This window comes from Rana temporaria, chromosome 4 (genome assembly GCF_905171775.1).
Source record: "Rana temporaria chromosome 4, aRanTem1.1, whole genome shotgun sequence".
Taxonomy (NCBI): domain Eukaryota; kingdom Metazoa; phylum Chordata; class Amphibia; order Anura; family Ranidae; genus Rana; species Rana temporaria.
In genome coordinates this window covers 419,419,468-419,563,646 of record NC_053492.1, presented here as the reverse complement: position 1 = coordinate 419,563,646, position 144,179 = coordinate 419,419,468, and the positions used below count along the sequence as shown (strand labels likewise).

At 43.5% G+C, this 144,179-nt stretch overlaps 1 protein-coding gene and 1 long non-coding RNA gene across 3 annotated transcripts; both read left to right on the top strand.

Annotated features, from left to right (window-relative positions):
* Positions 1-26,009: 26,009 nt before the first annotated feature.
* CAPN14 (calpain 14) lies at positions 26,010-111,661 on the top strand. Of its 2 annotated transcripts, XM_040351320.1 has the most exons (22): positions 26,010-26,091; positions 51,741-52,135; positions 56,183-56,252; positions 58,738-58,856; positions 62,129-62,265; positions 64,616-64,790; positions 67,437-67,502; positions 67,615-67,700; positions 70,226-70,300; positions 73,791-73,951; positions 76,411-76,574; positions 78,389-78,400; positions 83,525-83,730; positions 84,844-84,883; positions 87,083-87,139; positions 89,381-89,438; positions 91,686-91,750; positions 95,140-95,208; positions 97,993-98,071; positions 100,077-100,193; positions 107,656-107,711; positions 111,394-111,661. In XM_040351320.1, exons 2-22 carry the CDS (start codon positions 51,905-51,907, stop codon positions 111,418-111,420), a joined length of 2,070 nt encoding a protein of 689 aa, XP_040207254.1. In that variant the 5' UTR covers positions 26,010-26,091; positions 51,741-51,904; the 3' UTR covers positions 111,421-111,661. The 2 variants fall into 2 exon arrangements, with proteins under 2 accessions (XP_040207254.1, XP_040207252.1); XM_040351318.1 differs by lacking the exons at positions 107,656-107,711; positions 111,394-111,661 and adding an exon at positions 105,436-107,020.
* LOC120937821 lies at positions 79,685-81,222 on the top strand. Its single transcript, XR_005748759.1, has 2 exons — positions 79,685-79,894; positions 80,413-81,222. It is a non-coding gene; the product is annotated as an uncharacterized LOC120937821 (long non-coding RNA).
* Positions 111,662-144,179: the final 32,518 nt, after the last annotated feature.

The window sequence follows — 144,179 nt, the reverse complement described above, 5'->3', positions numbered from 1 at the left end:
ATTGCATAATACTTCTACAGTTCATAAGCAGAACAAGCTTGCCTCCCACATAAAGGATAATTACACACCTCTAGGCACATGAAAGCCACCAGGACACAAAGAAGATTCCCGTCATTGTTAGGTTTTAGAAGTTCAAGGTGTGTATCTCCTTCTACTTAGTCTCAGCTTGTCTCCGGGAATACATTTCACAACTATGAAAACTACGGCGATTGGTAATAAAAAGTCTTTTGAATTTCGGACGCTCGTTTGGATTTCTTTGTATGAGAAAGCATTAAAGTAAAATTCTATTTTTTTTTGGGGAAGGGGGGGGTCTCCATATGAACTATTCACAATGCAAGGACTTTCGTGAAGTTTATTGCAGATCCATATCTGCTTTGCTTTAAATAAAATGGTGAAAGTATCACCATACTATTTATACTAAAAGTGGTGCGCTATCCATAAAAAGTGCACAAATCCATAACAGAACATCCAATCAAGTGAAAAATCAATATACATAATCCATATGTGCAAAATGAATCAATTACTCATATAAAATCCGAAAATCCGAAAATCCAAAAATCCAAAAAGTGCTCTTGTGCAGAAAAGTTAATAAATGCACTTATGTGTTTAGTTTCGCTCGAAATTCAAATAAAAATTTGGACTAATTTTCGTTATTTGGAAATTCGGATGTATCCGAATTTCCGAATTAGAATAGTACCGAATTTAAACGAATCCGAAATAAGGAAAAATTGGGACGAAATTCAAATTCGCAAACTTTTCAAATTCGAATATGAAAACTTTTATAATACGAATATGAAAACTTTTTGGATTGAAATCTTTTTCAAATTCGCAAACTTTTCAAATTCGAATATGAAAACTTTTTTAATTTGAATCTAAAAAGTTTTCGAATTCAAATCATTTTCAAATTTGAATTTAAAAAAGTTTTCGAATTCCAATTTCCAAAAAGAACAATATAGAATACAAAATAAAAGAATAGAATAGAAAAAAATATATATTCTTTTCCTTTATTTTTTATTCTATTTTATTCTTTTTTTAAATTAGAAAACTATTCGAATTCAAAAACTAATTAGAATAGTACCGAATTTAAACAAATCTGAAATAAAAAAAATTAAGACAAAATTCAAATCGTTTTTGAAAGCTTTTCAAATTCAAATAGTTTTCCAGTTTCCAAAGAGAATAATAGAAAATAGAAAATAAAGGAATAAAATTCTATCCCTTTATTTTCTATACTATTTTATTATTTTTGGAAATTGGAAAACTATTCGAATTCAAAAACTATTAGAATTCAAAAATGTATTTTGTTCATTCGTTTTCAAATCGATTTGAAAACTAATAAACAAAACAAATAAACGTCATATGAAGTCCACCCTGATCGAAGAGAGGTTCCCACCGGTGTCATCTTGCCATAGGCCGGGCGGGAACCAGTTAATGATGTGCTTCTACATCACATTAATTCTGCACATGTTGGGATCCATGCAACGCGTTTCTTGGATTAGTCACTTTGTCAAGAATACATGTGCAATTTGAATGGTGGGTAAATCCTATAAACCAAATAGAATCATGGAAGTCATATGTACTGTAGTACTGTGCAAAAGTTTTAGTTAGATGTGAAAAAATGCTGTAAACGAAGAATGCTTTCGGAAAAAGAAGTGTTAATAATTTACTTTTATCAATTAACAGAATGGAAAGTAAATAAACAGAAGAGAAATCCAAATCAAATCAACATTTGGTGTGACTACCCTTTGACTTCAAACCAGCATCAGTTCTTCTAGGTGCACTTGCACCTTACAGTTTTTGAAGGAACTCAGCAGGTAGGTTGTTCCAAATATCTTGGATGTAGGCTGCCTCAAACCCTTCTGTCTCTTCACCGTAATCCCAGACAGATCCGGTGGTGTTGAGATCAGGGCTCTGTGGGGGGCCAAACCATCACTTCCAGGACTCCTTGTTCTTCTTTATACTGAAGATCGTCTTTAAAGAGGAACTAGACTGTTTATTAGCACGGTGTACGACAAACCAAAGGAGCTAATTAATAGATTTTTTAATCTATTTAAGCAACAGTAAATGGAGGTCCAGACATTCAATAAAGAGTTTCAATGCTTTATTGCCCAGGCCAAACACGGCCAACATCAACACAATTTGGGGAGATCAAAGATGATGAAGGAAGAAGAGAGAACCATGCGGTATCAGGCCTGGATATAGAACTGATGTGTAGGCACAACTGACCATCAGTCAGCTTCATCGGTTAACCGATGAAAACGGTCCATCAGACCGTTTTCATCGGATGGACTGATCATGTGTACATGGCTTTAACCTCCCTGGCGGTACGATTCTTTCAGAAAAAAGGTGCTGAAAGCGGTACCATAAAAACAAAATGATAAATTATAATATAATAAATAATTATAACAAATAATAATATAATTATAATAAAAATTATTTAATAATGTAATCAAATCAAAATCACTGAAATTTGCTCAGTTGCAGAATTGTGGCTGTCATAATTTTTTTTTTATGACGAATTTCCCCACAAATCGCTATCGCACAATTCTGCAAGTGATTATAATTTATTATCGCTGTTTTATAGCTGCTCTAAAACCATTTTTGACATAAAGGGACACTTTTGGTTGCTATGGACAATCTACAGTTTGCAGGGAGAAAGAACAGTTTTTATTATATAAAAGAACATGTAGTGCACTGGGCAGACCACTAGGGACAAGGGGGGGGGGGTGTATTTTTTACATACAGTACTGTAATCTATAAGATTACAGTATACTGTATGTAATGTGTTTGTTTACGTTTTTGAATTTGGCGCCGTTCTCCGCTCCCGTGCGTCGTAACGTCGCAGGGAACGGAGATCGGCGGCACAGGAGGACGCTGTGTGAATCAAGCGAGGTCCCGCTCGCTCACACAGTGCGGTGGCATCGTTGGATCCAGGGACAAGGTAAGTAAACAGTGCCTGTGGATCCAGCGAGGCGAGCCCGAGTCTGACTCTGGGTTACCGATCGCAGCACAGAAATCTAACCCCGAGTCAGACTCGGGAATACCGCCAGGAGGGTTAAACTGACTTTTCCCCCCATTTTTTTAGAATGACATAAAAAAATCGTTTTTTTTTTGCATTTTAGTGTAAATTTGAGATCTGAGGTCTTTTTGACCCCAGATCTCATATTTAAGAGGACCTGACATGTTTTTATCTATTACAGGGTTTGTAGTCAGAGTCTTCACCGAGGAATACGACATCCTAACTACCCAGGCCTGAGGTGTGCCATTGGCCTTGCCGACAGTACGCCTATAAGTGGGCATACCCCGAAGTGATAGTGAAGTGAAGAAATAAATGATGAAAAAAGACAAAATTGAAAAAAGGGGGAACGGGTGGGTGGGTACCCAGAAATCCCACCGACGCCGGAGATTAGAGGGGAGGAGGGATAAATAGCCCTCTGACTCCTCCTACAAACACAGGCTAACCTGCGGCTAGCCTTAACACTTGTAGTCAGAGTCTTCACCGAGGAATACGACATCCTAACTACCCAGGCCTGAGGTGTGCCATTGGCCTTGCCGACAGTACGCCTATAAGTGGGCAAAAAGACCCGGAAGTAGGTGTGATGAAAAGTGGACGGGCATGAACCATCTGTCCGGTAGGGAAGCATGCCCGGACAGTCTCAAAGAACGACTAGCATCCGTGACTACAGCAGAAACCAGCGTACTAAGAACCGATGATTAGAAGGAACCCCCCCATCCGTTGGCAATTACACAACTGCCCGGAAACCAAACGACCGTCCCATGACTGATAGACTAAGCCTCCCTCCTGAAAGCACAGACATGGGCACGAATGCTGATGGCGAGAAGATACGTGGGGGAATGGAACAAGGGCCGACCTGAGGAGCCCTGTGAAATGCAAACATCATCCAATAGGACGCAAGACCAGTAGCCCTGTCAAACACCCACAACCCCTGGCCTAACTATCTATACCTGGTAAGGGGACGTGAGAAGGAGAGATGCCAAAAAGGACAAACTGATAGGAGGGAAGGGGTATGAGAGCCGGCTACCCGAAAGAGGAGAAGCTGATGTTGACGGATGGGCCAACACGCAGTAGCGATATGCAACGATACACAGACAGAACCAGACATGGCATGACACAAACTACCCAAGTGACTGTGACCCCCCACCTAGGAACAGGCTGGGAATTGGACAAGGAAACCTGGACTGACAGATCTGCCCCGACGATCCGGCAACCTATGAACAAGAGAACAGCCCAGACCCCTACCATGAGCAGAGAAGAAGTGACGACTTCATGAACGAGAACCCTGATAAAATTATCCTTGCAGGAAAGGCCAGAACACGCTCCATGCTGGTATGTGAAGTAACTGGAATGGAATTGGACACAACCTGAAACGTACCGCCTACCCTGCTGTGGCCGGAAAAGGGAAACCCCTTGTTGACTTACCGCTCTGCTAAGTCAAGTACGGACCAACCCGAGTGACGGAGTACTACCATGCTCTGAACCCCCACGTGGAGCAGCCAGGATGTACCAAAATGTGTCATCCCCGAACGTGCGGCACGCCCAACCCTAGGAAAACAGGAAGAAAAGACAACAGACAACAAAACATGAGACACCCCCCCCTTTCTGTACCTGCCTGGGCCAAAGACGTGAGCAGAAATGACCAGACCTCAGCGCGTGCATGAACCTGACAGATCCCACCCAAGTCTATGTGATAAGTGTAAGCAGTAAGTGAGCCCGAGTAACCTGCCGCGCAGAGACAGGTAATTAAAAACGAAACACTCAGGGCCGATGTACCCACAGACCGTGGTGGGCAGATGTATAGGCGTAAGAATGAACGTGCACGTATGACGTATGGTTTACAGGCGAGAAGATTGTGGTCAACAATCATTTAAAAACGAAACCTCAGCCCGTATGGATCTGTAGACGTGACAGATCCTGAGATGCGCACCCTGGCTAACTATACCTGGAAGAATGGTATGACAAGACAAAGAAAACACATGAAGCTACAAGGCTGTTCGTGTGCCATGACTGCATAGCACCGACAAGCTATGTGACCGAACCACGCTGGAGTAGCACCCCAAAAAGAAACACAAGCCCCTCTCTGCCTACCCAAGCATGACGACATGCAGTTGCCTGGAGGGACCCTAGCATGTGAATGAACCTGACGACCCCCCGGTGAATAACTGGTGAGCACAAGTGACCTGCTGCGCAACCGAACACTGAGGACCCGTGTACCCACAGACCGTGGTGGGTAGTCCTGCAGGTGAAATGAAACGTAATGCATGGTAAGACGTGACAGGCGAGAAGATTGGGGTCAACCATCATCTCTAAATGATAACCTCAGCACGAAAGGACCTGTAGACGTGACAGATCCCGAGACGTGAGCCCTAGCCAGCTGGACCAGGAAGCAAACCTACGAAATATGATAGGACATGGAAATGGACGAAGATGAACCGGCTACCGGTAAGGGCTGAACCTGGGTGACACTGACGCCATGACAGAAACACGCCATGACAGAAACGCCATGACAGAAACACGCCATGACCTGAGCTGCTGTGACAGAAATACTAATGACAGAGCAGCGATAGCAAACCGTGCTACGACAGAACATCCCATGACAGAAACATGACGCTGACAGAACACACTACGACAGGAAACATGATACAGACAGCCCGATACGACAAAAAACACGCTGCTGACAGAACTGCTATGACAGAAAACATACTGCTGACAGAACCGCTAAGACAGAAAACATACTGCTGACAGAACCGCTAAGACAGAAACATACTTCTGACATAACCGCTAAGACAGAAAACATACTGCTGACCGAACCGCTAAGACAGAAAACATACTGCTGACCGAACCGCTAAGACAGAAAACATACAGCTGACATTACCGCTAAGACAAAAACATACTGCTGACAGAACCGCTAAGACAGAAACATACTGCTGACAGAACCGCTAAGACAGAAACATACTGCTGACAGAACCGCTAAGACAGTACACGCTATGACGGGAAACATGCTGCTGACAGAACCGCTAAGACAGAACATACTGCTGACAGAACCGCTACGACCGAAACATACTTCTGACAGAACCGCTATAACAGTACACGCTATGACAGGAACATGCTGCTGACAGAACTGCTATGACAGAAACTGCTACGACAGAACACGCTGGTGACAGAAACTGCTATGACAGAACACGCTAGTGACAGAAACTGCTATGACAGAACACGCTAGTGACAGAAAATGCTATGTCAGAACACGCTAGTGACAGAAACTGCTATGACAGAACACGCTGGTGACAGAACACGCTGGTGACAGAAACTGCTATGACAGAACACGCTGGTGACAGAAACTGCTATGACAGAACACGCTGGTGACAGAACACGCTGGTGACAGAACACGCTGGTGACAGAAACTGCTATGACAGAACACGCTGGTGACAGAAACTGCTATGACAGAACACGCTGGTGACAGAACACGCTGGTGACAGAACACGCTGGTGACAGAACACGCTGGTGACAGAAACTGCTATGACAGAACACGCTGGTGACAGAAACTGCTATGACAGAACACGTTGGTGACGGAAACTGCTATGACAGAACACGCTGGTGACGGAAACTGCTATGACAGAACACGCTAGTGACAGAAACTGCTATGACAGAACACGTTGGTGACAGAAACTGCTATGACAGAACACGCTGGTGACAGAACCGCTATGACAGAACACATACCGCTGACAGAACCGCTATGACAGAAAACATACTGCTGATAGAACCGAAACACGCCACGACAGAAACAAAAACCTTCCAGCGTGACCCGTGGAGACGTGGGTGGACCGCCCCCCCCCCCCTCATGCTGCCAAAGTGACCCCCTAAGTGGTTGGACAACCCCTCCCCTGCTGCCAACGTGACTCGGGAGAAAAGGGTGGGCAGCCCCCCCATTCTGCCAGTGTGATCCCTGAAAATGTGGGTGGACAGCCCTTCCCCCTGCTGCCAGCGTGACCCCTGGAGATGCGGAGGACAGCCTCCCCCCCATGCTGCTAGTGTGACCCCGGGAGGAGTAGATGATGGGTCCCCCATGCTGCCAGCGTATGCCTGGAATGGGTGGGTAGATGCCCCCCAAGGCAGCAAAGGCCATGGAGGAGTGGATGGACGCCCCCCCCCCATGTGACACATCCGGTTCATCTCCCCCCACCCCAGCACCATGGGAACCAGAGCCTAACCATCACCAACCTCAGACCCCCGGCCGACCGTGCTGCCACTCTGCCTCCAGGAGAAACAAGTGGCAGGTCCCTGCTGATGCAGGACAGAGCCCTAGCAGTGGCTCAACAGGATGGTGTGTGTAGGTGGACGGACCCCCCCTCCCCCCCAGCGCGATGAGCCAGGAGAAGCGGGCGCCATCCTAGATGCCAGATAGCAACCAGGCAACGTGGGTGGGCGGATGGACGGACGGTCCACCCCCTCCCCCGGCGTGAGCAAAGCACTGCAACGAGGTGCACTGCTGCTCTGAGCTCCGGGAGGCTGCCCCCTCCACAATGCCGGATGCGCCCGGAGAAAAAGCATGTATGCAGCCGCGCCCCCCCCCCCCCAGCGCGAGTACTGGGAGACGCGGGCGGGCAGCCTCCATGCAAGAAGGAGCCCTGGCCACGTGGTTGGAAGATGGATGGACGGAACCCCCCCCCCCCCGGCGCGAGCACCAGGAGGCGTGCGGGCGCTGCTGACCGTGTGAGTTTTCTGAAGCCGGCGTCTAATCGGGAGGTCATCAGGAGAAACGGGGGGGGCGGCTGGGGGAGCAGCGCTGAGCTGACGGAGGAAGATGGGGTACAAACCCGGCCTGCTGGGAATCCTGAGGAGAAAAAGGGGTGAGATGAAGCCAGGTGGGACACCCCCATAATACCACCTCTCCCGTGGAGGATAAGAACCGCCACGAGACACCTGCTGCTGTCACTGCTCTGCACGAAAACCGGAAGTGACGTGCGATACCCAGAAATCCCACCGACGCCGGAGATTAGAGGGGAGGAGGGATAAATAGCCCTCTGACTCCTCCTACAAACACAGGCTAACCTGCGGCTAGCCTTAACACTTGTTTACATTCCTTGTAATAGGAATAAAAGTGACCCAAATATATATATTTTTTTAAAAACAGTGTCAAAATAAAAAAAAAGAAAGTAAAATAAATGATAATAATTTTTTTTTAAAGAACCTGATCCCGACGAGCTCGCGCGCAGAAGCGAACGCATACGTGAGCAGCACCCACATATGAAAACGATATTCAAACCACACAAGTGAGGTATCGCCGCGATCGGTAGAGCGAGAGCAATAATTCTAGCCTCCTCTGTAACTTAAAACATTCAACCTGTATTATTTTTTAAACATCACCTATGGAGATTTTTAAGGGTAAAAGTTTATTGCCATTCTACGAGCGGGTGCAACTTTGAAGCGTGACATGTTGGGTATCAATTTACTCCGCGTAACATTATCTTTCACGATATAATAGAAAAATGGGCTAAATTTATTGTTGTCTTATTTTTTAAGTGTATTTTTTCCAAAAAAAGTGCGCTTGTAAGACCACTGCGCAAATACGATGTGACATAAAGTATTGCAACAACTGCAATTTTATTCTCTAGGGTATTAGATTTTTTTTATACTGTTTTGGGGTTCTAAGTAATTTTCTAGCAAAAAAAAATTGTTTTTAACTTGTAAACACCAAATCCCAGAAAGAGACTCGGTCCTTAAAGGGGTTGTAAAGGTTTGTTTTTTTATTTTCTAAATAGGTTCCTTTAAGCTAGTGCATTGTTGGTTCACTTACCTTTTCCTTCAATTTCCCTTCTAAATGTTTTTTTTCTTTGTTTTCTTTGTCTGAATTTCTCTCTTCCTGTTCCTCCTCAGTAAGCTGTTCTGGCTGACTAACCCCCGACCATTGCGATTCGGGACTGCGTTGCTTTAACTGACAACTGCGCGGTCGTGCGACGTGGCTTCCAAATAAAATTGGCGTCCTTTTTTTCCCACAAATAGAGCTTTCTTTTGGTGGTATTTGATCACCTCTGCGGTTTTTATTTTTTGTCATTTTTATTAATATATTTTTTTTACTAGTAATGGCGGCGATCAGCGATTTTTTTTCGGTACTGCGACATTATGGCAGACACTTCGGACACTTTTGACACATTTTTGGGACCATTGGCATTTTTATAGCGATCAGTGCTATAAAAATGCATTGGATTACTATAAAAATGCCACTGGCAGTGAAGGGGTTAACACTAGGGGGCGGGGAAGGGGTTAAGTATGTCCCTGGGTGTGTTCTTACTGTGGGGGGGGGGGTGGCCTCACTAGGGGAAACACTGATCTTCTGTTCATACATTGTATGAACAGAGGATCAGCGTTTCCCCCCCTGACAGGACCGGGAGCTGTGTGTTAACGAGCAATCGCGGGTGCCCGGCGGAGATCGCGCCCGCCGGGCACCCGCACGGAAGTCACGGACGAGTGGCCACTAAAAGAGCCGACGTAGAGCTATGGGCTCTCGCCCAGGAGAGCCGACCTGCCGCCGTAGAATGACGGCGGCTGGTCGGCAACTAGTTAAAGGAACCTATTTAGAAAATAAAAAACGAACCTTTACAACCCGTTTAAGCGGTTAACTGATGTTATATGCAGATCCTTTGATCTACATATGAATGAAATAGTAATAAAATAATAAATGCAATAAAACAATGACACCTGCATATAAATATTGTGGAAACTGATCTTTTATTGTATGTGGATATGAGAGGTAAATTCCCAATTTGCTTATTCAACCCAGTTTTTTTGCTGTGCCTTTTTGTTGTAAATATTTTTGGTAGTGAGACTTTCCACGTGAGATCACATCCTCTGATGACAATATCGCAGAGACACAATTGGGTGTTACAGGACGCACTCAATGACCCTTCCAGTAAACCCCATTTACCAATTAAGTAATATGTTCCCAAGCAATGTTATTCTTGTATGAACTTTATGTCTCTTAATAACTCTTTGCCAGCCTTCAGATTTCATTGTGTAAACAGGGAAGTAGGAAGTCAGGTAAGTTTCAGGTGATTGTCTGAGACTTTGAAGAGTTCACTGGAACTGATAATTAGCAAGCTTGTAAAGTGACACTTCTATTATGTTTATCCTTCTAAGAAACATATATGAGTTTTAGTGTCTGGCACTAAAGTGTCTGAAACTAACTATAGTGTCTGACAAAAACAAACATTGTAATAGAGTTCATGCATAAAAAGTAAATAAAAACTGTGCGGGCAATATTCTTAGCTGAATAAAATTATGGCGGAGGCGGCCAGCATTTGACATAATGTGCACGTTTCCACTTTAGGACCAGGCCTTTTCTGGCACTTTTTGTTTACGTGTAAAAATCTTTTTTTTTTTGCAAACTTAAGGCGGCCCTACACGGTTCGAATTTCGAAATCATTTTCTTTCGAAAATCATATCAAAGAATTTTCGTCCGAATTTCGCAACGTTAGTGGGCTGCAGCAACAGCCAATTTTCGTGCGGCAAACAAATTTGAGGAATTTCGACATGTTGGACATTTTTTGAAAAACGATTTTCTGATCAATGATGGAAGAATCGTGCGAGAAATGTAATAGAAAAAAAAAACGTGCATGTGCAAGAAAAGAATATTCCCGGAGAGAAACGAATATTTCCGGAGAGAAACGAATATTTCCGGAGAGAAACGAATATTTACGGAGAGAAAAGAATATTCCCGGAGAGAAACGAATATTCCCGGCAACATTAAAATTTGGTCGGCCGAATTTCGAAAATCAATGGTGGCATCATCGGATCACAAAAAAATACGAACTTTCTGATTTTGAAAAGAAAATTTGTTCGAAATTCGACCGTGTATGGCCTGCTTTAGAACCCCAAACATTATATGAAATTTTTAAAGCAGAGGCCCTAAAATAAAATAGTGGGTGTCTAAATGTTTTTATGTCACACAATATTTGTGCAGCGTTTTTTAAAAATACTCTGGGGTAGATTCAAAAAGCAATTGCGTCTGCGTAACCATAGTTACGCAGCGCAATTGCTTACTTGCGCCGGCGTATCGAATGCTCCTGATTCAGGAACCTCGATACGCCGACTGCAGCCTAAGATATGCCTGGCATAAGGCTCTTATGCCGTCATATCTTAGGCTGCATTCTTACGATGGCCGCTAGGTGGCGTTCCCGTAGTGGTCAGCGTAGAGTATGCAAATTGCATACTAACGCCGATTCACAACCGTACGCGCGCCCTGCGTACGCAGTTTACGTCATTTGCGTACGTCGGTTTTTGCGTAAGGCTGCCCCTGCTATTAGCGTGCCATCGTTCCCGCGTCGCGTTTTTGAAAAATTACGTCGTTTGCGTAAGTGAATCGTGAATGGCGCTGGATGCCATTCACGTTCACTTTGAAGCAAATGACGTCCTTGCGACGTCATTTACCGCAATGCACGTCGGGAAAGTTTCCCGACGGAGCACACGCCCCCTATAGGATCATTTAAATTGCGCGCTCTTACGCCGGGCATTTTTCAGGAGCGCCCACGCAATTTACGGTGCTACTGCTCCGTGAATCAAGCGTAGCGCAGGTAATTTACAGAGGCGCAGCGGCAAAACGGTGCGCTGCGCCTCCGTAAGAACTGCGCAAATGTACCTGAATCTACCCCACTTTTTTTATTGTAATTTACAAAAAAACACAATATAATGCTCAATTGCTTAGTAAAATATAAAAGGTGGTGTTAGTAAATAGTTACAAAAGAAGTTACATTTAAAATTGCACACACCCGTGCAACGGGGACATATGGGGCCAGATTCACAGCGGAGATACGACGGAGTATCTCAGATACTCCGTCGTATATCTCTCAGAGTATCTATGCGACTGATTCATAGAATCATTCACGCATAGATATCCCTAAGATCCGACAGGTGTAATTGTTTTACACTGTCGGATCTTAGGATGCAGTACCGCGGCCGCCGCTGGGGGGAGTTCGCGTCGTAAACCAGCGTCGGGTATGCAAATTAGGAGTTACGGCGATCCACGACGGTTTTTCGCGTTCGCTACGTCGCCGCTAGTCTAGTTTCCCGTCGCAAAGTTAGTCGTCATTTTTGGTGCCTTAACTTTAGTCAGCAAACGTATTGCTGTCTAAAGTATGGCCGTCGTTCCCGCGTCGAAATGTAAAATTTCACGTCGTTTGCGTAACACGTCCGGGAATACGGAAGTACGCAACGCGCGTCGCCGTTTGGAAAAATGACGTCACTTCGCGCAAAGCACGGCGGGAGTTACGAAACGGAGCATGCGCAGTAGGTCCGGCGCGGGAGCGCGCCTAATTTAAATGTTACCCGCCCATTCGATCTGGACCGCCTTGCGCCGGACGTCTTTACGATCCCCCGCCGCAAGTTTCCAGGTAAGTGCTTTGTGGATCGGGCACTAAAACTGAAAACTTGCGGCGGTGTAACGTAAACGGCTTACGTTACACCGGCGCTATTGTACCTGAATCTGGCCCACGGTGTACATTTTACTATCCAGAGGCAACGCTTTAACAGCCTTTACAGGTAACCACAGGATGTTACAAGGAGGCAGAAAAACACAGTCAAGCCTCGTACACACGCGCGGTTTTCTCGGCAAGAAAACTGCTGGCAGAGCGGCTGCCCTGTGTACATGTATGAATTATTTTTAATTAAAAAGGACATCATTTAGTGTCACTTTAAAGAGAAGGTAACCCTTGCAGTACAGGGGGACCTGACTGCAAGGATGCTTTTTTTAAAAAAAAATCATGGAGTTCAGCTTTAAAAAAATTCCTGATGATGGATCATTTTATTTTTAAAGTGGAGTTCCACCCAAAAATGGAACTTCCGCTTATCCCACTCCTCACCCCCTTACATGCCACATTTGGCATGTAATTTTTTTGGGGGGGGAGTGGGGGCTTCAGGAGAAGGGGACTTCCTGTCCCACTTCCTCCTTCCGCCGAGGGGCTGCAAAGGCGATTAAGCTTAATCGCCTTTTGGCAGCCCCTCCCTGTAGGCGATCGCCTAGGACACGTGACAGGTCCTAGGCGATCGCCTGTCCAATCAAACAGCACAGCGCCGCGCGCGCATGCGCAGTGCCGCTCGCGCATGCGCAGTGGGTGCCCGGCCGTGAAGCCAAAAGCTGTCACGGCCGGGTGCCCACAGTGACAATGAAGACGCCGGCCGGGGAGGGGAGGAGAGGAGCAGAGGCCCGGCCGGCGCGTCGCTGGAACGCTGGAGCAGGTAAGTGTCTGTTTATTAAAAGCCAGCAGCTACACTTTTTGTAGCTGCTGACTTTTAATAAACATAAATATTGGCTGGAACTCCCCTTTAACTTAATTTGCAAGTTGTGACTCCAGACATACAGTATGTTTGAGAGACAGTGTATGTGGGAAAAGACCTATAAAAAGCTCTGTGTGCTTGACAGTATTCTACAGAAATACATAAAGACCTTGCCCTCAGGCGGCAACACAACTAAGCATTTCCTAAGAAGTGAGACCGTATATCACAGGTGTTTGTTTTGCACTGGGGCATACATTTTATCAGTCATCAGCAAAGTCCTGTAATACAAGAATGTCAGACATCGATGAAGAAATGAAATGTTGAAATGCAATAAAATGTTGACAGTTAAAGCTGAAATATGGTATCAAATCATTTTTGGACATTTGCCCAGTAAAAAGAAAATTCAGGCCTATTGACATGTGCCCCACCTCTGGCTGCTGCAGTGTTTGTTATATATCTTAATTTAAAGCCTCATACACACGATCGGATTTTCTGCAGACAAAGCGTAGGACTTTTGTCCGAAGGGCATTGGCCAGGAACTTGTCTTGCATACAAAACGGCAAAGAATTGTCGTCCAACAAACACGAAACTACATGGTTTTTCAGCTCTTTAGCGCCACCCTTTGGGCAACTTCTGCTAATGTTGTCTTATGTTGAGCATTGCTTCTGAGCATGCGTGTTTGTACTTTGGAGTTTTGTACACACGATCAGAAAATCCGACAACACACATTTCAACCCCCCTGACGGTATTCCCGAGTCTGGCTCGGGGTAGAATTTCAGAACCAAAAGCGGTAACCCTGAGCCAGACTCGGGATCGCCTCGCAGCGTCCACAGGCAGAGAATTACTTACCTTGTCCCTTTACACATAACATTATTTTTCATTACATTTCTTTAACCCCTTCCTTACCGAGTCCTTGTAAAATGACGTGGGCAAGAACCCTCCCTCCCTCCGGGTGGACGTCATATGACGTCCTAGGCGTGCGCGCCCGCCGCATCGCTCGGGACCCGGGGCATAAGCCCGGCAGCCGCGATGTCCGCCGGCACCCGCGATTGCCCGCAATCACGGCAGGACCATGGATCTGGGAGACCTTATGGTGTGTGTGCCTATGTGCGATATCTGGTAAACTTCACTCCACCCCGGGAGCCACAGATGCTGTGGGGGTCTTCGCTAGACGTGTGGTTCGTTTAGTTCGTAATTGAAATTTGAACACATTTTTTGTTATTCAAAAATTTGGATGTATCCGAATTTCCGAATTACAATAGTAACAAATTTTAACGAATCCGAAAAAAAACGAAACAAAATTTAGAATGAAATTAGAATTTGAATAGTTTTTTAATCAAATTTGAATAGTTTTCAAATCGAATTTGAATTTCTGAAGAGAATAAAATTGAATAAAAAATAAAGGATTAGAATAGAATAAAAAGAATATAACCATCTTCTGAAATTCGAATTTCAAATAGAATAAATTCTAATTTAGATACAATAGAAAAGAATAGAATATAAAAAAAAGTATAGAATAGAATTGAATAGCACACAAAAAAGAGAATAGAATGTAAACAGAAAGAATGTAAACTTCATCCGAAATTTGAATTTGAAAAATAATAAATTCAAATTAAAAAAGAATAGAAATGAATAGAATAGAATAAACAATAGAATAGTAAGGAGATTTTACTTCTGTCACTCGGGTGTACCCTTGGTGGAAGGTGGTGCCAGCTTAAGAATACCCTATAGGAAGATCTGTTTGGAATTCACTTTTCATGAATGTTCTCTATAGACACTTGGGATTTTTTTTATGGACTTACACAATTTTTTTCTATCTATGTTTGGAGCGATTTATTTGTATTTATTGTTTATTTATATAACTTCACGGATAGTTATAACTTTTTATATTGTTGACACACATTTTTTATGTAGTCACTCATGACCTTCACTTGTATTTTCAGTTTTTTTTATCAGTATCAACTTTTACTGATTTGCATAATTTTCACAGCCAATCTTGTTCACACTAATTGGTGCATAGTGATCAAATCACTTATATAATTTTGGATTATTATCAGAATTTCAATTACATCGTTTTTGCGCTGTACCTCACTCTTTACCAATAGAATAGAATAAACAATAGAAAAGAATAGAATAAGATAATTTTCCGAAATTCTAATTTCAAATAGAATAAATTCAACTTCGAACATAACATAAAAGAAAAGAATAGAATAGAAAAAAATAATAGAATAGAAAATAAAACATTGGAATAGAATAGAAAAAATATAACTATCTTCCAGAATTCGAATTTCGAATAGATTACATTAATGGAATTAGATTCAAATGGAATTTAAATTAATTAAATTTGAATAATTGAAACAAATTCCGAAATTGAATTAAACAAATTTATGTAAATAAAACGAATCCATTTTTTTGGTTCTGCACATGTCTAGTCTTTGGCAGGTCCCATAGACCTGGCAGGGACTTGTGGTGTATCTGTGAATTAAAGGTGGTGGCTTTGTAGAAGAGGGGTGAAGGGGGAGCTTCAAGCAAGACAACACTAGACAAGACTAGTAAGTTTGGACCAGATTCACAAAAGGGATACGACGGCGTATCTCCTGATACGCTGTCGTATCCCTGTTTCGATCTATGCGGCTGATTCATAGAATCAGTTACGCATAGATATCCCTAAGATCCGACAGGTGTAATCGTTTTACACTGTCGGATCTTAGGATGCAGTACCGCGGCCGCCACTGGGGGGAGTTCGCGTCGTAAACCAGCGTCGGGTATGCAAATTAGCAGTTACGGCGATCCACGAAACTTTTTCCCGTCGTTACGTCGCCGCAAGTGTTAGTTTGCCGTCGCAAAGATAGGGCACCTTTTACAAAGTGTAAAATTAGTGCACCATGTAAAAGTATACCCGTCTTTCCCACGTCGCTTTTGAATTTTTAAAAAAAAAAATTGTTTTCCGGCGCAAGTCTTTTTTTCACGTCGCGATTCACAAAACGTCAGCGCGTCGTAATTTCGCGCAAAGCACGTTGGGAAATTTGCGTCAGGAGCATGCGCAGTACGTCCGGCGTGGGAGCGCGCCTAATTTAAATGGTACCCGCCCCATTTGAATTGGCCCGCCTTGCGCCGGATGTATTTAGGATACAACACCGCAAATTTCCAGGTAAGTGCTTTGTGGATCGGGCACTTAGACAGAAAATTTGCGGCGGTGTAACCTAAATCGGTTACGTTACACTGCGCCCGAGCTACGTGAATCTGGCCCATAGTTTTGTTTTATTATTATTAGGGACAAGTGTTAAGTGTTTTATTTTTTATTTTTGGGGGGGGGGGAGGCAGAGTGACATTCCTCTTTAATGATACAAACCATCTACCTTTTATCCCCAGCACCGCTCCCTAGTAGTGTCCTGACTATGCTGACAGTTCTCACGTTACCTGTCCTTGATTTAGGGGTTTGTCGTGTTAAGATCAATGACAGGTATTGTCACAATTCACACTGCCAGCTGTTGCAGAGTGAGCTATTTTGCTATGGGGCCCCATAATTCATAGTTACACCCCTGCCAAGTTAGACTTTTAGTCAATTAAATGTTTTTGTCTAAAGACAAAAATCTACCAGCCGGAAGGCAGGAGTTTATATCCTCACCCACTGCAGTTATGAATTCTATTCCATAGGGTGGAGCCCCTCCCCAACCAGAACTGAAACAGCCCCAGGCACGTTCATGAATCTTCATCAGGTAGTAATAGAGAAAAACATTAATAGCATAAATAATAATAATGGTTGGATAAAATAATAATAATATTAAAAAATATTATTAGTTTTATTCCTTAGAGTCGGTTCACACTGCAGCGGCACGACTTCGGGGGCGACTCTGCAAGTTGTCCTGAGGACGACTTCAGAGGAGATTTGCAAAACGACTTCTGTATTGAAGTCAATGCAGGTCGCCACGAGCCGCCCCCAAAGTTGTACAGGAACCTTTTTCTAAGTCGGAGCGACTTGCGTCACTCCTATTAGAACGGTTCCATTGCATTGAATGGGACGCGACACGTCAGGCGTGTCGCCCCAGTGTGAACCGGGTCTAGATCATATTTTACACTGTAATGCCGCGTACACACCATCGTTTTCTGCGATGGAAAAAAAACGTCATTTTCAAAAACGTCAATTTAATTGACCGTGTGTGGGCAAAAACGTCGTTTTATGTCTTCTAAAAAACGACAGAAAAAAATTGAAGCATGCTTCAATTTTATGTGTCGTTTTTGGCCGACGTCGTTTTCTGTGTTCTAAACATTGACCGTGTGTACGTAAAAACGTCGATTTAAGCCCGCGCATGCTCAGAAGCAAGTTAGGAGACGGCAGCGCTCATTCATGTAAAACGACTGTTCAGAATGGAATCAGCACATTCGTTAAGGTGTTTTTCAGCTTATAGACAAGAAAACGAAATTTAAAGCACAGTCACTGAAAATCACGAATCGTATCTCACCAAACTTTTACTAACACGCAGCAACACGATATCAGCAAAAGAGGCCGTCTTCCGCATGGAAACGACCCTTTATAGTGACGTCGTGCGTGATTGACGGAACTGCGCTGTGCTAGAGCGTTGTGAAAAAGCGATGGTGTGTATGCTACGTCGTTGTTCAAATTGAAGTTTGAAAAATGACGTTTTTTTAAAGCACATAAAGCGTCGCATTTTTCCATCGCAGAAAACGATGGTGTGTACGCGGCATAAAGTAAATAATAATGCGGTTGTTCTATTAATACTACTCTAAGGGCCAAAAAGTGCAGCGCTGATAAATGATAGTCAATGTAAATCAAACACGACAAACAATATATGAAAATCTGGATGAATAAAGTCCAAAATAAAATCTCCAAAGTGATAAAGGTAAATGAATCACTCCGGTAAGTGGATACATTCACAGTTCAAATAAATGGGTAATAGGTAGGTGTAATCTCATAAGATGTATAGCTGTCTGAAGTAATCATCCAAAGCATCAACTGGAAAGGTAAACCAAATGGGCATATTACATTCACGTGATTTTATGTATATTTTTTCAAATAAAACCTACCATGGTTAACCGCATTCACTCTGCCCAGCCAAGACAACCCACACTTGGCCCATCGCTCAATATCCCCTTTACATCTAAGGATCATAGGAGGGTAGTTTGCTTTAACCACTTCCCGCCTGGCCTATGGCCGATTTACGTCCGGGAAGTGGTTATGAAATCCTGACAGGACGTTCTAGAACGTCCTGCAGGATTTCATGCCGCGCGCGCCCGTGGGGGCGCGCATCGCGGCGATCGGTGATGCGGGGTGTCAGTCTGACACCCTGCATCTCCGATCTCGGTAAAGAGCCTCCGGCGGAGACTCTTTACCACGTGATCAGCCGTGTCCAACCACGGCTGATCACGATGTAAACAGGAAGAGCCGCCGATGGCTCTTCCTCACTCGCGTCTGACAGACGCGAGTAGAGGATAGCCGATCGGCGGCTCTCCTGACAGGGGGGGTTAGCGCTGATTGTTTATCAGCGCAGCCCCCCCTCGGATCGCCACACTGGACCACCAGGGATGCCCACCCTGGAGCACCAGGGTGGGCAAAAAAAAAAAAAATGACAGAAAAAAAAAAAAAAAAATGACAAAAAAAAAAAAAAAAAAAAACAAAAAAAAAAAAAAAAAAGATGCCAGTCAGTGCCCACAAATGGTCACTGACTGGCAACCTGGCAAAAATCAGTGCTGCCACCCCAGTGTCCATCAGCGCCACCCCAGTGTCCATCAGCGCCACCCCAGTGTCCATCAGTGCCACCCCAGTGCCACCCCACAGTGCCCATCCATGCCCAGTGCCCACCTATCAGTGCCCATCTGTGCCACCCATAAGTATCCATCAGTGCCGCCCATGAGTGCCCATCTGTGCCGCCTATGAGTGCCCAGTGCCGCCTATGTGTGCCCATCAGTGCCGCCTATGTGTGCCCATCAGTGCCGCCTATGTGTGCCCATCAGTGCCGCCTATGTGTGCCCATCAGTGCCGCCTATGTGTGCCCATCAGTGCCGCCTATGTGTGCCCATCAGTGTCGCATACCAGCGCCGCCAATCAGTGCCACCTCATCTGTGCCCGTCAGTACTACCTCATCGATGTCCATCAGTGCCATCTCATCGGTGCCCATTAGTGCCGCCATATCAGTGCCCGTAATTGAAAGAGAAAACTTATTTACAAAAAAATTAACAGAAAAAAATAAAAACGTAATTTTTTTTCCAAATTTTCAGCCTTTTTTTAGTTGTTGCGCAAAAAAAAAAAATCGCAGAGGTGATCGAATACCACCAAAAGAAAGCTCTATTTGTGGGGAAAAAAGGACGCCAATTTTGTTTGGGTACAGTGTAGCATGACCGCGCAATTGCCATTCAAAGTGCGACAGTGCTGAAAGCTGAAAATTGGCTTGGGCGGGAAGCTGCGTAAGTACCTGGTATGGAAGTGGTTAAAGAGGTCGTTGATTTCGGGCGTTAATTTGATACCTAGGTATGGAATTTGTGAGGGAGCCCAAGTGAAGGTAAAATTACTGGAAAGATGTTTAAGCAGATCCGGGGGGATGGAGATATTCATAGCTAAAGATTTGCCCAAATTAACTTGCAATCCAGAAATCTCACTGAAAACCCATAATGTCTTAAAGCTGAGTTCCACCCAAAATATCCCACTCCTCACCCCCTTACATGCCACACTTGGCATGTCATTTTTTTTGGGGGGGAGTGGAGGCTTCAGGAGGAGTGGGACACCCGCGGCAAAGCTCGCGACCCGATGCGTGTTCCTGGCGGTCGCGTTGTCCGCCGGGCACTCGCGATTGCCGGGAAACACGGCAGGAGTGTGGATCTGTGTGTGTAAACACACAGATCCACCTCCTGTCAGAGGTGAGGAGACCGATGTGTGTCCCCAGAACAGAGGAACACACATCGGTCTCCTTCCCTTGTGAGTCCCCCTACAGTCTCCCTACAGTTAGAAATCACTCTCAGGTAACATATTAACCCCTTCAGCACCCCCTAGTGTTAACCCCTTCCATGCCAGTCACATTTACACAGTAATCAGTGCAGTTTTATAGCACTAATCGCTGCTGAAAACTAAAAATTGGTCTGGGCAGGAAGGGGGTGAAAATGCCCTGTATGGAAGTGGTTAACAACCAGATATAAACAGGTAAAAAAAACACCAAAAAACGCAAAATGCAAATCGTGCCAAAATCGCGGTAAAAAACTTGGTACTTGCGTTTTGGATGCGGGTTCATTGAGTTCTATTACATGCAAAACGTTGCTTTTTGGAGGAAAAAAATGGGAACATGTTCCATAGGAAACCATGTTAAAAAATTTCCCTGCATTTCTGCAAAATGCATCAAAAAACGGATTAGTGTGAATGGAGCCGCGTACACACGATCGGTCAATCCGATGAGAACGGTCTGATGGACCATTCTCATCAGACCAAACCGATCGTGTGTAGGCCCCATCGGTTATTTATCCATAGGTTAAAAAATGTGAAACTTGTTTTAAAATTAACCGATGGATACTTAACCGATAGAAAAAAAAATGATCGTTAGTAGGCACGTAGCCATCGGTTAAAAATCCATGCATGCTCAGAATCAAGTCGATGCATGCTTGGAAGCATTGAACTTCGTTTTTTTCAGCACGTCGTGTGTTTTACGTCACCGCGTTTTGACACGATCGGTTTTTTAACTGATGGTGTGTAGGCACGACTGATCATCAGTCAGCTTCATCGGTTAACTGATGGAAAAATCCATCAGACCGTTTTCATCGGATTGACCGATCGTGTGTACAGGGCATTAATAAGGACATGTGTTTTCCAGTGCGTTTTTGGTGCAGTTAGGTGCGTCCCGGTGCGTTTTACCGCGGCCCAGTACAGTTCACTGCAGAAAAAACGCAGCATGTTCTACTTTTTTTCTGGAACTGGAACGCACTGGTGTGAACTACAGTATGCCATTAAAAACCATATAGCCTACTATCCATGCATTTTTGATGCAGAAAAAAACCCACACTGGATGCATGTGGTGTGAACTGGCTCTAAACCTTTATTTACATTGGTCCTTAACATAAAGAATCAGTGTAAAAATGATTGTATTGCATGATACTGTATAACACTCATACATGTTATGATGCTATGAATTCCTTGTTTTTTTTTTGTTTTTTTTTATCATGCCTTTCTTTATACTTTTCTCTGTATTTTCATGCAAAACCAGGGAACCAGGATACAGAGAACATTTTCTATTTTGCAATGAATCACTAAAGATCATTATATACAGTTTTAGAATGATAACGGAAGGTAGCTTTGGTAGAACTGCCCCCTAGTGGTTAGATCTTCCAGTAAAATATTAACAGATATCTATACCCGAAAACAAAAGTGTCCCTATTTGGGAGCTTTCCCTTCCTTTGAGAACAGAACATATTGGATAATCCCTCCAGCGAGGAGTGCTGGAGGAGGAATGTATTAGAACTTCTGACAATGTTTGTATTGCTGTATTTGCTTTCCTGTTAACCACACCCCCCATTTCTTATCTTGGGATCACAAACAAAAAAAAGGTGGGAATCCCCCCCTAATGGGGTCACAAGCAGAAGAGATACCGGCATTGGGTGCCATGCAGTGGGGGGCACAACTGGGGTGACTGTCATAGTGCCTGACAGATTCTGCACTGCATTCATTTATTATTACATGCTACTATTGTAGCTTTAATTAAAACTTTACTGTTATATACACACAAAAAAATATAAATCATTGTATTTTTAGTAGCATTTTAGCTAGAGGTGCGCCGAATGGAAGTTTTTGGGCCAAAACCAAAAATTCAGGATGTGCTTGGCCAAAAATGAAACCGAAAAATGATAGTAAAAAAAAAAAAAAACTATATATATATATATATATATATATATATATATATATATACTATATACATACTTGTATTATATTCGACTTTTTAATAAATATCATGAACTAAAAGGAATAATAGGATTTTTGAACTCACCGTAAAATCCTTTTCTCTGAAGTTCATTGACAGACACAGCAACTTAAATCTTGACCTTAGGGTTATATCGCCACCTTCAGGAGAGGAGGACAAGGCAGAACATGTTAAAACATGGGGGCGGTCCTACTGGCTATAACACCTAACACTGCATCCAGCAGCTCAGTGGATCAAAAACTTGCCTTAAGCACCATTAAATGACAGATTTCAGCCTTGGTTGTCTTTTTTTCAGCGGCCCCTGGAAGCTCATTCATTGGTGAGTACGTTTGAACAAGGGGTTTGACATGTGGCCCCTCCGATTTAAGTTGCTGTGTCCGTCAACGAACGAAAGAGAAATAATATATTGATTGTCGGCCATTATTGGCACCTTTAGCGCAAGAAAAGCTCAAGAAAAATCCATCCCTTTAAATTCTATGTATGTCTTCACACTGGTCGGTTGCGCTTCTATTGTGGTGTTAAAAATCTAGTTTGCGGGACCTTTTTGACCTTTTCTATCTTATCTACCTACTATCTTTATTTTATTCTCTTCTTCTTACCCTTTCCTCTCTTCTATCTTCTCTCTTTAGTTCTTTTTTTGTTGTTTTTTCTTTCTTAGCATATATTGTTATTATATGCAAAAATGGTAGCAGCATTACTTTTTTTTTATGTTTTTATTTATCAGCATATTTCAGCTTTAGAGCTCCATTGAAACAGTACACACCTAATGTCTATACAATAAATCCCTGTTTACCTTCATTATATATTACCCCAACATTATGCAAGGTCTAGAAATTATGACCCTTAATTTTTTCTTTATAAATTCTTATATTACCTTACATGTTATATATTATTACTACATCTGGTTTGTAATTACTAAATTCAACACTAAGCATATATTTTAGCAAGTCTCCAGATAATGGTCAACATATGTTAAACTCAAATTACTGTTTTTTTTCTTCTTTTGTTGTTGTTGCCTTCTAAAAAAACACTGGAGCTTGATATAAATATCTAATTTATGTTCTCCTAAAAAAAAATCGAGTTTTCTGCATTTTTAGTCAGCTAAAAAAAACTGCTCTAAAAATGGACCTCCCTGTTGAAATGCATTGAAAACGCAGCAAGAACGCATCAATAACGCACCCGTGTTACATTTTTAAGTCACATAACCTATACAAAACACACCATAAGCACAGTAAAATTGTAGTAAATTTGCGGTTTCGGCGCCATTATCGGCACCTTTTTCTCTATCGGCAAAATGCCGAAGACACAATTTTCAATGACATTTCGGTGCGTCTCTAATTTTAGCTCCTTGGTTAACCCTAATTAGTGTTTATTATTCCTTCTTACCCTTCTTCCAGTAGAATATTTTTTTTTCAGTTTTAATGGTTTATAAGTAAACCTTATAAATTTGTGTTTATTTTTAGCACCAAAAAATAGTTTTTTACCAGAAACATTAAACCAGTGCCCTCACTGGCCACATGCACACTGTATTCTCTCTGATGCCTTTTCTCCTACAGAAGTTTAGCAGAGGAAAAAAAATCCAGTAAAGAACGGTGTTTTGCATGCATGTTCATTCTCATTTATGTTCGTTGAAGCGTCTGGTGTTAATGCATTTTGTTGGTCAGAATGTCTTCTGAATGTATTCTGGGCATTAGAATGTATTAACGCACAAATGTGCACAAATGTGCTTAACGTTAACACACGTTTAGGCACATTTGAGCATTTTATATGCTCAAAAGCTTCTCCCCTGAATTCGACTTTGATGGGGTTATTTTTTTGTGCCTCAAATGCCTGTAATTTAGGTGGTTTGAGCTGCAGTGTGCATACACCCATAAAAAGGAACAAATTGCAGAATAAAACTTGTAATTAACCCTAATTGTTTTATTATCCCTTTTAGTCCTTTCTTTAGCTTTTTTTTTTTTTTTTTTTACTGTTTGTTTATAAAGATTACTTGACGTGACTGTAGCCGTATTAGTGCAATTGTGACAGAAAATTGAGTACTGTCAGTGATACTTTTTTTATTTTCACTAACATAAATTTTTTCAGGACAAGCTTTCTGAGTATGTCCCCTTCTTCAAAGTCCAAGCAGTACTGATTCACAATTTTTTTAGCAGAATATTAAAACAAAAAAACAAAAAAAAAAAACAATCTCTGATCTCTCACACCATCACTTTATGTGATGAAAAAAGACGACGTTTTGAAAAACGTCAATTAAAATGACCGTGTGTGGGGGAAAACGTCGTTTTATGTCTTGTGAAAAACGACAAAAAAAAATTGAAGCATGCTTTTCAAAACGTTGTTTTTTGTGTCAATTAAAATGATAGTGTGTGGGCAAAACGACGTTTTAAAACGACGTTTTTAAAGCCGCGCATGCTCAGAAGCAAGTTATGAAGCTAGCTTCAATGGAAAAGAGTGCTGAACGTAACCGCCCTTTGCTAGAGCATTTTGAAAAAACGATGGTGTGTAGGCAACGTCGTTTTTGAAAATGAAGTTTCAAAAACGTCGTTTTATTTCATGATTTAAAACATCGTTTTTTTTTCATCACATAAAGTGATGGTGTGTACGCGGCATTAGGGAAAGGAAAAAAACAAAACAAACACATACAAATCAAAAATAATGGCCTAAATTTACATATTGGTTTCCTAATGCTCGCTACACACGATCCGTTTTTTTTTTGTATGCTCATCTCACGTCGATTCTGATGAGTTTACTAAAGTCAGAAAATTCTCGTACGACAGAATAAAAAATCGGAAGTGATGTCATTTGTATTGCATTTTCGAGCGACAGCTGTACTGATTAAATGAAAATCGTACGATCTGGCATCGTACGAAAAAAATTTCCCTGCATGTCCGATAGAATAATATCGGATGAACTGTCCTGATCGGCTCTCGAAAGTTCTGTACTAATGATCCGATTATCGTACGATCGCTTTGAAAGCGGAATTTTTTCGTACAAATTTCGGATCGCGTGTACGGGGCTTTACCCATTATACTACAGTTTTACGACCCCCTCTGTGACTAGCAGTCCCCCCCCCCCCAGTCTATAGCTCTCCCTCTGTCTTATCTCACTAGCTCTGCTGCTAGCTTTATTACCATTGATTAGTATGTGTTTTTTTTTTTTTTAACATTCTGCTAAAAAAAAAATGTGAATCAGTACTGCTTGGACCTTGACGAAGGGGACATACCCCGAAAGCTTGTCTTGAAAAATTGTATGTTAGTGCAAATAAAAAAAGAATCACAGACAGTACTCTATTTTCTTTATAAAGATTTACAATTTTTGTTCGTTTTTGCAGAATTAAATAACTCCCACTTTAGTAAAAAAAAACAAAAAAACAATAAAAAATAATTGTTATAACACTGGCCTTTGAAGGATCAAGGTTTGTTTTTTCAGGCTAGCGGCTACACAGATTTGAATATCTTTTATCTTTATATTCTTTCTCCTCTTTGCACTAGAGAATTTTGGAACTTGTAATAATATATTATGTCTGGGGTTAGGATTTCTCAGGCTACTTCCTCAGATCTTCCTTATTTTACAAGTCAACATTGGTTTACTATTGTATGCCTAACACAGATATGTTTTTACTTTCTAGGTTTATGAGTTTGCCATGAGCCCGGTTTGCACAAGATGTGACTTGTAAAGCAGAGATACATTCTTTGGAGGAAGGGGCCGTCCTGTCCTGTAGGCTCACTTTTCATTATGAAACAGGATATAAATTACAGGTAACAGAAGGCGGAGCCACGCATAATAAGACGTCACGTCTCGTATAAAAGCTGTGTGATTCAGTCATTGTGGAGCAAACACTGGAAAACTCGTTTGGAGCTAACTGAACACCAAAGTACGGAATACACCAACCAGGTCTGTCCCTTCCTTGGCTCCTAATCTTTTTTTATTGTAGTCTAGTATACTGTTTTTAGAATGGATCTTTTTGTAGTTTGAGTTGTTTATGTTTGAGTGTACTATATTGCTGGTCATTGTTTTGCTCCATTGTATATTTTGTATTGGAAGAGTACATGTTTACGTGTAGTTTTGAACTGAGAATGCTACTTAGCGAGTGAGTAGTGAGTAGTGAGACCTTCAACATTACATAAGTCAAGATAAATATGACCAACTACTACTTCACCTAATAAATGGGGAACCTTCACAGATTTTTATTTTTTATTTGATAGACTTTTATTGGTTTTCCAAAAAGCCATTTTCGTTTTCAGAATTTATAAACAATTACAGGCATACCCCACTTTTAAGTACACAATGGGGTTTATTTACTAAAGCTTGAAAGTGCGAAATAAGGCTGTATGGTAATTAGTCATAATACAGAACACGAGGAACTTGACTTTGTAAAAAATAAAAATAAAATCGTCAACAGGAAGATACCTGAACAAAGTACAGATTTATTTTTTAAATTAAATAAAAATATATTTTATTTAATTTAATTCACTTTTATTTTCATTTATTTATTTTAATTTCCAGGGACACTTTGAAACAGTCCCAACATATACTTACTAACTAAATTATAAATTAGCAGTTTTTATTTTTATTTTTACAACAAACCTTATTTGAACAGTACTACTAAGGTGGTGTGTACTGTATATACAGCCAGACTATCTACCTCTGTCAAGCTCCTGCTGCTGTCTGTGTCCCCCGGGGTAGATTTACACCTTATTTGTAATGTTTGTGACATTAACAATAATTTTGTGCGTGTAATGAGAAGCTGAACACTTTATTTCAATGACAGTGTAGGATGTGTGATGGATATCAATGCAGCCGGTGAAGTGTAGACACGGAGCTGACTATGATGAAAATTTGCCTGTTCAGCATTTTTAAATGACGTGTGCAGATTTGTATAAGAAGGAGCTATTAGAACCCTTTATTATCAGTTCAGGGTTTTGTTTTATACTATAGATATAAGACTTAAAGGGGTGGTAAAGGTACAATTTTTTTCCTAAATAGCTTCCTTTACCTTAGTGCAGTCCTCCTTCACTTACCTCATCCTTCCATTTTGCTTTTAAATGTCCTTATTTCTTCTGAGAAATCCTCACTTCCTGTTCTTCTGTCTGTAACTCCACACAGTAATGCAGAGGTGTGGAGTGTCGTGCTCGCACGCCTCCCACTCCGCGCCCGCCAATCGCGCACAAACGAGCCTAGAAAAAAAAAGTTTTTTTTCTAGGCTCGTTTGTGCGCGATTGGCGGGCGCGGAGTGGGAGGCGCTGTGCCTCTGTAGTGATTGGCCGTATGTGACGTGATGCTGTGTTTACAGCACGGCAAGTAGAGAGGCCGGGACGGGAGACAGACCACCAGGCAGAAACAGAACGGAGCCCAAGTGAAGTGCTGTGCCCCCTGCGGCGCCCGCCGGGGCTATAGTGTGGGAGGCGGCTGCACGGTAGGATGGTTTTAATTTCTTCAGAGCAGGGAGCTTTTTTTGGCGCCCCCCCCCCAGGGCCGGCGCTGGCGCCATAAGGCAAGTGCCCATGTTGCCTTGCGCTATCGCCGGCCCTGAGTACATGTTGGCATTTATGGTTCCCTCAATGAACTGTAGCTCCCCAGTGCCGGCAGCACTCATGCAGCCCCAGACCATGACACTCCCACCACCATGCTTGACTTAGACACACTTGTCTTTGTACTCCTCACCTGGTTGTCGCCACACATGCTTGACACTATCTGAACCAAATAAGTTTATCTTCTTCTCATCAGACCACAAGACATGGTTCCAGTAATCCATGTCCTTAGTCTGCTTGTCTTCACGAAAATGTTTGCAGGCTTTCTTGTGCATCATCTTTAGAAGAGGCTTCCTTCTGAAACGACAGCCATGCAGACCAATTGTATATGCAGTGTGCGAGTATGGTCTGAGCACTGACAGGCTGACCCCCCACCCCTACAACCTCTGCAGCAATGTATGTGTTGAGTTATTTTGAGAGGACCAAAAAATTACACTGTTATACAAGCCGTACACTCACTACTTTACATTGTAGTAAAGTGTCATTTCTTCAGTGTTGTCACATGAAAAGATATAATAAAATATTTACAAAAATGTGAGGGGTGTACTCACTTTTGTGAGATACTAAGTATGTATATATATATATATATATATATATATATATATCTCAAATTATTTATTTATTTTTCTTTATATAAATACATAGTCCTCATGGTCTCAAAGACATTTTTTTTTACTTTTAGATAGAGTAGAGAAGAATTCAAATTCAGGTTAATTTTTTCTCCGATTGTCCCACGGAGGAGCTTTCCCTTCACTTCCTGTCCTGGAGATACAACAGGAAATGTCAGGAAATCTCTGCAAAGTAAACAGAATTTCTGGTCCAATGACCACAGGAATAGGTATCCTTACTGGTGGGTTTCCCCTCATCTCTTGCTCATATGACAACTGTAATCACCAGATTTGCTTGGGTTGGAGATTCTGCCTCTACTGGTCACACTGTTGTCACTAGGACAACACCAACACCAAGGGGAAATTGGCTAATGAAAAAAATTAAAACCTCTCAACTGTTAAAAAAAAAAAAAAAATTAATAGTAACTACATTTAAACAATAGAATACAAGGGAAGAGAATGTGTAGAAATATTAATTGTGCCTAACAGTACCCTGAAAATTATAGCTTTTGTCTCCAATTACTCCTTATAAATAGCACTGCAATTCCGGATAGGTGAGTGAGCATAGACACTCCTGCTCTGCAGCCTAGTAGCCGTATATTTGAAATATAAGATCTAAAGTAGCCCATAGATGAGTCTGTTTTTTTGTTTAACTCGTGAATAAACAAAAATGTATTTGATTCCTCCATCCACACATTGGAAGTCGATGGGGGAATCTTCTGGCTAAGCCATTATATTGACAATCAACACAGAGCTTTATACAGAGAGAATCTTGGAGATCAGCACATTTTACACATATTACACATAGTTAGGCACACATTTAACCCTTTGATCGCCATAGATGTTAACCCCTTCCCAGCCAGTGTCATTAGTACAGTGATAGAGTATATTATTATCACTGATGTGATAAGGCAGTTAGTTAGTTTCCCCCCAGTGTCAGGTAGTGTCAGATTTCCAGTCGCACTATTGCAGTCCCATTAAAATTTGTTGATCACTGCCATTAGTAGTAAAACAATATATAAAATATAAATAAAATAAAAATTCCAGTATATATACCATAGTTTATGGGTGCTTTAAAGGGGTTGTAAAGGTTAATCTTTTATTTTCTAAATAGGTTCCTTTAAGCTAGTGCATTGTTGGTTCACTTACCTTTTCTTTCCATTTCCCTTCTAAATGTTTTTTTTCTTTGTTTGAATTTCTCACTTCCTGTTTCTCCTCAGTAAGCTTTCCACCATCACCTGAGCGGTGGAAAGTCATTTAGAACAGCTTACTGAGGAGGAACAGGAAGTGAGAAATTCAGACAAAGAAAACAAAGAAGAAAAAACATTTAGAAGGGAAATTGAAGGAAAAGGTAAGTGAACCAACAATGCACTAGCTCAGGGGGTCTCCAAACTTTTCAAACAAAGGGCCACTTTATTGCCCTTCAGACTTTAGGAGGGCCGGATTGGGGCCAGCAAGGGAAGAAAATGTCACGGGTCCAGCATCAGTGATAAAAAATATGGCCTCAGGGTTGGTGGTCAATAGGAAGAGGAGTATTCCCCCTATTAGTAGGAGGAATAGTATCCCATCATTGGTATCAGTGGATAATTTAGTGCCCCATTGTTGGTGTCAATGGGAGGAATAGTGCCTCATGTCATTGGGAGGAATTGCGCCCCAAGGGCCGGATAAAGGCTAGCAAAGGGCCACATCTGGCCCTCGGGCCGCAGTTTGGAGACCCCTGCACTAGCTCAAAGAAACCTATTTAGAAAATAAAAAACAAACCTTTACAACCCCTTTAACTTTTAAGCAAACCAGTAAATATACAAGTATTGGGATTTTTCAAATCAAAGACATCATTTTAATAAAGTTTGCTGCATTAGTAACATTGTTTTTGCCACTGTCACTGACAGCGGTGGAAACGTGACTGATCGATGTTGGCAGAGGGAGTGAAGTCATGAGGGTGTGGATGTAATCTACTGTAGGTTAAATTTAGAAGTGAGATGGTGAAAACCAAAAAAGGTAGACGCAGAGGATTATGTGAGTGGAGAGGACACAGCAGACGAGGCCATGTGAGTTGCAATGATCGAGAAACTCAATCAGGGTTGGATTTAGTATTAGGCACAGCATGCTTATGCCTATAGGCGGCAGTGGGAAATAGGTGGCTTTCCTTTATGTAAGTAGTGGGAACATCATTTCACTACCGTCGTCAGCAGCAGGTTTTTTTTTTCAGCAGGAACGTGGGGGAATGCAGTTTCGGCACCTCCAGCACTGAATGTATGTATTGGTAAGGGTTCGTGGGGTGTGCTGAAGTGTCTACTGATGCTCACTGCTGGGGGATCTATTATATCTGGAGGGGATCTATTTGTGCAGGGACTGAGTGTGGATCTATTGTTACTGGTGGGGGGAACTATTGTTCCCAGGGGTGGGTCTTTTGTTGTTGTGGCTTAGTTGTTGCTGGGAGAGATCTACTGTTGAAAGGGATCTGTTATTGCTTGCTGCTGGAGGGTCTATTGGTGCTGGCTGTGGGGAGATCTGTTGTTGCTAGGGGTGTCTATTGTTGTGGTTGGGGTACTTTGTTGTGGGTGGTCCATTGGTTTTTTGGGGGGATCTATTGTTGCTGAGGGTCTATTGTTGTTGCTGGATTTATTATACTGCTTTTTTTGTTATCATTATCAAATTTCTTACAAATTACAAGGCACCAAAAAATTATACTTGGTTCTGTATTCCTTATAAATACTGGGAGGTGAGCAGGGGGTGGAACCAAGGAAAAATGCTCAAAGGTGGGTAGGGGGGCGGAGAAAAGGGGTGACTGAGAAAAAAATCCCTGGTCAGCAGATATACAGTTATCTCATGTCGGCCTGTTTAAACATTACTAGTGTTGTTCTGATACTAGTATCGGTATCGGTGCGGATACCGCGTATTTGCAGGAGTACTTGTACTTGTGCAAATGCTCCTGATGCCTAGTCCGATTCTTGAACACTCAGGAACAATTGGTGCGGTGGCAGGGGAGTTATAATCACTGTTCTCCCTCTGTGGCTTTCAGTAAAGCAGCTGACAGCTGCTTCTCCTTCTCTCCCCTCCGTGGCTTTCAGCTGCTTTATTGAAAGCCACACAGGGAGATCAGTGATTATAACTCCGCCCTCCTCCGGCTCTCCTCTGTGTCCTCCTCTGTGCTTCTCCGATCCCCCCTGTCCTCCTCTGGTCCCCTTCTGTACGCTCCACCAGTCCCCCCTCCTCCGTGTGCTCCTCTGGGGCCCCCCCCCGTCCTTCTCCGCCCCTCCGTCCCAGATTTTTCAGGATGGAGAGCGGAGGAAGGAGACGGTAAACATGTAATTTACCGGCTCCTTCCTTTTCCAAATGGACAGTGTCCATGATTACTGACTCTGTTCATTCGTAACTGAGCATCGTAAACTGTGTCTCCTGTCCATTCATCTTCAGTGCAGCTGAGGCTATTGAGAAAGGGACTGGGGAATCTCTATCCTCAGTCTCTTTCCATGTCTCAAAGGGAAGACATCTCACCAAAGGCCCCCTAACCCCCAACAGGGTTAAATAAAAAAAAGAAAAGAAAACATTGTAATAAATAAATATTCCAAAGTAAAATTGAAAAATAATAATAAAATTAAGCAAAAGCAAAAAAAAATAGTAAAAAAAAAAAATAGTAAAAAAAAATAAAAAAGCTACTGACACAGTCCGCGCCTCATCAGTGCCACCTATCAGTGCCCATCAGTTATGCATATTAGTGCTATTGTCACATGACATTATATAAAAGTATCGGTAATCGGTATCGGCGAGTACTTGGGAAAAAAAAGTATCGGTACTTGTACTCGATCTTACAAAAGTGGTATCGGGACAACCTTAATTGTTACCAATACCATACTATATCAAGGTGTATCTAAACCCAAGAAGAAGAATGTAAAATATCGCAGCTTAGATATTGCGACTGCAACAACACACTTTAGGTGACAACTCACTGTAATGTATCTGTGGTGGAATAGTGTTGTCACTCTAGCACAGGGCTACAGAACACATCCCCATTTCCAGAACATAGGTGGGAGATGTTCTATACTTCACAGAGAGAGATGGGAAAAGTGTAAGACTGCTTAATTACTAGGCATTTAGCCCATGTGCAGCCAATCCTGGCACTCATTGTTCCCAGGAGGCACAAGTGTGGAGTCCAGACCCAAGGTCCATGGCAGCCTAAAATATACTGCAGCTGGACAGGGCTAAATGCTGTACCAAGTGGTACTCACATTTAGAGCTCTATGCATTCAGGGCAGAGACATAACTAGAACCTTCAGGGCCCCGGGGGAAGAAACAATGAAGAGCCCCCCTGACTGCAGGGGCCCTTTTTTATCGGTCCCGGAGCCCTTTCACTTGGTCTGGATTTGAGTGCCATAGACTGCAATGTTAAATCACAAGCAGGTTCCAAGGTAATCGCATACAAGTCACAAGCAAGTTGCATGACTTTGGGGTCGCAGCAGTGTGAACCTCTGCCATCTTGGGGCATCTCGGAATCCCAGTGCCCACTCGCAAGTGCGGCCTTTGTTACCCTGTTAGTTCCGCCACTGATTCAGGAATGTATGCCTAAAGTGCAAACTATGGCCCAGATTCTCAAAGGGCTTACAACGGCGCAACGCCATTTGCGCCGTCGTAAGTCCTAATCTGGGCCGTCGTATCTATGCGACTGATTCTTAGAATCAGTTACGCATAGATATCCATTAGATCTGACAGGCGTAAGGCTCTTACGCTGTCAGATCTTAAATGCAATTTTTTTTCCAGCCTCTAGGTGTCGCCTTGTCGTTTTCCCCGTCGTCTATGCAAATTTACGCGAGATTCCCGAACGTACGCACGGTCGACGCAGTGAATTTACGATGTTTCCGTAAGTGTAAACTTACCCCTGCTATATGAGGGGTAAGTTTACGAAGGTCCGTCGTATGCCATGTTAAGTATGGCGTCGGGTCAGCGTCGTCTTTTTCCGTCGTTTTCCTAAGTCGTTCGCGAATAGGACTTAATGTCAATGACGCTCACGTCGGCGTCATTGACGTTTTCCGTCGCGAGCTGGAGCATGCGCACTGGGCTATTTTTACGCCCGGCGCATGCGCAGTTCGATCGGCGCGGGGGCGCGCTAAATTTAAATACAAGCCGCCCCCTTTGAATTACGCGGCCTTACGCCGGGCCATTTACACTATGCCGCTGCAAATTACGGAGCAAGCGCTTGGAGAATACGGCACTTGCTCCAGTAATTTGCGGCGGCGTAGTGTAAATGGCTTACGCTACGCCGCCGTGGATTCTACGAGAATCTGGCCCTATGTCCCTGAATGCATACAGAATGCCAGTACTAGTGTAATTCATCTTAATTTTTCCTAAAATGTTGGCAAAATGAAAATGCTCAATCCCTATACCCCCCCATCTTCATTCACTGAAACTTGGTCGCCCTCTGATGTCTACAAACACCTTAATGCCGCGTACACGCGGTCAGAATTTCCGACAAGAAAAGTTTGATGTGAGCTTTTGGTCGGAAATTCCGACTGTGTCGCCCCATCTGACTTTTTCTGTCAGAATTTCCAACAGTAAAAAATTAGAGAGCTGGTTCTCACATTTTCCGCCGGGAAAAGTTCTTGTTGGAAATTCCGATCGGCTGTATGCAATACCCACGCGCAAAAAAAAACACGCATGCTCGGAATCATTGAACTTAATTTTTCTCGGCTCGTTGTAGTGTTGTACGTCACCGCATTCTTGACAGTCGGAATTTTGTGTGACCGTGTGTATGCAACACAAGTTTGAGCCAAAATTCCGTCTGAAAAAAATCCACGGTTTTCTTGTTGGAATTTCCGATCGTGTGTACGCGGCATAAGGCCTAGCAAATGTTATCCCTCTAAAAAATTTGCCAGATAATACCATTTTCTAAACCCGAGCCATTCAAGTGACTGGGGCCACGGTGTAACTGCCCCACAACTGCATTCAGTTGTAGCGCGGTGGTGTAAATTGCCCTCCCACTACCTGTCAAACCACAGATCGCTCCTCAGAGGGCTATTGCTGATGTAAACAAGCTCTACCTGGGAAAAGGGGGATTTTGCAATCGAGACTGTTTCATAACAGAACTCAGATCTCATGTGACCCAAAGTGCACCGGGTTCTAGGAGGCATTCTGCTGCTACACGTGAGGAGTTGTGTTTTTTTGGATCGTGCTGTGAGGTAAGTCATGTGTTCACTATTTTCTGTGACATGCTTGATCAGTGAGTCACAGAGCGACTCAAAATTCATCCTTCACCTCGCTGCCTTTCCGACATTGCTCAGCATTTCTTCTGGTGATGTAATCACTCCTCACTAGAAGAAGATAAAAAAAAGGTTAATGTACATGGATTAGCCTAAATGTAATTTTTTTAAATAAATAAAATAATAATATATACATACAGTGGCCCAGATTCAGATAGGAGATACGACGGCGTATCTCCTGACACGCCGTCGTATCTCTGAGTGCGGGCCGTCGTATCTATGCGCCTGATTCAGAGAATCAGTTACGCATAGATTTCCCTAAGATCCGACTGGTGTAAGTGTCTTACACCGTCGTATCTTAGGCTGCATATTTACGCTGGCCGCTAGGTGGCGCTTCCGTATAGTTACGCGCTGAATATGCTAATTAGGTAGATACGCCGATTCAGAAACGAACGTCCGCCCGGTGTATTTTTTTACGTCGTTTGCGTTAGGCTTTTTCCGGCGTAAAGTTACCCCTGCTATAATGAGGCGTAGCTAATGTTAGGTATGGACGTCGTTCCCGCGTCAAGTTTTGAAAATTTTACGTCGTTTGCGTAAGTCGTTCGCGAATAGGGCTGTACGTAAGTTACGTTCACGTCGAAACCAATGAGGCTTTGCGGCGTAGTTTCGAGCATGCGCACTGGGATTTTTTCACGAACGGCGCATGCACCGTTCGTAAATTACGTCAAATATGCGGGGTCACGATTTATTTTAATAAAACACGCCCACATCATCCCCATTTGAATTAGGCGGGCTTACGCCGGACAAGATACGTTACGCCGCCGTAACTAAGGGCGCAAGTTCTTTCTGAATACGGAACTTGCGCCCAAAATTACGGCGGCGTAACGTATCGGAGATACGTTATGCCCGCACAAACAATTGTATCTGAATCCGGGCCAGTATATCTATCTATCTATCTATCTATCTATCTATCTATCTATCTATCTATCTATCTATCTATCTATATATATCTACTGTATATAGATATATATCTATCTGTATATAATATATACCAGTAAATATAATTGCATAGGATTATAACCTCAGTCAGTCTTGTTTTACGCTATCTGCATGCCCACTCGCAGATTTATTTTCTGTTTAACAATAAAGTTTCACACTACGCAAACAATATCCAATGTCCATGTATAAAGTGCCAATATAAATACATATCTGTGTATAAAATGTCAATATAGATATAGTAAATGCATGTATAGAAAAACGTCATGCCATATAAATACAATAAAGTTCTCTAGCCAACATGGTGGGTAAATATATCTATATCTCAGCCAACATAATAATACTACAACGGACATGAAATAAATAAAATAAAAAATATATACTAAAACAAATTAAACATTTAATTTAAATTAAATAGAATAAATATATATATATGTTTTTATAAAATATATAATGTATATACCCCATCACAGATGAACGATACCTACACTGTAGACCTAACTCTACTAACGGTCACAAATAAAGGGATAATATTGGTAATAGTGGTCACTTAAAAAGCATCTATGGTCAAAATCCTTATTTAACCCCTACCGCCCACCCCCCCCCCCCCCCGGCATAAGAGAGCCCACCAGGTGTATCCACCATAATTCCCTCTTAGAAAATTGTTTCCTCTTAGAAAATTGTTTCCTCTCCAGTGATGTTTAGGGGCCTCAATGCCCCAGAACTGGAGCCCTTACGGGTTGTGTTTGTCTCTAAAATGTATCGACAAATAGTGTTTGTCAAACCCATTCTTTATGTTCCTCATATGTTCCGCCATCCTCACTTTGAGGGCTCTTTTAGTCCTACCACCGTAAATTAAATCACATGGATATTTAATCGCATACACTACCCCTTTAGTGTCACAAGAGATTAAATCTTTAATAGTGTATACATGATTGGTATTATAGTTGATAACATTTTTCCTCTCTCTGATATTCCTTGGGACTCTAATGCCCTGTACACACGATCGGTTCGTCTGATGAAAACGAACCGATGGATTTTTTCATCAGATATCCAAGGAAGCTGACTTTTATCAGTCGTGCCTACACATCATCGGTTAAAAATCCGATCGTGTCCAACGCGGTGACGTAAAACACAATGACGTGCTGAGAAAAATGAAGTTCAATGCTTCGGGGCATGCGTCGACTTGATTCTGAGCATGCATGGATTTTTGACCGATACATTTCCCCACAGACGATCGTTTTTTTCTAACGGTTTTTTTAACCATACGAAAAGTTTAAAACAGGTTCTATTTTTTTTTTGCGCGCTTCGGCGTATAGCGCGCACCCCTAATGTGGACCCGCAATTCCTGTAAACATTTTTTTTTAGTACTTACAGTTTTGGTGTCTTGCGCGGCGTCCATCGGCGGCCTCGTCGGGCTTCGCTCGTGCTCACACTCTGTGACGTTTATGCGTGAGCACGAGCGAAGCCGAGCCTGGCCGAATGTAGCCGAGTGTACTGCACTCGGTATACGTCGGCGCAGGCATTCAAACTGAGCGCGGGAAGCGGCGTATATCGCGCACCCACGATTTCCCCCTTATTTTAAGGGGAAAAAAGTGTGCGTATACGCCGATAAATACGGTAGCTATAGCATTGTCCACACAGCTATGAAATCCCTTTATACCCCAAAACATTAGCGAATTAGACCTGGGGTGTTCTATTACATAGTGATATAATTTATCCCTCAAATTTGGGGCTCTTTTATATACTATTTGTGGTTTCTCCGATATGGCACCTTTAAAATTGTTATCCTGTTTAAAGTGAAAGTTCACCTTTACAGAAAAATCTGTAAGGTGAACTTACACAGGTCCCTTTCCTTAGCCCCCCCCCCTGATCCCGCTGACTTGTACCGCCGTAATCGCCAGTTCTAAGCCCTGGTATATCCACGCCAGAAATCCTCTCTCCAGTCTCCAGACATTTTGGACATTCCCCTCAGAGGATTTCTAAGCCGGTTCTAAGCCTGACACAAATATTCCGGGGCTTAGAACCGGGAATTGAGGCAGTACAGGTCAGCGGGACCGGGGGTTGGCGGGACCTGTGTAAGTTCACCTTACAGAGTTTTATGTAAATGTGAACTTACCCTTTAAGAACTTGCTAGTACTTGCTAGTTTATTATTGATTCCATATCCCTATTCTGTAAATTTTAATCTAAAACAATACATGTACCCATATCATCTACTTCTCCTCTTCCATTTTTTATCTACTAACAATGGGCCAGATTCACAGCGGAGATACGACGGAGTATCTCAGATACTCCGTCGTATCTCTGAGAGTATCTATGCGGCTGATTCATAGAATCAGTTACGCATAGATAGCCCTAAGATCCGACAGGTGTAATTGTTTTACACTGTCGGATCTTAGGATGCAGTACCGCGGCCGCCGCTGGGGGGAGTTTGCGTCGTAAACCAGCGTCGGGTATGCAAATTAGGAGTTACGGCGATCCACAACGGTTTTTCGCGTTCGCTATGTCGCTGCAAGTCTAGTTTCCCGTCGCAAATTTAGTCGTCGTTTTGGGTGCCCTAACTTTACACAGCACACGTATGTGCTGTATAAAGTATGGCCGTCGTTCCCGCGTCAAAATTTAAAAATTCACGTCGTTTGCGTAAGACGTCCGGGAATACGGAAGTACGCTATGCAGGTCGCCGTTCGAAAAAATGACGTCAGTTCGCGCAAAGCACGGCGGGAATTTCAGAACGGAGCATGCGCAGTAGGTCCGGCGCGGGAGCGCGCCTAATTTAAATGGCACACGCCCCTTTAAATTACGCGGGCTTACGCAGGCGGTTATAATCCCCTTGTTGAAGAAGGCTAACGTGCCACGGTCCGATCTAAGTAATAACCGACCTATTTCGACCTTGCCTTTCCTAGCTAAAATAATGGAGAGAGCTGTTGTGTGGCAACTTCAACCGCACTTGGAGTCCAATGATATTTTTGATGAATATCAGTCTGGATTCCGCCCTGGTAGAGGCACAGAGACCACCCTGATTAAAGTTAAGGATGACTGCCTATGGGCCATGGACAGCGATGAGGCTTCAGCATTAATATTGCTGGATCTGTCGGCTGCATTTGATACTGTAGATCATGCCAGACTTTTGGAAAGGCTGGTGTCTGTGGCCGGGTTTGAGGACATGGCATTGACATGGATGGCCTCATTCCTGCAGAATAGAACTCAGAGGGTAAGACTAGGGACATATTATTCATCTAATAGCTCCTTGTCCTGCGGGGTTCCTCAGGGTTCTGCGCTATCGCCGATATTATTTAATATCTACATAAGGCCACTACTATATATTATTCGGCGCCATAATCTTAGCTTTCATGTTTATGCAGATGATACGCAAATCTATTTTAGGCTACCTAAAAATGAGGAAGTTCAGGTAGATTTGGCATCCTGCCTGGAGGAAATACAGTCCTGGATGGGAGCCAATTATTTAAAACTTAATGGCTCCAAAACAGAATGTATTATTATCAGTAATCAGAGCAAAATCAGTGTGACTGATTTTCCGTCTTGGCCGGTTTCGTTTATGCCATCCCCGACCCGGGCTACCCAAGTTCGGAACTTGGGAATCATTGTGGATTCCAAATTGTCATTGAAGGCGCAGGTAAATCAGGTGGTAAGCGCATGTTACTACCAACTGAAACTCCTGCGCTCTACATTGCATTTCATTGACGAGGTGGATAAAGTCCAAGTGATCAATGCTTTTATTGGTAGTCGGCTGGACTATTGTAACGCGTTATACATGGGGTGTCCAAAAACCCTTCTGCATAAGCTTCAACTGATTCAAAATGCCGCAGCAAGGTTATTAACGGGTGTGGGTCGTCGGGACCATATTACACCTTCTCTGAAAGCCCTGCATTGGCTACCGGTGGCTGAGCGGGTCTTGTTCAAAGTGGGTTGTATCGTCCATAAAGCCATCCATAAGATAGGCCCAGGGTATCTGCAAGAAAAATTTACCTGTTACGTTCCCAACAGATCACTGAGATCTGCTGATCAGGCAAATCTGACTGTCCCTAAATTTAGAAGAACTAAATGTGGAGGGAGGACGTTGGATGCGCAGGGCTCAATATTCTGGAATTCTCTACCTCTATATATAAGACGTGAGAAGGATTTACTAAAATTCAGGAAATTTTTAAAAACGTTCCTATTTGTTCAAGTGTATGGCCCTAATTAGGGTAAGATATTAGTATTGGTATGGTATTTTAGCTTTTTTAAATGTTATTATGTATTTTATATTGTTATCTTATAGTATGAGAGATGTGTTCTGTATTTTTTCATATGTTGGTTCTATGAGCGCATCGAGGCCTGCTGGTAATGACTGCGCTCTCAATAAGCATTTTAACCACTTGACAACTGGGCACTTAAACACCCTTAATAACCAGACCAATTTTCAGCTTTTGGTGCTCTCACGTTTTGAATGACAATAACTCAGTCATACAACACTGTAACCAAATGAAATTTTTGTCCTTTTTTTCCCACAAATAGAGCTTTCTTTTGGTGGTATTTGATCACCTCTGCGGTTTTTTTTTTTTCCCGCTATTAATGAAAAAAGAACGAAAATTTTGTAAAAAAATGAATTTTTCTTCATTTCTATCATATCATTTTGTAAAAAAGTAATTTTCCTCATACATTTGGCCTAAAATGCATACTGCTACATATTTTTGGTAAAAAAAAAAAAAAAAATTTGGATATTATTTAGTCTGGGTGAAAGTTATAGGGTCTACAAGCTTTGGTACCAATTTCTGAAAATTGAACAATTTGATCACACCTGAAGTACTGACAGCTTCTCTCATTTCTTGAGACCCTAACAAGCCAATAAAGTACAAATACCCCCCAAATGACCCCTTTTTGGAAAGTAGACATTCCAAGGTAGTTAGTAAGAGTCATAGTTAGTTTTTTGAAGTTGCCATTTTTTCCCACAATTCTTTGCAAAATTAAGATTTTTTTTTTTTTTTTTTTTTTTCATACCAATATTGTCATTATAACAGGTTATTTCTCTCACATGGCATGTATATTCCACAAATGACACCCCAAAATATATTCTGCTGCTCCTCCTGAGTATGGCGATACCACATGTGTGAGACTTTTACACAGCGTGGCCACATACAGAGGCCCAACACCGAAGTAGCAACTTCAAGCATTCTAGGAGCATAAATTACACATCTAATCTCTCAACCACCTATTACACTTTTGAAGGCCCTGGAGCACCAGGACAATGGAAACGCCCACAAAGTGACCCCATTTTGGAAAGCTAACACCCCAACGTATAATCTATGAGGCATAATGAGTCTTTTGAACAGTTCATTTTTTTGCAGATGTTTTTGGAAAATGTGGAAAAAAAATGAAAACGCATTTTTTTTACACAAAGTTGTCCATTTATAGGATATTTCCAACACATAGCATGTACATAGCAAAAATTACACCCCAAAATATATTCTGCTGCTCCTCCTGAGTATGGCGATACCACATGTGTGAGACTTTTACACAGCGTGGCCACATACAGAGGCCCAACACCAAAGTAGCAACTTCAAGCATTCTAAGAGCATAAATTACACATCTAATCTCTCAACCACCTATTACACTTTTGAAGGCCCTGGAGCACCAGGACAATGGAAACGCCCACAAAGTGACCCCATTTTGGAAAGCTAACACCCCAACGTATAATCTATGAGGCATAATGAGTCTTTTGAACAGTTCATTTTTTTGCAGATGTTTTTGGAAAATGTGGAAAAAAAATTAAAACGCATTTTTTTTACACAAAGTTGTCCATTTATAGGATATTTCCAACACATAGCATGTACATAGCAAAAATTACACCCCAAAATATATTCTGCTGCTCCTCCTGAGTATGGCGATACCACATGTGTGAGACTTTTACACAGCGTGGCCACATACAGAGGCCCAACACCGAAGTAGCAACTTCAAGCATTCTAGGAGCATAAATTACACATCTAATCTCTCAACCACCTATTACACTTTTGAAGGCCCTGGAGCACCAGGACAATGGAAACGCCCACAAAGTGACCCCATTTTGGAAAGCTAACACCCCAACGTATAATCTATGAGGCATAATGAGTCTTTTGAACAGTTCATTTTTTTGCAGATGTTTTTGGAAAATGTGGAAAAAAAATGAAAACGCATTTTTTTTCCACAAAGTTGTCCATTTATAGGATATTTCCAACACATAGCATGTACATAGCAAAAATTACACCCCAAAATATATTCTGCTGCTCCTCCTGAGTATGGCGATACCACATGTGTGAGACTTTTACACAGCGTGGCCACATACAGAGGCCCAACACCGAAGTAGCAACTTCAAGCATTCTAGGAGCATAAATTACACATCTAATCTCTCAACCACCTATTACACTTTTGAAGGCCCTGGAGCACCAGGACAATGGAAACGCCCACAAAGTGACCCCATTTTGGAAAGCTAACACCCCAACGTATAATCTATGAGGCATAATGAGTCTTTTGAACAGTTTATTTTTTTGCAGATGTTTTTGGAAAATGTGGAAAAAAAATTAAAACGCATTTTTTTTACACAAAGTTGTCCATTTATAGGATATTTCCAACACATAGCATGTACATAGCAAAAATTACACCCCAAAATGTATTCTGCTGCTCCTCCTGAGTATGGCGATACCACATGTGTGAGACTTTTACACAGCGTGGCCACATACAGAGGCCCAACACCGAAGTAGCAACTTCAAGCATTCTAGGAGCATAAATTACACATCTAATCTCTCAACCACCTATTACACTTTTGAAGGCCCTGGAGCACCAGGACAATGGAAACGCCCACAAAGTGACCCCATTTTGGAAAGCTAACACCCCAACGTATAATCTATGAGGCATAATGAGTCTTTTGAACAGTTCATTTTTTTGCAGATGTTTTTGGAAAATGTGGAAAAAAAATGAAAACGCATTTTTTTTACACAAAGTTGTCCATTTATAGGATATTTCCAACACATAGCATGTACATAGCAAAAATTACACCCCAAAATATATTCTGCTGCTCCTCCTGAGTATGGCGATACCACATGTGTGAGACTTTTACACAGCCTGGCCACATAGAGACCCAACATCCAAGAAGCACCATCAGGTGTTGTAGGGACACAAATTACACATCCAATTTCCTTACAATCTATCACATTTTTGAAGGCCCTTCATATTTCTAACACAGCATGTACATACCAAGAATTACACCCTAAAATACATTCTGCTGAGTAATGGGTACAAAAAAAAAGGATTACCTGTGTTTTTAGTAGTGCAATTGTCCACAGGAGGAGAGCCCTGATCCAGGCAGCAGGCAGGAACGTGGTCAGCGACAATGAATGGAATTGTCCAGGCAGCAATATTGTTCATAGTCGGTACATAGCCAGCAGTGCCAAAATATTGGTCCTGGTAGTAAGGCCAGGAAAGAATGGGGACAGGGGTAGAGGCTTCTCCCACCCAAATCTCTTTGAAGCCTCCGGGCAACCAGACCCTAATCTGGGAATGAGAAAACTAAAAAATTAGTTTTTTCATCCAGAAAAACAATTCTGGAGCCCCTCACATGTGTGAGACTCCTGTGTTCCCACTAGCATAGCAGGGTAAAAGATCAATCCAAGGGGCAGGCAAAAAACGTGGTCAAACAGTCCAGGGTCAATTCCAGAGCAGGCAGATGTAGGTACAGTTTAGGGTTAGGCAAAAGAGTGGTCGTATAACAAGCCAGGGTCAGTTCCAGAGAAAGCAGAGGTATTTTTAGCATTAGGCAAAATCGTGGTCGTATAAAACAGTCCAGGGTCGGTAACGGAGAAGGCAGAGGTAGGTACAGTGCAGTGGCATAAGGGGTGTGGAGGAAAATGACAGGGAATTTGAATTTTGTTTATCTAATAATTTTCAATAGTGTGGTAACGGCGGAAACATGCACCTAAACAGAGGCCTGGTTGGGAGGGACAATCGGGACAATAAACTGTTGTGTCTCTTCTGACTCCTCCTCTGGCGCACACCCGACATTTCTTCTGACGGGCTGCACCTGTTCGACGGGGGGGGATTTTGTCAGGAAAGTGCCGTTCGTGAAGTCTGCTCACGCAATCAGTGCGAAGAATGTCTGGTGGCATTTCAGGGAACAAAAGGGCGGTGATAACGTCTTCTTGGTAGAGTAGATATGGAACGGGATTCTGTGTTGCTTTTTTGTAGATAACATAAGAGTTATAGAAGGCCAAACTGAAAAAGTAAATGGACACTTTTTTATACCAGTGACGGGATTTTCGGGAGGGAAGATAGGGTTCAATCATCTGGTCATTGAAGTCTACGCCACCCATAAATAAATTGTAGTCGTAGACACAAGATGGTTTCTGCACTGGGCCGCTTCTTTTGGGGACTTCCACGTAGGTGTCATTGTGGATGGTGGTGAGCATGTGGACATCTCGTCTGTCCCTCCACTTGACAACCAATAGCTCCTGGTTCCGTAAAGACGTCGTCTCTCCTCGTCTCAGCTTCTGATTCACCAATTTTTGGGGGAAGCCCTTTCTGTTTATTCTCACTGTGCCACATGCTGGGGTGTCTCTCCGGTAAAGATTTCTAAACAGGGGCAAGCTAGTATAAAAATTGTCCACGTAAAGGTGGTATCCTTTTCCAAGTAGTGGATAGATGAGCTCCCAGACGACTTTTCCACTTGTTCCGATGTATTCGGGGCATTCGGGGGGATGTAGTTGGGAGTCCTTCCCTTCGTAAACAATGAAGGAGTAGATGTACCCCGTGTCTCGGTCACACAGTTTGTACATCTTCACCCCATATCGGGCCCTTTTGCTTGGGATGAATTGTTTAAAGCCCAGCCTGCCGTGGAATTTTACAAGGGACTCATCTATTGAAATATTTTGTTGAGGGGTATATAACTGGGGGAATTTTTCAGAAAAAAAATTTAGAAGTGGCCGAATTTTAAATAATTTGTCAAAAGCAGGGTCATTTCGGGGAGGGCACTGGGTGTTGTCATTATAGTGGAGGAACCGTAGAATCATGAAGTATCGGGATCTGGGCATACGGGATGAGAAGACGGGCATGTGGTGGATGGCTTTGGTAGACCAATAGGCGTACCCTTTGTTTTTTTTTGAGAGACCCATATTGAAGGTCAGGCCTAAGAATATTTTAAACTCCTCTACGGTCAGGTCTCTCCAATGAAAGGGGCGGGCATAGCTGGAATCGGGGTTGCTTAGAATAAATTGCTGAGCGTAGAGATTGCACTGGGCCACAATAGATGACAATAATTCGTCTGTAAAAACTAAATGAAAAAAATCAATCGTGTCAAAATTATCGGTGTTCACCTGTACACCTGGTTGGGCGGTGAAAGGGGGGATACTTGATGCTCCAGAATTCGAAGGCAGCCACAGGGGGTTTTGAAGGCCATAGGGAAGGCTGGCATGGCCCCTATCCCTTTGGGGCAGAGAGGACACCCTACTGGTGCCTGACCTTTGTTGCACTGCTTGCGGGGTGGACGGCACTGCTTGCGGGGTGGACGGCACTGCTTGCGGGGTGGACGGCACTGCTTGCGGGGTGGACGGCACTGCTTGCGGGGTGGACGGCACTGCTTGCGAGGTGGACGGCACTGCTCGCGAGGTGGACGGCACTGCTTGCGAGGTGGACGGCACTGCACTAGTAGTAGGCTGCTCCACGCCAGAACGCCTTCTTTTAACGGGCACAGGTTCCTCCTCTGAATCAGTATCAGACCCGCTTCCTGTTACGGGCTCATAGGCCGAATCGGAATCGGACAGAGACTCCTCACAGCTGTCATCAGACGCCCATAGTTTCTGGAAGGCCTGCTCGGTTGTAAAAAATTTTTTTGCCATACTGGTGGCTAGTGAGGCTGGACTGCAGAACACTGGTGGGCACTAGTGGCACTGCAGTGGCGCAGGTGTAACTGATGGGCAAATGTGGCACTGGTGTGGCTCTGGTTGCACTGCTGTGGCTCTGGGGTCACTGATTAGCAGGCGGCACTGGTGGGCACAGGCGTCACTGCAGCGGTGCAGGTGGAACTGGTGTGGCACTGGTGGGGCACAGATGGCACTGGTGGGGCACAGATGGCACTGGTGGGGCGCAGATGGCACTGGTGGGGCGCAGATGAGCACTGGTGGGGTGCAGATGAGCACTGGTGGGGTGCAGATGAGCACTGGTGGGGCGCAGATGAGCACTGGTGGGGTGCAGATGAGCACTGGTGGGGTGCAGATGAGCACTGGTGGGGTGCAGATGAGCACTGATGGGCACAGGTGGCACTGATGGGCACAGGTGGCACTGATGGGCACAGGCGGCACTGATGTGGCTCAGATGACACTGGTGTGGCACTGGTGTGGCTCAGATGACACTGGTGCGGCACTGGTTTGGTACAGGCGGCACTGGTTTGGTACAGGCGGCACTGGTGTGGCACAGGTGGCACTGATGGGCACAGGCGGCACTGATGGGCACAGGTGGCACTGATGGGAACAGGCGGCACTGATGTGGCAAAGATGACACTGGTGTGGCACTGGTGTGGCTCAGATGACACTGGTGCGGCACTGGTTTGGTACAGGCGGCACTGGTTTGGTACAGGCGGCACTGGTGTGGCACAGGTGGCACTGATGGGCACAGGCGGCACTGATGGGCACAGGTGGCACTGATGGGCACAGGCGGCACTGATGTGGTTCAGATGACACTGGTGTGGCTCAGATGACACTGGTGCGGCACTGGTTTGGTACAGGCGGCACTGGTGTGGCACAGGCGGCACTGGTGTGGCACAGGCGGCACTGGTGTGGCACAGGCGGCACTGGTGTGGCACAGGCGGCACTCGTGGGCACAGGCGGCACTCGTGGGCACAGGCGGCACTTGTGGGCACAGGCGGCACTTGTGGGCACAGGCGGCACTTGTGGGCACTTATGGGCACAGGTGGCACTTATGGGCACAGGTGGCACTTATGGGCACAGGTGGCAGTGTTGTGGCACTGATGTGGCAGTGTTGTTTTACTTTTGTGGCACTGGTGTTCACTGGTGTAGGACAGGTGGCACTGTTGGGGCACTTGTGGGGCACAGGTGGCACAGATGGCACAGATGGCACTAGTGGGGCACAGATGGCACTAGTGGGGCACAGATGGCACTGCCTGGGGCACAGATGGCACTTCCTGGGGGACAGATGGCACTTCCTAGGGGACAGATGGCACTGCTGGGGTAAAGATGGGGCACTGCTGGGCACTGCTGGGCACTGCTGGGCACTGCTGGGGACTGCTGGGGATTGCTGCACTTACTATCGATTTGAAAAAATCTCTCTCCTCTCCTCTCACGCTGCAACGGTGTGAGGAGAGGAGAGAGATGACCTGCATGTGACCCAGCTTGCAGGGTTTGTTTACAAATGTGATCGCGCCGTCATTGGACGGCGCGATCACGTGGTAAGGAGCCGCGTCCATTGGCTCCTTACCGCGAGTGCTGTTGCTGCGGGTCCCGTAGACCCGGCGAGCACCGGCGATCGCGTGTGCGCGCCCGCTCGGGCGCGCACAACGCAGTCTCTGGGAGGACGTACATTGACGCCCTCCTAGAGTACAGTAACCGCTCTGTAGCCGTATTTTGGCTATAGGGCGGTTACCAACTGGTTAAATAAATAAATAAATAAATACGCCGGAGGCCGCCAGCGTAGGTTTTCATTGCAAGTGCTTTGTGAATCAGGCACTTGCGATGAAAACTTGCGGCGGTGAAACGTATTTACACCGCCGCACTTCTACGTGAATCTGGCCCAATGTATTTCTATTAATATCTCTAATCTTATTTCTCTCTTTCTCCAAAAACCTGTCATGGTAACCTTTATCCCTAAACATTTTGGTGAGTTTGATTGATTGTATGTCATAATCCTCTGCCTTCGTGCAGTTCCTCCTAATTCTAGTGTATTGTCCAGGGCTTATGGTGACAGCTAGTGGTGCGAATGTATGAATTCCTATCTATGTCTTTAAAAAAAAAAATTGTTGTTAAGCCAAATGGTGTATTACTAATTTCCAAATCTAAAAATTGCACCTGATGTTTACAGGTTTCCCAGGTTAACTGATATTTTGATGGTTAGTATTCATCAGTTGCATAACCAATTCCAGATCGTTCATAATACCATTCCAGATCAATATAATTTTTTTGTATAGACTGATCCTGTGATCTGGGTTATCTAATAAACCCTCCTCCTCCCATTTTGCCATGTATAAATTGGCGATGCGCGGTGCACATTTTGCGCCCATTGCGTCGCCTCTAACCTGCAAATAATAAGTATTATCCTATCAAAAATAATTATGAGTTAAACAAAAATCCAATTTCCGATGTCTCCTTTTGGTTTTACCATCTCTTTTCAATGCCCAATTCACTGCTTTCAATGTCCCCTGGTGAACAATATTAGAGTACAGTGATGCCACATCAGCTGAAGTCATCACAGTATGTTCTCCTATAACACATTCATTCAATAATTGTAATGTTTCGTATCTTTGAGGAATGCCTTTGTACCCCTACTAAGGGTTGCAAATGAATATCAATATACTCCCTTAATCTAGCTGAAAGTGAGTCAATCCCACTGATTATAGGTCTATCAGGGGGATTGACTCTATCCTTATGAATTTCCTTTATGAATGTATTTCTTTTCTCCTTTGTCTTTGGAGTGCAGCAGAAAATCTCTAAAAAAATAAATAAAACCCCTCTGAGGCCCCGTACACACGTCCGAGGAACTCGACGAGCAAAACTCATCGTTTTGCTCGTCGAGTTCTGTGTGAAGCCGCCGAGGATCTCGGCGAGCCAACTTTCCTCATTGAACAACGAGGAAATAGAGAACATGTTCTCTATTTGGCTCGACGAGGAACTCGCCGGCTTCCTCGACCGAAAGTGTACACACGGGCGGGTTTCTCGGCAGAATACGGCTCCGATCGAGTTTCTGGCTGAATTCTGCTGAGAAACTCGGTCGTGTGTACGGGGCCTTAGGCAGTTGCTACCGGCACAGGTGTACACATTGGAAGATTTCACTCCACTGCTTGTTCTGGCGACAACCCTAAAATTTTAGGGCCAGATCCACATAGAAATGGATAGGTGCAGCGTATCAGAGATACGCTACGCCGCCGTATCTTACCTGGCTTTAAGTCGAATTCAGGAAGATTTTGCGCCGTAAGTTACGGCGGCGTAGTGTATTTCTGGTGGCGGAATTCAAATTAGGGGGCGATTAGGGGGCGTGAATCATTTAAATGAAGCGCGTCCCCGCGCCGATTGAACTGCGCATGCTCCGTTTCGAAATTTCCCGCCGTGCTTTGCGCGAAATGACGTTGCAACAACGTCATTTATTTAACTTGGACGTAACTTACGTCCATCCCTATTCACGGACGACTTACGCAAAAAAAAAATAATCTAATTTCGACGCGGGAACGATGGCCATACTTAACATGGCAAGTCTATCTATACGCCGCAAAACAGCAGCTTTAACTATACGCCGGAAAAAGACGACTAGAGACGACGTAAGAGAACGCGACGGCCGCGCGTACGTTCGTGGATCATCGGAAAAAGCTCATTGGCATACCCGAGACGGAAAACGACGCAAACTCCACCCAGCGGACGCCGAAGTATTGCATCTACGATCCGAAGGCGTACGAAGCCGTACGCCTGTCGGATCGAACCCAGATGCCGTCGTATCTTGGTTTGAGGATTCAAACTAAAGATACGACGCGGGAAATTTGAAAGTACGCCGGCGTATCAGTAGATACGCCGGCGTACTCTCTCTCTCTGGATCTGGCCCTTAGGGTTTAACTTTCTGTGAGGTCACCAGGACAAACAGTGGCTGAATCTCCCCAGCGGGGACACAGACAATAAAACTTGACAGAGAATCAGTTCCACACTCTATCCAAAACGTAAAAATTTTTTTTCTATACACACACTTTAAATGTTACTAAATAGTTATTATAAATAAATGCATAATCGTTGATATATTTAGCAACTATGGACTGTACAGGAAGTGAAGAAATGTATCGAATGGACCCCCAGATAGTAGATAAAACGTAACAGGAGCTCTAATCCCCACCACTCTATCCAAAACGAATGCCGCGTACACACGATCGGTTCGTCTGATGAAAACGGTCTGATGGACCGTTTTCATCAGACGAACCGATCGTGTGTGGGCCCCATCAGTTTTTTTCCCATCGCAGGAAAAACTTAGAACCTGTTTTAAAATTATCTGATGGTTAAAAAACCGATAGAAAAAAATGATTGTCTGTGGGGAAATCCATCGGTTAAAAAATCAACGCATGCTCATTATCAAGTCGACGCATCCTCAGAAGCATTGAACTTAATTTTTCTCAGCACGTTGTTGTGTTTTACGTCACTGCGTTCTGACACGATTGTTTTTTTAACTGATGGTGTGTAGGCAAGACTGATGAAAGTCAGCTTCATCGGATATCTGATGAAAAAATCCATCAGACCGCTTTCATCGGATAAACCGATCGTGTGTACAGGGCATTAGAAAAAAAAAATTGGCATGACATACACATCACAATAATACCTGGTGGTCATGCAATGTAGGTCCTTTTTCAGGCACTTAGGGCCAAATCCACAAAGACCCGGCGTAACGGCAAATTTCTAATTTAAGTTACACTGCCTTAAAATTTCTACCTAAGTGCCCGATCCACAAAGCACTTACCTAGAAATTTCTGTCCGTGTAACTTAATTTCCGCCGGCGCAAGGCGTTCCTCATTTCATGGGGGCGATTCCCATTTAAATGAGGCGCGCTCCCGCGCCAGCCGTACTGTGCATGCTCGTGACGTCATTTTCCCGACGTGCATAGCGCAAAATTACGTTACGTCGGGCTTTGTGGATTGCGACGGGTCAATAAAGTTGCGTCGGGAAAGAAAAAAGATACGGCGCGAAAAAAAAAATTCAAATTCGAAAAAAAAAAACGCGTAGCTAGACAGAAGGGTCTGCTTTTACATGGTGTACTAACTTTTCACCATGTAAAAGCAGCCCTAATTTTGTGTATGCAACTTAATACTTACGGAGAAAAAACGAAGCTGAAAAGCTTTGTGGATCTCCGTAAGTGCTAATTTGCATACCCGAGGCGGCATTTCGACACGAAATGCCCCCAGCGGCGGATGCGGTACTGCATCCTAAGATCCGGCAGTGTAATTCAATTACACATGCCGGATCTTCTCCCTAACTGTGGAAAACTGATTCTGTGGATCAGTTCCATAGTTAGGACCAGGGATACGACGGAGTAACAGCAGTTACTCCGTCGTATCTCTTTTGAGGATTTGGCCCTTAGTGTTGTTGTGGAATGACAACTTTCTACGAAGTGCACTGTTGCGTTGTCACCTTGTCACCTGTGCCCCTTGTGCATTAAAGAATTTATCTAAATATGGCTATAAATAGGACTTAGAAATAAATAATTTATATATTATAGTATATATAGATTTATCTATATATATATATCTATATATATATATATATATATATATATATATATATATATATATATATATATATATAACCCATAGCAACCACTCACTCAAGATGAACTTGAGTGAGTGGTTATCATCGTTATCATCGTTCATCGTTCTTTGCTCTGATATAAAATAAGATGTGTAAAAATGCATTGACTTTACAGATCTATGCCGTTCAGGGTTGCTAATTAAATAATAAAAGACGAATTAGTGATGAGCTGACGCCAGTGACGGGGAATGATAAACACTTCATAACAGATCCTTTACAAGGTCTGCTGATCACAATATTGTCACACAAAGGGATTAACTACTGACACAGTTAGATTAAATTGTCTTATTTTTAGTTTTGTATTCTACTTGTCGCCATGCTGTAACAGCATATGTAGACTTCTGAGTCGAAATCAAAGCAAATGTACAATTATCTAGTAATAAATACAGGAAAATATGTGTTTTCCAGAATTATGAAGCTGTAGACCAGCATACCCCAGTCCTAGTGCACAATGCTCCTTTATTTAGCACAAGATTGTAAAAAAACAAGTGTCCTTCCTTGCTTACATGTTTCAGCCCTGTGTGGACCTTAACCATAGCCATGGCAGTTCTTTTTTAGATATTCGAACAGATGTAACAAAACTCTTTCAATGGTATATTTAACAGAACAAAGGGGAGCAAATAATAGAAATTACATATGCTTTACTTCATTCATTGTATATTAATACTTCTCAATAACTCTATTTACAGACCAGCCTGAACATTAACCTGCATGGTCCTGTGTTGACAACCTGTCAATTTACTGCTTGACGAACCGGCTTGAACACTTTTTGACTGGGGCTTGGTGCAGACCAGAGCAATTTGATTGGTGGCCTGAATCAAATCGCCTGTCCCAAGGCCTCACCCTAGCCATCATGCCTCGCCTCACCTTCTCTGGTGGCAAAAAGTCAAAACAAGTATTGCGTACAGGGACACTTAGGAAGCCTCGGAAGCTTCTGAGCCAGGACTACCAGACCTTGTTGGAGCAGAGTCTGAAAAATAAGCAGCTGTTTGTTGATGACGCCTTTCCTGCTGAACTAAGTTCCATCGGCAGCGGGGATCTCTTACGAAAACTACCGCCATGTGTGGAGTGGAAAAGACCGCAGGTAATTGTAATTGGGATTTTAGATGCAAAACAAGGACATAAGATAGTATGGACAACTGCTATGGTGCCCAGGTGTACAGGGGACCCTTTGCCAACTGTCCAAATGTGGATGTATCTAGTCTATCGCATCATTCGGAAAATTATTTATTGTTTACCCTAGAGAAACTTTACTCAACTTTTTCAACACAGAGGAACATTTGGCATATATTTCTGGTCTCAGGGAATCCCTAATAAAATGTACTATATTTACAACTCAGGATATATTAGTCTAATGATCTGTGGAAATAATCCTCCTTACACGTGTGTACATTGGGAGAAATTTTCTCTTTACAGATAGCTAAAAAGATCAATGGTGTCAGTGGGAACTTATCTAAGGGCCTGAAATTCCTATTGCTCAATGAACCCCTAGCAACCTCTGGATGAACCCTGCCTTGGAGGAACCTCTAAAAAATCTGGTCTTGGGGAACTTATATAATGGTGGTCATAGGAATAATGCCTCCTTTACAGTGGTGATCTGAATGCTACCCTTATACTTGTAGATAGGCAAAAAAGATAATATGTGTCATGCTGGCTCTGCCAAGTGGTGTTGACCCCCAGAACTATGCAGGAACCATCAAATGAGAGGCCAGTCAGCAACAGCCCATGAAACACCTAGCAACCTCTGGAGGAACCCTAGTTGAGAAACCCTGCCCTAGAGAAGCCCCTAAAAGATTTTCAGCTCTTGGGGAACCATTGCAAAGGTGGTCAGTAGGAAGAACGCCCCCCCCCCCCCACAGTGGTGGTCTGAATGTGACCTTTACAGATAGCCAAAAAGATCATTGGTGTCCTGCTGCTGGCTCTGCCAAGTGGCGTTGACCCCAGAACTATACAGGCATCATCAAATGGGAGGTTAGCCACAGCTCATGAAAAGCCATCAACTTCTGGAGGAAAACTGGTTGAGAATGTAACAAAAATTTAAACTGAAGAGCCACACCACTGCTAAAAGGTCCAGCTACAACTTTATTCCAACAAAAAGTCAGGGGGGACTATCCAAAAAGTAGGGCTAGAAAAAAACATAAGGACATCTCCATATCAATTTGATATCAGTACAATATCCCTCCCTCAGGGTAATTTTTCAAACCAAATAGCCAATAGTGTTGGAAGTATTAATTAAATGAACTGAAATAGTATGGTTCAACATTCATATTCACATATTTGTCTGGACAAATATTAACTTTGATACTTCCAATAGCTATTAGCACATTTCCTCTTACCTCCTGTAATGTCTCGTACACACGGCCGGACTTTCCGAGAAAAAAGTCAGACAGGCTTTTTTTCTCGGAAAGTCTGGCTGTGTGTAGCCTCCATCTGACTTTTTTTGTCGGAAGTCCGACTGACCTTAGATAGAGAACCTGTTCTCTATCTTTCCGTCATACTTCCATGTACACATGGTCAAAAGTCTGACCATGTGTACAAGGTCTAAAAGACATGATGTAAAGGCAAATCTCTCAAGTTAGTCTGTGTAGATTTCTGGGAAAAGTGAGTCAATGGCAATAAGCTGTGGAATCTGGGAACACAGTGGACTGTTGCCATGGCTTGCAAACAAATTAACCACTTGCCAACAGCCCTTTAACCAGTTTGTAACCTTGGGAGCAAAGTTAAACTTCCCCATCATGTGATCACTGTGATTGGCTATTATTGTGATCACGTAATTGGGAGCCCATCCCCAGCTCCCGATTACAAAAATTATCTGGAAGTTGTTGGTGACTACTAAGTCACAGTACTGGGAGCACCCAGCATAGATCAATGGATCAGTGTTGCCAACCTACTAGATTGAAATTTACTGGCACGACACCCAAAATTTACTGGCGCAGCCACGTTTTTACTGGCATTTCACAAAAGTTACTAAATTACAGTTTTAGGTGCAAATTTCAGTATTTAGGCTACAAACAAGTACGCTAGGCAAATAGCAATGTGATTTAAGGTAGATATTAAGGTAAAAAAACATATTTTTGTTATTTTCGATATAATAAGGGAAAATTATTTAGTCACATCACCCCCTGCCTCCATCCCCCTCTGCCACCAACACACCCTGCCTCCAATCTCCCTCTGCGGTGCCACAATGTCCCCCTGCCTCCAATCTCCCTCTGCATCCAATCTCCCTCTGCCTCCAATCTCCCTCTGTCTCCAATCTCCCCCTGCCTCTAATCTCCCCCTGCCTCCAATCTCCCCCTCCCTCCAATAACCCCCTGCCTCCAATCTCCCCCAGGCCCCCTGCCTCCAATCTCCCCCAGGCCCCCTGCCTCCAATCTCCCCCTGCCTCCAATCACCCCCTGCCTCCAATCTCCCCCAGGCCCCCTGCCTCCAATCTCCCCCAGGCCCCCTGCCTCCAATCTCCCCCTGCCTCCATCGTCCCTTGCCACCAACACCCCCTGCCTCCAATCACCCCCTGCCACTAACACCCCCTGCCTCCAATCTCCCCCAGGCCCCCTGCCTCCAATCACCCCCTGCCTCCAATCTCCATGCGCAGTTCCAAGCCGAACCGATCTCGGCTATTTTTACTGGCACATTCCCGCAACCACGGACATTTACGAACGGGGGGAAAAAAGTGCCCGTTTTTATGGACTGTCCGTAAAAATACGGTCGGTTGGCAACACTGCAATGGATGTATATATGTGACCACCCGTCATTAACACCCACCTCTGTGGGGCAACATATATGTGTAAGTCTAGCATCAAGAGGTTACATTGGTGATGATTTGACCAGTTTTTGAAGCTAATACCTTTCTGCTTATTTTTTATGAAAATATCTTATTAATAGCGTTAAATATTACCTAGGTAGATGTATAGCTATAGCTGATATATATGTTATAGCTGATATATATGTCACAATTTTTAAAGGAAAGTTGCTTTTCCCATACTCAAATGTTTAACCTGTAAAGCTATGTAAACAGCAATAATAATTACAAGGACGTATTTAACCTTCCTGCAAAAAATGCTGCTCTGGGCTCCAGTCAGTACCACTCACATAAGCAAAAGCCTAAGCCACAGGTGTCAAACACAAGGCCCATGGGCTGAATTCAGCCCCCCCAGGCCATTTCATGTTGCCCTTGCATCTCTCCAGCCCTCCTCTGGTCCTCCTCCAGACCCTTACTTTCTGCTTTCAAGCAATGCATCCAGCTTCTTCCCAGCAGCAGCAGGATAACGTAAGGGGGGTGAACTGTGATGTAAGGGAGAGTGGGGGACTCAAATTCTGATTGTGGGGTGGCTCTTGACACCTAATATAAGGGGAAGGAATGCGCTGGACATCAAATCTTACAGATACAACCCCCCCTTTTGAGGGCAATCATAATGCTGATGCGGCCCACAATGAAATTGAGTTTGACACCCTTGGCCTAAGCCTTTGGCTATATGGTCTTGGCTCTAGGGGTAAATTAGAATAGTTGCTAGTCCTTTTTAGCAGAGACAATATGAATATCTTTGTGTCCAAAAGCAAGTAACCTGTTGGTTAATCAAGGCAACCAATCAAATTCTGTTTTTCATTTTCACACTTTCCAGAGTACATAAGGGTGCAGTTGCGTTCAGAGGCACAACAGCAAAACAACGCATAGATTGGTTATTAGTGGACAGGAAAGGGTTACCTTTCACTTGCTTTGCACAGTTTTTAATGAATTCAAACAAAGTCACAATGTCGGCAAATGCAGGACTTTAATGCAAATGCTCCGATGATTAAAAGTCAGCCGTTTTGAATTGTTTTCCACTATATCTGTATATTTTATATAACCCAAACATTCTGGCGGGATTCGGCTTTAATACTCCGTAGGGAATAATCACACCACGATTGCTGTTGCAGCATTTCATATTTATGGCTTTCATTACTTAATCTGGATACCGCTACACTTTAATTAAGGAAGGGATCTTTATGTAATTATTACAGTGCAGAAAGGGACAAACATTTGTAAAGCCAGCCTGATACTTGTGGGCTCCTAGGAAGACAAAGTGATGATTGCGCTGTAATCATGATGAAAATCGGGCCAATTGCAACGGAATAACCTCATTTATTTTTACAGGAGCTGGTGAAGAATCCGCAGTTTTTTTTTCATGATGCCAGCAGGTTTGATCTTCATCAAGGACTTACAGGTACTAATATATCAAAGAACCCCTTTTAATCAGTTTTGTATTCAATAGAACTCTCAGTAACTTCACAAATTCGCACTTTGAAAATTTGTACAAGTTTTCAAGAACTTTACAGACTCCAGGATTTACATAATTGTACCATGTCTAAACTGGCATCTCAATCTAGGAAAATGGTGACCCTAGATGATGCCTCAACAAGGATTGTCAGGTACTGATGCTGGGCGAGACGACCTGGCTTGCAGTTGGTATACCAATCCCTAGGTGAACAGTAGGGTTGAGTTCAGGGTTCTGTGAAGGCCTCTTGAGTTCTTCCATACCAAACTGGTCAAACCATGTCTTTATGGAGTCGGCTTTGTGCACAGGGTGATAGTCAAGCTGGGAAAGAACAGGGTCCAAACTATTACCCCAAGGCTGGAAGTATACAATTATCCAAAATGCAAGCTCTTGTATTAACAGTACTCTTCACTCGAAAAACCTGAGCTTAATCATTTTATACAGTGTATAAATATATGTACAACACCTGGGATGCATATATATCCTCTACACACTGTAACATTAACTGACTAGCCTGCCTGCCTGCCTGCTCTATCTACCTGCAAAAAATGACACTCTCTCTGTCCTCTCTTAACCACCGCAACACACTACACAAGGCCGACCTGCAGGCGGCCTTTTATAGTGTGGGGCGTGTACTAAACCCCCTGAGCCATAATTGGCCAAAGCCACCCTGGCTTTGGCCAATTATGGCTCTCCGTTTTTTGAAAGCTGTGCTTGGCCAAGCATGCGGGTCATAGTGCATGCTTGGCCAATCATCAGCCAGCGATGCCGCAGTGAATTATGGTCTGTGAAACGTAACTCAAATTTGGCGCGAAGGACCCGTTTTGTTCGTATTTCAACGAACGATCGAACATACGATGTTCGAGTCGAACATGAGTTCGACTCGAATACGAAGCTCATCCCTAGTGACTATCAGATGACCACAACATTTTTGGCCATATAGCTTAAGCCACCAACATACATACTGTATAATTAGCTAGTGGTTGATTTATTTATTCAGTTTTCACCTATAACAACACTATCTATTATTAGTGCAAGACCCACTATGCATAATTAACCATCTTTCATGTAGTATTTTGCATCAAAAATAGGTTTTAAAACTTTTCCTGGAAAATGCATTTGGAATTCGAACAGCCTTGCAATTTAGATTATATTTTTATTTATTTTATTATAATTAACCACTTCAGCCTCAGAAGGTTTTACCCCCTTAATGACCAGGCCATGTTTTACGATACAGAACTGTTACTTTAACTGACAATTGCGTGATTATGTGACACTGTATCCAAATAAAATTGGTATCCTTTTCCCCCCACAAATAGAGCTTTCTTTTGGTGGTATTTGATTACCTCTGTTGTTTTTATTTTTTGCACTATAAGCCAAAAAAAGCGTAAATTTTGAAAAAAAAAGAAAAGAATATATTTTTATATAAAAAATCGAATTTCTTCATCAATTTAGGCCAATATGTATTCAGGTACATATTTTTGGTAAAAAAAAAATCCCAATAAGCGTATATTGATTGGATTGTGCAAAAGTTATAGCGTCTACAAACGATGGGATATTTTTTAGTGAATTTTTCTTTATTAAATCTTTTTACTAGTAATGGCGTAAATCAGCGATTTTTAGTGTGACTGCGACATTGCAGGAACCACATTGGACAAATCGGACACCTAACTGACACTTTTTTTGCTGACGAGTGACACTAATACAGTGATCAGTGCTAAAAATATAGTTACATAGTTAGTCAGGTTGAAAAAAGACACAAGTCCATCCAGAATATGCACTGTTACTTTACTGACACTGGCAAGGAAGGGGTTTGCATCAGGGGCGATCAAAGGGTTAAGTGTGTCCCTAGGGGGTGCTTGCTAACTGTGTGGGGGTTACTTTGACTGGATGAAGACAGAGATCTCCATCTTCTTCCCTGTCAGAACGGCGATCTGCCTTGTTTACATAGGCAGATTGCAGTTTTGCTTCTCTTTGGAATGATCATGGGTGGCCGGCGGACATCGGGTCTGCCGGACCTGCTGATTGGCCTCCCAGTGTCCAATCAGCATGCGATCGCGCCTCCGGCAAGGTCATGCTTGCGCCCACCCAGTGGCTATTGCACAAAATGATGTACAGGTACGTTATTTTGTGCAATAGAGCCGACCTGCCGCAGTAAATATGCGGTAGGCGGTCGGCAAGTGGTAATAATAACAATACTACTAATAATAATATTAATAATCATAACAATATTAATCTTGTTAACCATAGAAAAGATTGTTACCCAAAGGATATTTGATGTACCACTAGGAACTCCAACATTGGTGCTACCACCATCTTGACTCTCAACTGAGAGTGACGGTTCGGTTTCTCCTCTATGGAGTAGCCCTGATCCACTGTAATTTGATGTCACCTTGCCATCCTAAATACTTAATAAACCTTCTATCCTTTCCAGAAAACTGTTGGTTCCTGGCTGCACTGGCCTCAGTCACCTTCCACAAGGACATTTTCACCAATGTGGTCCCTCGGAGCCAAAGCTTTGACAAGAACTATGCAGGAATCTTCCATTTCCGGGTGAGTAAAGCACACTGTTGCAAAAGATTGCTAAAAAATGCTTTCAATAAGAGACCCATATATCTAAAGAGTATACTGATAAGTAAACCGCCTACCATGATTTCTGATGCACCCTTGTTCTTTATAGAGTTCTTTAACGCAGTATTCCAGCACAACATTACAAGTTAAAACTGAATAATCCAATAAAACACAAAGTAACAAATTCAGACTTTGCTACAATATTCAGCTTTAATCATAAGATTTTCCCCACTGCATTTTTTTCTGCCACTAGATGTCCTCAGTCTGATGATTCAAATCACTTTCTCTGAAGCCGAGAAAAATAGAGAACCTGCCGAGAAACCCGAGAGTGTGTATACTTACCTGTCGCCATGGAAACCCACGCATGCTCGAAATGACTTTGACGCATGCACGGTAGCTTCCTAGGCATAGGAAGGGTGCAGCAAGATGGCGGCGATGGCATAGAATGTGACAAGCGCATGCTCGTCGTACGCGATGACGTCACCGTGTTCTTGCCTTTCAAAAGAACCGTGGTTCTTTTGAAAGGAGTGTCTGTACACTCGGGCGGCAAGAGATTCTTGCCAAGTTCTTGGCGATCGCACACACATCGGGTTCCCAGCACGTGCGCGTCCCTTCGGCGGCACATGCACGCCTACTGTCACCCTTAAAGGTACAGATGAACCCATTCGGTAATTCGTGATAGCGAACCACTTTGCCAACGTATATAGGCAAGTGGTTGAAGATAATGTTCAAGTATGTCTGAAGCCATCTTTTTTTTTTTAAACCAATCAAGCCTTGATGACCTTTTATCGCTCGAGATTTCCTGTCTCCATCATTAATCTAGTTGTCCCTCTGTAAACCCTCTCCAAATCTTCAGTGTTCATCTGATATTACCAATGAGTTTCTTTTATAACCTAGCAGTGGCGACTATCAGCCCCGCTCACATACTTGTTGTCAGGGCTTTTTTTCAGGGGGAACTTGGGGGAACTCAGTTCCACCACCTCTGGCTCAGACCCTTTGGTGCCTTCTCACCACAATCACTTGTAAACACAGAAGTCTGGTTTCTGTGTTTACAAGTGACAGCTTTTTTAACCCCCTGAACTCTTCACTATGTATGTAATGCAATTCTGGTATTTAATGCCCCTTTAAGACCCTTCTACTGTTTGTGAAATCTGAACGGGTCGTAGTTGAGTTCCTGCACCTATTTTCTGAGAAAAAAAGCTCTGCTTGTTGTTAGATATAAACAAAGTTCTTATTTTAATGGGATCTCCTGTATCTAGAGCCGGGAATAACGCCATTGAGTCTTGTAATTGACCTTACTCCTCCGTAGTGTGCCATTAGTGTAATGCTGAGGCCCAATAATGAACAGTTATTACAATTTATCGCTGGTTGGGTTGTAGCTATTATGAGGTACAGGCTCGTGTTCAGCAATCCACATTATAATCATGAGCAGTAAATAAATAGCGGTGTTAGAACTCGGCGCAGAGATTGCTGGCGGGAGCCAAAGAGCAGCCGGGAATTATCTGGTTAGGAAAATTATGTGTTACAAGAAAGCCGTGACCCCTAAGCAGATCTTCTACGGCCAATGCTAGCCTCAGGGAGTTGTAGCAACTACAGATTAGGACTGTAGAAACTCAGAGTTTGCATTTCATTTATATTTGTAAGAGTTTTTGTTTCCCTGAAATCTCAATGAAAACAGAGCGTTTACAGTCAACTTTTCATCATTTTGGTGACAGTTTTTGGAGTTAAAGCGGAGCTCCGCTGAAAAAAAATATATTAAAAGCCAGCAGCTACAAATACTGCAGCTGCTGACTTTTAATATTAGGACACTTACCTGTCCTGGAGTCCAGCGCCGTCCGCAGCAGAGGACGAGCGATCACTCGTCACTCTCCTGCCCCCACCGCCATCCTCGGTGACGGAACCAGGAAATGAAGCGCTCCGGCTTCACTACCCGGTTCCCTACGGCGCATGCGGGAGTCGCGCTACGCCTGCCGATTGGCTCCCGCTGTGTACTGGGAGCCGAGTGTTCCCAGAACACAACGGGGGGACGACGGGAGGTGACGTCATGCCCGCAGTCTGCCCGAGACTGTGTGGCCGGAAGTGGGTGCAAATACCTGTCTTTAGACAGGTATCTGCACCCCTCTCCCCCCTGAAAGGTGTCAAATGTGACACCGGAGGGGGGGAGGGTTCCGATCAGCAGGAGTTCCACTTAAGGGTGGAGCTCTGCTTTAATAGGAAATGTGATTTTAAAGGGTGCAATGGGTTTAAATGGTTCTTGTGTAGTACAGAAGATCATGTCATCATATCATCTTGTGCCAGAAAATGGTCCCTCATTAGCCTTATCATTTTAAGAACAGTAAAAACAAAACATATCAGAAACAAAAGTACAAAAAAAAAAGAAAAGCAACACTACATAATTATAAAACAAAGGGAGAAAAACAATAATGTATTGCTATATATACAATATAACAACAAAATACAAAAAACAAAAAAACAAAAAACAAAATCACTCCACTAATTCATCCAGCGGCTCAGCTCACCCTGCACCCCTCTTACAGAAATTATAAGACTGATAAGTCACTGCTGGTAGAGGGCGGCAAGGTAAGCGGACCTTCTCAATCACTGTTGGGAGGGGGTTAGGGTGAATTGAACTGCTCAGTTACTGCTGTGAAGGGGTAGCAGGGTGAACTGAGTTGCTGCTTTAAAGGGGAAACTGAACTGTCCAGACCTTGATGGGGGAGGGGAGGAAGGGTAGCTGAACTCCTGATTTACTCTTGGAGAGGTAAGCAGGATGAGTTGAACTGCTAAATTATTACTTGGAAAAGTGGAGAGGGGCAATTGAGTTGCTGAATTACTGCTGGGACGGGTAAGCAGGGGAGCTGAGCTGCTGAGAGAATGACTTGAATAGTGCTGGGAATTTTTAAGGATTCATTTTACCATAGTGCCTGCAGATACAGAGGTCAATGAGGGCTTGCTTTACAGCTCATGTACTGCTTGTGAACAAACTGCAAATTGGAACAGTTACTGCAAAGTGAACAACAGGAGATTCAAACTGGTAAACTCCATAATCACAGCTTTCAAAGGGACAGAAAGGGGTTTTATTTGCAAAAAAAGCTTTGTCTGCCTGGATGTATGAAAGCAGCTAATGTGTTTTGAAAGTGTTCTTGTTCTGTCTGGTCAATGAACAGTGACCCAAACAACAAAATATGTGAGGAGCCAAAGAATTATATGACCATTGCCTGCATGTGAATGACTCTTTTATGGTTCTATTACAGTTCTGGCGCTTTGGCGAGTGGGTCGATGTGGTAGTTGATGACCGCCTACCTGTGAATAAAGATGGCAAGCACTTGTTTGTGTCCTCTTCAAGGAAGAACCTGTTCTGGGGCCCTCTGCTAGAGAAAGCCTATGCCAAGTAAGTGTAGGAATATGGGTAAAAAAAAAAGGACTGTCTGTATTGCATCGAGCAACCAGATTCTCCCTTTCATTGTCTAACGGGAAAGATTTTATGCTTTAATCAAAGCAGAATTCAGTATCAATGCAGACAACCACAGCATGGTTTTGTGTTTGTCCACAAGAGGGCAGTGTTGCAGTGTCTTTTCATGGTAGCAAGATAATATAACTGAGTTAAAGAAAACGCCATGGTTTGGTTCTGGGTTAAGGGGACCTGTCAAAACAAAAATTTGAGAACCGCTGTGTGAAAAAACCTGAGCTCAGAGGCTGTCTTCCTTTACAATTCAGCAAGCCACCAAGAAATGCAAATAATTTCTCTAGCTGCATGGAGGTGACTCACTGCATAATGAATGCATTATCAGGATGATAGAGTGTCAGCTCTATTAATATTACAACCCCTGATAATGCAGAAATCTGGAGCCATCTTTTTTCTGGCATCATCCAGGGTCAGCATCTATTTTATTGACAGAAATGCCAGCTCAGCAATCACAAACTCATGTAAATCCTTGTTCAGTAATGTCTGACACAGATCAGCGCCACCTTGTGGCTTGTTACAGAGTTACAATGTTGTACTCTGATCACTGCAAGAGAGAGGAGACTGAGGAAATGCTGCCTCCTGTGTGCAGCACATTGGCACCATCCCAGCCTGGGTGATGTTACTAAACTGAAGCTCAAGAGTAACTTTTTAATAATAATGGGAGCAGCTTTTTTTCTTTAACAAATGATACTGTCGATGTGTGTGACATTTTAGGAATTTATATATGATAGCAGGTTACAGAAAGGTCCGCCCTAACTTACCTGGAAGCTTGGGTGGCATATGTTCCTACGTGCTCTGTGCTAAAATTTAGCATGCATTCCTTCATCACTGCTGGCAGCTATTGCTGAACAGGCGAGTTTCAGGGAGTGACAAGTTGACTTTAATTAGAGAAGCGGCATTTAAAAGGAAATGTTATTTGATTCTTCGGCAATGCTGTCAGATGAGTGTACCTCCAAATTAAATTCAAAGACTGTAAGATCATGGAAATTTGATGGGTATTTTAGGGCAAGGTCCATGTTACATGAGGACAACTTTGCTCTAGAGCAGGGGTCTCCAAACTTTCTAAACCGAGGGCTGGTTTACTGTCGTTCAGACTTTAGGGGGGCTGGACGGTTGCCATCGGGAGCACAAAATGTCCCAGCGTCAGAGGGAGTAAACAATCCCCCATCACTGGTTTCAGTGGGAGGAAATGAGCCCCATTATTGGTGTCATTGGCAGGATTTGTGCCCCATTGTTGGTGTCGTTTGGAGGAATTGTGCCCCATCATTTGGTCACATTGTTGGGTTTCATTGGAAGGAATTGTGCCCCTTCATTGGTGTCATTGGGCCCCATTGTTGGTATCATTGGGAGGAATTGTGCCCCTTTATTTGTGACATTGTGTCCCATTGTTTGTGTCAATAGGAGAAACTGTGCCCCATCATTGATGTCATTGCAAGGAATTGTGCCCCATCTTTGGTATCATCGGGAGGAATTGTGCCCTTCTTTGGTGTCAGCGAATAAAACAGCACCCCAAGTGCTGGAGAAAAGAAAACAAAGGGCCCTTGGGCTGGAGTTTGGATACCACTGCTCTAAAGCACATGGGCAAGGTCCATGTTACATGAGGACAATATTGGTCTAGAGCAGGGGTCTCCAAACTTTCTAAACCGAGGGCTGGTTTACTGTCCTTTAGACTTAGGGGGGGGGGGGGGGGCTGGACGGTGGCCATCGGAAGAACAAAATGTCTCAGCGTCAGTGGGAGTAAACAATCCCCCATCACTGGTGTCGGTGGGAGGAATTGTGCCTCATCATTGGTGTCAGTGGAAGGAAATGAGCTCCATTGTTGGTTTTATTGTCAGGATTTGTGCCCCATTGTTGGTGTCATTGGGAGGAATTGTGCCCCATCGTTGGTGTCATTGGGTCCCATCGTTGGTGTCATTGGTAGAAACTGTGCCCTATTGTTGGGGTCATTAAGCCCTATTGTTGGTGTCAATGGAAGGAACTGTGCCCCATCCTTGGTGTCATTGGACCCCAGTGTTGGTGTCAATAGGAGAAACTGTGCCCCATGTTGATGTCATTGGAAGGAATAATGCCCCATAATTGGTAAAATTGGGAGGAATTGTGCCCTTCATTGGTGTCAGTGAATAAAACAGCACCCCAGGGGCTGGAGAAAAGCAAGCAAAGGGCCCCTGGGCTGCAGTTTGGAGACCACTGCTTCAGAGCATATGCCTTTTTTGAGATTTTCATACTGCCCTATAGTGGTTGACTGCAAGCGTAATCTTTTCCTCTCCTTTGATAGACTCTGTGGCTCCTATGAAGATCTGCAGATTGGTCAAGTGTCTGAAGCTCTGGTGGATTTCACTGGCGGGGTCAACATGACCATTAAGCTAGAACAAGCTCCTGTGGACCTGTGGCAGATCATGGTACGGGCAGCATACAGCGGGTCCTTGATGGGCTGCCAGACAAAGGCCGGGGTAAGTACAAATTACAACGACCCTCTCCTATTTTCACATTGCAGCATTAAAATGCTATCTATTTTTTAATGGCTGTACACATAATTTGACTGAATTTTTTTTTCTTCTCTATCATATATCTCGAAAAAATATATTTCAATAGTTCCAGCTGGAAAATTATTGTTCTGTCAAACTCTGACATATTTCAGGCATTTCAAAAAGGTACGAGAGTGTCTGGCTGCACCCAGATTTTGGGTATGTGTTAGAAGGCAGGGGACAGATCACATAGAGAATTGCACTCCTAGAAAACAGAGTCTCATGTATACGGGTAAAGCAGCCATATAGGGAAAGTGACTGAGCCAAACACTGGCTGTAAATATGCATATACAATTTTAAAGGTGGGTAGTGACCATTATAACTTCTTCATAAGAGTTTTTCCTGTTTTGGTGAAAGTTGCTCCAAAGCAAATGAAGGAACTAGCCACAGTGCTAGAACATTTGAGGGTCCAATCCAGTCTTACAGGGCTAAAGAGGACTAGAAAGCAGGACTATCGAGAGCCATCATAAGAGGCAGGGCCGATCCTAGGCAGGGTGCATGGGGTGCTCCGCACCCAGGCACAGCAGAGGTGGGGGCGCCGAAGCTCCAAAGTGCTCCCCTCCCTCCTCCTTGTCTGTGTCCAGAGGTATGGTGCTGCGGTTCCCCATCCCGCTTTCTCTCTCCGCTGGCAACTGACAAGAGCGCATACCTCCCGCTGTCCCCGGAATCCGGGCTGGGTACCACAGCGGAGCCTAGTACTGGAATTAATTCTGTCCAGTGTGCATGGAGCAGTCTCCTGTCTGCCCTGCCCCCTCTGCGTGTGTGGGCTCTTTTCCCATAGGCGGTGTGATGAGAGGCTTCTGGCCGGAGCTGCTGCCAATCATCCCGTGCCATCCAGAAATGCTCTCCGAGCGTCACCCTCCAAGTAACCAAAGATGCCATGTATGCCCCGCCCCCCTGTAATGTGCTTCTGCTCCCAGCGTGCCCGAGCTACATGGATCTATTGGACAAGTACTGATCTATGGGGACAACTGGTGTGGGGGGCTCTGATGGGGACACCTGCTGTGGGGGGGCTCTGATGGGGGACACTTGCTGGGGGGGCTCTGATGGGGGACACTAATGAAGACTTCTTAGGGGAGCATCTCTGTGTTTGAGTCGTAGTCATAGAAACATTTATAAAGGGGAGGAGTTAGTAAGATGACCATGCCCATGTGGCGGCGCCAGAAATATTTCTGCACCCAGGCATCTGTGACCCTAGGATCGGCCCTGATAAGGTCACCTTTAATTCATTCATCATAAGAGGTCACATTTAATTTATTAATTAGCACTAAGGTAGATTGCAGTCAGAATTGGAAACACAGATTGCCTACATGAACACAGGTTACTGTTCAAAACTTTAGTTTTTTTATACAGGTATAATGCTCCAGTCCAGTCCCAGAAACAGATCATCAGACTTTGTACTAATAAAAGAGTACAATAGGCCCCAGAGTAAGGCCCAGCACACTCAGTAATCAGCACACATCTGCCACGCCCCCTTCTCTGCAATACAAGTCAGCAGCTACAAATACTGTAGCTGCTGACTTTTAATATTAGGACACTTACCTGTCCAGGGATCATGCAGTGTCTTCACCCTAGTTGATTTTTCAATTGGCTCTTGGGTGCTGCCGATAAGGGAACCTGGCAGTGAAGACTTGCGGCTTCACAGCCGATTCCCTCCTGCGCATAGGCAAAGCGCGCTGCGCTACTTGAATTGCCCGCCGACGGGGGGAAGGAGAAGGGGTGGGGGCCGAACTTCTGGCTGACTTTGCTGAGGCAAAGTCCCCAGCAAGTGGTACCCGCTCCCCCCTCTCAGAAAGGTAACAAATGTGGCAGCTGAGGGGCGGAGAGGGCAAACTTCCTCTTTTGGGTGGAGCTCCGCTTTAATTTACCAAAAGTGTAACAGATGCTTGGAACAGAGGTAGTCAAAGGTAAGAGAATTTGAATACGCATTGTGATAAACATAGATCTATAATTAGACAAAAAGGTTAAAAAGATAAAAACAAAAAAGCAAAAAAAAAGAAAACACACAAAAAAAAATCATAAACAAAATAAATGACCAAAATGTTAAAAAAAAAGTATAAAAATAGTAAAAAAGGCACAGATTTGGTCTTTTTCTGCAATCACTTTTCTTTGTTTCTTGAATTTCTATTTTTGATGCATTTTCTAGCAAAAGTAATCCACACACCCAAACATGTGGGTTGCAGGACTATAAAGAGATAAAAAGTAAGACTTCAATTTAATTTAACTGTATTGCTGCCAGTTATTTGGTGTTCAGGGAACTTAATCCTGGGCCTGCGAGGGGGGGGGGGGGGGACCCTGTGTTGCTCCTCTCCCCCCACTCTAGGCCTCTTGGAATATGAAAGAATAATTAATAAAATAATTATACTCCCTGACCTCTGACCTTACAAAATTAGCCTAATAGGAGTACTAGCAATGCAATGTAGATCAGCGAGGTGTGAGCGGCAGACAAGAGCTCTGAGCTCTGCAGTCGCTGAAACCGCATTGAACAATCCTCTAAAATCCCATCTTTTAATGTGCTGAATGGCTGCGGCTTGCGTCTTATCGCTGACCTATTTTGTGATTCTGTTTTAGCCTGAAAGGGTTCTGGAGAACGGATTAGTGGCCGGACACGCGTACACGGTGACGGGAATCAGAAAGGTAAAAATCCACAATTATAAACCCCTTTGATGAATGTCTCTCGGAGCGATAAAGCAGCCTTCTCTGTTTGTGTTCGATAAATGAATCAGGTTTTGCCATCTCTTCTCTCCAGGTGACCTGCAAATCTGGAACAGAAAATTTAGTTAGGCTGAGGAACCCATGGGGGAAGATTGAATGGAAGGGAAATTGGAGTGACAAGTGAGTAAAACTTAAAAAAAAAAAAAAACAAGTCTACTTCTCTTTAATATCTCTGTATGGGGTGTCATGCTTCCCTCTAGTGGTAGAAATGTGAAAGTGCATGAAGACAATAAGAGCTTGTGTAACCAAACTGGTATATTTTACTAGAGTTAGTACAATACTGTAGCTCATTCTTTACAATTTCATGGGATCTAAAGCCAAACAGGGTAAGAAATAATTTTTACCTAGTTAAAATGTGGACAGCTGAGCTTTTCTATTCATGTGCAGTACCCCTTAGTTCAAAGATAAACTGTATCGGCTTTTGATTTTTAATGCAGACACTTCCAATTTCAGTCTGATGTAAACAAGGTGGAAAAGTATAATTTCCATTTGCACCCACTGCACCCTACCGCTACATATAATGTCCCTTTTATAACCTCTGCACTCTTCTCCTGTACATACTGCCCACTGTCATACCCTTCAAACTCTTCTCTTGTACATACTGCCCACTGTCATATCCTTCAAACTCTTCTCTTGTACATACTGCCCACTGTCATACCCTTCAAACTCTTCTCTTGTACATACTGCCCACTGTCATATCCTTCAAACTCTTCTCCTGTACATACTGCACACTCTCATACCCTTCGCACTCTTCTCCTGCACATACCGCACCCACTTCCATACTCTTCAAAATCCTCTCTTGTGCAAACTGCCCACTCTCATACCCTTCAAACTCCTCTCTTTTACATACTGCCCACTGTCATACCCTTCAAACTAATCTCCTGTACATACTGCCCACTGTCATACCCTTCAAATGCCTCTCCTGTACATACTGCGCACTCTCATACCCTTCGCACTCTTCTCCTGCACATACTGCCCACTGTCATACTCTTCAAACTCCTCTCTTGTACATACTGCCCACTGTCATACCCTTTAAACTCCTCCTCTGTTTAAACTTCCCTTTGCCATACTCTTCAAACTCCTCTCTTGTACATACTGCCCACTGTCATACCCTTCAAACGCCTCTCCTGTACATACTGCACACTCTTATACCCTTCGCACTCTTCTTCTGCACATACTGCCCACTGCCATACTCTTCAAACTCTTCTCTTGAACATACTGCCTACTGTCATATCCTTCAAACTCCTCTCCTGTACATCCTGCCCACTGTCATATCCTTCAAAATCCTCTCCTGTACACACTGCCTACTGTCATACCCTTCAAACGCCTCTCGTGTACATACTGCCCACTGTCATACCCTTTAAACATCTCTTCTGTACATACTGCCCACTGTCATACCCTTTAAACTACCTCTTCTGTACAAGTGTCCCACTGTCATACCCTTCAAACGCCTCTCTTGTGCATACTGCCCACTGTCATACCCTTCATACTCCTCTCCTGTACATCCTGCCCACTGTCTTACCCTTCAAACTCATCTCCTGTACCTAGTGCCCACTGTCATACCCTTCAAACTCCACTCTTGTACATACTGCTCACTGTCATACCCTACTCCTCTCCTGTACAGTTTCATATCCTTTACACCCCTCTCCTGCCTATACTACCTGCTGTCATTCACCTATGCGCTCCTCAGCTCCTACTGTTTACTGTCATAGACTTAGAGCTCATCTCCAGCACATACTGTCCGCATGCATACCCTTCACAGCCTTCTTCTGTGCATACTTCCCTCTCATACCCTACCCACTCCTCTATTACATATACTGCCCACTGGCATTCCCTCAACACTCCTCTCCTGCTTATACTGCTTGGTATTGTACTCTCTGTTCTCCTCTTTTGTGCATACTGCCCATTGTCATATAATCTTCACTCCTTTCCTACATATACTGCCACTTGTTTTCATTCCTTTTCTGCACATATTGCCTGCTGTGATACCCTAAGCAGTCTATTCCTGCATATACTACTTGCTGTGATACCCAGAGCACTCTTCTCCTGCACATTCTGCCCATTTTTATACCCCCCATGCTCCTCTTCTGCTTCTACAATCCAGTGTCATACTCACAGCATTCCTCTTCTGCTCCTACTGTCCGCTATACTGCCTGCCATAGCCAACACTTTGCTCATCTTCACAAAGAAAACTTGAATTAATTTTTTCAATAGAAATTTGTACAAATTGTTTCCACTTCCTATTGACGCTTATTACATTTTTGAAAAAAAAAAATGTTATCTATCTATCTATCTATCTATCTATCTATCTATCTATCTATCTATCTATCTATCTATCTATCTATCTCTATCAACACCTCTATGCATGTTATGCATATTTACACTTGTCTAGAGTTACATTTACATATTAAATGCATTTTTCATGAGATCATTATTACAAGAAGCCGCCATGAAATTATTAAAAGAATGTGAAAGGAGTTTGTGTCAGAAATTCCTGCGCCAACACAAAACACAGCGTGAAACTCATTTCAGATAAGCCGTAGGCAGGATCGATTCCTCGCACTTGTCTCCGCTGTAATTTATATGATCGATCTATGTGCCCAGTGCCTTCCAGTCATCCATTTTGTCTTGTGACTTTGTTCCAGCTCCTCCAAATGGGACCAGCTCAGCCTGAAGGAAAGACTGTTACTGCGAAAGACGCGGGAGAATGGAGAATTTTGGTAATAATATTACAGATGCCATCTTAGCCGCTTTGCATTGCGCTTTTCTTGGTTCTCAGTTCTCCCAGCTCTTATCATAAAGATTAGTATGTAAGATTTCCAGGAGGGCATGTAGGAACCAAGGAATGAAAAGAGCACCTGTACTGCTGCAAGAAAATACAAAGCATTGAGAAGAAAGAGGGAAGTGTTGGTAGATTTTGCCAGTTTAATTTGTGCTTTGGTTCGGGACACCTTTTATGGTGACAACTGTTCCAGAGAGGAGTGCTCCTCACTTTGGAGAGATTTTCACTAACATCTTGTTATGTCTCCAGAACGGGAAGTAAAGGGAAGCTCTAATGCCCTGTACACACGATCAGAATTTCTGATGGGATAAAATCTGATGGGATTTTCCGTCAGAATTTCGTTTTAAGCTGTCTTGCATACTCAGTCAGACCAAATTCCGACCGTCCAAAATGCAGTGATGTAAAACACTACGAAGAGCCGAGAAAAATTAAGTTCAATGCTTCAGAGCATGCATCGACTTGATTCTGAGCATGCGTGTTTTTTTTCTCCGTCGGAGTTCCACACAGACGATCGAAATTTCCGATAAGATTTTTTTCCATAGGAAAAAAATAAAACATGTTCTATTTCTAAACTCTGAGGCCTCGTACACACGGCCGAGTTTCTCGGCAAAAACCAGCAAGAAACTTGCTGGGAGATATTTTTTTGCCGAGGAAACCGGTCGTGTGTACATTTTCGTCGAGGAAACTGTCGAGAAACTCGACGAGCCAAAAAGAGAGCATGTTCTCTATTTCCTTGACGGGAATGGAGAAACTTGCCTTGTCGAGTTCCTCGACAGCTTCACAAGGAAGTCGACGAGGAAAATGATGTGTTTCGCCCGTCGAGTTCCTCGGTTGTGTGTACGAGGCTTCATGGAAAAAAGTCTGATGGGGCCCACACACGGTCGGAATATCCGATGAAAAAGTTCCGTCAGACTTTGTTCACCGGAAATTCTGATCATGTAGGCATAACTCTTCCCTAATCTATCAAAAAGATAAATAAAAATAGACTTTGTTTTAGATATACTTTTAGTGTGACCCACTTAATTGTTATCCAGCACCTCACTCCTTTAAGGGAAAACCAAACTCTTCTTCAACTCAAACCTAAATGTGTGGTCATCAATGAAAGTTGAAAATACGAAGGCAAATTTCTCTAATCTTAGTGATGGTTAAAAACCTTTGAGGTTTTATTACAACCTATGCAAGTTGTATTTTTTTAAATAATTGAACAGCATTTAAGACCAAAGAAACAGTTATTTATCACAAACCATAAAAAACAAAGAGCAAAATGGCCACCACTAAAGGTTTTAAAGTGGACCTTGCAGCAAGTCTCCATGAAAAAAATCCTGGCAAGTCTACATTTATTTACACCCAACTTTATTACTTTCTTAGTCACCGATCAAGAGGGTTTTTTTTTTGACGAGATTCTTGCCCGTGTGTACAGGACTTTAGTCTGAGACTTAGGACTAAAATGGCATTTTAATTTTAGTCCCATTTTAGTCTTCTGCAATTGTTTTACTTTTAGTCATATTTAGTCGACTAAATCTCCTGTACATTTTAGTCAACTAAAATCATTTTAGTCGCCTAAAAATTGAATGAGTGTAATTAAATTATAATGCATTAGTTAACATTTCTCTACAATTTCCAAACTCATTATTTACTGCTGGAGTGAAAAATCTCATATGTTATTATTTAAGGTATTGAGGTATGAACATGCACTACAGACCAGTGTTAATTTTGAAGTCAAATTTCAATTTAGTTTTAGTCTTATGCCCCGTACACACGGTCGGAATTTTCGACAAGAAAAGTCCGATGTGAGCTTTTGGTCGGAAAATTCCGACTGTGTGTAGGCTCCATGGGACTTTTCCTGTCGGAATTTCCGCCAACAAAAATTTAAGAGCTGGTTCTCAAATTTTCCGACGTAAAAAATTCCAATCGGAAATTCCGAACGTCTGTAGCAATTCCAACGCGCAAAATTCTGACGCATGCTCGGAAAAATTTGACGCATGCTTAGTAGCATTGAACTTAATTTTCTCAGCTCGTCGTAGTGTTGTACGTCACTGCGTTCTTGTCGGTCGAAAGTTCAGAGAACTTTTGTGTGACCGTGTGTATGCAAGCCAAGCTTGAGCGGAATTCCGTCGGAATAACCATCCAAGTTTTTTCCGACGGAAAATCCGATCGTGTGTACACGGCATAAGTCTTTTGACTAAAATGGCATTTTAGTTTTAGTCCCATTTTAGTCATCTCAATAGTTTTAGTCCTATTTTAGTTGACTAAATTAGTATTCATTTAGTCGACTAAAATGTTTTAGTTGTTTTAGTCAACAAAATTAACACTGCTTCTGAACTGGCGAGGGAATTTCTGAAAAGTCTGATCATTTGTGATTTGATTAAACCCTTGACCAGAACTTACAAGCCAGAATTCCCAACAGGAAGTCAAAGGGATGCCAAACCCAGGATCCAAAAATTGGGTATTGCAGAGAAAATTAAGCTAAATTATACAGAATGGCAGGGATGGACTGGCCATTGGGACTACAGGGAGTTTCCCCGTGGGCCGATGGCTCAGTGGGACGGCTTCAGTGACAGCGGACTGCCGCTCCCTCCGCTCCTCTGTCTCTCCCTTCCCGCAGCGCTCACCTGGGGGGAACAGAGAGGCAGGGGGAGGACCAGAGGAGCAGGGGGGACAACAGAGGAGCATGGGGGAGGGGACAGACAGCTGACTCAACAGCTATGGCCTGGGAGTTTCTCACTTCTGCCTAATCTTGTCCCATAAGGGGGGGGGCACCAAACTGATTCCTTTGCCCCGGGGTAAAATAATCTCTAGCTTTCCCACTGGTACTGCCTATAAGAGTACCAGTACCAGCCGCTCTACTCTAATAAAGTAGAACGGCTAGTGGCTAGTGAAGGGGGAGAGGGGGCTTGGGTGGCCGGGGGGGGGGGGGGGGGCGGGAGTTGTCCGGCCACCATGGGAGAGACCTGTCAAAGTGGGCCAGTCTGGATGAAGTCCAGGGCCAAATTTTTGTCCCAGTCCAGCCCTGCAGAATGGTTTGGGAAACTGCTGGCAGCCTGATGAGATCCACAAGGCAGCCCGAGCCACTTCCTTTAAAAATTCTTCCAGTAATACTAAGACAGACAGGTGGGACTTGGAGTCAAGCTAATGGTGCTCAGGGAACAGCAGAAACAGAAGGAAGAAGCTGCTTTTAGTCCATTTCTCCCGGAGTTCTTTTGTGAATACAAACCATTAAAATTCGGGTTATCCAAATATATGAATTTCTGTGCAAATCTAATGTCATCCAAATTTTGGGGTCAAGAATAAGCAAAGGTATTGCAGCTAGAGGATCAACATGGCTGTGCGTTAGCTCAAATTTTCAGGAGTTCACCCTACGTATATTCTTAACATATCATGCTATCAAACCTGGTCCAAAGACTAATTTTGCTTGTGGATTGTTACAGGATGTCCATTGAAGACTTTGAGACCCAGTTTGTGGAGCTGGTTATTTGCAAGCTGACTCCTGACCTCATGAGCCATGAGAATGGGAAGGAGTGGACGTTATCAATGCAGACTGGGAAGTGGGTGGCTGGAAGTACAGCTGGTGGAAGAATGACATACACAGGTAAAGTCATGTGTCTGATTAAGAATCGATCAGTGATATGAAGTAACGCATAGTGATGAAGCCCCTTTGTATTCAGCTAGCATGAACCCTAAACTGAAATCCACATTTGGTTTTTAAGGGTCATTGTCTAAAACGGCCACGCACATTACAGTTTGATGGTAAAATTTCTGCACAATCTTCTTTATATGTCAAGAATTATGTAGTGCAAAAGTCTGCTTACACAACCCAACCAATGTATTCCCAGGCAGATGGACCCTCACGATACCATACAATAACTTTTAGTGCAGTGGGTGCAGGCAGCATTGGAGCATATAGAGACAAGGTGATGCCACACGCCACCAGCTCATTTGGTGAAGAGGGATGTGAACTCCTCCCAAGCCATACCCTAGATGAGTTTTGCCCCGCCCACAGGGCTTAATCATAGAGGTGGGCAAGGTAAAAGGCATCAGAATGTGACTTAGGCCCCGTACACACGACCGGATCTATCCGCTGGGATTGATCAGTTCCAGCAGATAGATCCGGTCATGTGTACGGCCTAGCGGACATTTCCCAGCGGATAAAAATCCAGCCGACGGATTCCCAGCGGATAGATTTCTTAGCATGCTAAGAAATCTATCCGCTGGAATCCAGTCCAGCGGACTGATCCGGTCATCTGTACAGACTCACCGGATCAGTCCGTCCGCTCCCATCCCTCGCATGCGTCGTAATGATTAGACGCATGCTTGGAAGTATTTACCTTCCAGGGTCGCGCACGTCGTCGCGTCATCGTCGCGGCGACGGCGCGGCCACGTCACCGCGGATGTATTCCGCAGGGATTTCGATCTGATGGTGTGTACAGCCATCAGATCCAAATCCGCCAGAGGATTCATCCGGCGGACCGTTTCCAGCGGATATCCTCTCGTCTGTACGAGGCCTAAGGCCCCATACACACGAGAGGATCCATCCACTGGAATTGATCCGCGGACCGGCTCCAGCGGATAGATCCCCTGGTGTGTACGATCCAGCAGATCTGTTTCCGCGGATTTTTATCCCCTGGGATGGATTTCCAGCGGATAAAAATTTGAAGACATGCTTTCAAATCTATCCGCTTGAATCCATCCCAACGGATTGATCCGCTGGTCTGTACAGACTCACCGGATCAATCCGTCCGAATCAATCCCCCGCATGCGTCGTAATGATTCGACGCATGCGTGGAATTCCTTATATGACAGCGTCACGCACGTCGCCGCGTCATCATTGCGGCGACAGCGCGACACGTCATCGCGATGGGATTTCGGCGCGGATTTCGATCCGATGGTGAGTACACTCCATCGGATCAAAATCCTCGAGAGGATTTATCCGCGGAAACGGTCCGGTGGACCGTATCCGCGGATAAATCCTCTCGTGTGTATGGGGCCTTAGAGATTTACAGGTAGAGGGGGTTCATGCGGGGACTTCTGTTCTCTAGGTGATCCATCACAATATATTGTTTTTGGTAAATCTTAAGGCCCATACACATGATCTGACTTTTTGACAACAAATGTCCGACGGACCTGTTTGATCAGACAATCCGACCGTCTGTATGCTCCATCGGACAAACTTTTTGTGTTTTTCATCGGACAAATGTTCGCTGTTTAATATGTAATCTGAGCCAAAAATGCGCAGCTCAGACCAGATTGATGGCACCCATGGTTTGCCATGGTGATATGACTCCTGTGGTGAAGTGACGTCTTCATGATCTGGACATTCAAGCGGCCAGAGAGCGTGAACCCAGAAGAAAGACCAGGCAAAAATATAAGCAGGCATGGCCTGTTGGAGCGGTGACAGCACAGCGCTGGAAGGCCGCGTTTGACAGGTACGTTTGTCATAATGTGTTATTATGTGATGCATAATACCCCATTATGGCATAATCCTGCAGGGGCCCATTTTATAATACATTTTTTAATCAAGTTTACTACTGCATTAAAGTGTATCTAAACCCATGAACAAACTGTAGTGTATGTTGGCTTACCAGCCCTTAGATGTGGTGGCTGCATTCGTTTTCACCTTTTTTAACCTTTCTTTCCTTTATTTCCACCTGGTGATCATGCCAATAACACACTTACTATCCTAGGGTGACAACGCCAACTCACTGTACTATCTTTATGAAGGAACAGAGTGTCACCTTAGGACTGGCCTACAGAACACCTGCCTTCCCCTCTTCTCCATACCATGGGAGGGAGGGGGGTGTTCTGCAGTCCACTGAGATAAACTGAACAGTGCTTATAACACTACAGACTGTACAGTAGAGCACTGCATTTCTGGCAGGATCAACAGGTATCTATTTGCATTTGTTAAACATATATAATATCTGTTCTTTGTTTATAATTACATGTCTGCAATGAGGAAAATAAAAAAATAGGAAAATTATGTTATTTTAAAAATAATGTAGTGCACTGCGTCCCTGTACCAGCAGATTCTTACCTGTCTTCTTTATGTAGACTCATACTGGAGGAACCCCCAGTACCGACTAAAGATACTAAAGGGAGACAACATGGAGAAATACACAAATTCTTGCAGCGTCCTGGTGTCCCTTCTCCAGAAACAGAACCACAAGCATCGGAACCAGTCCCCGCCATGGTTCATAGGGCTCTCTGTGTTTATGGTATGAAAACTTTTTTTTTACTAAATGTAACAGTACTTACACTCTGACCACAAAAACTTGTATTGAAATCTATTCCTCAATACAGGATACATAACATATAAATCCACTTATGTGTATATATACTGACAGTGTCAGTAGGGCAGTGGATGGTGAAATATCAGGGGTCTAAACAGGGGGAATCTGTGCCACACTGTGTGATTAGGGTATGCCAAGGCCCACCTGGCACATCCTGTGTGCACTCCTATGATCACTGTGCTATATATAGCCTGTGCAGGGAGAATAGCTGTGGGAGGGACAAAGCAGACCCCACCCACTACAGGCTCCCTGCAGAAAACTACAGGAGGGGGCGGAGACAAGACCAGTCACTCTGCACAAAGTGAGAGAGCAGCAGTGACCAGTCTTTATTACAGGAAGTGTCTGCACAGAGGGAAAGTATCACACTGGATTACTGCACAGATCTGGAAGAGGAAAGGGAATAGCCGCTCCAGGTGGGAACCCAGACGAACATCCACCGTTGCAGACAACTCAGGTGCAGGCAATGCACTTAGCAAAGCAGGAACAAAGATTGTCTCTGGACAGCAGCACACTGAACATATTGTAGCCTTTATTGAAAAAAGGACAGCACTACAAGTCACAGCAAAGTAAAATAAAATAAAACCCAACCCTGACGCGTTTCGCACTAACACTAGTGCTTAGTCATAGCATCAGATCTGGAAGAAATACATAAATCACACCGAGAGACATCTAAGAATACACATGGCTCTTGTAATGAGACAATATTTGCTTATTCTGGAGTTTAGGTGTATGCATAGACCAAACATTTTGAATGAGGCATAGAAGGGTAAGAAACCTGGCTACGTTTTTATTGGTGTCTGTGTTCCCACTGCACAGTTTTATTCTCTTTCTGTATCGTGGTGACCATTATTACTGAGCAGGGATCAAGTCCTGGGGGAAAAAGTGTGGGAACTCCCACTCAAGATCCCCTCCACCACCAAAAAAAAAAATGATACGCTCATCGAAGGAAGTGACGGAAAACCCGCACACCACCCGATTAATCCATATACAGGAAGCGGCCAGTAACAAAGGATTACTAAGGTTCGCCTGCCCCTGACAGTGACTTGAGCTGGGCATCGCCGCTTAGTGAAGGATTGCCTCGGGCGGCTTGGCTGCTCTCGGCTGCTCTAGTCCTGCAAAGGGAACTGCGTTCCTGCTGTGAAAAAGTGCAGGAACTCCGTTCCCACACGTTCCTGCAGGACTTGAGCCCTGCTACTGAGACAGAAAATGATGGAGAAGCCAACTTTTTACAGATGTCACTATACCAGGAATAGAGTAGAAAACGTCCAATTGGGACATCTGTTGTAGTAGCAGCTCATAGGGGATTTCCACTATATTTCTAAAGATTATTGAGTGATTCACTTACTGGCAGAACCACGCTGACTGTGTTTTTGAGAAGCTTTCTGTGAATGCAAAAATATTCCAGAATGAAATACAAGCTTCCAAATTAAATTTTTGGAGTCACCAGTCCCAACGGCACCTAGATGTAGCAATGATGTAATAGAACCAGGAGGAGAGGATTGTACATCTGACATTGTGTATAACAGTAGCTGTACATTATGATTCATTTACTACTCAGGCTGTAGCATCAATAGGAGAGTATTTTATATTGTGTGATAGGTCCTCTTTTTTTTAGAGAGAATGGCAAATGTGTTCTTTGAATGGTGCAACCTATGTCCTCCTGCAGGGGGCACTGTTACTATTATATTATACTATTGTAAATCTAATTTAATCAGTCTTAATTTTTTCTTCTCTTGCAGGTGCCACTTGAGGTGAGTACCCTTAACATTTCATAACTCACTATGAAGAGGTAAAAATGAATGCATGCAGTCAAGGAACACACTTAAAGCATAAACAGGCAACCTACATCGTACAGGTGCCGAGGAACTACAACCCCAAGCAAGCCATTGTGGCTCCATGTAATTGGAGTGACCAGGGCTTGCATGGAGTCGTGATTCTTCACCATACAATTGTCACCAGCTCCTCTATAGCTGTTTTAGGCATGCTAGCTGCAACCAGACTTGCTATGGTTGTGCTACTATTTCTAACACCCTTTACATGATGGGGCGTCATACTGATCCTTCTGCTTCTTCAGCAAAGCTGTCTGGATACAGTATGATCAGTGTGACAAACTGGCAAATGAGCACTAGGCTGGACATTTTTATATAATATTCCAATAATTCAGATAAACTGGCCCTCCTATTGAGTGATTGTGGTCAAATTTGTGTAAATTGACCAATCAACATTGTACATTCTCATTAGGGACTCTAATAAACCCGATAGGCAGCCCAATGGCCAACTGAAGTAGCTTGCACAGAAGGCTGACGACACTGCTGCAATGTGCGGGGGGCACTGGCTTAGGGTTGTCAACCTGAAACAGGAAGTGCTTTTACTGGCAGGATCTCCAGGTAAAAAAAATCTTACAAGAGATTCACAAAAAAAATTGCTTAAATATATTGGGGCAGATCCACAAAGATCTGCCCCGGCGCAGTGTATCTGAGATATGCTACGCCGCCGTGACTTACTTGTCCTCGGTTCGAATCCTGAAAGAATTTGCGCCGTAAGTCACGGCGGCGTAGTCTATCTCTGGCGACGTAACGGCGCGTAATTCAAATCGGCGAATAGGGGGCGTGTTTCATTTAAATGAAGCGCGTCCCCATGCCGAATGAAACTGCGCATGCACCGTCCCTAAATTTTATGCCGTGCATTGCGCTAAATGACGTCGCAAGGATGTAATTTTTTTTAACATAGACGTGAATTACGTCCATCCAGAATCACGGACGACTTACGCAAAAAAAAAAAAAAATTCAAAATAAACGCGGGAACGATGGCTATACTTAACATGGCAAGTCTAACTATACGCCACAAAACACCAGCTTTAACTATACGTCGGAAAAAGCCGACTAGAGACGACGTAAGAGAATGCGACGGCCGCGCGTACGTTCGTGGATCGTCGGAAATAGCTAATTTGCATACTCGACGCGGAAAACTACACAAACTCCTTCCAGCGGACGCCGAAGTATTGCAACTAAGATCCGAAGGCGTACGAAGCTGTACGCCTGTCGGATCTAACCCAGATGCCGTTTACGCAGATCTTTACAATATAAAGGGAGACAGTAGAGTTGCAATACAATAAATTACAAGAGGGTTATGAGGGCCCTGCTTATAAGAGCTAATAGAGTGGGGTAAGTGGTACAAACGGTTATAACTGTTTGGAAGAGATAAAAGTTTAGGTAGTTGGAGGTGTGATAGGCTTCCTTAAAGCGGTAGTTCACCCTCACTGACATGATTTTTCCATCGAGACAGGCATTGTAGCGCGAGCTACAGTATGCCTGTCCCGATTTTTTTACCCCCGTACTCACTGTGTACTCGTACATTATAGATTTCGGCTCCCGCAGGGAATGGGCGTGCCTATGGAGAGGGAGGATGATTGACGGCCGGCCCTGGCACGTCACTCTCCCCGAAGACAGCCGGAGTAGGTCTCGGCTCTTCACGGCGCCTGCGCACAGGCTATGCGCAGGCGCCGTGAAGAGCCAAGCCTATTTCGGCTATTTCCGGAGAAGCGTGACGCGCCAGAGCCGGCCGTCAATCATCCTCCGTCTCCATAGGCACGCCCATTCCCCGAGGGGAGTCGGTATCTTCGATGTACGCGTACAAGGTGAGTACGGGGATAAAAAAATCGGGACAGGCATACTGTAGCTCGCGCTACAATGCCTGATTTTATGGAAGAAGAAAAAAAAAATTTTTTTTTTGGGTTTATAGGGTGAACCCCCGCTTTAAAGAGATTAATTTTTAGAGATTGAATAAAGGCAGTCAGAGTAGGTAATAGCCAGACAGATGGAGATGGAGAGTTCCAGAGGATGGGAGAGGCTCTGGAGAAGTCCTGGAGATGAGCATGACAAGCTAAAGTCTTGATTGGAACTGAATCCAGGTGCAAAGTAGTGTTCCACATTTCAGGCAGTTCAAGGAGATGCTGAGGGGTCAATTTGCTCCTAGCCCTAGCCACATGACTTTTAAGCAAGGGGGACACTCACAAAAAAAATCAGAAGAAAATCAGAATTCTCCATAGGTTTTGAAGTTCAAGGAGGAGGGGCCTGTAGACTGTTGAACCCACCCCTTTCATTTCATCAACCCCAAGACTTCTATGCACTAAAATGAACCTAAAGATACCGGTTTATATTTGCAAAAAGGTCTCTCTGAGTCTCTGGTCTACAAATATATATAATTTTCAAGGGTCGCAGGGCTATCCTTTAAATCCGTCCTCTTACACTCTCATTGAGCCGAGCCCCTTATTAAACAGAGCTTTGTTAGCTGAGCACTTGTAGTAATGTCGAAATCAATGGAGTAATGCATTCGTAATGCCAAAAAATTTATGCCGCTGAGCAGCCGATATAAACAAAGCATTAGTCTACCCCGGGCGGGCAGGATTGCGTCAAACAGTCGCTTTCCAGACTCCATGCTTCAGAGCTCTGTCATCATTTAATAATAATAATTATTATGTGTAATTGCACACTTGGCTCAGGGCACAACGAGGAGGGCAGAGCCGGCTTGATGAATGCCACTGTGGTTGGTGAGTAAAGAAAAAAAAAAAAAAGCGATGGCAGTCCTCTGAGAGGTCAAATGCAGGTTTTATTGAACAGTGAGATTAATGGTGAAGGTTGGAAAAGCGGAGCTGGTCGTAAGCCGAGAAGGATAATAAATCCTCTTATTGACCGGAATCGCTAACTGGTGTCTTTTTCATTTATACTGGAAGCCTGTGAAGTTGATACATATAAGAAAAAGGCAAAATATGGAGCCCGACGTCAGGGGCTTTTCACGTATAGCGTTGCTGTCTTCAGGTGTAATCTTTATTTATGCAGAGGCAACAATTTCTATAGTCCAAAAAAATAAAACTATAAGAAAAACTTTTATTTTTTTTCATTTTGAATAGAGCAAGGGAGGGTTATAACAGATTTGTTCTGTCATCTGTGTCCCATTACAGAGATTTTCCTTCACTTCCTGTCCCATAGCCAAACAGGAAGTGAGAGGAAATACCTACAGTTAAGAGAATTCTTTGGAGAACCCTAGTTCACCAGAACTAGTGTCCTTTATGGAATATTTCCCTTCTATTACTTTTCTCTTATGTTCACTTTCAATGATAATGGTAAACAGAACAAATAGAGAGGATTAATCTCCTTAAAGCGGGGGTTCACCCACATTTTTTTTTTTTATATTAGATTGAGGCTAATTGTGGGAAGCAGAATCGGGTGTTTTTTTTTCTAAATCAATGCAGTACTTACCGTTTTAGAGATAGATGTTCTCCGCCACTTCCGGTTATGGTCTTCGTGACTGGGCATTCCTATTTGATTGACAGCCTTCCGACCGTCGCATACAGCGCGTCACGAGTTGCTGAAAGAAGCCGAACGTCGATACGGCTCTATACGGCGCCTGCGCACCGACGTTCAGCTACTTTCGGCAAAACTTGTGACGCGATGTATGCGACGGTCGGAAGGCTGTCAATCAAATAGGAACGCCCAGTCCCGAAGATCATACCCGGAAGCGGCGGAGAAGATCTATCTCTAAAACGGTAAGTACTGCATTGATTTAAAAAAAAAACACCCGATTGTGCTTTCCACAATTAGCCTCAATCTAATGTTAAAAATGTGTTTTTCGGGTGAACCCCCGCTTTAACAGGGACACCTACAGAAAAATACTGGCAGGTGTTCTAATCCCTCCCCACTCTATCCAAAACACAAAAAAAAGGTTTGCATTTAGTTATACTTTCCATTTCCAGTTGGGTGATTGCACTTCCTGTTCCAGTGACAACTGTAAAATTGGATTTTTCATCACTTTCTGGTCTGGTGACAACGGTCACCAGGACAAATAATGAGAGTGAACATCCCCAATAAAGAAGAAAAAAGTTCTGATATTACCCCAACCCATCCACCACTAAAATATGAGAAGATTTAAAGTGGAGTTCCGACCAAAAATGGAACTTCCACTTTTTGGAATCCCCCCCCCCTCCAGTGTCACATTTGGCACCTTTTAGGGGGGAGGAGGGAGCAGATACCTGTGTAATACAGGTATTTGCTCCCACTTCCAGGCATAGATCACATCAGTGATCGAGGTGACCTACACCACTACCGGCACCTACTCTGTCCTCTGGGAGACACACATGTCCCAGAAGACAGCAGGGACTAGGGAGGACGAGCAGTAGGGAACCAGGAAGTGAAGCCAAAATGAACCCGTGATGTTGGCAGCCGAAGCTGCTGTTGCCACCATCCTCATGGCGACAGAAGCCGAGATCCGAGCGATAGATCGGCTTCGGCTGCCGACATTGTGGGCGCCCAGGACAGGTAAGTGTCCTTATATTAAAAATCAGCAGCTGCAGTATTTGTAGCTGCTGGCTTTTAATAGTTTTCTTTTAGGCGGACCTCCGCTTTAAAAACACACTCCGCAAGGATTAAAAAGGAGGACTTGAGATGTGTATATTTTTTTCTATTTCTTGGTATTCCAGGGATCGGTGAACCTCTTATATTCACTTGATGCTGGAGAAATATTCTCAAACACACTCACTACATACAGCCTGATGCATCAAAGTTCTGAGCATCACACCTACCAATCAGATTCAAGCCTGCACTGACAGCGTGAATATGACTGGTGAAAAAAACAGACCATTCCACCCTTAGAACCCTAAACCCATAGCTGATCCAGAGGAAGACCTGAACCTGTCATTAAAGGGTACCTGTCAATTATGCACCTCCAAAATTTAAAGTAGCCATTTTGGGTTAGCAGATAGTTCAGAGAAAGAGAATCTATAGTTTAGACTTCTGACATAACATTTATTAGGTATAATTGTCTGTATGGACTTGTAGCGTTCGTATGGGTCTATATTTTGTTACCTCTTCTTTGCACAGTATCAAAGTATAAGAAGCCGTCTCCCACAAGAGTTCTTCCTGCAAAGCCGCCCTGTGAACAACAAGTGTGTCTTCATTAACGAGAGGGAAGTGACCCAGGACTTCCACTTGCTCCCTGGATCCTACGTCATCATCCCCTCAACAGCAGAGCCTGACCAGCAGTGTGAATTCATCCTGAGGGTCTTCTCCAGGAAACACCTTCTAGAGTAAGTGCAGCCTCTTCCATGAAAAATAGGTGACATCAACCTTAGAGTGTACCTAAAGCCAAAACCTCTGTCAGTTTTTGGGGAGATTTATCCACTTTATTTGTCTTGGTGATGGGAAATCTTTAGTTTTACAGCTGACGCTAGAAGTGGAGGTGAAGGCAGATCTTCCTCTGAAAAGGCTAATACCAATTTCCTCTCACTTCCTGTTGTCTCTCTAGAACAGGAAGTGAACGGAAACTAGACAGGTAGTAAACAACATCTCAATAAAACTCAAATGGGAGTGAATACACAAGTTCATGCCAATGCACATTTGGGTGTAGTAACTGTAAATCAATACACAAGAGGATAGACACTCTAGTCCACAGGTGTCAAACACAAGGCCCACTGGCCAAATCCGGCCCTCCAGGCCATTTCATGTGGCCCTCGCACCTCTCCTGGAGCTGCAGGAGAGCTCCAGCCCTTCTCTGGTCCTCCTCCAAACCCTTATGCCGCGTACACACAATCAGGCTTTTGCCTGGCCAAATCACATTGGAATTCTGACGGAATTCCATCGGAGAAAAATAGAACATGTTCTATATCTAAACTCCGATGGAATACCTCTTCTTTGCCACAAGATGTCCTTAGTCTTCTGGGTTAAATGAGCACAGTGTACACAGACCAAGGACATACTGTGAGTGTTGGCTGTCATGAGCCCAACCCCTGAGGCTCCCTGAATTCACAATATACTGATTCAGAGAGCAGTGCTGACACCATTATGGCAGTCCTGCTTTTTAAATCAGTGAGGACCGCTCAACCCTTGAAAAAGAAAAGAGGAAGAAGACCCTGTGACAGAGTCCAAATCTATTTTCTGAATTGCCATGTGCTCCTGGGCCCCATAAAAGTTGCATGGTGTGCTATGGCTTGATTACCCTTTGCTGATGGTTGGTAGCCTCAGCTTAGACAGCCAAGAGCCTCCAGCTTGATAGGTTGCTTGAAATAAAGGACAATTTCGTCATGGGCGAACACCTTATTATTAGTAGGAGTATTATTAATAGCATTATTATTATGTATTTTTCTTATTTTAAGACATACTGATTCAGGATAACAAATAACACACCTTTTTTTTAATTACAGAGAACACGGAGAGAACCCCAGCCCTGTCCTGTGCTGCAAGGTAAGCAGAGTAGAATACACAAACATATTCATTCCTGCCATTTGATGTTACCCCTTACAAGGCTCTTTAAGGAGTTGTAAAGGAAAAAAATAATTTGCCTAAAATTAATGTCTGCAAGGTAGACAGACAGAATAGTGTAATGATTCTGTTAAAAAACGAGTAAATACCTATTAAATTCCTTCATCTATATCACCTCCGGCATTCTAGTTTCTGTTCTCTCATTCACTTCCTGGTTTGCATCGCTCGTTAATGTAAGAACTACATTTCCCAGTATGCATTGCGGCACGTCCATTAATTCACACCTCCTTGAAGTCTCTAACACGTAGAGAGCGTCCTGCCGCACAGATGTAGTTCCCAGGAGGGGGTAAGCACATCACTGACCACCGCAGTAAACCCTCCCATCACGGTGGTCAGTAACAATCAGACAAGCGGGAAGTGAACAGAACAGAGGAGAAATAGAGCAACTTCTGAGCAAAAACGAACAATGAGGAAGTGAAAAGAGGAATGTCTGCAGGTAAAAGATGCTTATTATGAAAAAAATAAATTCCTTTACAACCCCTTTAAACTTGAACTCCGGGGAGATTTTAAAAAGATTCAGCTCCAGCAGAATTTTTCCCGAGTAGAAGAGAATCTGTCTGCTTGTATGACAGGCCGGCTTCCCTGATTGCACACTATCCTACTGTAATTAGCATTTTAATGAAGTTTGTGCATGTCGCAGTTGACAGATGTTATATAAGGGAGGGAAGGGGCTGTAAATTACATCAGAGATTTATTTGTCATAATTGGGGAGAAAGACTGAGCTTGCCTTGCCAGCAAGTCCAGGATCAAATCATCAAGTCCTTTAATAGGACACGGTTATCAATAAACTGTACCGGTCTATTACAACATCACTGCCAGTAGGTGGAGTGCAGCACCTTTGTCCACCTGTAAGACAGTAATGTGTCCATACAGCAGCAGAAAATAAATATAGAGGATACTGCGAAGAAGAAACTTTGTTTTCACGCAAGACTGTTACGTGACTATGCAGGGCAAGCTCTGTGTTCACAGGTAAAGCTGGACTCCAGCCTTCCCTTCTGTTTTGCACAGTTGTAAAGGCTCCTCTCCTGTAGTAAAAATGCTTATTCTGATTTCATTGCACACTAAAAGTTTCTCACAGTGTGCATGAGAAGCTGTAACAAATCAGACAGAGTCTGCCTCATCTCCTGGCTGGAGGCCAGTATTTCCTCTCCACCATTACTGTCCCTGCCCCCCACCCTGTGCCTTCACTGGATTCCAGTTCAGTGTCGGCTGGTGAGTTTTACTGGGAGGGCAGCAAACAACCCCCCGGCGGCACCTTAAACCCCCCCAGCCCCCTCCGCCCGCTCGCTGTCTTGCCCTATCTAGCCAGCAGGCATCAGCAGTGGGATTGGGCCGCGGGATTGGGCATCATTATCGGCAGCGGGATCGGGCATCTCCTCCATTCCTTCATCTTGGCGGCCGTGAGTCTCCTCTGCTCCTAGGTGTCCAATAGGATTGCCTGTCCTTTCAGTCAGTTGGGTGACAGGTCTCAAAACCAGCTTCCTGATTGCCCGGGAGGAGGATCCGTGCTACAACAGCGAATATTGTGGCCCAGCTCCTCTGCCCCTCCCCTCAGCACCCTAACTTTTTATGTAGCTGACAGGAGTGGAGTAAAGGGGAATACTATAACACAGCTTTCCTCAACTGCTACCCAAGAGGAACCCTGCTAAAACCAATGTGTTGGGGATCAGTGGGAAAAAAATGCCCCTTATGTTGGTGGTTAGTGGGAATAATCCTTTACAGTGATGATGAGAATGCCACTATTACTGATAGATAAAAAGATAATTGGTGTCATGCCACTGGCTCTACCAAGTGGCATTGGCCCTGGAACTTTGCCACCACATAGAAGGTTAATAAGTGACAGCTCAGGGATCCCACACCTGGGGAGGAACCCACGGAACCCTTGTTGAGATTGGCTGTTATAGAGTCAATTAGGTGAATGCTCTGAGCCTGCTGGGGCTGCCGACATTACATCCAAGATGGTGGAACCCAACAGTCTGCACAAAGAAGGCTTTTACAGGTCCATAAATGTATGTAAAGATTTTTGTTGAAATAATGGTCTTGCAACAGGGTATCTTGAACAATTGCTGAGTATTTAAACAGAAACAAGCAATTAATTATCTTTTTCTTCATTTAAAACAGAAAATTGCTGAGAAACAGGATGAGCAGGAAACTGTTATCGCAAGGTATTTTGAAAAGGTAAGAAGAAACATTTTTTTGACTTTCCAGTTATTAAAGAGAACTTTTCGGTTCACTGATATTGATATTTAAAACAAAGATCATAACATGGCAAGATAATACCATCATAGGCACCAATGCATGGATGTGACTTTATACACACAGTGGGTCTTTGTCACAATGAGCTTTATAAAATGTCAGGGGTGTGATGTTAAAATTAGGCAGATTGTAACAAATAAACAATGACTGTGACATGTGTGTCAAAAATCGAAAAATCCTTATTTGAGACATTTTACCGAAATGTTGAAATTTGTGTGATATATTATTAAGAAGATTGCATGTTTTGAGTGCAAAGAATAAGCGTATTATTGCGCCAAGCAGCAGTTGATGCAGGACTAAAAAAAAAAGGATTATAAATGTATAGTACAGACACTTGATGCAGGACTCCCTATAAACTATGGTACTGCGATATAATAGAGCATTTGTCATAGTTTGGACAGTTTTGCACTTATTGAAATTTCTCACTCTGCACCACCAAAAGTTATTGGGTCCAAAATATTCTTCAAGCCTTAAGACGGGATTGCATTATTGCGTTCAGCATGTTATCTTTCTATGTAGAACTAGAAAAAGGCTAATCAAAGAGTCACCATAGGCCGGACTTTAGAGGCATAGAAAACAATGGAGAGATACAAAAAAAAGAAATGTTATTGAAAAAGTGCTCCCGTCTGATAACTTGCTTCTGATCATGCACGTTTTTTTCCCGTCGTTAAAGCCTACACACGACCATTTTTCACTACGTGAAAAACGGCGAGAAAAATTTGAGCTTGTTTCTAAATTTTAAATGGCCATTTTTCACGTCGAGAAAAATGCTCTGGAGCCTACACACAATCGTTTTTAATGACCAATTAAAAAAATTTAATTTTTCATGTCATGAAAAACGGTCGCGTGTACGCGGCATGAAGTCCGGCCTATGGTGCCTTTTTGAGTACCCTTTTTCTTGTTCCGTCTCTAAATGTATGGGTGTGGCAATGTGAGTGCCTCCCATATTTCATTTTTTTATGTAGAACTCTTGAGGACACCAAAGAACAGAAAGAAAATATGTTCTTATTTTTTCTAAGCTATGGAGAGACTTGTGATTGATCTAAATAGTTTCTGCATTCTCCCATGTCGGTGCTTTTTTGCATAAAATTCAAACACCTGGGGATAAGCACAATTTCATCATGATTGATTTGGTGCTTCCTTCAGTCAAGATGCCTGGAACCAGTATAGCATGTTTTATGGGATCATCTGGGGGAAGCAGAGGGAAAGGTTTTCTAACTTGACCTTGGGGTACCTGCTCTTGGGGCTCATTCACACCCTCAAGCTGTGTGAGTGGGGAACTGCCCTCATAGGACTGCACTGATACTGCCCTTGGCAAGGAAATAGGGCAAGATAGTGAAGGTGAATATTGGGGGGAGGGTAACTTACAGTAGGAGGTCAGGGTGCCTAGGACCAGTAGAGAGCACGAGACCAGTAGAGAGCATGTTTTATGGGATCATCGGGGGGAATCAAAGGGAAAGGTTTTCTAACATGACCCTGTGGTACCTGCTCTTGGGGCTCATTCGCACCCTCAAGCTGTGTGAGTGGGAACTGCCCTCATTGTACTGCGCTGGGACTGCCCTTGGCAAGGCAATAGAGAAAGATAGGGAAGGTTAATGTTGGAGGGAGGGTCACTTACAGTAGGAAGTCAATTTGCCTTGGACCAGTTGGTGCCTGGGACCAGCAGAGAGCATGTTTTATGGGATCATCGGGGGAACCAAAGGATAAGGTTTTCTAACTTGACCTTGTGGTACCTGCTCGTGGGGCTCATTCGCACCCTCAAGCTGTGTGAGTGGGAACTTCCCTCTTAGGACTGCGCTGGGACTGCCCTTGGCAGGGCAATAGAGCAAGATAGCGAAGGTGAATGTTGGGGGGAGGGTCACTTACAGAAGGACATATAGGGGTTGATTTACTAAAGCTGAAGACTGCAAAATCTGGGGCAGCTGTGCATGGTAGCCAATCAGCTTCCAGTTTTTTTTTATCAAAGCTTAATTGAACAAGCTGAAGTTAGAAACTGATTGGCTACCAAGCACAACTGCACTAGATTTTGCACTCTCCGGTTTTAGTAAATCAACCCCTATGTTTATAATTAAAAGCAATAGTGGAAGTCAAAGGGTATTGTTGACATTATTAAAAATCTAGAACCAATAAAAAAAACTAAACTGTATCCTTTTTCTCTCCCAGCACCCAGAAATTAATGTCTCCCAACTACAGATGCTGCTGAACAAAGGAAGCTGGGCATGTAAGTGTGCAAAAAGTGATATCACTTTCTGTTAGAGAATATTTTCTTTGCTGTCATGGTGCAAGCAACTGTTAGGCCCCGTACACACGGCCGAGGAACTCGACGTGCAAAGCACGTCGAGTTCCTCGTCGAGTTTTGGGATGAAGCCGCCGAGGAGCTCGGCGGGCCGCCTTCTCCCATAGAACAACGAGAAAATAGAGAACATGTTCTTTATTTTCTCGTCGAGCTCCTCGGCGGCTCCATCGAGCCAAAACTGTACAGACGACAGAGTTTCTCGGCAGAATCCGGGTTTTGACCGAGTTTCTCGGTGAATTCTGCCGAGAAACTCTGTCGTGTGTACGGGGCCTTAGAGGCTCTGTTCATGTCACATGAGACTTTTAGAGACAGGAATAGGTGTGCGCAGCCTATTGCATTAGGGTGTGCACCCTTAAGCTCAAACACACACATGCATGTGTATGTGTCTACATATATATGACCCTGGAACATTGTTCTCTGTGCCGGCACATTGTTCTCTGTGCCGGAACACTGTTCTCTGTGCCGACACAGTGAAAGGGAAGAGCATAAAACCTTCTCTTATGGCAGAGCCGATAAGAGGAAGATCTTTCCCATGCTCCTGCTGCTACACAGAGCGATAACACTAATGCACATGGGGTGATTAGAGTGTGCCTGGGGACACCTGGCACACCCTGTGCGCACGCCTATGGAGACAGGTTACATGGGATTACTGATCTGCTAGATGAGACCAAAGCATTAAAGAGTGCCAAGTGCTTTTTTTTTGCCTTCCTCTGGATCAACTGTGGGTTTAGGATAATGTATATGGAGGTTTTCTATTTGTGTTTCTTTTTAAATTGGTTGAACGAGATGAACTAGTGTCTTTTTTTAACGAAACTATGTCGCTTGGTAACTAAGTGACAGGAGACTGCTAGGAAAAGGGACCTCTGAAAGTTAAATGAGAATGAGAGACCACTGTCATATTGTACTCATCATGAGCACTAAGCAAAGGTTTATGCTATGTAGGTAGAAACATAGGCGTGCGCACAGGGTGTGCCAGGTGTGCACAGGCACACCCTAATCACCCTATGCTGCACAGATTCCCCCTGCTGCTTGCAGAGAAAGGGACTCAAGAATCTCTGTCCTCAGCCCCTTTCCCTGTCTCAAAAGTTAGATATCAGGGGTCTGTTTAGGCCCCTGATATCTTACCAAAGTCTCCCAAAGGTGCTCCTAAAAAAATTGTAAAAGAAAATAATAAAAAAATATTGTAAAGATTTTTTTTAAAAAATAATAAAAAAAAATTGTAAAAAGTAATAATAAAAAAAATAATAAAAAGAAACTACTGACAACAGTCCCTGCCCACTGACACCATATTCTGTTCTACTGACACTGTCCATTGCCCTACAGCCATATATATATATATATATATACACACACAAAAACACACACACACACACACACACATGTGTTTGAGCTTTGGGGTGCACACCCTAATGTAATAGGCTGTGCACACCTATGGATAGAAACAATGGATCAACCCTGCCTCAGTACTCCTCTGTAGGGCTGGCTCCTAGGAGGAGTTATGAAATATCAAAATGCCTCGATGGATAGATGTTAATCTGGAGGAGTGGGCATTCCTAGGAAGAATGCATTGGTATGCACACCACCCTAGATAATGCTCACATGTGATTCTGAGAGCCATAGAACTTAAATCCAATGAACAAAAGGGGTGGGCCAGGCACAGTAAGGCTGGGGTGGCGCATGCATACTATGAGAAGCTCACAGTGTGCAGTGAAATCAGAGTAAGCACTTTCAGTACAGGAGAGGAGCAAGCCCGAAGGTAAAGCGGGAGTTCAGCTTACATGACAAATGGGGTGGACATATACCAAAGAGTATCATCATGTCTTCATACAGCCCTGCCTGAATCCCTTGTGACTCATAGACCCCAATCAAAGCACTAAATTTATCAACACACTTATTAAGTCAAAGTTCCTTTAATTGATCTTGCTTTGTAACAATTCAATAGTAGCTAATTATCTTGATTTATGAACAAACACAAGTCTCCTGGTGCCTGATTCCTGCTCTCGGCACAGCTGTTCATCAGTCTATCATATATTTAATTGTGAGATCCCCGGCCGATGCTTCCTTTCCTTTACAAGCCTTTTATGTTTTGTTAGTTTTAAATGCGATAACATTAATTTAGCAATCATTTGTTTGTGACGAAACCGTAATGTGGATCTGTGCGTTCTCTCCTAGGCGCAAGGCAAGCTCCGGTGAAGTTTAGCTTAGACGCCTGCAAAGTCATTATGGCTCAGTTGGACGTATCCTTTCCGATTTGTGAAAATACTTTGATTTGTGAACTCCTTACGATGCCCCAGGGCCGCGTGAAATCATTACACTGAATCATGGACGCTTTTATTTTTCTGAGAACTGAACGCCGCATTTCATTAGTTGGGGTATTCAGAGAATGGACGGTGTATGGGATTCTAATTCAAGCATCTACTGCAGAGGGTTTTGAACTTAACTATACATTAATTCCATGTTTCTTTTTCTTTCTTTTTTTTCTTTTCTTTTTTACTTTTTTTATTAACACACTTGTTTTCATCTTATTTGCACCTCATTGCTGCTGATTTCCTGCAGTTTCTTTACAGCTCCTTCATACCTTCTGATAGCTGCATGAAATGGCAAGATGGGTTTCCTAAAAGTGACAACAGCCGATCATGTCTGCTTAAACGAGAAATATGGGAATGTTTTGTTTTGGTTTTTATTTTAGAATCATACTTACCTAGATGGATCCAACATCAGTCCGATGCTGCATCTGTCCCCCGCCGGCCTTGTACACACGATCCGTTCCAAACTGATGAAAACGGACTGAAGGTTGAAATCTGATGGTCTGATGCTATGATGTGCCTACACACCATCAGTTCAAAATCCGATCGAGTCCAACACAGTGACGTAAAACACAACGACGTGCTAAAAAATACGAAGTTCAATGCTTCCAAGCATTGGTCAACTTGATTCTGAGCATGCGTGGGTTTTGAACCGATGCTTTTGCGTACTAACCATCGGTTTTGACCGATCGGTCATCAGTCCGATTTTAAAGCAAGTTTTAAAACTTTGGTCTGAAGGACAAAAGTCTGATGGGCCATACACACGGTAGGTTTGGACTGATAAAACTGAACCTTAGTCCGTTTTCATCAGTTTGGACTGATCGTGTGTACAGGGCCTAAGACTGAGAACCGAGCAATCAAACACCCCCGATCGCTCGGTTCTCAGAGCTCCCTGAGCAGAGAGCTGGTGACTGTCAGTCATCGGAAGTGTTAATTTAGTCGACTAAAATGACTAAAACATTTTAGTCGACTAAATGAATACTATTTTAGTCTACTAAAATACAACTAAAACTAAAATGCCATTTTAGTCAAAAGACTAAGACTAAAACTACATTGAAATTTGACTTCAAAATAAACACTGATCCATAGTGCATGTTCATACCTCAATACTATAAATAACATATTAAATTTTTTATTCCAGCAGTATATAATGAGTTTGGAAATTGTAGAGAAATGTTAACTAATGCATTACAATTTAATTACACTCATTGGGGCAGATCCTCAAAGATCTGCACCGGCGCAGTGTATCTGAGATACGCTACGCCGCCGTAACTTACCTGGCTTTGGTTTGAATCCAGAAAGAATTCACGGCATAAGTTACGGTGGCGTAGTGTATCTCTCGCGGCATAAGGGCGTGGAATTCAAATGCGGCGAGTAGGGGGCGTGTTTCATTTAAATGAAGCGCGTCCCCACGCCAAACGAACTGCGCATGCCCCGTCCGTCAAAACTCCCAGGGTGCATTGCTCCAAATGACGTCGCAAGGACGTCATTGTTTTCGGCGTGAACGTAAATGGCGTCCAGCCCCATTCACGGACGGCTTACGCAAACGTAGAAAATTTTTCAAAATTATACGCGGGAACGACGGCCATACTTAACACTGAGTACGCCACCAGATAGCAGCTTTAACTATACGCCAGAAAAAGCCGAACGGAAACGACGTAAAAGAATGCGACGGCCGCTCGTACGTTCGTGGATCGTCGGAAATAGCTAATTTGCATACTCGCCGCAGATTACGACGTGAACGCCACCCAGCAGCCGCCGGAAAATTGCATCTTAGATCCGACGGCGTACTAAGGCATACGCCTGTCGGATCTAACACAGATGCCGTCGTATCTTGTTTGGTGGATACCAAAACAGAGATACGACGCGCAAAATTTGAAATTACGCGGCGTATCAATGGGAGTCAATGTAATAGGGTGACAACGCAGGAGCACAACAGGGAGGCGGAGACAAATAGGCGGAGACAAATATGAAAAACAAGTTTTAAAGGAGACTCATTTCCACTTTTAAATGAAAAAACAAAACAAAAAACACTTTAAAGGCCCTAATGCCCTTAAAGTGGGGTTTAATGCCCGGGAAGCGGTGTGGCTTCTGTAGCACCATCTGTTGGTTCCACAGCGGTCATAGGATTGGGTACCCGTCCCAAGAGCTCCCAATCAGAAGTCTTGGTGACAGTTCAGTAATTGTGTTGGGAGCACACAGCCTCATGCCATCGTGCACGCATATGTTTGGCGCTTGGGCGTTAAAGCCCACATTCCATGCCGCTACCTATAGGCTTTATGAGGTTGGCATGGAGTTAATGTATTCTGTTCTCCAAAGTCAAAGTATATGTTGTACTTTGTCCCATATTCCTTTGTGCTGTCTAAGGCTTGTTGTGCGGCTAGACAAGGCACCCCTCCTCCCTCCAGGGCCTTCCAACAACGCAGCTAGTGCTTGTAGATGGAGAAAAGTGTTGATTGTCAATGCAACTGTCTCCTTGCTAGCTGCGTTGTGAGACAGCCGTGGAGGGTGCCCTGTCTGACCTCACAACTAGCCTTAGACAACACATAGGGGGTGATTTACTATAACCGGTGCACATAGAATCTAGTGCAGCTGTGTATAGCAACCAATCAGCTTCTAGGTTTTATTGTCAAGGCTTAGGGCTCTTTCACACGGGCGGCCCGTTCAGATCCGCCTGTCAGTTTTTTAGGCGGACCTGAAAGGGCGCTCCGTTCTCCTCTATGGAGCCGCGGATGTCAGCGGTGACATGCCGCTGACATCCGACCAGCTCTGATCCGCCAAAGTGTGACGGAGGAAAAACCTACTTTTCCATCCATCTGGCGGATCGGATCGGGTGAACACGGACATACGGTCCGTGTTCATCCGATCCCCCCATAGGGGAGAGCGGAGAAAAGACAGGGCGGTCCCTGCACAGTGTGCGGGGACCGCCCTGTCATCCGCCGGCTCAGCGGGGATCAACGGAGCGATCCCCACTGAGCAAGCGGAGGCTCGCGGGGCGGATCATTACTGATCCGCCCGTGTGAAAGGGGCCTTAATTAAACAAACTGAAGTAAAATGCTGATTGGTTATTGTGCACAGCTGCACCAGATACTATGCACACCAGTTTAAGCAACCCCATCCCATAGTGCTTCGTCCCTTGGGGAACACAACTACCTGTTATGTCTCTTCTGTAATAAAGAGCCTGTCGGCTCACAATTTGTTATATTTGTCAGTAAATTTCCACTTTAGGAGGTACTGTGTAGGTCTTACAGTAATTCATTCATTTTAAATAAATATTCACATACCCATAAGGTTCTGTGCCTTAACTCATGATGATACAGGTCAGTGCATCTGGGACCCTGAACGTGATAGAATTTCACAACCTCTGGAAGCGTTTACTGTCTTATCATGTAAGTACTGTGTGTGCATTCCCAATTATTTTCAAGTGTATGTCTACCCAAAAATGATGATTATTATTAATTTATTTATTTTTTCATTTTGAAGAGAACAGGGAATGATGAAAATCTATTTTGGGTTTTTACTGCTGTCTGTTTCTCTAAAGAGATTCGCCCCTTTTCTTGTCCTGGTGACCATTGCCACTGAATACCAATTGATAAGTGATATGATCCAAAATATTATATTTGTTGCCAGAACAGGAAGTGGGGGCAAATCTTCCAGGAGGAACCCTTTTCTTAGGCCCTTTTCACACCAGCGGTCCGTTTTCAGGCGGACCTGATTGGACCCCCCATTGTTCTCTATGGGCAGTGGATGTCAGTGAACATGTGTCCACTGTCACCCGCTGATATCCAATCCGGTCCGCAAAAAAACAGACGGAAGGGGTTAAGTTCGCCATCCGACCGGCAGATTGTATGACATTTGGATGGAAATGGATGTGCAGTTTGTAGAGAGGGTTGTGTCTGTGTCCACTCTGCATAGGACCTGGACCTGTCATCCGCCTGCTCAGCTGGGACTCAGAAGTTTTTACCATTCCTCAACATGTAAAAGTAAAATATAAAGTTTTGGCAATAGATACACATTCTTCCTGTTCCCTGATTCCTGTCTGGTGTAAACACTGTCACCATTCCTCACTTCCTGTCTGGTTAAACCGTTGTCACCATGACAGTAAATGAGGGAAATGGTCCCAGTAGCAGTAAAACTTGACAATTACTCCAATCCTTCCTCACTCTATCCATAAGCATAAAAACGATTTGAATGGACTTATGCCACATACACACGATCGGAATTTCCAACAACAGATGTTCGATGTGAGCTTCTTGTTGGAAATTCCGACCGTGTGTATGCTCTATCGGACATGTTCTGTCGGAATTTCCGACAACAAAAATTTGAGAGCTGGTTCTCAAATTTTAAGACAACAAATTTTGTTGTCTGAAATTCCGATCATGTGTACAAAATTCAACGCACAAAATTCCACGCATGCTCGGAATCAAACAGAAGAGCCGCACTGCCTATTGAACTTCATTTTTCTCGGCTCGTCGTGCATCTTGTACGCCACCGCGTTCTTGACGTTCGGAATTTCCGACAACATTTGTGTGACCGTGTGTATGCAAGACAAGTTTGAGCCAACATTCCGTCAGAAAAAAAATCCACGGTTTTGTTGTCAGACTGTCCGATCATCTGTACGTGGCATTACACTTTAAAGTGTAATTAAAAGGAAAACCTTTATTTATTTTTCTATTTTTGAGTAAAGTAAGGGAGGGTTAGAACCCCTGTCAGTTTTATTTTAGCCATTTATGTCCTATTGGGCAGATTCCCTTTACTTCATGTCCCATAGTCAAAACAGGGAGTGAGAGGAAATCCCTCCAAAGCGAGGGAATCCCAGGGTGTCACCATTAGAAGATTTCCACTCTATTAGGCCTTGTACACACGACCGAGGAACTCGTCATAAATGAAACATCGTTTTGCTTGCCGAGTTCCTTGTTAGGCTTGTCGAGAAACTTGACAAGCTTTCTTTTTGCGTACACACTGTCAAGACCAAATCTCGCTGTTCTCAAACGCGGTGACGTAGAACACATACAACGGCAGGGGGAGTTCGATTCCACTGGCACAACCCTTGGGGCTGCTTTTGCTAATCTCATGTTACTGCGTGTTAAGTAAAAGTTTAGTAAGAGACGATTTGCACTTTTCAGACTGTTACAGCGTGACAAATGTGTTATCTCCATTACAAACGCTACTTTTTTCAAAGGTTTTCTCCCGTCTCATACTTTATTCTGAGCATGCGCGGGTTTCTTAGCATACACACGAATGTGTCTCTCATCGAAAACCAGCCCGACGAGGAACACGATGAGGAAATTGAGACTCCCGTCGAGGAAAAAGAGAACTTGTTCTCTTTTTCCTCGTCGAGTTCCTCAACAGTTTTCTTGATGAAAAACATACACACGACCGTTTTCCTCTGCAAAAAATCTCTCCCACCAGGTTTCTTGATGGATTCTGTCGAGGAAAACGGTCGTGTATACGAGGCCTTACTGTTCTGATGTCAACCCAAAATTTTGTATTTTTTTTTGGGTTTGAATTTGATGATAATGGTAAACATAGATAGAGAGGGAGAATGTCCTTAAAGGGGGCACAGACAGCAATAAAGACTGACAGGAGCTCTAACCTCTCTAAACTCCATCCAAAACTAAAAAAAAAAAAATTTTCCTATAGTTACACTTTAATAATTATAGTGAAATAATTGTTCACTTTAAAGTTTGTTTTTCTATTCAGATTTTTCAAGTAAACAGAATGACTCTACAGTGCCACTTACATTATTATACCCTGATAGCCTGCATATTGCTCAGAATGTACATATAGAATATTTAATTACAATCTTGATACCATTGACACCAGCCAGTGTTTATGATGCAATTACTTCATAAATAGATCCTGGCGGTATTAAATAAGAACATATACCCACCACGGGCAATGGTGACATAAATAATCTTTTATCTTTCGCCCCTCTCTCTCCGAATAATAGAGGAAGTCAAGATTTACCCTTGTAGAACATGCAACCACCCTAAGGTCAATCCCAGCTAATCTTCACAGATGCATTATATAATGTTTTGTTTGCTCAGACTGAAATTGAGATTTATGAGCACCGCTCGAGCCACTCGGAATAAAACATTTCTATTTTTAAAGAAGCGTGAAAAAAAAAAAGGGAAAAAAAATCTAACCTTGTAATCTCATTGTTTTCACAGGAGATTTTCCAAAGGAGAGACATTGACAGATCGGGATTTCTGAAGCTCAGTGACCTCCAAGCTGCTGTACAAGAGAAAGGTAAAATTTGTTATGTTTCACCTTCATGAAAGTCAAACACAAGGCATTGCTAGTGGATTGGTTATGGTTCCTTCAAACAAAGGATTGTTATCTTGTTGCTGGTGCTCTACAACGTCAACGGTCCTTTTAAGGACTGCCATGAGAAGAATATGGGGTCTCTTATTGCTTCATTAATTAAAAAATGTATAAGCTCAAATAATCCATTAAAAATGTTTAGGCTCGACCCCAAATCATTATATTTTCCCTGTAAAGCTTTATTCCAGTCCATTTATTTACAAAAACTTCAACTAAGTCACATGATGGTCAGAGTCATCTTCACCACTGTTCCAGCGAGGAGCTAGAAGTTCCTCAATGATGCAGGAGTGCTGGTAATTGCTCCGCTTTCAGCATTCTAAAACTGTGAGTGCAAGGCGATGTGTTGATGCTCCCCATAGGGCTGGGTCAATGACCCCCTTTTATTGCATTTGCTAGCTTTCCTTTCCTAGTTAAAAACAAAAAAAACATAGCCTCTGTTATTTAAAAGAGTTAAGCAATGACGGCTGGTGGGAGAAAAATTTGGGAGGCGGCAAACAGTATGCCACCCCCCTCCCCCAGGGTTGATCAATTGGTCACGAGCACTTACCCCATCACCAGCGACTTCCCCCTGCTCGGCAGTGGCGGCCTCCCATTCTCCATCACAGGTGGTTTCTTGTTCTCTTGCTCTCCACATCGGCGGCTTTCGCTTTCTCTCTCTTCGGCAGCCAATCAGTAGTCTTCTCTTTTTGGCCAATTGGAAAACTGGTCTCACACCCACTTCTGATTGGCTGGATTGAGGATCAGTGTTTCAACAGCGAATATTAATTCGCTGTTGTAACACACCTGGGTGGGCTCCATGCTTTGTGACCCAAGCCCACCCGATTTTGAAGCCTATTAGAGCCTATGGTGCTGTAATTCATGCACCCGGTGACCCGAAAGGGGCCATACGCATTAATAGGGGGTGACCACAGTGGCTATGGATAGATTCATGCTATGTATATAGGGGTAACCTGGAGAGAGGGGGGGTGCTTGGGCACCCCTAATGAACAGGCAGTTTGCTACAGCAGTGGAAAAAATTCCTTCCTGATTACCCGAGAGGCAATTGGATTTTCCCCATATCAACTTTACCTATAAATGTCAGTACTCGGTTATATTATGTACATTTAGGAAAGTATCCAGACCTTTCTTAAAGCAATCTACTGAGCTGGCCAGAACCACCTCTGGAGGGAGTCTATTCCACATTTTCACAGCTCTTACTGTGAAGAAACCTTTTCGTATTTGGAGATGAAATCTCTTTTCCTCTAAACGTAAAGAGTGCCCCCTTGTTTTTTGTGTTGACTGTAAAGTGAATAACTCAACACAAAGTTCACTACTGCATATGGACCCCTTATATATTTGTACATGTTGATCATATCCCCCCTTATTCTCCTCTTCTCAATGAATAAATTCAGTTCCTCTAATCTTTCCTCATAGCTGAGCTCCTCCATGCCTCTTATCAGTTTGGTTGCCCTTCTCTGCACTTTCTCCAGTTCCCTGATATCCTTTTTGAGAACTGGAGCCCAAAACTGAATTGCATATTCCAGATTGGGGTCTTACTAACTAAGCAATCTATTTATTTAGTATCAAATCAGGACTTTCACAACATAGTTGATCGTAGATCTGAAGGAGATAGCTGAATTAGATTTTATAGTGTATGCAAAACCCAAGAATAGAAAACTTTCCTAGAGGAACTACAATTTCCAGCATGCGTTTCCAGATAGAATAATAGTAATAGGAGTACAAGATGTGTAGGGTTTGCTGTGTCTGTAAGCATGAGCATATGTTACGACTGGCTCTTTTACTTTAGTACTGTACGATCTATGGTCAATTGCAGACAATAGTTAGAAATAGATTGCCTCAGTCACATTATTATTTTTCTTTTTGTTATGATTTTTTTATTAATAATTCGCACTCTCTTACCGTCTTCTTTTTTTCCCCTCTTTCCCAAAAGGAATAACATTAAGCCAACAATTTTACAACTTAATAGCACTGCGATATGGCAACTCCTCTCTGAAAATCAATTTCGAGAATTTTGTCTGCCTCATGCTGAGGATGGAGATCAATGGAGGTACGTCAAAGCACAGCATGACCATGGGACTGCATTGATCGCCCTGGGTGTTTTCTGCTCTCCTGGGATGTGGGGGGGAAGGTTCACACTTGATAAATGGTGGCTAAGAGAAGCATGGGAATATAATTTAGGACCTTAAGTAATACTTCAGTCGTTGAATACTACAGAAGAGACTATTTATTTTAGGGTGCAGATATTCCCTGGAGGTTATATGAGGAATCCATGACCCCAGAATGTCAGCTTGTGAGCCGCATTCAGAAACAGCAAGTGTCGGAGAGCCGTGCTTGCATCAGGGAACATTGGGGTTTATTTACTAAAGCCAACTCCACTTTGCACTACACTTGGAAGTGCAGCTGCTTTAGATCTGAGGGGGACATGCAAGGAAAATAAAAAAACAGCATTTTTGCTTGCACATGATTGGATTATAAAATCAGCAGCGCTTCCCCTGGTTTCAGATTTTTCCCTCAGATTTACAGCGAGTGCACTTCCAAGTGCACTTGCAGTCAGGGGTCAAGTCCTGGGGAAAAAAGTGTGGGAACCCCCACCCAAGATCCACTCCCCCACCAAAAAAAAAAAATGATACGCACATATGTATAATTACTAAACCGCATTGGTTTAGTAATGCAGAGGTCGCGGGACCTTTAAGCAATTTCTTTCTAAATCCCGCGATAACTCGCGGCAGACCTCCGCAATGTCTCCTGGGAACAATGACAAAAGCTCCCAGGAGACATTGCGGCATAGAGGAAGTGACGGAATACCCGCACACTACCCGATGAATCCATATACAGGAAGCGGCCAGTAACATAAAGGATTACTAAGGTTCGCCTGCCCCTGACAGTGATTCAAGCTGGGCATCGGCGCTTAGTGAAGGATTGGCTCGGGCGGCTCGACTGCTCTAGTCTTGCAAAGGGAACTGCGTTCCTGCTGTGAAAAAAGTGCAGGGACTCCATTCCCACGCGTTCCCGCAGGACTTGAGTCCTGCTTGCAGTGCCAGTGGCATAGCGTGGGTTGTCAGCGCGCGGAGCAAGGCAAGTAATTTGCGCCCCTAACCTGCAGACTTTAGCACTCCCCAAGTCCCTTCCCTTCCTACAAGTACTGACCTACCTAGTTCCTACACTGACCACTGCACTGACCTACCTGATTCTTACACTAACCACTACACTACACACAAAACTGCGCACTACTCTACACACTAAACTACACACTAAACTGCCCACTACACTACACACTAAACTGCCCACTACACTACACACTAAACTGCCCACTACACACTACACTAACTTACTAGCTGCTCCCTCTCCCCAGACCATGTCCACTCCCCCCGGGCCAGCAACGGGACTCACGAGGGAGTTTCTCACTCACCGACTTTTCTTCCATCTGCTCTGTCTCTGCGGTCTGTCTCAGTGCCAGACTGCCTGCCACAATAGGGAAACGATCTGGGATTCGGTCGGGACTCCAGAGGAGGGGGGGAAGATAGCAGCTGCTCACAGCTAAGCGGAGGCCAGCCCCACTCACTAGCGATCAAGGACAGGCCAGCCCTGCCGCTGCACATGACCCCATTCGCCCAATCACAGGGCCCCGCACCTCTCACGCTAGGCCACTGTACAGTGCACTTGTAGTGCAGAATGGATTTGTCTTTAGTAAATCAACTCCAATGCATAACCTATTGCAGCTAATCTGCAAACAGCTGACTGATTGGCTGCTATAGATTCTTGTGCATGCTCAGTACTCTTAAAGCGGTTGTAAACCGCATAAACAATTTTTTTTTCTTCAAACCTGCAAGGCAAAAGGCATAATCTGCTATTATGCACTGCATACTAGCTGATTATGAAATACTTACCTCGGAACGAGGTGAAGAACACTTACCTGGTCCACGCCGAGCGAGATGTCATCTTGCTCCGGCGTGTCTTCCGGGTATCGCCGCTCCAGCGCTGTGATTGGCTGGAGCGGCGATGACGTCATTCCCGCGCGTGCGGGTGATTTAAAATCGGCAAGGGTTGGCGGCTGCCGTTCCTTTCGCCGTGGATTCCCTCCTGCGCATGCGCCGCTGCAATCAGCGGCGCATTGCGAGGGGAATATCTCCTAAACCCTACAGGTTTAGGAGATATTCTTTATACCTACAGGTAAGCCTTATTATAGGCTTACCTGTAGGTAAAAGTCAAAAAGTGGGTTTACAACCACTTTAACAGTGACTTAATGAACAATTTATTGTTATTCATCTTTTTTTTGTTGTTGTTTCATATTGTTTTATTGTATTTATATTTCATTATATTTTCATCATTGTGTGTAAAAAGGGTGGTCTTATTATTGGAAATGAGTGAAAAGGGAACTTTTAAAAGTTTCCTTTTTTAGAGTAGGACTAAGCTTCAATTTAAATCAGCTACATATATTCCCCAAAACATCAAAAAGTCTAATGCCGTGTACAAACAATCGAACATTCCAATAACAAAACCGTGGATTTTTTTCCGACGGAATGTTGACTCAAACTTGTCTTGCATACACAAATGATTCCGAGCATGTGTCGAATTGATTCCGAGCATGCATGGATTTTTGTGCATCGGAATTGCATACAGACAATCTGAACTTTTGTTGTCGGAAAAATTGAGAACCAGCTCTCAAACATTTGTTGTCGGAAATTCCGACCGCGTGTTTCCGAGAGCCTGTTTACACTGCTGCATTTAAATGCATGTATTCCAGTGCTCAAAAATGCATGTGTGCTAATTCACTATAATTAAAATATTTTCAGTGTGTACTCCCTACTGTAGGCGAAAAGAGAGAAATGGTCTGGTGTCACCCGTAAGACGCCTCCATCCCAATAATGTACAACAAAACACAAAAGTCCCAGGGCGACCTTACTGTTCCCTACTGTAGGCGTCCAACTAATGCAGAAGGGGTAAGGAACTTTGTTCTCCTATGATTTCCTGCAGTCAACAGGGGAACAGCTCTCTGATTGGATGCTGGCACTCCACGTGAATGCAGCAATCTTGGGTCAGGCAGTGTCTATTTAATAATCTGGCTCCCAAGTTTGGCGCACTTTGTGCGAGTGGCTAGTGCAGGGACAGGTTCTTTGTCTGGCAGGGACAACTTATAGCAGCAGGGAAAGGTTATTAATGAGTGAGGAAAGTGCAGGGACTATACTATATCCAAATAGGAAGCCTCCCATTTGGGTGTGGACAGGTTGCATTCCCGTTCCTCCCTGCTGAAGCCGTTGGCATCATTTCAAGATTATGATCCTCTGCTACTGTTTGTAAGTAGCTCTGGTTGGCTGTGCCTACCCACCAGATCTGATTGTACATTGTGGATGTTCTCATCCACCTCTACCTTTAAATGTATTTTTTGCAGCCAGGGCACCATGCTGCTCCCTACCCCTACGCTTTGTTAATTAAAAAATAACATGTTAATTTTTCTACATTTTAGTGCATTGGGAGGCCCATAGGAGTCAAAGGCAATGCTTCAAAACACATAAAGCATGTGTTTTGATGTGCTGGCAACAGGTATTAGCAAGCCTTGGTCAATGGCTTTTTCCATCCTCTCCAATTCACAAATATATGAAGATCTAAATTGGCTCTTACAGCTGTTTTTCTTTAGAAATCCTGAGTAAAAAAGATTAACAATTGCCAGCATGCTGCAGAGAAGGACCCTTGCTCTCTGTGTGGATGCAATGGCTTCTTTGCAGAGGTCCGACATGCCCCCTGCTAAGTCTGAGCTAGGACTCCCCAATCAGCAAGAAGTATGACATTTGCTGATTGGGGCTTGCTCTGCAGCATGCTGGCAGAGGACAGGCTTTTCTGCTAAGGGTGTAGCTGTTTGCCAAAGGAAACAAACCTTAAGTGCCGGTTCACACAGGGGCAACCCGACTTACAGCGTGACTTTGCACGGCAAATTGGAGGTGACTTCAGCGTGACTTGGAGCAACTTACAAAGCGACTTAAAGTTGCCTCCAGGACAGGCGACTTTAGCTGTGGCCAATCACAGAATAATCAGCTCTGTGGGAGGGAGGGGTTTGCCTGGGTAAACTATTTTCTTTTCCTGTAAAGTTGCCACTGAAATCTATGGGTACAGGTCGCCTAGAAGTCGCCTTGAAGTAGCACAGGAACCTTTTCTGAAGTCGGAGCGACTTCAGTAGTGTACATTAAGACGGCTCTCATTCACTATAATGGAATTTCTTATGTCAAGCGACTTTGGGCGATTTGAGGTCTGACAAGTCGGATCCCAAGTCGCTGTAGTGTGAACCAGCACTAACTCTTTGCCCATCTTTTGATTTGATGCATCTGGAATGTATTTACTTGATTTAAACTGAAAGTTCAGCTGAGCTTTAATCTTTTCTACAGCCCACGTTCCTTTTTACTTAGCATTTAAATTTGTACGAGTTTGCTTCAAAGTGTTACTAAACCCATGGGCCTGCATTCACTATATCTGGTCTCCCTCAGTACTCAAAACATGGAAATGTAATTATTTTAGTAAATATAAACTGCTAAATACCTTTTCTCATCAGCAATATATAGCAATCTTGTGACTATTATCAGAGTCCAGCCTAGCACTGGTTAAAGCGTGTAGGAGGAGTTTTTATTCTCCTCTGACTGTCCTGTGAGGCTGCATGACCCCTGATTCTCTGTCTGGAGAGTGCTGATTGGCCCTGTGCTGATCACATGCACCCTCCCAAGAAAAAAAATCTCTCTAGCAATACACACTATACTGAGCATGTGCAGAGTGCCCCAAGGCTCTGTTCTACTGTCAGATGTATTGGGGACTGTGGAAGAAGGGGAGGATCAGAGAAGGCAGAATCAAATATCATTTTTACACAATGCAGAGGATTAACCCTTTAGGTTCCACAGTGAGTATAACAAGCATGCTTTACTGCATATACAGACTGATTTTACCGTTGTGGGTTTAGTAGCACTTTAAATGACAACCCATATTTCTTTGCTATTTGGAGATGATCAACCTTTAATTTAATATCTAAAATTTCAGATTGTTTACTTAATTGCTGCAAATCGTCATCAGTAGTCCAATTGTCTAATGAGATTTCTTGCAAGTGTTTAGTTCTAGGTATACAAAATGACTGAATTAATGGTAACCAGGAGACAAGGCCTGGAGTCTGATGGGAATTATCGTCTGCTGCAGGCTAATGCCAGCGGTCCCATGGGGGGAGGGAGGAGTCAATTGGGAGCAGTACTGCCCCCTGTTGTTGGCAGCTGTGCATTGTTCACTAATGCACGCTGTGCTCCTCCTCCCCTTTGCAGGGTCTCGTACTCTTCGCCGAACCTTGTCCTTGCCGCCGGCTTCACGATCATCTGGGCATGCCTCCACCAGTCCCTACCCCACTTTGTACTATCGTCACCGCCCACCAGCGGTACAGGTATGACGTGGGGAAGGGACATTCATGAGAATTTTGGAAAGTTTAGGAAATGTTTAGAGGCTTATATATTAAGTGCAAAGAGTAATGTCATGCTATTAATTATAATAACCAATCATATTTGTCAGTTTACAATATATCCATCAGAACCATGAAAAAAATTATTCTAATTGGTTAGTACTTAATAGCATATCTTGCACTTTGTGCTTTGCCTTATTGAAGGCGGCACAGTCAAAGAGCTTATTCAATAAACCACTGCAAAGTTCAACAATCAAGTATCAAAATTCATAATAGCCAAAAATGTATTTTTTTATGTTATCAGTTCCTTTTCTAAATGGTTTCTATATTTTTTTATCGCACTTTTTACAATGAGGTTGGACTTAGCTTTGTTTTATTGCTTAAATCTACGAAATTGATAAAAGGTAAACCTACCAATGATCTTTCAGTCCAATTGCTTTGCTATCAAAGGCATGTTAGCCACACATCTAAAGTGTGTGCATTTAAATGGTCAGTCCACCCAATAGTAATATTTTATCCCCTACCTCTAGCTGCTTATGTCTTGGGTACTCCTACAGCAAGATCATCAATTCTGACTCTCCATTTCACGTCCACCTAGGAGTTTCTCTGTTCATGTCTACTTAGAAGTTTTGGGTATTCCTGTCCACCTTTATACGTTCCAGTTCCATTTGTTACATTCTCAAAAATATATTAAATAAATAATTGTGGGAACACCTCAGGGACCTTAGCTTGTAAGCTCCTTGAGGGCAGGGACTGTGAATGTACATTATCTAAAGCGCTACGTAAGTTGCCGGTGCCATATAAATACCTGTAATAATAAGAAATATCAATAAGCACACATCCAGGATCTCAGTGCAAAGCTCTCCGGTAGAGTCCCAGAGAAAAGGAACCATGAGATTTATTAAAAACTGAAATATCAGCATTGGGTGGACTGACCCTTTAATCACCCATCCAGTGAAAATACTACAATAATCAATCCATAAATCTAAGCAAGTCAAGTCGTTTGGTGAATAAATCCCTGCCAATCCAAGTTAGTAAAGTGCATGAATTAATGAAACCCAATCAATTCTTGGCCAAACTGATTCAGATTAATCAGGCCAACCTGATTAATGCATATGATTGCTTGTTTATATTGAAGTCAGATGGGTGCTTTAGAACCATTACATCAGAACTCCAGATGGAGATGAAAAGTGACCATCAGTTACAAATCATTCAAAAATGATCAAATGCTTTAAAGTAGCCTTTCCTAACCAGGGTTCCGTGAAGCCATAAGCTGGCCATAGATGGATCAAAATTCAGCTGGTTCAGCAGGGACTGACCAAATTTGGATCCATCTATAGCTGTTTCCACCAATCCAATGCAATAACACAGCGAGGAGGATTTCTCCATCGACCTCACTTTGGATGGGGAAAACCCAGCCATAGGGTTCCTCCTGTGCATGCTATATAAAGAACGAGTACCCCCAAAGTAGGTACTAGGGACTTTGAAGGCAACAAAAGAGAGAGAATATGAACAAAGAATATGTAAATCATTTTTATAAATATTATTTACATATTCTTAGTTCATATTCTCTCTCTTTTGTTGCCTTCAAAGTCCCTAGTACCTACTTTGGGGGGGTACTCGTTCTTTATAAACCTTTATTGTGATTGGCAACTCCTCTGGGTCTCACTGATGGATTTATATACTCCTGTACATGCTAGGAGTTCCTTGGACAGTGAGCAACATTGGCAATAATCCAAGGTGGCAATTTTCCATTAACCACCAATGTAAAGGGTCAGTTCTCTACTGACCACTAATGTAAATAGATACAATTTTTACGTTCAAGATTATTACTGAAAATGTTGTAAATCACCCATCTAACCTTCCTAAAAGCTTTAAATAGACATTGACAAAATGTTGCAATTTATACATTTTATTATTTTTAGCAAGGTATTGAGTGCTGTTCTCTGAGACCCCATAGCAACATTCATTGCGTTGTATGCTGTCTACGCCAATGAATGCAAAAATTTGGTTGGTTGCTATGGATGGTTGTCATCATTGCTGTTGGCTTTCTCTTTAATGTATAAAAAAAACTTTCTGTTAATTGCAGAGATGTTTAAAAACTTAAGTCAAGATGGAAAAGGGATCTATCTCCAGGAGGCCGAGGTATGCATACTGTAATTCTTCATTTCTCTTTGCAATTCTGGATCGCCAAACTTTTTTTTATTATTAAAAATATTATTTTATATAAAAAAAGTTATTATTTATCATAAAAAAAATAAAATTCCCTGGGTTTATTTTTTCACTGGTAGTGCAGACAATGTAAAACATTGTTTTTTAATGATGTGTGTTCCTCCAGGGGGGCTCCTCTGCTTCTAGTTATATTGTCAAATGAGTTCACATGCTGCCCCAAGCTTCTAAGTGTACAAAACAGTAGCATGTAATAAAGCTAAGGGTCAATTAACTAAAGCATTAGCATGCTGTCTCTCAGTTTATGAATGTGCAAAACAGTATCACATGAAATAGCTTTGGGTTTTTCATTTGTACCAAATACATCATTAGGTTATGGTGTTTAGTAAATTATTTTGGCCATAAGTTTAACAAACACTGTCTAAACATTCTAAACAAGGGGCCAGTTTACTGTCCTTCAGATTTCAGGGGGGCTGTATTGTGGCCAGTGGGAGTAGAAAATTTCCTGGTGTCAGTGGGAGTAAACAATGTGCCATCTTTAGTGGGAGGAACAATACCACATCATTGGTGTCAGTGGAAGGAATAGTGTCCCATCATTGGTGTCCATGAGTGGAATAGTGCCCTATCACTGGTGCCAGTGGGAGGAATAGTGCCCCATTGTTGGGGTAAGAGGGAGGAATAGTGCCACATTATTGGTGCCAATGGCAGGAAAAGTGCCCCATTGGTGTCAGCATCAAGAATTATGCCCTTTTTGGTGGTGTTCGTGGGAGGAATAGTTCCCCATAATTGGTGTCAGTAGGAGGAATAGCGCCCCAAGGATTGGATAAAGGCAAGCAAAAGGCCTCATATAGACCTTGGGCCACAGTTTGGAGACCACTGATCTAAAAGAATCTAAAATAAAACAGCAGCAAGGCAATTGCTTATTTCGTTCTACAGGGCAATAAAATAAATTAAAGTGGACCTATCAGTTATACAACTCTGCATGAGTACGTTTTTGCCATATCGCAATACATATTAACAATATAATTTTTTTAGATAGGGTTCACTTTATGTCATTAAAAAAGCATCCTTGAAGTTATTAATGACTCTGAGATGATACCATCAGTTTGCTGCAGGCAGGAGGAAGCATTTCTTCAGTCTTCTCTCCTTCTATGATCAGAGTGCATTGTAACTTTGTAGTACATCACAAGGTGAAAGAACTGCACAGTCACCAGGATTTACAAGATCATGTTATCTGTAAGCTGGCATCTCAGTCAAGGATGTAGAAGGTGACCCTGGAGAATTGTTATGGGGGGGGGGGTACTCTGATCTCTGGGTGAGGTAATAAATACCTGGATGTGTGACATGTGTATATTGCATAGCATGCATGAAGCTATAATGACAAAATATACAGTATCTGATGGTATGTCCACTTTAATTACTGACCCTGTCAATGGCAATCAAATGGTTTCTTGGGAGCAAATGCTTTAAAGCGATTCTGAACTTCCTCCATTTTCATGCAAGCTTGAAGTTTTAACTCATCCAATTGGTAATAGTATAGTGGAAAATGATGTGCTTTTTTATAAATCCTCCAAATGTGTTTCTGACATATCGGATCATGCAAAGTAATGGAGGGTACTTTAGCGATGTCATAGGAAAGCCACAAGGGCTGAATATATCCCAGTCTAAAGTACAGAGCTCAACAGTGATTAGTGTCTGCGTGATTCATGCGGTATAATTAGTGGATGTTAATAACTGTATTTTTCTTTGACTTTCAATTCATCGAGTCAAAAGGTGAAGATGAATGGCCCTCTATAGGGAAGATCTGAGCACTGAATGAGTGTTATGTGTCTGCACAGGGGCTGTATTGACATATTAAGCCATTAACATTTTAGCATGAATGGTTGCAGTGTTGTGAATAATTTAAAGGCTGAAGCTACATGAATTAGACACTTCTCATTATTAGATAGATATGCCACCTCTTTGGCATCTATAGTGATAAGGTGACTGTCCTTGTCCCCAAGCAAGCCATAGCCATGCAACTGCTATTGGGCCCAACACCTAATATTGTATATACAGTAGGTAGGTAAACAATCAAGTAGTACATAGTAGATGGCACAGTGGTATTGGGCCTGGTATGTTGCCTGTTGTATGCTGTCTTGCAGTTTAGTTTGTGGCAAGTTTTGGCATGGCCATTCCAGGATGAGTTCAAAAGTTGGTAGATTTACCAAACTGTGGTGTTCTGACAAGCAGACTGGAGGAGAAGGAGGCCCTTGGATAGACAGTAACATTAGAAAGAAGAAAATACATGTGTGTGTGTGTATATATATATATATATATATATATATATATATATAAATATATATATACTGTATTTATTGGCGTATAACACTCGCTTTTTTACCCTGAAAATAGAAGGTAAACTGTGCCTGCGTGTCATATCCTGAAACTTCCCTCATAAAGTTAGGGTGCGTGTTATTCGCCTGTGCATGTTATAAGCCGATAAATACGGTGTATATATATATATATATATATATATATACACACACACACAAACACACACTATATTGTCAAAAGTATTGGGACTCCTGCCTTTACACGCACATTAACTTTAATGGCATCCCAGTCTTAGTCAGTATGGTTCAATATTGAGTTGGCCCACCCTTTGCAGCTCTAACAGCTTCAACTCTTCTGGGAAGGCTGTCCACAAGGTTTAGGAGTGTCTATGGGAATGTTTGATCATTCTTCCAGAAGAGCATTTGTGAGGTCAGACACTGATGTCGGAGAGAAGGCCTGGCTTGCAGTCTCCACTCTAATTCATCCCAAAGGTGTTCTATCGGGTTGAGGTGCAGGCCAGTCAAGTTCCTCCACCCCAAACTCGCTCATCTATGTCTTTATGGACCTTGCTTTGTGCACTGGTGCGCAGTCGGGTTGGAATAGGAAGGGGCCATCCCCAAAATGTTACCACATTGTTACCACAAGTTGGGAGCATGAAATTGTCCAAAATGTCTTGGTATGCTGATGCCTTAGGAGTTCCTTTCACTGGAACTAAGGGGCCAAGTCCAACCCCTGAAAAACAACCCCACACCATAATCCCTCCTCCACCAAATGATTTGGACCAGTGCACAAAGCAAGGTCCATAAAGACATGGATAGAACACCTTTGGGATGAATTAGAGCAGAGACTGCAAGCCAGGCCTTCTTGTCCAACATCAGTGCCTGACCTCACAAGAATGGTCAAATATTCCCATAGACACACCCCTAAACCTAGTGTACAGCCTTCCCAGAAGAGTTGAAGCTGTTATAGCTGCAAAGGGTGGGACAACTCAATATTGAACCCTACGTACTAAGACTGGGATGCCATTAAAGTTCATGTGCATCCCAATACTTTTGACAATATAATGTGTGTATGTGTGTATATATATCGCATCCTAAAAATCCTATTTCTAGCTCCCATACTTTTTTACACAGCTCAGAGAAAAGATATTTTAGAAAAATGTGAAAAAGTCTGAAAAAGAAATTGACAAAATCCAAACTGGAATTTTTTTTTACAGAAGAAAAGATAATTAAGAAAATGCGTTAAAGATAAATAGTATATATGAAATTGTAAATCTAAATTTAAGTTTAACATTTTAAAATTAATGACTTTGACTAACAAAAGAAATTATTTTTATCCTTAGTGGATGATGTTGACGTTGTATGCCTGAGGATGACAACACGGCCCTGCTCCCTTCTGATCTTAAATCAACAATATAAGACTATTGCAAACATTTTTTGAAAAGTCTTTTTGACTCATTTTTGAGAAATGATTTATTGTCCGAAGACATTTCAACAAGCCAGCGATTTTTAATGATTTTACTCTATTGGTGTTATATATTTATTTTTTATATATTTATTTATTTTTGGAGTCAACTACGGTATGTCACAGCGTGCCTAATGTCTATAAAGGTGAGGGTTTTTATATTTTATTTTTTATATTTTTATAAACTTTATTATAGCTATGTTTTTTTTTTGTATTTTACTAAATATTCCAGGTAGGATTAAATTTGTCCTCTGTTAAAAGTAAAACTCTGGCAAGCAGCTAAATGCTCAGTTTTAAATAAAATATTTGTGTATCCTACTACGTCTTGGTTCAGCTTTACAGTTTCCCGCATCTTCCAGTCCAATATTCTGTAGCTGTGTATACATATAACAAAATAACAAAATTCTGCCCCTAAATTTGTGAAAAATATTTAAAAGCACACTATCATTCTGCTGATGCAAAGTCTTTGTTCCAAAAATCTCTACAGTAAATGTTCCTCATATCATTATCTTCTAGTTGAGATTAAATAAGAAACTAAGACAAAAAATGGCAGCTAATCTTTTAGTTAAAATCAGAATTCTAAACTAATACTTCAGGCATCTAAGCTACAATCAGAATTTTGGAGCCAATACTTCCAGCCCTCTGAACTAAAATCAAAATCATGAACTAATATTTCTGATTTGTGCTTTAGAAACAAGTGTTTCAGAATAAAATCTGAATTTTATGTTGATTCTTCAGACTAGTAATTTAAAATTTAGAATTGTGAACTAAATCTTCAGACCTCTAGGAAACAAATCCGAATTTTTTATTAATTCTTCAGCCCTGGTTCACACTGGGTACGATTTGGAACGATTTGAGATGCGATTTGACATGTCAAATCGCATCTCAAATCGGCGGCAATTGTCGGCAATGGCACTGTCCTAATCAGTGCGATGCCGCATCTGCGATTTCAAAAAGTAGTTCCTGTACTACTTTTTGCGATTTCGGGCCGCGATTTACATTAAATTGCGGCCGAAATCGCGGCAAATCGCGGCCGCGAAATCGCGGTAAAATCGCGCATTTTACCGCGATTTTGAATTCGCAGCAGTGTGAACCTAGGCTCCGACAAGTAATCTAAAATCAGAATTCTGAGCTAAAACTTCAGACTTCTAGGAAAAAAAAATTTTAATTTTTAGCTGATATCTCCGACCTCTGAGCTAAAATCAGAATTTTGATCTAATATTTTAGAGCTTTGAGCTAAAATAAGAATTCAAAAAAATACGCTCTATTTTTAGCATTATAGCACCTGCAAAGCGCCTCAGTGTGAAAGGGGATTAAAGGAGAATTATTGGTTTATAAAAAAAGCTAACATCCATACCCACTTCTATGTTGTATCATCAGTGTAATGTGCTGTCCCACGTCGGCTCTAAACCCAAAAACTGAGCGAACACATGATGCCTGGTTCTCAGTCTACTCAGTGCGGAGAGCAGTGACTGTCTTTAACCACTTCAGCCCCGGACCATATTGCTGGTCAATGACCGGGCCACTTTTTGCGATTCGGCACTGCGTCGCTTTAACTGACAATTGCGCGGTCGTGTTTTCCAAACAAAATTGGCGTCCTTTTTTTCCCACAAATAGAGCTTTATTTTGGTGGTATTTGATCACCTCTGCGGTTTTTAGTTTTTGCGCTATAAACAAAAATAGAGCGACAATTTTGAAAAAAATGAATATTTTTTACTTTTTGCTATAATAAATATCCCCAAAAAATATATAAAAAAACATTTTTTATCCTCAGTTTAGGCCGATACGTATTCTTCTACATATTTTTTGTATAAAAAAAATCGCAATAAACGTTTATTGATTGGTTTGCGCAAAAGTTATAGCGTTAACAAAATAGGGGATAGTTTTATGGCATTTTTATTAATATTTTTTTTACTAGAAATTACACTTTTGACACATTTTTGGGACCATTGGCATTTTTATAGCCATCAGTGCTATAAAAATGCATTGATTACTATAAAAATGCCACTGGCAGGGAAGGGGTTAACACCAGGGGGCGAGGAAGGGGTTAAGTATGTTCCCTGGGTGTGTTCTAACTGAAGGGGGGGGTGGACTGACTTGGGGAAATGACTGATCGCTGTTCATACATTGTATGAACAGACGATCAGGCATTTCTCCCCCTTACAGGACCGGGGATGTGTGTTTACACACACAGCTCCCGGTTCTCGCTCTGTAACGAGCGATCGTGGGTGCCCGGCGGTGATCACATGCGTCGGGACCAGGGGCGAGCGGGGGGCGCGCATAGCGCCCCTATTGGCTGATTCGCGAGATGATGTAATATTACGTGATCTCGCGCAGCCGAGCCAACCTGCCGCCGGCGGCTGGTCGGCAAACGGTTAACCAGTCTCTGCTCCTCTGGTGCTCCAGGCATGGGAGGGGGCGGGCACAGCTGGCTCCTGGCTTCAGCCGTGCACTCAGAGGTAGAGCCAGCCGTCAATCAGACAGCTGGGTGGATCCTGGCAATATTGTCGGGATCCCTTCAGAGCCTGGAGTGGCTCAGCCACGTCAGTTGATGGAGGATAATAACCTGCTCTCAGCTGACTTGGGGTCACAGAAGAGCAAATGTAAGTGCACACCTGTGACTCATAAAAACATGTATGGCCAAAAAAATGTACTTACTTACTTAGTCCACCATAACCTGTTGTCATTTCTATTCTCGATGAACCCCCCTCCCCCTCTTCTCAGACAGGGGCACCCTGGGGAACTGCAGTGCAGAAATTTCTGGAATAATTTTACCTGCCCAAAATATCTCCAATACTTGAGGGATGGACAGTAAAAAAAAGAAAAGTTTGCCGTGTTTGAAGTAGACACAAACAGAATTATAAATTGGTTAACTAACAGAGGAAGCCGGCTGCTTAAACCCATCAGAGTTTAATTTGGCATATCCAAGCGTAGACTCAGCAAGGCCCCCTCGTGTTTGTCATCTCCTGTGCGTCTTGGTGCTGAACCGAGCAGGCCCCGGACTCTTCATTTAAATGTTTAATGTTTGTTTTCTGCAGAAAAAAACAACTCGATGCCCACGAGAGTGGAACAAATGTGCAGAGCCTCCGAAGCAGTTTACTAAGTGAGGAACCGTGCAGCGACACGCAGATCACCATCCAGCAACTTCTGCTGCATTTCCAGCTTCATTAGAAGTGCAACTGACTGTAACATACATGAGAAATGTGTATACACTCATGGCGTGCCGATGTACCTTATACCCAGAGAAATGTACATACATGTTGTATAATGTATTCAAATGTTTCATAGGATGCTGGTTCTAGGCTATAAGAATTAGAGGATCCTTGTTTAGTTTTTAGGTCTGTTTATAATATATTTATGTACTGAATACCTCCAGTATTGCACTGTGAATTCTGCTTTTTGATGAATATTGAATTAAAATGTAAGATGTACTGGCAGTGATCACTAGCAGTTTCATGTAACATGTCTTACGTCTCTATGTCCTAAAGCTTATTCTCAATCTCAAAGCACACCTGTAGCATGTCCACAGTCTCTGACCATCTCCTGTAGTAGGCTTGCAGTCCCTGACTATCTCCTGTAGTATGCTCATGGTAGTATATCTCTAGGCTCTGGAAGTATATCTGCAGGATCTGGCCATCTCCTGTAGTATATCTGCAGGCTCTGGCCATCTCCTGTAGTATATCTGCATTCTCTGACCATCTCCTGTAGTATATCTGCAGTCTCTGGCCATCTCCTGTAGTATATCTGCAGTCTCTGGCCATCTCCTGTAGTATATCTGCAGTCTCTGGCCATCTCCTGTAGTATATCTGCAGTCTCTGGCCATCTCCTGTAGTATATCTGCAGTCTCTGGCCATATCCTGTAGTATATCTGCAGTCTCTGGCCATCTCCTGTAGTATATCTGCAGTCTCTGGCCATCTCCTGTAGTATATCTGCAGTCTCTGGCCATCTCCTGTAGTATATCTGCAGTCTCTGGCCATCTCCTGTAGTATATCTGCAGTCTCTGGCCATCTCCTGTAGTATATCTGCAGTCTCTGGCCATCTCCTGTAGTATATCTGCAGTCTCTGGTCATCTCCTGTAGGATGTCTGCATTTACGGAACATCTTCTGTAGTATGATTGCAGTCTCTGACACTCTCCTGTAGGATGTCTGCAGCCTCTGACCATCTCCTGTAATATATCTATGGTCTCTGACCATCTTCTGTATTAGGCCTGCAGGCTCTGACCATCTCCTGTAGCATGTTCACAGTCTCTGACCATCTCCTGTAGTATGTCTGCATTTACGGACCATCTTCTGTAGTATGTTTGCAGTCTCTAACTCTCTCCTGTAATATGTCCATGGTCTCTGACCATTTCATATAGTATTTCCACAGTCTTTGACCATCTCCTGTAGTATTTGCACAGTCTCTGACCATTTCCTGTAGTATATATCTTCTGTAGTGTATCTGCAGTCAACAAAACAAACCTACCTGTCTATTGTAGTCTACCTACAATAACAAAAACATATACAATTACGCACATTTAGAATTGTTTACAATACATTAATTAAAAGTATACTTTATAAAAAAAAAAATGTGAATATATATTTTGTATCTTTTTGGTTATTTTATGCCACTATTGTTTCGTGTTTTTATTTCTGTATATTTCAGAATTATTTGTGTATTTGTTATTTGTATCTCTCCTCTTCATGTTATATTTGTACGTGTTTTTATTGGATTTGATTTCTATGTTTTCTGTTATCTTGTGTCTGTGATTTATTGTTTTTTTACATTTAAAAGTTATTTTATTATAACGGTGCTAATCAATTTTTTATATCTATTTAATAAATTATCTTTTTATATTATTTTAAGTTGTGAGTTGACTTTTGTGTGTAAATAAGTCCACCTGGGGAAATCCATGCATGATATAATCTAGTCTTCCATAAGGTCTAATAATAGGTTTGTGTCATTGCGGTCATTACGGTCATAGCCATGGATCAGCCATTTTCTACACTGTTCTATTGTAAAAAAAAAAAAAATTAAGATTTTTTTTTTAGTATGTGTCTGAAAACCCTCACCTTGTAAAACCACCCATTCAGTTTAAAATAGAAATAAAAGGCAAAACATTTTTTCTTTCTATCTATCTATCTATCTATCTATCTATCTATCTATCTATCTATCTATCTATCTATCTATCTATCTATCTATCTATCTATCTATCTATCTATCTATCCATACAGTGCTGTAAAAAGTATTTGCCCCTTACTGATTAAATTTTTTTTGCATATTTCTCACACTGAAATGATTCAGATCATCAAAAATGTTTAATATTACACAAAGATAACCCGAGTAAATCCAAGATGCAGTTTTTAAATTATTTAATTTTTAACAACTGTTTAAACCTGCCTGGCCCTATGTGAAAAGTAATTGCCCCATGCTGAATCATGACTGAACTGTGATTAACCACAATTTTTTGGAAAGCTGAGTTAAATTTCCCTTGCCACACCCAGGCCTGATTACTGCCAGACCTGTTGAATCAAGAAATCACACAAATAGAAGCTGTCAAACTTAAACACGCTAACAGATCACAAAAAGCCACAATCTAAAAAAAAATCAAGAACAGATTAGAAACAAATTAATGTACATGTATCGGTCTAGGAAGGGGGTTCAAAGCCATTTCTAAGGCTTTGGAACTCCAGTGAACCACGGGAAGAGACATTATCTACAAATGGCGATAACTTGGAATAGTGGTGAACCTTCCCAGGAAGGACCGGCCTACAAAAATTACTCCAAGAGCATGACGATGACTCATCCAGGAGGCCATAAAAGAACCCAGAACAACAACTAAAGAACTACAGGCCTCACTTGCCTCAGGTAAGATCAGTGTTCATGACTCAACAATAAGAAAGAGACTGGGCAAAAATGGCATCCATAAGAGAGTTCCAAGGCCAAAGCCACTGCTTGAAAAGGTAACCAAGATGTATCCGACTCTTTTGTCTCCAACTTACAGTGTCCCCATCTTAAAGGGGTTGTAAAGGAAAACATTTTTTTTCATAATAAGCATCCTTTACCTGCAGACATTCCTCTTTTCACTTCCTCATTGTTCGTTTTTTGCTCAGAAGTTGCTCTATTTCTTCTCTGTTCTGTTCACTTCCTGCTTGTCTGATTGTTACTCACCACCGTGATGGGAGGCTTTACTGCGGTGGTCAGTGACGTGCTCGCCCCCTCCTGGGAACTACATCTGTGTGGCAGGACGCTCTCTACGTGTTAGAGACTTCAAGGAGGTGTGAATTACTGGGCGTGCCGCAATGCATACTGGGAAATGTAGTTCTTACATGAACGAGCGATGCAAACCAGGAAGTGAATGAGAGAACAGAAACTAGAATGCCGGAGGTGATATAGATGAAGGAATTTAATAGGCATTTACTACTTTTTTTTAACAGAATCATTACACTATTCTGTCTGTCTACCTTGCAGACATTCATTTTAGGCAACATTTTTTTTTTCCTTTAGTGACCCTTTAATTGTCCCACTATAATTACCAATGATATACTGACATGAAAGGTTGGAAGTAAAATGTCAGTTTTCTGCCCCTTTATTAAAATTAACCATTATGTAAATAATATTACAAACCAAAACATAACCTTTTTGGTTGCCGATCCATGGAGGCGTTAATTATCATAAAAGATTTTTTTGCATCTGCTTAAACAATTTCCAATGGTCCCTGTCGCAATGCACTGACACGGGACGAACCACATTTAGCAGATATACCATTGTAGCTACCAGTTAATCCAACATAACTGGCATTCCACCTGGGACCCATACCTTAGATGTGTCCCAATCATCTAATTACAGCAGGTTATTTTAAAATGCCTCCAAAGACCCAACTGCACACACCTCATATTAGTCAAACAAAAATAAATAATCCAAACAAACATAAACAAACTCAAAAACATGTAGGGCGGGCGGACGGGCTTAATGATTTCCTCTTCGTGTGTGCTGGCCGCATGACCCCCCTGACCTCCTCACTCCAGCTTCTGTCGTACCTCCTCCCTGCTACCACATCTACCCAATCCACTGCAGCCTCTAGTTGCCCTGCGCTTATTTTTTGGTTTTATTTTTTGCTACAGGCTTTGCTGACCAAAAAGAACACAAAGGCTCATCTCACATTTACCAAACAACATCCCCTTTTAAGACGTTTAGGCGCATATTCTGTGGACTAATGAGACAAAAATTAAACTTTTTAGAAGGTGTGCGTCCCGTTACATCGGGCATAAAACTAATACAACATTTCATAACAAGACCATCATACCAACAGTGAGACATGGTGGTGGTAGCGTGATGGTCTGTGGCTGCTTTACAGCTTTAGGACCTGGACGACTTACCATAATTGATGCAACCTGAATTCTGAGCTCTACCAGAAAATCCTAAAGGAGAATGTCCGGCCATCAGTTCAGGACCTCAAGCTCAAGTGCACTTGGGTTATACAGCAGGACAATGATCTGAAACACAACAGCAAGTTCACCTCCAAATTTAGGTTTTGGAGTAGCCTAGTCAAAGCCCGGACTTAAATTCAATTGAGATGCTGTATCATGACCTTACACAGGACGTTCATGCTGGAAAACCCTCCAATGTGGCTGAATTAAAACAATTCTGCAAAGAAAAGTGGGACACAATTGCTCCACAGATATGAAAAAGACTCATTGCCGGTTATCGCAAACACTTGATTGCAGTTGTTGCCGCCAAGGGTGGCACAACCAGTTATTAGGTTTAGGGGGCAATTACTTTTTCACAAGCCAGGCAGGTTTGGAAAGCTTTTTTGTCTTCATAAATGAAACCATAATTTAAAAACTGCATTCTGTATTTACTCGGGTTATCTTTGTGTAATAAGAAAAAAATTTGATGATCTGAGTCAAGTGTGACAAATACACAAAAAAATATACAAAAAAATCATAAAGGGGTCAAATACTGTTTCACAGCAATGTATGTACTGTATATATATAAAATTATAAATAACTATTCTTTAAAGTAATTACATGACCTATGCTCCCAGCTATATAGGGGTCTTTGAGAGGTGAGTGTGTGTGTGTGTGTGTGGGGGGGGGGGGGGGGGGGGGTTGAAACAGCAGGACACTGATCTTCCCAATAAATGACCAGGCACTGACAGCAAAAGTCTGATCATTGGAAAATGGGCAGGCTGTCTTTCCAGCACCACTAGAAAACGGGCCACCCTGCGAAAAGCAGAAGGTCTGAGAGGATTTGTAGCTGCTGACTTAATTAATTTTTAGGGGGGAGGGACTGAAGAACTGCTTTAAAGTGATTCTGAAGGCTCAAGGCTTTTATCTTCATGCATTCTATGAGCCCTATCGCGATTCAGCGATTTGCACGAGAGCCTCGGCTCTCCAGGGACTCTCCCTCCTCATTGGCTGACACATCAGGAGGAGTTAATCGCAGCCAATGAGGAGAGAGAGGGGACAGGACCAAGCTGTGGCTCTGTGTGTGAATGGACAAGCAAAACAGCGGCATGGAAGTGAGCCTGCCTAGGTACCCCATAGCAAGCTGCTCGCTCTGGGGGCACTCAGCGGAGGGTGGGGCCAGGATGGCTGGCGGGGGACCCCAGAAGAGGAGGATTTGGGCTGCTCTGTGTGCTCTCACTGAGTCCTGTGAAGAGAGGAATATAGAGCCATGCTGCTGCACTCAGGCACAGCGCTGTATCGAAATATGACTCAGGTAAGTATTAAGGGGACACGAAGGGGCAGTATAACCCATTCAAATTTTTTCACCTTAAGACTCCATTCCCACTAGTCCAAACCCAAAGTCGCGTGATTTTGAGTGCAACTTTGGAGTGCCACTTTGATGCCACTTTAATGCAATTTTACACTCTCTGGTACTCAAGCCACAAGTAAGTCTTATCAAAGTAGTGCAGTAGTGCAACCTTTTCAAAGTTGCTTAGATTGGAATGAGTGCCATTGAAATCAATTAGCTGTAACTTATCATGCAACTTTATGTATCCAAAGTCACATGACAAGTTGCACTAGTGGGAACAGAGCCTATTGCAGTAAATGCATAAAGGTAACAAATGTCCTGCCTTTAGAACCACTTTAATGGCCACTTATAGTTTTAATGGACATTCATATTTACACATTTTTATTTTTTTGTGCACTTTGGAGTTATCTTTGCACGATTTTCATATATAGAAACATTGTTGTTTTCTATAATCCACCTGCAGTGGGTGGAGCTGCTGGGCCCCTCCCACAACTCTGCTCGCTTTACAGACTATGCACAGCACAGTGATGACGTCATAGTTATTTTTGGAAGGTAATACCTGAAATTCCAAAGGCACAAAAAAGTGGATTTTTTACCCTTTGTGGTTATTGTGGCATAGCGTGTGTTGTCAGCACCTGGGGCAAGGCAAGTAATTTGCGCCCTCTAACCCATGGACTTTTAGATACTCCCACCCTGATAACACCCCCAGATATCCCCCCAACCCTTATCACACCCTGGAAATACCCCCACCCTGATCAAATGGCTGGGGATTTGCATTTTACTGCTCCCCACAGACAGCTGCCTGGACCATCCAAGAGTACTTTCACACTGCTCTGTAGCAAAATTGCAGTAAAAAAAATATTTTGCTGTGTTTTACATGCATTTGCTGTGCATTTCTGGTGAGTTTTTAAGTTGCCTGCACCCATGAAAAATTGACTCAAAAAAGCACCAAAGATGCACCATGCAGGACTTTTCAAAACGCACTGCACCTGTAACACAATGGTGTGAAAAGTCCCATAGAATTTAAAGGGAAACATTTTTCTTGCTTTTTTTGCAAGGAAAAACTGCATGAAAAACATATCAGTGTAAAATGGCCCTTATAGTGGTGCCGGCCCTGTCTGCACCCCTGTAAATGGTGTATCCCTGTAGAAGAGTCCACAAGCGCCGGGTGTCAGCATCCTGGGGAGGATGTCGGCTGTGAGATTCTGTGTAGGATTGTTCTGGAGCTGTCAGAGTGGGGAGCCGCCTACCACTGTGCCTGGCCCATCAGAACGTGTTTATTTGTACTTTCAATAAAATCGATTTTACATGTAGCGCCTATGTACCTTACAGTATTGGTGCTAGTGAAATTTAAGGGCAGATCAGAGTGTAGTTAAACTCTGATCCAGATTGTTAGTAGCAAATTGCGGTCTCTGTCTCAGCTTGGCTGTGCTGTGAGCCCATTCTGCTGTGCTGGGGTGTTCTTCCAACCCCAGTACTGCAGGTGGCAGCAGTGGAGTCAAGGTTTGGGTGCTCTTCCCAGCAGCCAATCACAAGGGTTTGTCCTCGCTGTGCATGCTGGGAGGGGTATTTATGGGACAGACACCATTGGTTCTGGGTCTTCTTTGTCCAGTGTGGCGCCCACCTTTGGGGTGGCCACATCACGGCGCCCCGGCGTTATGGCCTACCTGGCCGGGGTGTGCGTGCTACGCGGTGTTCCTGGTTCCGGGGCCATGCTGACCCGGAGCATCTGAACAGTGACAGGGACCTAGTGAGTGACTGGGTTCCCAATCTGAAGATCCCAAGCTGTACTGCTGTTCGATGGGGAGTCAGTCTGAGGAGCGCCTTTGAGAGGCTGGCGGTCCAAAAGGGCCTGGACAAACCACCGGGGTAGTCGGACACCGAGGGATTGATTACCTGTCGGTCAGTACCTGGGCGGCAAGTTGAAGGAGATCCAGACGTAACTCAAGTAAGGAGGCATATGTCCAATAATCCAACCCAGAGTGGACCTGTGGCAGAGGTATCTTCTGAGGCTCATTGAGAGGGGTCTGTGGCAGAGACTTTCTCCCAAGTTCAAGTTCACCAAGGAGGGTCTGTGGCAGAGACTTATTCCTAAAAATTGTCAGAGTGATAGTCCGGCTGCCAGGTCAGTAAGAGAGGCCTGTCCAGGTACACTAAACTCACTCCAGCGGGAGTGGTGAAGAGAAGTGTTACGTTTGGGAGCTGGACTGTTTCCCTATCATGCCTTAATCTGCTATTCTCCATTCTTCTTCAGCTTTAATTTCCTCACCACAAGTTTACTGTTTTTACCCGGCTGGGTAATAAAGAGCACAGCAAAGAGCACCTGTCTGGACATTCCTTTACTTCTACTACATGCAATACGCATCATTCACCCCTAGGAATTTCAGAGGAGCCACGAGGTAACACGCTGCCCAAAAATCCAGCAGCTCCTCCGGGGGGTAATGCTACATACAAATGGAAAATACTCCATAAATCAAAGACTAGTCAACACAAAGGGCACAGTACAGGGGGGGAATGCAGAAGGGCACGGTAAGGGGATGGGTCAGGAGGGCACAGTATAGGTTCTGGGACGCTTCCCGGGACACGATCATATCGGGACAGTTTAGTAAAAAGCATGACTGTTCCAGCAAATCCGGGACAGTTGGCAAGTATGATGTAATGCAAGATTATTGTGGTGCCAACATGTACCTGGGGCCCCTGGGCAGTGCCCAGGAGTGCCCTTGCATTAAGATGGCCCTGATTTTTACCTCTACATTACAATATATTTTTATTGTTGCTATTGATGAACAAGCAAACTTATGCATGTCCTCCCACTATTTTTCATAATCAGGCGTTTCAGCGATGAGCGTTACACCAGTGCTTTTTATGTGTGTGTGTTTTTTCTAATGTTTATGTGCATGGAATGCTTCCTTAGATATTACGATCTATTTTATGGTATTAAATAATACATTACTGCATTTATGGATGTATTTCTTTGAGTATTTTATTTCTCTAGGTACATATCTCCGACTCCCAGTTAAAAAAAAAAAAAAGCTGCAAAGAAACAGAACCTACAGTGTTAACAAAACAATTGCATGAAAGGTAATGAAGCATGCAGAGCCCTGCGGAGTCTCTGAGAGCATCTCAGTTTGAAGTGCACATCAAGCTTTTGTGCTTTGGTTCTCTTTGTGTAATGGCGAGAGTGCGGTGTCTGATGTGCTTCTTATCAGCGGGACAATCGCCGCTCGCCACGCGGCATAATACACCGACAATTCACTGGCTGCCTCTTAAAGATTGTTCAGATTTCAGCAGACTTCCCCTCTTGTTATTTCTAACGTCTTCATAGCGCCAAATACCGCTCTCTGTTTTCTGCCGTGTATGGCGGGAGTGTCAGATGAGTTAAAGTAGATGTAAACCCTAACCAAAGGAAGGTTTACTAAAGTGTTGTGTACAGGGGCGGACTGACAACTCATGGGGCCCCCTGGCAGGAGATTATGGGGCCCCTGGGCAATAGGAGATTATGGGGTCCCCAGGAAATAGATTATGGGGCCACACAGTATACACATACAGCGCCCTCAAAAATTTCACTTGCTTGCTCGCATTTTGCGAGTGGAATTTAGTGCAGGGCGAGTGAGGAGCGGGGGTGAACCAGGCTGACAGTTTCCTGGCTGAAGTGATCAGCCAGGAAACTGTCAGCCGAAGGACACAGAGAGCGGCAGGGCTGGATTGCCCTGGCACCGCTTTGAACCGAGGCTGCAGCGCTCTCCCTCTCCTCCTCCTCCCATCATCACTTCATACTCACCATTGCCTCACACAAACACTGCCCTGGCGCCGCTTTGAGCCGAGGCTGCAGCGCTTTCCTTCTCCTCCTCTTGTATCACACAGCAGGCATCTTCCGCTGTGTGTCATGGAGCTGGGTCTGTGTTTGGCGGCACGGTGTGATAAGGTCCCGCTCCCCTAGATCGGCTAATGTGATAGTAGATTGAATCAGTGTTCTGCCTATCACATTAGCCGGTCTAGGGGGGCGGGACCTTATCACACCGTGCCGCCAAACACAGACCCAGCTCAATGGCACACAGCGGAAGATGCACGCTGTGTGTGTGATACAAGAGGAGGAGAAGGAGAGCGCTGCAACCTTGTCTCAAAGCGGCGCCAGGGCAGTGTTTGTGTGAGGCAATGGTGAGTCTGAAGTGATGATGGGGCACTTTAATGCTGCAATTGATGGGGCACAGTAATAGGCAAGTGATGGGGCAAGTGATGGGGCACAGTAATGCTACATTGATGGGGCACAGTAATGCTGCAAGTGATGGGGCACAGTAATGCTGCAAGTGATGGGGCACAGTAATGGGCAAGTGATGGGGCACCGTAATGGGCAAGTGATGGGGCACAGTAATGCTGCAAGTGATGGGGCACAGTAATGCTGCAAGTGATGGGGCACAGTAATTCTGCAAGTGATGGGGCACAGTAATTCTGCAAGTGATGGGTCACTGTAAGGCTGCATTGATGGGGCACTATAAGGCTGCATTGATGGGGCACTGTAAGGCTGCAAGTGATAGGGCACAGTAAGGCTGCAAGTGATGGGGCACAGTAAGGCTGCAAGTGATGGGGCACAGTAAGGCTGCAAGTGATGGGCCACAGTAAGGCTACATTGATGGGGCACAGTAATGCTACATGTGATGGGGCACAGTAATGCTGCAAGTGATGGGGCACTGTAAGGCTGCATTGTTGGGGCACAGTAATGCTGCAAGTGATGGGGCACAGTAAGGCTGCAAGTGATGGGGCACAGTAAGGCTGCAAGTGATGAGGCACAGTAAGGCTGCAACTAATGGGGCACAGTAAGGCTGCAAGTGATGGGGAACAGTAAGGCTGCAAGTGATGGGGCACAGTAATACTGCAGTGATGGGGCACAGTAATGCTGCAAGTGATTGTGATGGGGCACAGTAATGCTGCAAGTGAAGGGGCACAGTAATGCTGCAAGTGATGGGGCGCTGTAATGCTGCATTGATGGCACACTGTAATGCTGCATTGATGGGGCACAGTAAGGCTGCATTGATGGGGCACAGTAAGGCTGCATTGATGGGGCACAGTAAGGCTGCGTTCACGGGCACACTGAGGCTGCACAGATGGGTACTGATATGCTTTATGTTACTATTGTTAAAGTTGTTAATATTTATTTTTGGAACGTAATTCTGCTTAAAATATTTAACAGTGTAATTTCATGAGATAATTTACAAGGTCGTTTTTAGGGGCGGACTTAGGGGCTGGGCAGGGGAGGTGTTGGGTGGGGCAACTGCTGGCGAGTAACTATTAAGGCCTGGCTAGTGGCTCAGGACTTGAAATTTTGAGCCCTGACATACAGTATGTATACACAGTATACACACACAGTATACATATACACAGAATACACATACACACACTGAAAGGGTACTGGAGAGGCGGGGCAGCTATAATCTTGGGATTTTTAGACCAAAAGGATGTCGGTAATGGACATTTCAGGGACAGATGTAAAAAAAATAAAAGATTTTTACATACTGTCCCTGGTTTTACTGAGGCTGGCAACCCTGATCGGGCCCCCTAATGGCATGGGGCCCTCGGGCAGTGCCCAAGTGCCCGAATGGTCAGTCCGCCCCTGGCTGTGTATCATAAACCACTGACATTTTTAATTTTTTTTACTGATTACCTGTTACTTCTTATTTTTCATCCTTTGTTGTATCTCAGTGTCGCTGATCTCCTGACACCTATTTACAGCCACTTCCTGTCTACACGCACTCCAGCCATGGCGACTTTAAGAGTGAGTTTCCTGATGGTGAATAGGGCCATCTTTAACATAGGGCAAATGGGACCGCTTCCCCAGGCTCTGCCATCATTGTGGGACCCAAAGCAGCTGTCCCTTGAGCCCACACTGCCTGTAAATAGATAAGTGGATACGGGAATTCCCAAGAAAATGTTTGCCAATCAATATTAAAGATGGCCCTGATGGTGACAACAGTGGACCATGTCTGTGTAATGAACGGCCACTTGTATGTTATTCATCAGAAGTACATGTGACAGGGTGACAACACAGAAGCCCAATTGGGAGACAGGGACAGTACGTTGTCACCCTGTAACAGGAAATACCTGAACCCAACTTCCATGGCAGCATCACAAGTTAATATTTTAATTAAACTGCAGATTTAAAGCAGTATTAAACCCCAAATCAAAAACTTAATATATTGCAGTGTAGCAAACAATAGATGTTGTGGCTGCATTATTTTTCTTTTTTTTAAGGATTTTTTTCCTCTGTTCTCACAAGGTGATCAGCTGGCCAGTAACACACCTCCTGTATTAGAGTGCCCCCACTCTGGATGAAGGAGCACAGGGGCACCTTTGGACAGCAGCATTGTGGGCAGAAGAGGGGGAGGGGTAGTGGTAGATAGCAGATTTAGATAAAATAAACTCATTGAAGCCAAACTCCAGCTCACACATTATAATCACTTACAGCAAACAGTTTTTTACCTTTCTGAAATAAGGTTTTTCAGTAAGTAAATAAAGCAAGTAAATAAAAGTTGATCATTGTAAGCACCTCTGCTAGTGGTAAATGGTTTGTCTCATCCCTGTAAGTGCAAGAAAGTTGTTCTTTTTAAAAACAGCAGAAATAAGCCTCGTACAGTGTGTATTCATTTAACCCAATGGGCAGATCCACCCCAGCAACAATAGACCCCTGCCAGTAGCAATAGATCTTCCAGCAACCAGCAACAATAGACCCCTCCCTCAACAGTATCACTCCAGCAACAATTGACCCCCCCCCCCCATGGCAATATATCCTCCACCAGGAACAATAGACCATCCCAGCAACAATGGATCCCCCACGAGCAACGATAGACCATCCCAGCAAAAAATAGTTCCCTCCAAGCAAAAATAGACCCCCAGCAGCCAACAACAATAGACCTTTCAGCATTCCCCAGCCCCTCTTACCATTACATAAATTCAGTGCTGCAGGTGCCATGAACTGTGTTCCACCATGTTACTGCTGGAAAAAAAGCCCTGCATGTGGACAGTCATGCATGCAAATGGAGGCTGCCTACGAACGCCCATTCCTCCAGACTGAAATCCACCTATCAAGCATTCTCTCCTAAATACCAACCCATTTTTTGCATCAGGGCTGGGGGCTCTTGAGAGAAGTACTAAGGGTAGGGAGGAACCAAGGAATGCAAAATACAGTATAAGCAGATTAAACATCAGCTCATTGACATTTTTTACACCAAGCTGATGTATTTGATCCAGGGACGTAACTACAGGGGTCACAGAGGTTGCATTTGCAACCCAGCCCCATGCCCCAAGGGGCCCGTGCGGCTCCCTTGTATACCTGGATAGGAGGGGCCTTGTCCATTTTCGTCCTGAAACTGCTGAATGCCTGCTTCTCCTCCTTTCCCTCCTGCAGGCATTCAGCAGCTGCAGGAGGAAAATGGAGGGCATTGGTTCCTCTATTTGCTGCTTCCGCCACCCCCCCCCATCCAGCTTCCTGTTCTCCTGGCCCCCCTTGGTCCCTGCAGTGCTGCCAGCTTCCCTCCCTCCCTTCTCTTGCCGGCTGCTGTTGTGTATGTGTCAGGATGGATAGGGTAGGGGCCAATAAATATGTCAATGTAATTTACCGGCCCCTTCCTTTTCTGAATGGACAGAGTCAGTGATCGGTACCAATGACTGACTCTGTTCATTCATAACTAAAGCATAGTAAACTATGTTTACTTTGCTTCAATTTGTGAATGAAGGGAAAACTCTGTGCAGAGCTATTCCTGGCCATTCATTCTGTGGAGCTGAGGCTGCAGAAATGAAGATTGAGGGCTCTGTCCTCAATCTACTTTCTCTATCTCAAAGGTAAAACATCAGAGGTCTGTTTAGACCCCTGATTTTTCACTAAAGTCCCCAACAGGGCTGATAAAAAAAAATTGTAAAAAAAATAAAAATTGTAAAACATAATGAAAAAAAAAAACAACAAAAAAAAGAAAATACTAACACCAGGGGCTCCTATATAAAATTGTAAAAAAATTCTAATTATAAAAAAATAAAAAAAATAAAGTAAAATGGTAAAAAAATAATAATAAAATAATTGAAATAATTTTAAACAAATAATTAACAAAAAACTACTGACACCAGTGACAAAACTAGGGTCACGCTCAGGGGCGGACTGACAACTCATGGGGCCCCCGGGCAATTGAAGACTATGGGGCCCCTGGGCTTACAGATGGCCACCACGCCAGGAGGCAGTGCAGAGGCGGGGCAGCTAAAATCTCAGGATTTTCACATCAGAAGCATGTCGGTTTCAGACATATCAGGGACAGATGTAAAAAAAAACATAGATTTTTACATACTGTCCCTAGTTTTACTGAGCCTGGCAACCCTGATGGGGCCCCCTAGTGACATGGGGCCCCTGGTCACGCTTGCCTCTAGGCTCGTAGGAAAAGGGCGCCTGGCTGGGAGTCAGGAAAGCCCTTCATGGTTTCTTGCACCGGGGTCCTGAAAGTTCTACTTACGCCTCTAAATTAAAATAATACATATCCAAAAAAAGTATAAAAGTGATCTTCCAGCAGCTGAAAATACATTTACCTGTTCTGCCTCCTTAATCTCATTTAAAGTGTTTGTTGTTGATAAATAAGGGGGGTGCTGAAAATCATTCATAAATGGGGAGGCCTCTGCAAGTCATTTTAATGTGCGCCGAGTGCAGGAGAAGTTTATGCAAGGCTGGCATCTTCGGATATTAAACGCCGAGCGAGTAATGTGAAAAGAAATATGCCAAATCAACACATTTCACAACGTAACAAAATGGAGTCAGAAGCATTGAAAATGGGAAAGATGTTAATGATATTCAACAAATACAATCTCCGAGGACCGGCTAGGTTGTCAATAACCAGAATTTCCATTAGATGACATTTATCAGAAAATAACTCGTATAATTTGCTCTACTGCCTGTGTTCAGATAGAGCACAGTGTTTAAGAAGGACTCCGATGTAAGCACTTTCTAATGGCAGGCTTTAGATGCTTAAAAAACCCTGTTAACCCTTCTTGTTTCTGTTAGGGATGCTAATATACAAACCCAGTGATCATCTAAATCCTATACCGAGAATAATTTGTGTTAAAGCCGGAGCTGGGAAAAGGTCATCTAGAGCACAAGGCGAACATGCCAAATTTCGCCCCCCTCAAGATGTATAAACCTTATGTGTCAGCAAACCCCCCCTAAAAACTGAGCATTATTCTGCATGCTATCCCCCTAAGCATGAATTCCCCCCCTGCAAAAATCCACCCCCCTGCTGAAATCACCCCTCCCAGCACAAATCTTTCCCCCCATCCCCTAAATTCCCCCCAACACAAATGCACCTCCCAAAAAAAGTCATCCCTCCTAGTACAGATCCTCCACCACTCAAATTTCGGTCGGTGGTTAGTTAGACATCACACTGGGGGGGGGGGGGGGGGATTGGGGCTTGGTTAGACATCAGACATCATGCTGGATTCACATTTAAAAAAAAAAGTTAATAAACAAGCCGGGGGGGGGGGGGGGGGGGGTATCGGAATTGGGGCTTGGTTAGACATCATGCTGGATTCACATTTAAAAAAAAAGTTAATAATCGGGGGGGGGGGTTAGACATCAGACATCATACTGGATTCACATTTAAAAAAAAAAGTTGTGTACTGCCTGTCTCTTCGATTTGTACCTGCGAGATGATGATCTGAGTGCTGCTGCCTGAACTTTATTTTCCTCCACGCCACGGTCCACCATCGTTCTTCTGCTCTCTCTCGCTCCTCCTCCCGTCCCGACCAGATGCTATGATGCCGCTGGGAGGCGGAGCATCCACCAGCTAAGCAACGTGCACGCCGTGCACCAGATCTATGGGGGCGGGACTGGCAGTCGCTCCCCACAGTATGCGGCGTGATGGACCTAACGGTGACACACAGAAAGGCAGCCAGCCGCGGGAGGCGGAAGCCAGCCACGGGAGGCGGCAGCCGGCAGTTTCGCGGCAAGCAATCTCAGCGGGTGGCTGCCTCAGAATTGGGAAGATGTTTGGGGGGTTTTTCGTGCGGGGGGGGCGCGAAACGCCGCCCCCCGCAAAGTGCCGCCCTAGGCCTAGGCCTCGTCGGCCTAGGCCAAGATACATCTCTGCCTTACTGTATAGACCAGTCATAGGTAGGGGCAGTGACATTTTTTGTATTGAAAAGCGAAGAGGCGATCCAGTACAGTGCTCCAGAATCATCCACCGCACCCCTGTGAAATGGAGACTCACCGGAAAAGCTGTAGATCCGCCACTATATAAAAATCAGACATTGTAGCCAATGAGCAGTAATGATCTGCCAAAGTAAAATATATTACCGTAATACAGAAGAATGTATAAAAAGATATAAAAACGCACACATTGGTAGGAAAAATATATCTAAAAATAGACAGCAACAGGCAAACAGATCTATTTTTTTTACCAATGAAGCTGTTGATAAACCACTCAATATTATGTCCTGAGGGGGAAAGACAGTGTAATTCATGTATCCACCAAACGTCTAACTTGGATTCCTCTCGTTTTTTGTTACAACCTCTCCATTGTAATATTGCTTTAGCAATACCAGCAAATCTTTAGGGTTTCTGTCATGGTACTTTCTGAAGTGTGACGAGAGACTATGATGTTTATATCCACGTCTGATATTGTAGACTTGCTCTCTCAGCCTGTACCTTAACCTCCCTGGCGGTATGATTCTGTCTGGAATTACGTACCAAAAGCGGTACAATTATTTTGCAAGGAAATTTGGCGTTTTATACTGTAGGCCTGTAATTTTTAGAAATAACTCACTTAAATCTGACCAAGCAAGAGTCTTGTAGGCATCCCGGGTATGATTTTTTTTTTAAAACAAAATTATAAATTATAATATAATAAATAATTATAAATAATTATAACAAATAATAATATAATTATAATAAAAATTATTCAATAATGTAATCAACTCAAAATCACTGAAATTTGCTCAGTTGCAGAATTGTCGCTGTCATTATTTTTTTTTTTTTATGACGAATTTCCCCGCAAATCGCTATCGCACAATTCTGCAAGTGATTATTATTTATTATCGCTGTTTTCTAGCTGATCTGAAACCATTTTTTGACATAAAGGGACACTTTTGGACAATCTACAGTTTTTAGGCAGAAAGAACATTTTTTATTATATAAAAGTACATGTAGGGCACTGGGCAGACCACTAGGGACAAGGGGGGTGTGTATTTTTTACATACAGTACTGTAATCTATAAGATTACAGTATACTGTATGTAAAGTGTTTGTTTACTTTTTTGAATTTGGCGCAGATCTCCGCTCCCGTGCGTCGTAACGTCGCAGGGAACGAAGATCGGCGGCACAGGAGGACACTGTAAATCGAGCGAGGAGGTCCCGCTCGCTCACACAGCGGGGTGGCATTGCTGGATCCAGGGACAAGGTAAGTAACTTGCCTGTGGATCCAGCGAGAAGGTAAGCCGCGCCGCTGCACACTCTGCACGTCCACCCCGAGCGTGACTCGGGGATACCGATCTTAACATGAAAAACCAACCCCGAGTCACGCTCGGGTTTACCGCCAAGGGGGTTAAACGTCTTGTGGTTCTACCCATGTACGGTTTCCCACAGGTACACAACGTGGGTAGAACCACAAGAAATAAATTGATCAATCTCATATTATCTACCTGTTATGGTGGAGGTAAATTTCCTCTGCTTCCTATGTCCACTAACACCACACATGACACACTTATTACAAGGGGAAAACAAATCATGTTGCCAAAGAATTAAACTTTCTGTGGGGGGATTAATGACATTAGGTGCATACTTATCCCTCAGATTTGAGGTCCTCCTAAAAACTATTTGAGGTTTGTCTGGATGGATTTGTTTAAGGGAAGAATCCTGCTTAAGGATATCCCAGTGACACTTGATGATTCTCTTAACCTGCCAATGTTGCATGGAGAAGCTCATAATAAAAGGGCAAGAAAGATTTGATGTGGTACTTTTATTCCTATTTACAAACAGAGAAGGTCTGTCAAACTGTGCTACAGTGCCTTACAAAAGTATTTACCCCCCTTGGCATTTTTCATGTTTTGTTGCCTCACAATCAGGAATTAACATGGATTGTTTGAGGATTTGCATTATTTAATTTACAGAACATGCCCACAATTTTGATGATTTTTTTTTTTTTTATTGTGAAGCAAACAACAAATAGGACAAAATAACAGAAAAAGTCAATGTGCATAACTATTCACCATTCTAAAGTCAATACTTTATAGAGCCACCTTTTTTGGCTATCACAGCTCCAAGTCGCTTTGGATAAGTCTCTGAGCTTGCCACATCTTACCACTGGGATTTTTGCCTATTCCTCCTTGCAAAACTGCTCCAGCTCCTTCAAGTTGGATGGTTTGCAGTTATAAACAGCAATCTTTAAAGCGGAGGTTCCGCGGGTTATGCATTTTTTTTTATAAAATCTGCAATGCTTTGTAATATAGATAGCACGGTACTACTCACTTGCTAGCCGCTCTTCCCTTCGTCGGTTCCGTTTTCGTCAAGAAGAATAACTTATAAAAAATAGTCCAGGGCTTTTCCATCTTGCTTGTGGGCATTGTGAAGCCCACAAGCAAACACTTCCTGGATTCCGTGATGCGCCCTCGTCACATGATGTGCTTTGCGAGTCATGTGACCCGCTTCACGCATCACGTGACACTCATGACACGGGACGCTAGCGCGAGAATACACGCCTCGCCTAGCTATTTCGGATGGTCTCCTGTAAGTGTTGAAACGTCACTCCCAGGAGACCTTGCGCACAGCTCCCATTATGCCTCGAGTCGTCGGGGAAAAGGAGCGACACGCCCACTCCCCGCAGGTAAGAAGACCCGGAAGTCATGCTGAATACAGGTATGGGTACAGATCTTAAAAAAAATTACAACGCTACAGGGATTTATTAAGGCTGCAGATATGATAGACAGAAAGTTCAGTTTGAGGGTGAACCTCCGCTTTAAGTATGACCACAGATTTTCTATTGAATCAAGGTCTGGGCTTTGACTAGGCCATTACAACACATTTACATGTTTCCCATTAAACCACTCAAGAGTTGCTTTAGCAGTGTGTTTGGTGTCATTGTCCTGCTGGAAGGTCAACCTCCATCCTAGCCTCAAATCACATAGTGATACAGGTTTTGTTCAAGAATATCCCTGTAATTAGCACCATCCATCTTTCCCTCAACTCTAAACAGTTTCCCAGTCCTGAAAAACATCAGCATGATACTGCCACCAACATGTTTCACTGTGGGGATGGTGTTCTTTGGGTGATGTGATGTGTTGGGTTTGCACCAGACATAGCGTTTTCTTGGCCAAAAAGTAAAATTTTTGTCAAAAAGTTCAATTTTAGACTCATCAGACCAGAGCACCTTCCTCCATACATTTTTGGAGTCTCCCACATGCCTTTTCGCAAACTCAAAACGTGCCATTTTGTTTTTTGATGAAAGTAGTGGCTTTCTTCTGGCCACTCTGCCATAAAACCTAACTGTATGGAGCGTACAGCTGATTGTTGTCCTATGTACAGATATTCCAGTCTCTGCTGTGGAATTCTGCAGCTCCTCCAGGGTTACCTTAGGTTTCTGTGCTGCCTCTCTGATTAATGCCCTCCTTGCCCGGTCCGTGAGTTTTGGTGTGCGGCCGTCTCTTAGCAGGTTTGCTCTTGTGCCGTGTTCTTTCCATTTGGTTATGATAGATTTGATGATGATCCTAGAGATCATCAAAGATTTGGATATTTTTTTAATAACCTAACCCTGACTTGTACTTCTCAACAACATTATTCCTTACTTGTTTAAAGAGTTCCTTGGTCTTCATGGCGGTGTTTGGTTAGTGGTGCCTCTTGCTTCAGGGTTGCAGCCTCTGTGGCCTTTCAAAAAGGTGTGTATATGTAATGACAGATCATGTGACACTTAGATTGCACACAGGTGGACATACTGGTAATTTCACTAATTACCGTATTTATCGGCGTATACCGCGCACTTTTTTGCCCTGAAAATCAGGGCAAAATCGTGGGTGCGCGGTATACTCCGATACCCGCTTTCCCGCGCCGAGTTTGAATACTGCGCCGACATATACCGAGCGCAGTACACTCGGGTATAGTCGGGCAGTCTCGGCTCCTTCCACGCTCACGCCCTGGACGTACAGGACGTCAGCGCGAGAGTTGCCGAGCCTGCCCGACAATACACGAGTGTACTGCGCTCTGTATATGTCGGCGCAGTATTCAAACTCGGCACGGGAAACCAGCGGGGAGGACGCGAGGACGCCGCAGAAGGACGCCGGACCCGACGAGGAGGACAGCCGAAGCCGCAGACGGACGCCGGACCCGACGAAGAGGACACCCGAAGCCGCAGAAGGACGCCGGACACGACGAAGAGGACATACGAAGCCGCAGACGGACGCCGGACCCGACGAGGCCGCCGATGGACGCCGCGCAAGACACCAAAACTGTAAGTACAAAAAAAACTTTTTTTCCACAGGATTCGGGGCAACTTTAGGGGTGCGCGGTATATGCGGGAGCGCGTTATACCGCGATAAATACGGTATGTGACTTCTGCTGTTACGCCGTCGTATCCCTGTTCCTAACTATGGAACTGATCCACAGAATCAGTTTTCCATAGTTAGGCAGAAGATCCGGCATGTGTAAGGGACTTACACTGCCGGATCTTAGGATGCAGTACCGCATCCGCCGCTGGGGGCATTTTGTGTCGAAATGCCGCCTCGGGTATGCAAATTAGCACTTACGGAGATCCACGAAGCTTTTCAGCTTCGTTTTTTCTCCGTAAGTTTTAGTTTGCAAACGCAAAATTAGGGCTGCTTTTACAAAGTGTAAACTGTTTACACCTTGTAAAAACAGACCTTTCTGTCCAGCGAGGCTATTTTAAATGGGAATCGCCCCCATGAAAATAGGAACGCCTTGCGCCGGGGGAATTTAAGTTACACAGCCCAAAATTTCTAGGTAAGTGCTTTGTGGATTGGGCACTTAGGTAGAAATTTTAAGGCAGTGTAACTTAAATGGAAAAAATTAAGTTACGCCAGATCTTTGTGGATTACCCCCTAAGTATTCTTTCTCTTTTTTATTAAGTATTTTAGATTCAAAACTGTACCAAATTAGTGCTGTGAGTCTCTTTTTATAGGACACAGTTGGATCTTTATTCAGAGGGATGTAAGTATTTGTGTCACTCAGCAAGCGGTTCATCTCTACAATGTAATCCTGTTTGTCTAAGAGAACTATCCCTCCCCTTTATCGGCCTTATTACCAGGTCCTTTCTAGCCAGTAAATCATGTATTCCTTTCTTTAAATTCTGTTCCTCATGTGTTTTATTATTACTAAGCTTGCAATTATCATCCAAAACAGCTCTGTGCAGATTGTTGCCACTTGTGGGGTTAAATAGTGAAGGATTCCTCAAGTCCGTATGCTAATATCTCGAGACATCAGGATGGAAAACCAAAGGATTATGCATAAAGTGCTTTTTAAGAGAAATCTGTCTGGTGAATTTGTGTACATCAATAATGGTCTGAAATTTGCTTAATTTCGCTTTAGAGGCAAACTTAAGACCCTTATTGAGTACTAAGGTTTCATTTTCATTCAATGTGGACTTGCTGAGGTTAAAATGCCTGTAGTGTTTATGTCTTTCTTTTCTCGTTTCTGTCTATTGATTTTTCTTCCTCCTCGTTTGTGTCTTCTTCTACTATGCTTCTCTTTCTCCCTGTTCGCTCCCCTACAAAATGGTTATAACTGTTGTCAGATCTTTGATATGTGTTTGGGGTGTGAGGCGTCTCATAATACTGACTACTGTTGTAGGGGGGTATCTGAGGTAGATGGTGATTAATACGCCCCCTCATATTATGACCTCTAAAATTCCCTCTGTTATCATTACAGTTACCTCCATAGGATGGATATTGAGTGGAGTGGTATTCCTCCCATCCCCAACTACCATTATCGTAGTGGGGATAATTCACGGACATTCCCCAATTGAATCTAGGGGACCAGAATGGTGGTCTTGGGGCACTAGGCGACTCTGGTATCATTCTTGGTGACCTGGGTGAGGGTCCAGAGGGTCTATTCTCTTTGCCCCAGTGGACAGATTTAGATGTATGTCCATAGGAATCATATGGGTGTGTTTCTAACCACCTGCCTCCTAATGAATTATCCTATGTTGAATATAGAGGCTCAAATCTGTTATGTGTAGGGACTCTGTATAGACTGTTATTGTAATTATTTGGTGTTTTATTAGATGGTTTACCTTTTTTGGGAGGCTTATGTTTGGCTTCAGGCACAGTATTAGAACTTCTCTGGGATTGTGACGATAGTATCGGCTTTTGATAACCCACAGAGGTAGCAGGTTGAAAGTTGCTAGCCTCCAAAGAGTCATTGACAGGATAAGGTCTTGACTGTCCCTCACATATTTTTTTTTTTTACTCTTTGGTCAGTCTCAGTATCTTCCAAAAAAAATTGTCGTTTTATCTGACTCCTTTTTATAGTCAGCTTTATCTTTATAGGGCAAATGTTTGGTTTTGATTTTTATTAATTTCCCTATCTAAATGGGTCAGTTTATCTCTTTTAGAAATCACAAATGATAATAAATAAAGACCTTCATCATTAAAATATTTAAACCATTTAAGCACATCATTAATACCATCCCTATCAGGGGGAATATCCCACCTGAGGGGATGTGGAACCATTTTGTCTTTAACATACTGCTCCAAAAAGGAGATGTCCCAACAGGCTGCGAATCTCAGCAGTCATGACATTTCTTAACGGAATGAAAATACCAAGTACCTCGTCCACACCTTCCTCAAATGTGAAGACATTATCAAGGTTGAAAGACCTATCAGCTCTGGTTTTAAAAATATCAATAGTAAACTACACACCACTGCAGCAGCGACGGGTATACTCAAATAGTAACAGTAATAAAAAAGATGTATCTCTGCGCTGTGGTGGAGCGGCAGCGACACAGACAAGTAATATACCAAACATATAAATAATCTTAAGAAAAAGTGTGTAGCTCCAAAAGTAAATGGACAGCACATTGAAATAAAGTACAAAAAAGTGTTAAGTGGGGAAGGCTGGCCAGCAACTCACACCATCCAGATGTAGCTGTAGTAAATAAAGCTCACCGGGAGCCAGATGAAGTCTCCATAGTGTAGTATTTATTTCTAACCCCCCCAAGTGCCAACAATTCGCACATGTGCTGTGTTTTGAGGTATGTTGTTGGATGATATTCACAAGCTTAGTATTAATAAAACACATGAGGAACATAATTTAAAGATAGGAATACATGATTTACTGGCTAGGAAGGACCTGTTCATCAGGGATAGTTCTCTTAGACAAAATAGGATTATATTGTAGATATGAACCGCATGCTGAGTGACACAAATACTTTTATCCCTCTAAATAAAGATTCAACTTTGTGCTATAAAAAGAGACTCACAGAGCTAATTTGGTACGGTTTTGAATCTAAAATACTTAATAAAGAATAGAAAGAATACTAAGGGCCAGATCCACAAAAGGGATACGCCGGCGTATCTACTGATACGCCGTCGTATCCCTGTTTCTAACTATGCGACTGATTCACAGAATCAGTTACGCATAGATATTCCTAAGATCCGGCAGGTGTAATAGTTTTACACTGTCGGATCTTAGGATGCAGTACCTCGGCCGCCGCTGGGGGCATTTCTCGTCGAAATTCCGCGTCAGGTATGCAAATTAGCACTTACGGAGATCCACGAAACGGTTTCCCTTCGTGAAGTCTCCATAAGTTGTTAGTTTGCAAATGCAAAATTAGGGCTACTTTTACAAAGTGTAAAGTTAGTACACCATGTAAAAGTAGACCCTTCTTTCCCGCGACGCTGTCAAATTTTTTTTTAAATTTTTTTTTTTCCAGCCGCATGTCTTTTTTTTCCCGACGCAACTTTTTTTACCCGGCGCGATTCACAAAACTCGGCTTTAGACGTGAGTGTAACTTACGTACAGCCCTATTCGCGAACGACTTATGCAAACGATGTAAAATTTTCAAAATTAGACGCGGGAACGACGTCCATACTTAACATAGGATACCCCTCATCTAGCAGGGGTAACTTTACGCCGGAAAAAGCCTAACGTAAACGACGTAAAAAAATGCGCCGACCGGACGTACGTTTCGGAATCGGCGTATCTCCCTAATTTGCATATTTCTAGCGTAAATCTACGGAAGCGCCACCTAGCGGCCAGCGTAAATATGCAGCCTAAGATACGACGGTGTAAGACACTTACGCCGGTCGGATCTTAAGGAAATCTATGCTTAACTGATTCTATGAATCAGTCGCATAGATACAACCCCGCAACTCAGATTTACGACGGCGTATCCGAAGATACGCCGTCGTAACTGCTCTCTGAATCCGGGCCAAGGTGTCCAAACTCCTCTGCAGTCCGATTCTGCCTGCAATGTAAACTAATATTGTGCTTGTAGCGCTGTTTCCATTTTGCTTGTGGGCATTAGAAGCCCACAAGCAGCCACTTTCGTATTGCGGTGAATGCTGATGTCTCAGCATTCACCGCTCGATCCTGTGCATGCGCACTCGTAACGGCGAGGAGCCGTAATTGAGTATTATGAAATGCCCTCACTCCTTTCTTTGTTTACATCGCGCGTCACTTCCGGGTTCCTTAATCACGCAATGTTTAATAGTAATGCTCTTCAATGAATACTGGGAGCTATGACAGAATCTCCCAGGGCACACTGCGGGTACGGGAAGTGACGCTATACCCGCAGAATACCCGCAGCTTGTGCAGACAGGAAACAAGATCAAATATAAGGTACTGTACATATTGAAACTTATAAACATCCATTTAAGCCATATTATAGTCAGCAGTATGATTGAACAAATGTCGAAAATAAGGTGGAGCTCCGCTTTAAGATTATTTATAAGTTTGGTATATTACTTATCTGTGTCGCTGCCGCCCCACCACAGCACAGAGATACATCTTTTTATTTCTGTTACTATTTGAATCTCCCTATGTGGTGAATGAAGAACACAGCGGGTGGTATCTTTATGCACGGTGAAAGTTTGAGCAACAACACCTGGATTGATTATCTATTCACTTGATGTATGTGTGGTGTTCACATTAGATCGTTATCTATCAGTGGAAGAACATTTTGCTTACGCTCATTTCTGATTTATGGACACATTTCTTTTTGCATTAAGTCTTATACAGTGCATCTGGAAAGTATTCACAGCGCTTCACTTTTTCCACATTTTGTTATGTTACAGCCTTATTCCAAAATAAATGTAATTCATTATTTTCCTCAAAATTCTACAAACAATACCCCATAATGACAATGAGAAAGAAATTTGTTTAAAACCTTTGCAAATGTATTAAAAATAAAGAAAAAAAATTCACAGCCTTTGCCATGACACTTAAAATTGAGCTCAGGTGCATCCTGTTTCCACTGATCATCCTTGAGATCAGGGGCGTTGTTAAGGGTGGGCTGGAGCCCCGAATGGGTCGATGAAAAGCCCTGAGTCTCGGCCATGAAGCATTTAATAAATAGCCCTGAGTGCCGCCGAGCAGGGACCATTTTATTTACGAGCGCCGCCAAGTGACACAGCAGGTCCCGCCTTCTGGAGCCTGCAGCGCCTATGATGGACATCCCACTGGTCCAATCTGGGACCGCGGGACGTGTGACGTCCATCATAGGCGCCGCAAGCTTAGAAGGCGGGAATTACAATGCCGACTGGTGCACCATGCGATATCCCCGCTCGGTTCGGAGGCTCTCCACGGCTCCTGAGCCTCCTCTGGCTGACTGTGTGCATATGTATGACGGGCACACCACAGCTGCCCGCCGCGCCGCGCCACGCCACATCCCCACTTCATGCTCGGCGGCTCTCCTCTCCTCCTTGGCTCCATCGCTATGACGGCACATTGGGCATGCCGGCGCCGCACACAATGGCTGAGGTAGGTGACATCAGTGATTGTGTATGTATGTAGGTCAGGTCAGTGTAGTCAGGTCAGTGTATGCAGGTCAGTCTAGTCAGGTCAGTTCAGTGTAGTCAGGTCAGGTCAGTGTGTTCAGGTCATTGTAGTCAGGTCAGTGTGGTCAGGTCAATGTATGCAGGTCAGGTCAGTGTAGTCAGGTCAGTTTAGGTCAGTGTAGTCAGGTCAGGTCAGTGTAGTCAGGTCAGTTTAGGTCAGTGTAGTCAGGTCAGGTCAGTGTAGTCAGGTCAGGTCAGTGTAGTCAGGTCAGGTCAGTGATTGTGTATGTAGGTCAGGTCATTGTATGCAGGTCAGGTCAGTGTGGTCAGGTCAGTGTGGTCAGGTCAGGTCAGTGTAGTCAGGTCAGGTCAGTGATTGTGTATGTAGGTCAGGTCAGTGTATGCAGGTCAGGTCAGTGTATGCAATGCAGGTCAAGTCAGTGTATAAATGCAGGTCAGTTTAGTCAGGTCAGTGTAGTGTATGCAGGTCAGTGTAGTCAGGTCAGTGTATGCAGGTCAGGTCAGTGTAGTCAGGTCAGTGTATGCAGGTCAGGTCAGTGTAGTCAGGTCAGTGTATGCAGGTCAGGTGAGTGTAGTCAGGTCAGTGTAGTCAGGACAGGTCAGGTCAGTGTATGCAGGTCAGGTCAGTGTATGCAATGCAGGTCAGGTCAGTGTATGCAATGTAGGTCAGGTCAGTGTATGCAATGCAGGTCAGTGTAGTCAGGTCAGTGTAGTGTATGCAGGTCAGGTCAGTGTAGTCAGGTCAGTGTGAGTGAGTGAGTGAGTAACTTGTATAGCGCAGCAAATGCGAACTTAATCGCCTCAAGGCGCTTGTCATCCAGAGTAGTACAGATCTTTCAGAAGAGGTGGGTCTTTAGCTTTTTCCTGAATGCCCGATGGTTTTCTTCCAAGCGGATGGTCGTGGGTAGAGCATTCCAGAGCCGTGGTCCTTGGACCGAGAATCTTCGTTCTCCTTTCGATTTGTAGCGGGATTTAGGAATTTGGAGAAGGTTTTGGTTGGTTGACCGAAGCATGCGCTTGGTGACGTACGGTTTTATTTTCTCGCATAAGTATTGAGGAGCTTTTCCCTGTGAACATTTGTGGGTGAGGCAGAGCGTCTTGAATGTCACCCGGTCCTGTACGGACAGCCAGTGGAGGGACCTCAAGACTGGGGCGACTGATTCCCACGGCTTTTTACCTGTTACCAGTCTGGCTGCCGTGTTCTGGACGACTTGTAGACGCGCCATCTGGTATTTTGGTAGCCCTAGGTAGAGGGAGTTTGCGTAGTCGAGTCGTGAGTTGATGATTGTTCCGACAACTACTGCCGTGTCTTCTTTCGGGATAAAGGGGATGAGTCTACGTAGCATGCGGAGCAGATGATGAGAGCTGCTGACGACTGATCCTATTTGTGCATCCATCGTCATGTCTGAGTCGAAGATGACTCCGAGACTTTTGATTTTTTTGCTTGGTGCGATGGTTTGTCCGAGGATGGTGGGTGGTGTCCATGTGGTCCTAGCAATGGATTTTTTATTTGCGTGAAGGATGAGTAGTTCTGTTTTCGATCCGTTAAGTTTGAGGGAGCTTTCGGTCATCCAATTGTCGATCAGTGTGAGGCACTTTCCAAGTTCAAGAAATTGGTCTTTTTTGTTGGTGATTCGAAGGTAAAGCTGCGTGTCGTCCGCATAGGAGTGGTAACGCAGGTCCTGTTTGCTGATGATTTTGAGGAGCGGGCGGATGTAGATGTTGAAGAGTAGAGGTGAGAGGGGTGATCCTTGCGGGACTCCGCATGTGATGGTCCGTGTTTCTGATGTGAAATCTCCAAGTTTCACGGTCTGAGTACGATTTTCCAGGAAAGATGCGAACCACGGTAGGGCTGCGTCAGAGACTCCTGCTACTTCTTTGAGTCGCGTGAGCAATATGTTGTGATCTACTGTGTCGAAGGCTGCACTAAGATCCAGCAGCACTAGGAGACAGGATTCTCCGTCATCTGCTGCTTCAAGGGCGTCATCCCATATCTTGAGAAGAGCCGTTTCTGTGCCGTGGCCTGGGCGAAAACCTGATTGTAGAGGATCTAGGAGTTTGTGGTCGTCCAGGTGGGGCTGGAGCTGTTGCACTACTGCTTTCTCCATGATCTTGGAGATCGTGTTCAGGCTTGTTACCGGTCTGCGCTGGTTAGGGTCTTTCGGATCGAGGTTGGGCTTCTTTAAGAGAGGTTTTATTATGCCTTGTTTGAGGTTGTCCGGAACCATCCCTTCTCTGAATGATTGGTTTATGATGTGCGTTATGGTGGGTGCCAAGATGTCCGTGCATTCTTTCAAGAGTTTTGTCGGGATGATGTCGTTTGGGGATGTGTTGTCTCGGAGGCTTCTGATGATGTTTTTTGTGGTGTCGATGGTAATTGGGATCAGCTCGAAATTCATCGAAGTTTTGTTGATTTCTTCTTCTTGCTGTATCTGAGTGGGGTTTATGTTTTTTTTCTGTTGAACTGTTGCCCGAATCTTTTCAATTTTGTCGATAAAAAAGTCTGATAGTTCGTTGCAGAATTCTTGTGTCTCACTTGCAGGGGGCTCCAAACAGGAGGGGTTCATAGCCTTAGAGACTAGTTTAAAAAGTTCCCGTGGATGGTTTATGGCTTTGGAGATGGTGTTTGCGAAATGGTCTTTTTTGGCTTTAAAGATTGCTTTGTGGTAATTTTTGGTGAGGGTTTTGTACTTTGTGAGGTTTTCTTTTGATGGGTTCCTCCTCCAGGCTCCTTCAGCTCTTCTGCGTTCCTGTTTCAGTAGAGTGAGAAAGTCATTAAACCAGCCTGAGTTATTTTTTCGGTTGAGAGCTCTGCGTTTTGGAGCGACTGTATCTGCTGTTTGTAGTAGTGCTTTGTTTAAAGCGTTGAGAGTTTGCTCCGTTGAGTGGTTCGGATTTGGTACGTCTATTTTAGTTGCTAGTGTGATTTTGAAGAGCTCAGAGTGTAATTTCTTCTTTGATCTTGCCCAGTGTATAGTTGTTGGGAGTTTGGGTTTTTGAAGGACGGTATCGGTGGTTAATATGAATTTGATGGCGTGGTGGTCCGTCCATGGTAAAGGTCTATTGTCCATAGTGTTGACATTCACGTTTTGTATGAAGATGAGATCCAAAGTGTGACCTGATGTATGTGTTGAAGTCTTTATCAGTTGCTGCAGACCCCGTTCTTCCAGTTGGTCGATGCAGGCGGTAGCGATGGGATCCTGAGTTGAGTTAGCCCAGAGGTTGAAATCCCCAAGTAGCAACAGGTTTTTGGTTTTCAGAGTGTGCGTCGAGAGGAATTCGGAGAAGGGTGAGAGGAGATGCGTTTTTGGTCCAGGTGGTCTGTAGCATAGTAGTATATGGACGGTTTCTTCTGGTGTAGTTTGAAGCTGCAGGGTCAGAGTTTCCATAAAGGGCAGAGAGTTCTGTAGAGTAGGTTTGGTGAGAGCGAGGTGGGATTTGTAGATCACTGCAAGGCCTCCTCCTCTTTGTCCTGTTCTATGTTCGGTTAGGATGCGATAATTTTCGGGCACCAATTCTGCTAAGATGGGGTTACAGTCGCAGTGTATGCAATGCAGGTCAGTGTAGTCAGGTCAGTGTAGTGTATGCAGGTCAGGTCAGTGTAGTTAGGTCAGTGTATGCAGGTCAGGTCAGTGTAGTCAGGTCAGTGTAGTCAGGTCATGTCAGTGTTATGCCGCGTACACACCATCACTTTATGTGATGAAAAAAAACGACATTTTCTGTGAAGTAAAAAATGACGTTTTTGAAACTTCAATTTTCAAAGACGAAGTTGCATACACACCATCGTTTTTCTCACAATGCTCTAGCAAAGCAAGGTTACGTTCACCACGTTTTTCCATTGAAGCTTGCTTCATAAGTAGCTTCTGGGCATGCGCGGGTGAAAAAACGTCGTTTTAAACGACGTTTTTGCTACACACGGTCAATTTCTGTGAAGTAAAAGT

Coding starts and splice junctions, on each gene's coding strand:
- CAPN14 (XM_040351318.1), top strand. CDS start 51,905: ATGCCTCGCCTCACCTTCTCTGGTGGCAAAAAGTCAAAACAAGTATTG. Junction 67,701..70,225: donor AAGGGAAATTGGAGTGACAA/GTGAGTAAAACT, acceptor ACTTTGTTCCAG/CTCCTCCAAATGGGACCAGC. Junction 98,072..100,076: donor AGCTGCTGTACAAGAGAAAG/GTAAAATTTGTT, acceptor CTTTCCCAAAAG/GAATAACATTAAGCCAACAA.